Source organism: Camellia sinensis, chromosome 5 (assembly GCF_055761805.1).
Source record: "Camellia sinensis isolate YWXY chromosome 5, ASM5576180v1, whole genome shotgun sequence".
NCBI lineage: Eukaryota > Viridiplantae > Streptophyta > Magnoliopsida > Ericales > Theaceae > Camellia > Camellia sinensis.
The window spans coordinates 47064003-47208181 of record NC_138965.1 but is presented as its reverse complement, the minus strand read 5'-3'; the positions used below and the strand labels follow the sequence as shown (position 1 = coordinate 47208181).

The 144179-nt window shown below is 37.1% G+C and overlaps 2 protein-coding genes and 3 long non-coding RNA genes across 8 annotated transcripts in view; all 5 read right to left on the bottom strand.

The window, feature by feature from the left end:
- Positions 1-3903, bottom strand: part of LOC114280971 (uncharacterized) — a 5027-nt gene extending 1124 nt beyond the window's left edge. The window contains exons 1-2 of the mRNA XM_028223388.2: positions 3193-3903; positions 2400-3101 (exon numbers count right to left, since the gene is read on the bottom strand). Of these exons, the coding sequence (XP_028079189.2) occupies positions 2400-3101; positions 3193-3795 (1305 nt within the window). The 5' untranslated portion in view covers positions 3796-3903. The remainder of the gene's footprint in view (positions 1-2399; positions 3102-3192) is intronic.
- A 20915-nt stretch (positions 3904-24818) lies between these two features.
- LOC114280984 (uncharacterized) lies at positions 24819-29441 on the bottom strand. Its single transcript, XR_014329466.1, has 4 exons — positions 29199-29441; positions 28820-28998; positions 25923-26017; positions 24819-24999 (listed from the first exon to the last, which is right to left on the bottom strand). It is a non-coding gene; the product is annotated as an uncharacterized LOC114280984 (long non-coding RNA).
- A 12003-nt stretch (positions 29442-41444) lies between these two features.
- On the bottom strand, positions 41445-42892 carry LOC145790102 (uncharacterized). Its single transcript, XR_014328743.1, has 3 exons — positions 42725-42892; positions 42493-42620; positions 41445-42407 (listed from the first exon to the last, which is right to left on the bottom strand). It is a non-coding gene; the product is annotated as an uncharacterized LOC145790102 (long non-coding RNA).
- Positions 42893-43603: 711 nt separating this feature from the next.
- Positions 43604-44427, bottom strand: LOC145790101 (uncharacterized). The gene is made up of 3 exons (XR_014328742.1): positions 44175-44427; positions 43953-44043; positions 43604-43855 (listed from the first exon to the last, which is right to left on the bottom strand). It is a non-coding gene; the product is annotated as an uncharacterized LOC145790101 (long non-coding RNA).
- A 9225-nt stretch (positions 44428-53652) lies between these two features.
- On the bottom strand, positions 53653-122480 carry LOC114296810 (uncharacterized). 4 transcript variants are annotated; one of them, XM_082868786.1, is made up of 6 exons: positions 122226-122480; positions 121871-122027; positions 120425-120487; positions 56744-57438; positions 55952-56656; positions 53653-53889 (listed from the first exon to the last, which is right to left on the bottom strand). In XM_082868786.1, exons 4-6 carry the CDS (start codon positions 57353-57355, stop codon positions 53794-53796), a joined length of 1413 nt encoding a protein of 470 aa, XP_082724912.1. In that variant the 5' UTR covers positions 57356-57438; positions 120425-120487; positions 121871-122027; positions 122226-122480; the 3' UTR covers positions 53653-53793. The 4 variants fall into 4 exon arrangements, 2 of the variants coding, with proteins under 2 accessions (XP_082724912.1, XP_082724913.1); XR_014329470.1 differs by lacking the exons at positions 55952-56656; positions 56744-57438; XM_082868787.1 differs by lacking the exons at positions 120425-120487; positions 121871-122027; positions 122226-122480 and adding an exon at positions 62078-62342.
- Between the last annotated feature and the right edge of the window lie 21699 nt (positions 122481-144179).

The following is a 144179-nucleotide window of genomic DNA, read 5'->3' as shown; positions in this document are numbered from 1 at the left end:
AATGAGCAAATTTGACTTTACCTTCCCATGGTTTGTCCCATGTGTGGATCACTTCTGTCATTTTGGAAATAAGCAAATAGCTCCCTATAGTTTGTGCACCAAAGTACATTGCATTGCTTTTCTATCCATGTTAACAAGTTGTGAGAAAGCCATGTGCCTACGTGGATATTTTTTCAGACACTATCTTTAAATGTACAAAAAAAAAAATGTTGCACATCTCTCTCACCCATTGCCCTTTCGCCACTCATGTATGGCAACACAAAACGAACCTCTCAATCACAAACCCTGATGCTGACACCTATGCTACACACCCAACTCTCTCACCTAATCTCATAGCCCCAATTTTCAAAAGACCCAAAGCAAAAAACTCACTCACTTTCAAGAGTTGAATCTTGGAACATAAATAAGTTAAGAGATCTTGAAATTAGGGATGGGTTGGGCATACATAATCATACCCCTACCTTTTATCATTGTCGATATATTCCATATTTTGCTAATTGTTGTGGTGATCATCATTCAATTCTACAACTTGGAGAATATAGAGAGCACCCCAATTTTTCAAAGGGAACAAAGCACCCTTAGCATTTGTTCTCCATTGTTAATTGATGGGGAAATTTAGCCAAAACCCCTCTATTGGACCCTTATTTGGTGAAATGACAATCCAATTTATTTTTCTTCCTAAACCCCTGAGGAAGTGCATAATTGAGTAAGGACAGAGTAATATTTTTTTTCTTTCTTGGATAATATTGCCCATGCGTATATATATCTCACAGAAATCTTTTGAAGAGAAACACTTTTATTTATTTTATCCAAGTTTAAAAATGTTGTGTATGTATATTTTTGGTTGGTTCATCTACTATGTAATCTGTTTTCTGTAATAGTAAATTGTTACTGTGAACCAGAGTAACATGTTACTGTTTACGTCAATTTCGACAGTATTTTTTTATTTATTTATAAGAATTTTATAGTCAACATAGATCTTGTTTGATAGATTTTGATAAAAGAATTCTAAAAATACTAATTTTATTAAAAACAGACATCTAAATTAGAAGTTATATTATTTTAAAGTTTAAAATATAAAATTACTCAACTAAGTATATTTTGGTAATAGTGGAATGTTTTGGACTTTTCAAGGAAAACTTTTTGTGCTTGTCCTTAATACATTAAAGTTTTACTATGAGCGGGTTTTGACCAAATCCCCCTAATTCGGGGGATATGAGGCTACAACTTACGCAGAATAAGAGCTACACCATGATCTGCCCACCACCGACAGCAGCCCTCCATCAATATCGTTGACCATCACCCTATCTCTCGCACCTCCTCCTCTATATGTGATTGATAGCAATAGTACTAGCTGGTGTGCTTTGTTTAGTATTTATTATTTTCTTTAGGATTGCAAAACATTGGTTGGTGTGCTTAATTTATTGTTTAGTATTTTTTTGTATTGCAAAGTATTGGCAGGTGTGTTTTGTCTGTTTTTTATATGTTTTCGTGTTGATATAGGACTTAGACTTTGTTGTTTGCTTAAAATCTTAGACTTTTCTGTAGCACTTGCATGCGTTTAGTCTTCACTAAATTACTTACGAATGGTTTTGAAAATGCATTTTTAAAGTTTTTACTTGGTCTAATTTGAAAAGTCGTATGCTCGAATAGCATACAATTTTTTTTCCTCAATTATTTTCTACTCACTGGTTATCCATAGTGTGTGTATATATATAGGTTCAAAGGAAGACGATGAGAGTATTTGGATAATTTACATCTGTCATTGAAGGAAGTAATGATACACTTTAGTCTACAAACCATAGCAGCCTAGGTGCTCATTTCCAAATGACAAGGGGTCATTTGTGTTAAGTCACCAATTTTACATGTGTCATTGACAAAAGTAATGATACACTTTGGTCCATACACCATAGCAGCCTAGTTACTTATTTCCAAATGACAAGGGATCATTTGTGTTTAAGTCACCCGCTTTCCCAAAAGTTCAAGTTGTTAGGAAATGGTCCTACAATGTATATTAAGTTATTCAACACCCTCCTTCACGTGCGACCCCATCTTGCACATGGAGATACAAACATCCATTCATTAAGAGAAAAGAGAATGCAAAAGGGAACCAAATGCAAATGGAGAGACTTGAACCCAAGGACCTACCAACTTGAGCTATGATACTACTCTAAGTCACCAATTGCCCCAACAATGTATATCAAGCTATTCAACAATACGCACATGGATCAAGCCACATGGTGTAAAGTGAATTTAGTCCTAGAATTTGACAGTTGAAGGACCCATGGTGAACTTGTGGTGCAACTGTGCAAGCCAATGGATTCTAGACGTAGCAAGTAAGGCTTGTGCTAATTCCTTAAAATGCTTCAATAGAAATAACTTGACAGTAGTTAAATTACCTCATCCTTGCCCATGGTCACCTCCAATTCGCCGACATCACTAAGGGGAACCTTTAACCTGTTCATAAGAGATATGCCTGAGATTGGAGATATAGGTTTTATGAGCAAATTGTCTGTCACCATGAACATGGACGGTCCTTTCATAAATCCACTGCTCATCTTAGCTTCCCCAGGAGGGGGCTTTGAACTCAACTCAGAGCATCTTGTTGTAAAAAAGGAACGAAAGGTTGAGAATGATGGGTTTATAGCTTCCTCAATGCCAATTAGTTTGTTACAACAAGCAAGACCTGGGGCTAGTTTTGGATCGACTAGAATTGCCTTCATCTCTTCTGATTGGAAGAACTTGTCATCGCCAAAATCTTGGATACTCTTGTATATGTTATCCATGCATCCCTTGAAGGGCAAACTTGGAAATTCTTTGAAGACATAACCAATTGGAAGTACAAGTAAACTGCATAGAAGCTCAATGAAATTTTCTTCAACTTCAGCATACAATGCCCTTTTGTTAGATTTGTGGATGATAAGCTTCAAGTTTATCTTTGAATGTTTAGTTGTTGTGTTCATATCGCTTTGAGGTTTATCTGTTCTTGGTCCATATTCTCCACGATGAATCACAACATTAGTCTTATCGATAGGCGGTTGCATAAAAGTGTTAGAGAAGGGAGTCCTTGATGCTAATGAACAGTTTAGCAATTTCAGAACCTAAGAGAAAGAGATGTACTGTAAAATGGTACGAAAAAACATTGAATTTGTTTGTGTAATATGAGAAACAACTAATCAATTTATTAATTACCTCATCCTTTCCGATGTTCACAGTTCTCTCTTCTATTTTGCTCCCATCCATCACTCCAAGTTTGCTAAGCAGAGATAAGCCAGTCATAGTGGACATTGGCAATACTTGAAAATCATCCGTTATCATAAAGTGTGCAGTTGGTTTTACAAACCCTGTGTCATCTTCAGGAGCTAGACTTAAAATTACCTCAAGTTCCAAGGGGTTTCCACAGCGGCAACAAGCAGATTCAGTACAGCTCACAAAACTGCAATTACCACTGCGACACACATAATATTTGCCGTTGTTACTTCCATTCAAATTTAGTTTTAGATTCCTACAGTAGATTTCAGCTGCACTTCGAGGATTAAGTATTATCTCCTTGAACCCACTTTTGAAATGTTCCTCATCAAGATTCTCTACACTTCCATATAAGTTTTTCAAGCAGCCAATCTCACCCTTCAATGAGTGCTCACGAGCGAGTCTAATGATTGTTCCAATAGGCATTGTCATGAAGCTGAATATAATGTCAACAAAATCCTTATTTGACTCCACAAAAACAACTCGGTTTTTTTCCTTCTCCACAAGGATATTAAAACTTATGCTTTGAGAAGCTTTGCTCTCCATGATCTTGAATGAAAATGACTGACTAACTTGAAGAAACAAGCATTTGCTAAACAACTTTTGGCTTTTCTTGGATCTATCCTGTGTATCAATCACTACAAAAAGTAAGTAATTGAAGAACTTGTCAAAAGCTATTCATCACACCAATAGTAAATAAAATGTACGTGCTTATGCAATGACTGAACTCTGTGTTAGAAAACTAATAATTGACTACCAAATATATCAATCATCACGATCCAAAATGCAAGTGCATATCTTTAATTATATCAACAATTCCATAATCCTAATTAACCAGTGCATAATTTAAGGGGAGGGGGAATTAAACGACATATAATGGCTACTTTTCAAAAAAAAATGATATCTATTTTTACTTTTACACCATTTCTGGGCACAAAAGGTAGTAAGGTACACTCGAAGGCATATCTATCCTCCTCTTCCCAAGGATGACGATGATATAATAAAAGGTGGCAAAAGTTATATCAACATTAAAATATATATCAATTAAAACGAGTTTTAGATAATCATCATAAGTTCAAATCAATTTCTTATATGTTAAATTTTTTTTATATTTTATGCCAAATAATGCCATCACCACAAGATATTTTTTAAGGTCTACACCCTATGACAACATAACAAATAGTGCTAATCTGAAATAGCATATATTGAAACCTTTAGCAACATACCTTGCTGTGCCCTTGTGCCGCCACAAGTGGCGTTTTTATTGGATGAATACAATGGTAGACTAGTAGACTTCTCCATTGCAGAAAAGCCTTTGGACACTGACACGGTCACACAAGGCAAAAAACACCAATGGCCCACAACAAAATTATCATGCACTAAAGGTTTACTCGTTGTTGAACAGATTCGGAAAGATTGAAGTGCAGAAGGGTTTATGGTATGTGTAAACCAACATATTAGTGGAAGAAAAACATAGTCGGACTTACCTCAATTCACTGTAAATTGAATCCAACCAATAATTTTCTAAACAAAAGCAAATAGCATGCTCCAAAATACTCGAACAATCGCAAACAAATCTCTCAAGCAATGGAGTAATACCACAAGTATGAGTGCAACCCATTATTCTATAATACAAAGGCCCTATATTGTCCAATATTGGCAGAGAGGAAGAATATTGGAAGATGCCATAAATAGACTATAGGACAATTATGGAGGTCTAGAGAGAAAAGATGTATAGGATTTTATGCATACAGTCTCTCACTTCCCAAATAGTGTGATTGGGATAACCACCCTAATCTCGAAGGTAGCAAGGATTTGAGTAATCAAATTTGTATCTCTCTACTGCCAAAAGGTAATCGGGCCATGCCACCATGTGCGCCCAAATTTGGGTCGAGCCCGACCAAATATCCAATAGTATGACCCAGGTTTATAAGGCTTATTATAATTATTTAAAGCATCGAACAACCCAAAATAGTATTAGAGAAAGTAAGAAGAAACAATTGAAGGAAAAACAGGAGAACTAGCAAAAAGATAGGAAGACGAATGAAACAAGGGGGAAAAAAATTAGCAAGCATGCTGTTTTGATGAATAAATTGACCTTAGAAGTTGAAACCAGACTATCCAAACCACTCCAGAAGGCGAGTCTGGCACAAGTATGAGCCAGTGGACACCAAATGGAAGTGACTCAAGAAAAAAAAATCCATTATTGCAGGTAACTTGTAGACCCAACAACTTTGTTGTACATTTCTTTCCACATTTCCAAGGTAGACAAATTGGTAAAACCTTCCACAACTTTTGCAATCTCCATTCCTAATCTTAAACCACCAAGCATTGAATGATTCAAGCAAATCCAGTCAAGGAAAACAAGACCACTACTTAATCATGGAAACACTTCACTTGGAACATACAATTTACTCTCTGCAGGCCCCTATGCACAGGTAAATCCTTCTCCATTGAATGTTAATGCCAAATTTTTCAAAGAAGAACAAACTTCTTCAAGCTCCCAATGTTGAAGGTTTTTCATGAAACCAGGATTCCATTGCATCCTTCTCTTCCCTCGACCATAAAATTCACATCTAGAACATCTTTATTCATCACCAAGTAGCACAAAGACCCATTTTTCCACTAAACCGCTTCCTAAACTTTATTTCCATGCCATTCTCCATTTAGAACATGCTACCCTGGGGAAATATCCCTAACAATATTTGTTAATAGAATTTCATAATCCCAACCTACAACCAGATCCCACTTTTTCCACTACCATCTTCATTTCCCACACTTCGTTCGCACATTTTATTTTTTCAAGAAAATCCCCTAAGCCATTTACATTACACATTAGGCATTGGCACTTGAATTATATACACCAATGTCCTTGTTTAAAGCCTGCAACCTCTCTAGCAAAACAATGGGTTTTTTTTTTCTTCTTTTATTTTTTCATTATTTATTTTTTATTATGAACCCCTCCAAGGTAGGGCCCATTGGACCCACCCCAACAGGTAAACCCCATGTGACATAAGGGAGCCCCCATCCTCAGACCAGGTTAGTTAGGAGATTCAAACTCTTCTTAGTTGTGTGGGAAGCATACCAATCAACCAATTCAGATGACCCCCCGGGCAAATTGCATTCTAATTCGTTGGATAGAATTCAAACTAACTCCCAATTCCCACGCAAAGTAGAAATAGCAACTTCTCCAACTATCTAGCAAACACACCAAGTGATAACATCTTAATCAACTGTTCACTCCATTTAGAAAGGGATACTTGTGGCCTTTCTATGAACCAAAAACCCATTCAGATTGAGGGGTTTAGTGAAAAAAAGAAAAGAAATTATGAGAAAGAGAACTTTCATCACCTTTTGGATGATTGAGGAGGTGAAAATTTATGAGAATTGTGAAAGAAAGAACTCTCTTGCAACCCATGTTTTGTTTCTCTCTCACCAAATTTAGTGATATTTGGCTAGAAAAAAAATGTTACTTTATAAATAAAAGACGACGTGTGTCATTTTATTTTTAATGTTTTGTGTATAGATGGCCAGTTTAGGTATTTTGCAAAAAAATAAATAATTATAAAGTAACTTTTGTTTCTCGCTAAATATCACCTATACACACAAAATATTAAAAATAAAATGGCAAACATGTCCTATTTTATTTATTGTTCATCCAAACACAAGGGTAAAAAATCAATATCTTTCTTTTCTTTTCTTTTCTCATCTAGTTAAGAAACTACATCCCTACCATTTCTTTTCTCACCTTGTTGCAAAGACATTGATACCAATTAACCTAAGCCTTTTTCTTACCAGGCAAGTCAAAGCCTTCTAGTTATGGAAAATGTGTAGTTTAAGTGGGAAAAAAAAAAAACAAAACAAAACAAAAACAAAACAAAGAATGAACAAAGAAATTAAAGATTAGATTTTCCCAAGAACCTTTGTTACCTGTTTGTATGTCATACACATACACTTTTGGACATATATGGTGTACAAATATATATTTCTCTACCCTCCACACCATGACATGATCAGCACCAGTGGTGGAGCCACCATAGGTACAAGAGGGGCACATGCCGCTCCTCAACTTTTTAATAATTACATTTTGGCCTAAGATTTTGAGAATATTATTCATATATGTTCCCTAAATCTTTCCCATTCTTACTCCAATAAACACAACACACCATTGACTAGAATATGGACATAGATTGACTCCCCTTATTTACTTCACAAATAAATCTAAGAAATCATTTTATTTTATTATGTGTATTTTGTTGGCATTTTTAATTTTTATTTTCATTTCTTATTGCTTGAGAGTTCTATAAAGTTAAATGGTGCGATAGTTTTATTGTAGTTGCATGTATGATATGTAATAATTTTGAATTGTTAATAATTAATTTTTTACCAAATCAAAAACCAAACTAAACTATGTTCAAATTCGATCCTACTCAATAATTTGTCATAATCTTGCCTCCCCTCAAACAATTCCTAACTTCGCCACTGATTGACACGATGAAACATGGTGGAAATTTCCTCAAAAAATGAAACAACTAGAAAAAAACCAACACCAACTTTAACACCCCATTTAGATGGAGTGATTTGGTGTTTATAAATTAGGTGAGACCAAGGTTCTGAAAAGCGGTTGCTGTCACCGTAACGGTGGCGGTAACGCGGTTGCGGGGTGTAAAGGCCATAGTATAACGGTTGCGGTAACCGGAACCGTGAATATTTTTATTTTTCGCACAATTTGAAAAAAACTTACCGATACACATATTTTTTTGCCATGGTCATATTTATTGGGTTAAAAATAAATATTGATCAATTTTTGTAAATTTTTAAGTATGATCCAATATATTTCATATTTTTAAATCACTATAAACTGAGTTCTTTACATTTTATTTTAATAATTAATGACTTTATATTATACAAAAAATCAATCACTAACTATTATATATAAGATAAACGATGACAAAAGTAAGAGAATAAATAAGAGCCTAAATATATATATATATATATACATATTTTAACCAAGCCAAATAGATAATGACCACACTTATTATTATTATTATTTTCAAACAATATATAGATAGACACACAAACAAAATGGTTTAGTGATAGCAGCTGAATAAAATAGCATGGGTCTTACAGTTTCAACAAATCAATAACATGTTCTTCATCTTCTCTCTTCTCTCTCTATCTCTTGCTCCTCCATTTTCTCTGTTTATCTTTCCTCTTCTCTCTATCCCTCTTCCCCCATTTTCAACTTTTTTTTGTGTGTTTTTTCAAAAGAAACAGTTTGGAACCGTTACGTAATGGTGCGTAACAGGCCGTTACAGCTGTTACGGCACCGTTACGACCGCTACAGCAGCCGCTACGGCCGACACACCCGTGAATCTCAATAACACTGCAAAAGCGGCCGTAACGGGTGGCGGTAACTGCCAAAACCGTTACGTAACGGCGTTACGTAACGGTTGCGGCCTCTTTTTAAAACCTTGGGTGAGACATAGCGAGAAAGATAATTCTCTTATTTTATAGATTTTATTTTCATAAAAACTAGTGCGATTTATTGAGAAACGTATTGGTCATAATACCAAGATGGGAAATGCTATTGTAAAAGAATTACAATTTTGTGATAAAAAAACTAACAATTTTTTTGTGATGAAAGTTATGAATGCTGAATTTATGATGTACACCTAAAAGTTATGTGCATATGGTATGCACTTTATGCAAAAAGCGTAGTTTTATCACAAAATGTATAACTTTTGTCACAAAAAGTACAAAGTTTTTTCTTAACAAAAAATAAATTTTTGCTTCTCACAAAATGCATATCTTTTATAACAAAAATATAACTTTAGCTATACATAACTTTTAGGTGCACATCATATCGAGGATATTTTATTTTGCCCCCCAAACTATCACTTGAAAGTCAATTCAACCCCTATACTTTCAATTATATTGATTTTACACCTAAACTATTCAAATTTGGGTTAATTTCACACCTGCCATCTATAATTAGACGGCACTTGCTGTCATCTTCATTTGAAATTTCATTTTACCCCCAAAATATCAATTAGACCTCTAAACAATATGAAGTTTGGGGGTCTAATTGATATTTTGGAGATAGTTTGGGGGGCAAAATAAATTTTTAAATGAAATTTCGGTGTCATGTCAACAACTTTCGTTTGATTATAAACAGCAGCTAATGGCAAGAGTAAAATTTATCTAAAATCAAATAGTTTACGTGTAATATTGAAATTATAAGAAGTATAAAGGTTAAATTGATCATCGAGGCATAGTTTAGGAGGTAAAATGAAATTTCATCCATCATAACTTCACCATCACAAAAAAAATGGCAACTTTTATAACAAAAATTATAACTTTTTTTTACAATGAGTAAGTGCACATTGTTGCATTTTCCTATTAAGATTAGGGAATGGCTTCCCTCCAGTCCGATCACGGACTAGAGGGTACTATTGGGCCTGTGGGGGCCTATCAAAGGTCCCGTTTCGATAATCCGAATCGTTCAATATGTAGAACTCGTCGAGAACTGTATGCCTATAAAAAATCATGTTGATCGGATATCGATAGCTATGTGATCAAATCAAATTTTTGTAAGCCATTTATTTTTTACCTTCTATTTTTTTCATACAAAACTGATTTGATCACATAGTTATGGATATTCGATCAACGTGATTTTTTTACATGTATATAGTACTCTACGAGTTCTATACATTGAACAGTTCGAATTATCAAAATGGGACCTGTAATGAGCCCTCTCAGGCCTAACAATACTGTCCAGTCCATGATTGAACTGGAGGGAAGCCACTTAAGATTACCAACTGAAATATAGCATGAGAAAAAAAAATTCACCCATATCCCTCTGCCGCATACTTTTTTTTCTTATCCATCCAAACATGATAATGGCAAAACAATTTGTGTGTTTTGGTTTCAGTTTTCTCTGAAAATTAAGTTTTTTATTTTTCTTGGATTTTTTTGTCTTTGAGTGAATATTTTTTAAATTTTAAGCATTTTTTAAACTTTTTTAGATCCATATATCTAAAAAGTAAAAGATTTGTAAAAAAATATTTTAAAAAATTAATAAATATATAAAAATATAAAAAAATATATTAAATTTTTGTATTTTTGGTATTTAGTGAATTTTTTAAAGATTTTTGCATGAAAATTATATTTTTTAAGTGTATTTAGGTTAGGTGTATCTAAAAATTTAAAAAAAAAAATTGCTTAAAATATTAAAAAAATTCAGTAAAAACAAAAAAAATAAAATTTTCTGAAAAATATTTTCAAACAACTGGAAACAAACATGGTGAATAATTTTTTTTTCCCATTTTCTGATCGAGTGATACAAACAGAGTGTAAAATACATAACCCATGAAGGCGAAGAAAGCAAAAAAGTGTAAGAGGCAAACAACTATTTGAAACCCATTAAAAAAATGATCGAGTAATGTACCTGTGAGATGCACAACAAGGCCAACACAGCCTTCAAGTTTGAGTGAAGTATTGTTGAAGTCGGATGATCAGATTAGAAAGAAAAAGGTTTTGAGAATTGGGAACCACAATGGTAAGCACGGAATTAGGGTGGCTACTGTTGTATTCTCATTTCGGAAATAATCAACTCTTTTTATTTAGGGTATATTAAATAAAATATATTTATAAAAAGTTAAATTAATTTGATATTGATAATTTTATTAAATTACATTTGTATAAAATTTTATATTTTAAATTTCATTTATTATTTAGTTTTTAGATATAAATATAATTAAATAAAAATATTATTAATATCTAATTAATTTAATTTTTTATAAATATATTTTATACAATATATTTTAAAAAATAAATAATTTAAATTACCAAAATAAGTTTTAAAATGACTTTCATGAACCACACTCCACAATTCCAATAACCACATAGGCACAAAAAAGTATCAAAGGTGAGGGCCGACTCTCCTTTCATTTTCTTCTTCTTTATCTGCCTTTTGATACACACTTATTTTTTAAGATAAAATATAAATACATCAGATTTGTTTAAAATGTAATTATTCTTTGTGTATTTTTAAAATTATAAATATTTTTTTATTAAAATTTTTTATTTAATAAAATTAATTAAAAAATAAGATTTCTAACCACTCTCTTATATAATAATAAAATTATCTAGATTATTAATTAAAATATATTTGTGACATCATTAAAACTATTAATTAATTTAATAATTTATTAGTAAAATAGGTTATTTGTTATGTGATTATAAATTGAAGTGACGAGATGTAATTTCTAAAATTACAGAAGACAATCTATATTTTAATTAAACGTTTGGCTTCTCTCAATATATCATTCCAACTTGAGAGATCGTTTAGGCTTGGTAGGCTCATTTTGAAACCGATTTTGGTAATCCAAAACGTTTATTTTTTTGAATTTGTTTAGTAGAATATTCATGTAAAAAATAAAATAATTAGACATCAATAGCTATATGTTTGAATCATATTTGTTTTAAAAATAGGACAGCAAATACAATTTTAAGAATAACGATCTATTTTTTGTAATGTAAATTTGATTCAAACATATAACTACCAATGTCCAATCATCTTTTTTTTGCATGAATATTCTACTCGACAAATCACAAAATATGAACGGTTTAAATTATCGAAACAAAATATGTGGTGGGTTCCACAGACCCTTCAAGTTCTCTCATATTGAAATGTGAATATGAGAGAAAGCTAACCCTTTGAATAAACCTCAAAAGATGTACTTGTAATTTATCCTATTTTTTATAAACCACATGTAAATTATGATAACTTGTTTTACAATTGTTATAATTAAATAATTTTTAGTCATAACTAAAAGAAATACAATAAGTCATAACCAAATATTGTTCGAGGCATAACTAATGACTGTCATAATTAAAATAAAATAATAACCATGATAAGAGCACGACAATGGCCTTGTTTGGCAGAGTTGTAGAAAGTGATTATAGATTATAACTTACAGCTGTGAATATAAGCTAGTAACATGTTTGGAGCAGATGTGAGATTATAGATTTAAGTAGCAGAGTAGTGTTTGGTAAATAAGTTGTAAAATAGCTTTTGCTGTGTAATTGTCATTTTTGCTCTTATGAACAAAAAAAAATTGTAATTTTGTCATTTTCTTCGCTTTAAATTTTGAAAATTTTATTTCATTAATGGAAGTAGATATAATTAGTACCTAATTTGATACAATTAAAGTCTAACTCCTAATTTGGTACAATTTTGAAAAAATTGTGATTCTATTTTTATTAAAATTTTTTTCATTACAATTAATAATATAACAATTATTATTCTTTTAATAGAAGTTATTTAATTGAAATAAACTTATATCAATATTCATTGGAATAAATTGTGCAATTTATTTCTTTATTTAAATTGTGTAATTGTGAAATAAATTGTGCAATTTATATCAATATTAATTGTGAAATAAATTGTGCAAGTTATTTCTTTAGTTTTCTTTTATTCTCTTAATTTTTTTTTTCTTTTTCTTCATTTTATTTTTTTTTCTTTTTTGTTCTTCTCTTCTTACATATTAATTATATTCATGTATTTATATTAATGTTGTGATTTCATAACATATTATTTTTTTATATTCATTTTAATTTATTATCAATTAATGGCTTAATTAGTATCAATTAATATACAATTTATTTCATTAATGGCTGAAAATGATATTATTATTATTATTATTATTATTATTATTATTAAAGAAACACTAATCCAAGCATTTCCCCATGAATATTGACAGTAGAAACATTGATCGATTGCGATGGGGAATTGAGATCGCGACGGCGGAAGGTCTCTAAGAATTTCCCCATGAATCCCCACCTCTGATCCAAGCACTTGTTCAAGCCCACCCTTTTCCATTTCTGATACAACCTTCCCAACAATGATTACAAGCATTGGGCAATGGTAGAGGCCACAATTTTTGTGGCTCAAATGGCTCAAAACTGTCAAAACGACGTCGTTTTGAGCACAAAACATGTCAAAACGACGTCGTTTTGGCAGTTTTGAGCCATTTGAGCCACACAAATTGTGGCTCGCAAACATTATTCTACAAGCATTCCATCAATTGTCTTCTTGTCACAGTTAGTGTGCCTATTTGGTAGAGCTTTTTCCAGCATATTTCAGCTTTTAGTTTAATTTAAGCTATTTCATTGTGTTTGGTATAGCTTAATAATACAAATCATAGCTTTTTATAAGTCAAAAATCAACTTTTTCTTGAAATGGCTATGGGGGTGCTTAAGAGATTCAGCTTAAACGGCAAGCTGGGAAGGAAGGGACAAAATTACTTAAATGCCCCTCATCAACTTCAACTATTATCAAAAGCCCAATATATAAAAAAGCTCTATCAAACACTGTTCACTTCTTCAGAGAGACAAGACTTGAGAGGTGATTTCTGGCGCGATTTCCAACGGCGATTTCCGGTGGCGTGAACCAGAACTAGCTCTCTCTCTCTCTCTCTCTCTCTTTCTCTCTTTCTCTCTTACAATCTCTTCTTTCACTCATTCACATACCAATCATGACTCTACTCTCATCAAAAACCCTAATTTCCCAAACCCAATTCAATTATCCTTTAACAGATACACCCATTCTAATCACCCAATCAGTGACCAAGAAGAAGAATCAAAGGATGATGGAACCATGAATGAGTTCTTGTCCCGATTCGTCTGGCTAATGCGTGGTAAACTCTCTGAAGTCTACACAAACTGTGACAAGAAGACAATTGATGGAATGCTTTTAATCATTGTTGGGAAGGTTGTAACAGAAATGGAAAAGGGTGGGCTTGAACAAATGCTTGGATCAGAGGTGGGTATTCATGGGGAAATGCTTAGAGACCTTCCGCCGTCGCGATCTCAATCCCCCATCGTGATCGATCAGTGTTTCCACTGTTGGTATTCACGAGGAAATGCTTGGATCAGTGTTTCTTTAATAATAATAATAATAATAATAATAATAATAATAATAATAAAGCATTTTAAGCCATTAATGAAATAAATTTTATATTAATTGATACTAATTAATAATTTTAGTATTAATTGATACTGAATAAGCCATTAATTGATAATAAATTAAAATGAATACAAAAAATAACACGCTATGAAATCACAACATTAATATAAATACATGAAATATAATTAATATGTAAGAAGAGAAGGAAAAAAAAAAAAGAAAAATAAATAAAATGAAGAAAAAAAATTAAGAGAATAAAAGAAAAATAAAGAAATAACTTGCACAATTTATTTCACAATTAATATTGATATAAATTGCACAATTACACAATTTAAATAAAGAAATAAATTGCACAATTATTTCAATTAATATTGATATAAATTTATTTCAATTAAATAACTTCTATTAAAAGAATAACAATTGTTATATTATTAATTGTAATGAAAAAAAATTAATAAAAATAGAATCACAATTTTTTCAAAATTGTACAAAATTAGGAGTTAGACTTTAATTGTACCAAATTGGGTACTAATTATATCAACTTCCATTAATGAAATAAATTTTTCAAAATTTAAAGTGAAGAAAATGACAAAATTACAATTTTTTTGTTCATAAGAGCAAAAATGACAATTACACAGCAAAAAACTATTTTACAGCTTATTTACCAAACACTACTCTATTACTTAAATTCATAATCTCATAGCTGTACCAAACAAGTTACCAGCTTATGTTGAAAGAGTTTATTCATGTGTTAATAGGACTTAATGAAAATTTCATTAGAAAAGTAGGAAGGACTTATTTGATATTTTCTTGTTAAGTTACCCAGACCAGACCTCCTTAAGGTTTGGAGAAAATACAATAAGTTTTACAGTTTTCATATAATTACACAAACTTTTCTTTTAGTAAGATTAAATAAATAAAAATTAATATAGATAACATGAAGATACAAAGATATACAAGGTGAAATATACATTTCAATGTAAAATATATAATAATATTTTTTTTTATTTATACAATTAATGAATTTATGATAAAAGGAGATCAAGTGTTATGCGAATTAAAAATTTAGAGGAATCCCATGTAATTATATCAAACTTATGAGACTTATTTTATATATATATATATATATATATTTTAAAAGCTCAGGAAAGATTAGTGTAATTTACCTTAAATAAAAACTACATAGAATTCCCCTTATATTAATCAACCATTCTTTAAATGAAATTTGTCAACAGTTGTAACAAATCTCATTTTATTTTACTCCATTCAATAAGCTAGTTATGATAATAGTTATTTTAATAAAATTATTCTAAACTAACTACATTTTGGATACTTTTAAACATTTTGTATATATAGGTAAAATAAACGGTAGTACCGAAACACTTGAATTAAAATATTATTACATAATACAAAGAGTTCTTTCTTTTTCTCTTTCTTTTCTTTTTTTGTTTTTGTTTTTGTTTTTGTTTTTGTTTGTGCTTTAGCTAATAAAAAATAAAGAGTCGTGCTAGAGTTGCTCTATTTTGCCAAATTAGAAGAGATTAATAAAAATAAAAATTTGAAAAAATTATAAGAAAAACCCAAAATTCTTGTAACAAATTAAATCCAAAAAATTTAATTGTATCAATTTAAATCTCAATCATTTAAATTGATATCAACCCTCATCTGCAGTTTATTTCCATTTAGTGAAACAAATGGAGAGGGATAAATTTAGAAATTTATTCACTATAGTTATACATATAGGAAAATTCTATAAAACACAATTAAGAAAAAAAAGAACAAGAAAACTCGTACTATATATATGGTCAGTTAAGACTTTTGTGGCCCGTGATTATGTGCAATTTGCTATTTGTTATAACTTATTATAGTGTGGGTTATGATTTAATAACATGATATATTGTTATTATTATTTTGCTTATGATGGAAGAGATATTTAGTTATTGCTTAAACGGTATAAGTTATGAGGCATGGTGCCTGTTTGGTAGAGCTTTTTTTCCAACTTATTTCAGCTTTTAGCTTTATTTAAACTATTTCATTGTTTTGGGTATATCTTAATAATATAGATTATAGCTTTTTATAAGTAAAAAATCAACTTTTTAGTGTTGTTAGTAGGGTGTTCATGGTACTAAATTTGGAACCAACTCAGTCATGATTAGTTTCAAGATATTAGATCTAGAACCAAACCAGTTATACACTAGAATCAACCCAACCGAGCCCAACCCAATTGGGTTGGAACCACCGTTTTACTATATTAAAAATAAGCAAATCAATCAATAATAAATAATTAAAATAAACAAGTCTTTAACATTTAAACATAACATAAACAAAGAGCAAAATATTGTTTAATGCAAACCAATATAAATTAAATCCAATTCAAGCTTAAATATAATCAATACAAATTAAATCAACTGTAAAATTTGACTCAAATTTCCAGTACTTTCTTCGTTTACCTAATAATTCTCATATATGAAAAATTATTAAGTATAATCAAATTCAATGTAATAAAGTAATAAGATGAAGACGTGTTAATATAAATAAAACTGTAAAATATATATCTATCTATATAAGAGTTGTTGTAACGCCCCAAATTTTTGGAACATCATAAAATTTAAATAACAAAATAACTTGCTAAATAAAAAAATTTAACACCTAATTAGGGGAATTTAAACTCTCACATAGTCAAAAATTTAACAACACAAAAAAAATAAAAAAATAAAAAAATTTACAAGTCCAAGTGCAACATTAAACAACATTATAACATTCTTAATTACTAATAGATAAGATAATAAAATTTTATTTTGTTAAATTCTTGATTTCAAGTTAGCCACAGTTCTACATTAGCGGCGGCCCCAATTTCAGCTTCAGTCCCTTCCCCATCATAATCTGGCGTAAAAAACCAGGGCAACAAAATATATGCCATGAATTTTGTAACACATTAAGAAAACATCACCAACCTACCATTCTTTTTAAGAGAAAATAATCAGACTATGATAATTAAAATAATAATAAAAATTAATGGCATGATAAATGTAACAACCATTATAACAATTTCGACAATTTTAACAGTTTAGGTGACACTCAAAATCTCACTGAAGAGATTTTCTTACCAACCACTAAGTTATGGCCACAGTTAATTTGAAACCCTCCCTTGGTCAAATATTCAAGAACTACCAAGGATGCCCACACCCAGAGTTATATACCCAAGCCGTGGTATCCATAGTCTGCCCCAAGGAAACGGTATGCCAGGGATACATAACCTCCCTGTGTGCCACCCACACATCCACCCTTATACCAAAACCGAATACCGAAAGAGATTCAAACAAGTCCCATGCCATCTTAGGGTTTCGCGACACAATTATATAAAAATTATTAAAATCCAGGGCTCACCCTGAACTACAAGTATTAACCTTGAATCATTAACTTTGTATATATCGTTAACCATTTTAATTAGGTTTTGTATTAATCACAAATAATTCAAATTTCAATCACCAATAATATTATACCAACTCATTAAATTTCTCAACAAAAAATATTACACATGTCACACAATAATAAATTAATGTACAAAATTTAAATAAACAATTAATTTAAACCATGGGATGAAATGATAATGTAGATACAAAAATAAACCATAATCACACAAATGCATGAATTTTTAATTTACAATATTAGACTAGTACAATATTAAATAAACCACAATACACCCATACATGAATTACTAATTTATAATATTTAATGAATTAGACCAACACAATAATTAATTTTTATCCAAATAAATAATTGAAGTAATGATCTTAAATCTGCCCAGAAATTTTCAGGATATACCTTTAGTAATAACAATTATAAATAAATTATTTATACAATTCTAAAATTCGTGAAAATCTATTGAATATACAATAAACATGTTAAGGTCATTTTTCAGAAAGAATTTCCCAAAAATAAGTTATAACTAATTCTGTAAAATTCCAAGAAGTTTCATGACATAGATTTATCATATTTTCTTAAATTAATTCCATACTTAAATTTATAAATCAATTTCATAATCTAAAAATTTATTATGAAACTAGACTTCTCAAATTTCATTTTATATTTAGAAATTACCAGATTTGGTTTAATATAAAATTTTTAATGATTTTTCAAACACATAGTAAAATCTTCCTATAGCTCTAGATTTGGTTAAAAATCTGTATAAATTCGTACAAAACTCAATAATTGTTGAAAAAATTCCTGGATGAAGTAGACATCATTCTCAACAACTTTGTAGAAGAAATTATCTCAAATTTTTAACTATAAAATTGTCTAAAAATTTGTTCAACTTTCTGGCAGATTTAAGGGTCAAACAAAACCTTCAATCATCTTTCTAATGACATAAACTACACATGCAAGTCTAAATTCCACAATAACACCATGATTTCAAGACTACCAATATCTTCAAATATTTGACATACAAATTACAAACTATAAATAAAATTTTGTCTACAAATTTAGTCATTTTATCATATGAATACAATATGAAAATTTCAACAATTAGAAAAAATGAAAGGGTTGAGAGGATTTTACTTAGTAGTAGGGTTAAAATGAAATGATGAAATGATAAGAAAATATGTAACTTTCTTGATCCTCTACTCTTCTTCTTTTAACCTTGCTCACAAAATTTCCCGCCGCTTAGTTGAATAAGGAATGTGTACTGTAAGTAAACGTATAAATAGACTCCTGAGACTCTCTCTCTCTCTCTCTCTCTCAATCATTCTCTTAGGTCTATTCGTGTTTTCCAAATCCAAGAAGCATAAGGGAGCCTTATTCCCTATATTGACATGCAAATAAACAAGTGGCATTCTTTGTCACAGAAAATCTGAAATTCTGGATTTTTTTTTTTGGTTTATTAAAATTAACGCACTAATGTTTTTAACTAAGTTATTTAGCAAAGATAATTATCATGTTGAATCCTTAAAATAATTTATAAACAATAAATATTGAATACTCATAAAATTATTATTCTTAATAATGTCTTTGTTAATGATTTAATTGGATTAATTTAACTTATACACTAATATATATATATATATATATTAGATAGACTCTGTGTAAAATTAATTAATTAATTTATTTATTTAGCTTTCATAGAGGTATCATTTTTGGATAATTGTATTTGCACACAGTGCAAACTCTTAGTACACACCACAAATAGTATTCAGATATAATATCCGAACAAAAGTCAAATGTTCGGATATAAATTTATGAATATAAAATAGTTGTTTGGATATAAATAATTGAATGTAATGTATATTTAAATAATTTATTTTTATTCATAACTTTAAATCCGAATGGTTGACTTTTGTTCGAAAATTTATATCATAACACCATTTTGTAGTATGTACTGAGAGTTTGTATGGTGTGCAAATGGAATTTTTTATAATTTTTTCTTATTTTATAAAAAGGATAATTTTTTCTTGTTTTCTCCAATTGTTAGATATAAATGTTTCTTATTTTTGAAAAATAGCATGTAGTTCAATTTTGAAATTTAAAACATATCCGATTAATTTAATTTTTTTTTTATAGATGATGTGCTAGACGAATCTTATAATATGAATAATTCAATTTGTTTAATCTTCTACTATATTCAATTATGAGAAGAAAAATCTTATTTTGGAATAATAATCTCAAATAATATTTAATTAATTGAAATAAAGGCTGAATGCCATTAAATTTTGTGAAATACAATGAAATTATTATTTTTTAATATTTACAAGAAAAGCATTCCATTATATTTTTTTCCCATTAAAACAAACTCTACATTAAAGTCAAAAAGTAAAATTTAAAAAAAAATAAATTGTGTAAGTAAACCACAGGCCTTGTTTCACGAGTGCATCTATACAATATTAAAAATAAACACTTACTTTGGACACTTGAAACTTTTGCCCTGTGAAATTTAGATAATAATTATATAAAAAAAAATCATCTACATTATTCCCATTCAACCAACTCCTTCTCCAATTAACTATTCTACACTTCTTCTCTTCTATAATCAGTTACTTTTATCATTTTTCTTATGTAATTTTTGGTTTCTTCCTCTCTTTCTACGATGGTTTTCTCTATCAGAAAAAGTACAAAAGTATTGGATTCAATTATGACATATTCTATCTCTTCTCTTTCCTCCACGGTTTCATTTTTTTTTTCTTTTCTGTTTAACAAATTTTTTTTTTTCTTCCCTTTTCCAACCATTGTTAAAATTAAAGTAAAAGTAAAAGTAAAAGATAAGCATTGTCAATGTTTTCTTTATACAACTGGTTTTTATGTTATTGTTATGTAAAACATGGATTGAGTATTTAAATTTTTTTTTTCTTTACTGCAAGAAAATACACTTTTAGTGACCACTTTTGTAGACTAAAAATATTTTGGTCGCCAAAAGTTGTGGAATTGGCGACCAAAAATTATGTTAGTTGGCAAAAGTACAATATTTAGTTCCTAATTTTTTTTGGTCGGGGTGTATTGATTAGTGGGGACGAAAAAAAATTTAGTTGCTAAATTTGCCACAATTGGTGACTACAAAAAAAATTGTAGTCGTTGTATAATTAGTTTTGGCTACTAAAATTATTTAGTCGCCGAATGAAAAACAAAAATTAACTTTTTATTTTTGGCGACCAAATATTCATTTTTAGCGACTAAAATAGTCACTGTATAGTTAGTTTTGGCTACTAATATTATTTAGTCGCCAAATGAAAAACAACAATTTACTTTTTATCTTTAGTAACCAAAAGTTTGGTCGCCAAATATTTATTTTCAGCGACAAAAAAATATTTTAATCGCTGTATAGATAGTTTTGGCTACTAAAATTGTTTAGTCGCTGAATAAAAAACAAAAATTTACTTTGGTTTTTTTGCGACCAAAAGTTTGGTCGCCAAATATTTATTTTCAGCGACTAAAAAATATTTTAGTCGCTATATAGATGGTTTTGGCTACTAAAATTATTTAGTCACCGAATGAAAAATAAAAAATAAAAAATTTCTTTTTAGCTTTGGCAACCAAAAGTTTGGTTGCCAAACTTTATTTTCAGCGACAAAAAAATATCGTAGTCGCTGTATAGTTAGTTTTGGCTACTAAAATTATTTAATCGCCGAATGACAACCAAAAATTTATTTTTTTGTTTTGGTGACCAAAAGTTTGGTCACCAAAAATTTTATTTTCAATGACTAAAAAATATTGTAGTCGTTGTATAATTAGTTTTAGCTACTAAAATTATTTAGTCGCCTAATGAAAAATAATAATTTACTTTTTTTCTTTGGCGACCAAAAGTTAGGTCATCAAAAATTTATTTTTAGCGACCAAAAAAAATTTTAGTTGCCAAAGAAATAAAATATTTGAAGGGAGACATTTCAAATTTTGGAGGGATTTATAAAATTAATTGGCGACCAATAATGTTTAGTCGCAAATTGGAGGGATTTATATATTTTGTTTCCAAACCAAACCCTAAACAAACCAGCGCCTCTCTCTCTTCAGCGTCTCTCTCCCTCTCCCGCTCCTTCTCTGCTGCTCTCCACTTCCTCTCTCACCGTCGCTCCACCAGCCACGAAATAGCTCTCCTCACTGCTTCTCATCGTGTTCGTCGGCAATCAGAGCACCGATTTATCTCATTGTTGGTCACCGTTGCCTGAGATCCTAAATATGGGTTTGATCTTAGTCGTTTGATATATTTCCCCTTCTTTTTCCTTTCTCTTCCATTAGTTTCAAAGCCTTAATCCATTGATTGCGTATGTATGGGTGCTATGGCCTCCATCTGCTCTCATTCCTCTCTCTCGTTCGTTCATATTCCAATTTCACATTTCTTTTTCTTCTTCTTCTTCACCTTCTTCTCTTTCTCTCTCTCACATTTTCTTTGTAATCTCTCTCATAAATTTGCTTTCAACCACTGAGAGCTTCACCTAAACTTTTAATGATCTACCAATTCGTCAAAATTTCAATTCCTTTAAAACTTTCTAAAGGAGTTTGGATTCTGTCAAATTATTCATCTAAATGTGTTTTGAACATATAGTTACTGATATCGTATTTTCTTGATTTTTTTTATGAATATTCTAGTCAATAAATTGTAAAAAGTGAATGGTTCCAATCACCAAAATTGGTCTCAAAATGAGCCCACAAAACCCAAAGTTGACATAACTGAATTAACAAAATCAAAACTCTTTCCGAAGTTGAGGGGGTGGCCATGTGTTGGTTTGATTTTCTGAAACTTGATTCAAATTTAATTTTTTAAGACTAAAAATTAGTTTCATTAAAAAATTAAAAAAAGCAAAACTACCTTACTTGTCAATTTTATATAATTTTACGAAGGATATGATCTGCTTGCTTGGTTTGGATTTTCAGTATTCACCTTTCAGAAAATTGAAATTTTTTATTTTCTGTATTTTTTTTTTATTTTCGCTAAATGTTATATTCTAATTTTTAAAAAATTTTTTAGATATACCAAATATAAATACACTTTAAAAGTATAATATTTGTGAAAAAATATTTAAAAAATTCACTAAATACTAAAAATAAAAATAAAAATAAATGAGAAATCAATACATTTTTCGTATTCTTATGTATTTATTAATTTTTTAAAATATTTTTTGACAAATATTTTACTTTTTTGACAAATGTAATAGTTGAGCAGAAACATCAAAATTCAAATGAAGAATTTTGAATTTATTACACTTCTCAGTACTTGGATTGGGATTTTTGAAGTTTCTGCTCAACTTAGCAGCCACCTAGAAAGTAAACAAGATTTTTTAATTGGATTCTTAACTCTATATGTTTTTTGGGTTTTTGATTACACTCCATTTGGTTTCCTAGAAAATCTAGTAAAGAGAAGGAAATTTTGAATTTATTAGGTTTCTCATTACTTGAATTGGGAATGTAAAAAGTTTTACCCAACTTAGCGTAGTAGAAGTAGATAGCATTAGTTAATTGAATTCTTAATTTTGTTGTCTAATTGGATTATGGGAAAATCGAGGCATTAGTTACTATCCTCTCTTTATGTACTTCTGGGGTTTTTTATTATACTCTGTTCGGTTGTTGAGTAAATGTAGTAAAGAGAAATGAAGGGAAGAATTTGAACTTTTTAAGTTTCTCAGTACTTGGATTGGGAATTTAAAATATTCTAGCTCAACTTAGCCTTCTAGAAGTAAATAGCATTAGTTAGCTGAATTCTTAATTTTGTTGTCTACTTGGATGATGAGAAAATGGAAGAAGGAATTGCAATTTTAAGATATATTTTGATTTTGAAAACTGAACTTAAGCTTTAAAAAAAAAGTAGTACCTATGCTCATTTGAGCAGGGGTAATACTTTTTTTAGGTTTTTAGGTAATGACCACTACAACAAAATTGAATTTTTACAGCTTGTAATGCATGCCGTAAAAACTCTTTCACGACATGCACACATATGTCGTTATATGACATGTCGTGAAAAGTTGAGCATCATTTACGACATGCAGGTAAAGTTGTAAAAAATAATAAATTAAACATTAATGACATACTTTGTATGTCATATAATTTTTTACGACATTTTTTGTCATGCCATAAATCATCATACTTTCCACGGTAAAATTTTGCATGCCATAAAAGGTTATTTTGAATATATTTATGGTGTACTTTGTATGCCGTATATAATATTTTACGGCATTTTTTTACATGTCATAAATCATCACACTTTTCATGACATAATTTTGTATGTTGTAGAAGGCCATTTTTAATATATACATGACATACTTTGTATGCCGTATATAATCTTAGATGGCATTTTTTTGCATGTCATAAATCATTACACTTTTTATGACATAATTTTGTATGCCGTAGAAACAATAATCACAATGACTTTTAACACTAAACACAATAATCACAATGTAAGTACCAACATAAATAAATAAATAAATAAATAAATAAATAAATAAAATAAAAAAAGGTAGGCAAGCTCAATTGTCCTAATGCACCAGCTAGAAAACATAAAACTTGAATGAGAATTTTCTTGAACAAATCAGTGAAGCCTTGCAGAGCATCTGGTATATAACAAGCATAAAATTATCACCACATATACCAGATATATTTCAAAAACATGAAATGTCACGGCTTAATCACTAACAAGACATAAGCAACAAACGTTGTAACTAGCTAAGTGTAGCAATAGATTTAGCAACAAAACCGTAAAACTTAAAACAAAAATTCCCACAAAAGCTGAATGATCCAAAGTTGTGATAAACCTAATGCAAAGTGAGTAATTCAAGGCAAATACATATCTAATATCCCGTACCAATGACCATTCATCTTCATGGCTGCGCAACCTGGCCAATTTGTTGGTAACAACAATATCTAGCTGTGCTGCACGCTCAACAATCTCCTTCCTTTTCTGAGTCGACACATTGTGTGCTATTTCAGCATAGTAAGTCCTGAAATTACAACAATCCATAAGGTGTGATGATGAGTGACAAATTCAGGTCATTATTATCTTGAAATAAAATATATTTTAGGAGTCAGGGCTCTACAGGAGTGGGGGGGGGGGGGGGGGGGGGCATGTTAGAAAGACAGATTATTTATTATGAAGCAATTAATTCAAGAAAAAACACGTCACCTATTGTGCATCATCAAAATTTCTAGCTCCTTGACATTGTGAACAAGCAATTTCTTAAACCCATTAGGAAGATAATGGCGAGTCTTCTTGTCTGAACTATAACCGATGTTAGGCATGAGAACGCATACTTTGAACTTCCTCCTCCTCACACAGGGAATCAATACCCTTGGGCTTGCACTCGCTTGGTTGTCATACACAATTACATGCATCAAACAAAACAAAAAAATCATATGTTAGCGAATAAAACATTAACCATTAAAAAAGACAAGCCAAAGAAACGCAAGCATTTTCTTTAACCAGTTAACAGAACTTGAACAGCAGAGCCAACAAAACGGTCCAAGGTTCAAATGCACATAAGCATATGCAAACATCCATGAAACCAAATAAAATATTGGCATAAATAAAAATATATATGCAACATCCTTAACCAAGAAACCCCGAGTAAATTGAAACTCGCCACATTCTTAATTACAAATGTCTTTCTAGGAAGGAAATAAAGTATGCTTTCAAATTCCAATTTGTGTGAAGACGAAATTTATTTTGCACCAAAATTTAAAACATACTTCATCCACTTGACCCCAAATGCTCCAACACTCAAACAATAATCACCAATCACAATGATTCTCCCCTCACTCAAAAATAAAATCAATTCTACCTTTTCTCATGCATTCAGATAGACACTGTAAATGTATATGTATAGTATACTCTTGGTTGATCAGGCACTGAACAAGGAATGAACAATATTCTGAAAACTTAAACCAATAAACATCAATAATAATTATAGCAGAAATAGTTCAACCCTTGAACTTGCCAAATTATCTTTGAAAGGACTACATTTGGGACAATCAATACAACACGAAACACATAGTCCTACACAAAAATAAGCATGCTATAAACAATTCTCATGCTCAAGACATCCAACAAAACTTCAGGATATAATATTAGCTTTACAATAGATCTGAAAAATGAAGCAATCAAATGTGTGCACGCATATACAGGAATATTCTGCATTCTAATGAAACTCAACTGGCAGTTACATTCAATGCAAATAAAGTAGCAGTTCTTTATCTGCAAATAATAAAACAGTGCAGACAAAACGTATACCTTCACAGAGATCTTCCAATCACTTTGGGTCCTCTTGAACTGCTTTACATGCTTCTTCACAATCTTCTTGGTAATCAAAGGAACTGCCATTGTTTCTACACCATATATAGCAAAAACAAACATTATATGCCGAATGCGAAATAATTGACACAATAATAAGAATGTAAAAGCAACAACAAAACAAAAAACAAAGAAAGAAATGTAGAATATCACAGGAAAGCTAACTTCAAAAGAAATAATTGAAGAAATAAGAATGTTTATCTCAATGAAAACTAACTTCAAAATCAGTTAAATCCATCACATATGGAACAGAGTTCCATAGCAGCATACAAAATATAACCCTAGAAGATAATGAACATGTTTTCTAAATCTAAGCTATTTCATGGTTAGGAATTACAAAGCATATATATTCTATGAGAAACAGATTGAATAATTCCAAAAAAAAAAAAAAAACCTAACCAGCATTTCCAGAGAATCCACATACAAATGAGAACCAAAATCCACATACAAAAAGTCTAATTGAGAACCAAAATCCCAGCTTCTCTTATATCCAGATATTGTTTTATCCCCTGTAGACTATCCATATCACGAAACAAAAGACAATGTTTTCAAGCTGACTCAATGATATGTACCAACATTTTGTGCTCCAACCTTGGATGAACCTAGACTGAACTAGTTATGCGATGCAGAAAACGGTAAGCCACAATCTGCTTAGTCTTTTTTAAGTAATATGCTTGCCATTTGAAGCAGAAATAGAGCAACATTTACTTTCAAAATGAATGGAACTCAATAAGCCACAATTCATACTCTAAATTTCTCCGGAGAACCAAAATGAAGACAAAACTTAGGCCCTGTTTGATTAGGGATATGAAGATTGGGATTGGATATTATATCCGATGGGGTCCATATATCCCATGTTTGCAATTTTTTTTTGAAGGGGATATAATATCCGGTGGGATTGTATATCCCTCAAAAGTGGAGGATATACAATACCACCACCCATTATATCTAGGGATGGCAATTTGAAACCGGCCCAACGGGGACCCGACCCCCCGACCCCGATTGGAACGATTTTTCCCCGAAAAATACCCCCGACGGGTAGGGGATGGTATTTAAAAATGAATCCCCGATCATTTTCGGGCCGGGGACGGTGATACCTTCCCCAGCCCCGAACCCGGCCCGGCCCCGACCCCGACCCCGACCCCATCCCCGTATCTGTTCACCCCGATCTGAAATTACCGTGGTACCCCTCCCTAAATATATATATATATATATATGCTTTCTCTGTTCTTGGACTCATTCTAGGGTTTCACATACACACATCATATAGACTACAGCGCTCTCTCTCTTCTCTCTCTGGTCACACGGCTACCAACGTCGATCCTCCGTCTCTCTGGTTGTTCCTCCGTCACTGCGGACGTCGATCGATCGTTCCTCCGTCACCCCCTCACCGGCTCTCTCTCTCTTTCTAAAACACTCCCCTCACGCCGATCTCCCTCCCTCCGTCGTCGTCGCAATCGTCCATGCCTCCGTCGTCCTCCATCGCCTCCAGTTTATCCCTCCGCCAGATCTGTCTCTACCATCGCCTCCGGTTTATCCCTCCGCCAGATCTGTCTTTACTTTTTTTATTTATTTTTTGATGATGTTGCTGCCTTGATGATGTGTTGATTAAATTTTTTTTTTTATGATGTTGCTTACTGCCGTTGATGATGTTTATGTTGATGATTTTTGAACTTTTTTTTTTTTTGATGATGTTGCTGATTGTGAATGATGTTGTTGATGATGAGTACGGGGATAAACCGGGGTCGGGGAAACCCGAGCCCCGTAGGGGGCGGGGCTGGGGGGGTTGATGGATTCCCCGCCAGGGATCGGGGCCGGGGATGGAGAACATGGTAGTTTCGGGGATCGGGGACGGGGAGGGTGATCCCCGGCCCGCCCCGGCCCGTTGCCATTCCTAATTATATCATATCCCCTTGGTTGGGATATGATGTAAAAAGTTCAATTTACCCTTTTGTCTATCTAACATAATATAATTTAATATATTTTTTTGAATTTAATATAATATAATTATTGAATTTAATTTAATATTATTGAATTTAATATAATATAAATATTATTTAATTTAATATAATATAGTATTATTTAATTTAATTTAATACAAATTTTGAATTTAATATAATATAATATTATTGAATTTAATTTAATTTAATATAATATTATTGAATTGAATTTAATATAATATAATATTACTTAATTTAATTTAATTTAATTTAATATAATTATTGAATTGAATTTAATATAAATATTATTGAATTGAATTGAATTTAATATAATATTATTTAATTTAATACAATTTTGAATTTAATATAATTTAATATTATTTAATTTAATTTAATATTATTGAATTTAATTTAATATAATATAAATTTTGAATTTAATATAATATAATATTATTTAATTTAATTTAATATAATATAATATTATGAGGGCAATTTTGGAAATTACTTGTTATATCCCACAATATATTTTGTAAAACAAACATGCATAACATATATCCAATCTTATATATCAAGTCAACAAACATGGATATGCTATCCAATACATATATCCTATTCATTATATATCCTAACTAAATCCCACATCATATTATATCCTCCATTTTATATCCAGCGAAACAAATAGGGCCTTAGATCAGAAATGGTTAACAAACATTGAATGAAGACACTTGCTTTCAAAATTAATCCAATCAAATCACAGAGAAACATCACAAAAAAATCACATAATTAATTCCAATCCATCATTGACAATCATTTCACCGTCATTTAACCTAACACACCAATTGCATCAAATACGAACGCTTCTAGAATGAGAGGAAATTGAATAAGTTAGAAACTCACAAAGAAATCAAATCTGTGGAAGGGGCTCAGAATCAGAATCGAACTCCAAGCTTGGAATTAGAATCAAACGGCCAAGCTCGGAATCAATCGATTGGTGCTCGTGTAACTAACATCACTGTGGCTCGGAATCAATTCTTGATTAAGAGAGAGCAAGAGAGAGTGCGTGTTTCTGCGTGCCTCTAGAGAGAGAGAGAGAGAGAGAGAGAGAGAGAGTGAATTAAGAACATTGAAATAAAAATTGGAGACGGAATTAAAGGAATCAAGAATTGAAAACAATGCTGATATTGAAAAATACGACCTAATCAATCTATACTTGTGAAAATAAGTAGAGATTGAGATCAAAACAACGAAAAAAACACAGAATCAAGAGTGAAATTACCGAATAGAGAACTGAAATAGCAGTGACAGAGAGAGTCTGAGATGAAAAGATGATCGTCAATGAGCTTTGTCCCTCTGAAAATGTATGCGAATTTGGTTGTGAAAGTAAGAGTCTGGTTTTAGTAAGCAGAAGCTTTGGAGCTTCCGCTGAATTTTGGAGAATTTAGGAGAAAGATAGAGATGACCATGAGGATAATAATAAATAATTAATATGTGTTTTTGGGAATAATTGAAATTAAATCAGAAAACAATAGGTAAAAACATGGAAGGATATATCAAATTTTGGGTCGGTTTGGTAACGGTAATGTTTACGTTTTCAGTTTATATTTACAAAAATTTTATAAACTGATTTTTGTTTATTTTTAGAAAAACATAAACTACAAACGCGCTTGATAATTGACAAAATGTTTAAAAAAATTTAAAAATATAAAAAAGAGTGAGAAATGGCAAGTGACGGCAAGTGGCGGCGGAAGACAGTGGTGGAAAGTGGTGACGGTGGGTGGTGGGTAGCGGGTGGTGGTGGGTGGTGGCGGGTGGTGGCGGCGGGTAGTGGGTGGTAGCAAGTGGGTGGTGGTGTTGGTGGCGGGTGGTGGTGGTAGTGGCGGGTGGTGGATGACGGGTGGTGGCGGGTAGTGGCGGTGGTGATGGTGGTGGCGGGTGGTGGCGGGTGGTAACGAGTAGGTGGCGGGTGGTGATGGTGGGTGACGGGTGGTGGGTGGTAGCGAGTGGGTGATGGTTGTGGTGGTGGCGGGTGGTAGGTCGTGGTGGCAGGTAGATGGCGGATGGCGGGTGGTGGTGGGTGGGTGGGTGGGTGAGTGGGTGACAGTGGCGGGTGGTGGGTGGTAGCGAGTGGGTGGTGGTGGTGACGGTGGTGGGTGGTGATGGCAGGTGGGTGGCGGGTGGCTGGTGGTGGTGGGCAGCTGGTGGCGGCGGCTGGTGGATGGTGGCAGCAGGTGGGTGGTGCGTGGTAGTGGTGGGTAGTGGGTGGTGGTGGGTGATGGCAGGTGGATGGCAGGTGGATGGCAGGTGGGTAGTGGGTGGTGGTGGTGGCAGCGAGAGATGGATGGTGGTGGCAAGTGGGTAGTAGGTGGCGGGTGGTGGTGGTGGTAGTGGGGGTGGGTGGTGGGTGATGGTAGCGGAAGACGGTGGTGAAAAATGGTGGCGGATGGTGGCTAGTGTTGGGTGGTAAAAAAAAAAAAAAACTCAAAACGGAAATACATTTTTTGAGTTTACATTTTTTGGCCAAATTTATAAACTGAGATCACTGATTTATAAATCAAAAATTTACCAAACAAGTTTTTATTTGAGTTTTTAAAATTTTTGTAAATATATACAGAAAATTGAAAACGTTTTCAGTTTATATTTACAAAAATTTTATAAACTGGTTTTTGTTTATTTTTAGAAAAAAACATAAACTACAAACCTGTTTGATAATTGACAAAATGTTTACAAAAATTTAAAAATATAAAAAAGAGTGAGAAATAACAAGTGGTGATAAGTGGCGGCAGAAGATGGTGGTGAAAAGTGATGACGGTGGGTGGTGGGTAGCTGGTGGTGGTGGGTGGTGGCGGGTGGGTGGTGGTAGTGGTGGTGGTGGTGGTGGGTAGGTGACGGTGGCGGGTAGTGGGTGGTAGTGAGTGGGTGGTGGTGGTGGTGGTGGCGGGTAGTGGGTGGTGGCGGGTGACGGGTGGTGGTGGCGGGTAGGTAGCGGATGGTGGTGGTGGGTGGGTGGGTGACGGTGGTGGGTGGTAGCGAGTGGGTGGTGGTGGCCGATAGTGGTGGGTGGTGGCGGATGGGTGGTGGGTGGTGAAGGTGGGTGGGTAGGTGACGGTGGCGAGTGATGGGTGGTAGCAAGTAGGTGGTGGTGGTGGTGGTAGCGGCGGGTAGTGGGTGGTGGTAGTAGGTGGAGGGTGGTGGCGAGTGGTGGTGGTGGTGGTGGGTGGTGGCGGGTGGTGGTGGTGGGTACGGTGACGGTGACGGGTGGTAGGTGGTAGCTGGTAGCGAGTGGGTGGTGGCAGGTGGGTGGCAGGTGGATAGCAGGTGGCTAGTGGTGGCAGGTGGCTGGTGAGTGGTGGTGGCAAGTAGGTGGCGGGTGGTGGTGGTGGCGGTGGATGGTAGTGGCGGGTAGTGGGTGGTGGCGGGGGGATGGCAGGTGGATGGTGGCGGTAGCGAGGGGTGGATGGTGGTGGCGAGTGGGTAGCAGGTGGCTGATGGTGGCGAGTGGTGGGTGGTGAGTGGTGGTGGCAGGTGGTGGTGGGGGGTGGCTGGTGGATGGTGGTGGCGGAAGACGATGGTGGAAAATTATGGCGGGTGGTGGCTAGTATTGGGTGGTAAAAAAAAAAAAACTTAAAACTCAAAATGGAAACACATTTTTTGTGTTTTTATTTTTTGGCCAAATTTATAAATTGAGATCACTGATTTATAAATCAAAAATTTTACCAAACAAGTTTTTATTTGAGTTTTTTAAATTTTTATAAATATAAACAGAAAATAGAAAACGTAAGTGTTACCAAACGGCACCTAAGTGTTACCAAACGACAAAGTTTTTCATAATTTATTTTTAAAATTAATTTATATTTAAAATTAGACAAAAATGATACATTAATCACATAACATAAAAATATTTTATTATATATAACTTATATAAAAAATGTCATAAACTCTAAATAAATTATTAAATATTATACCAAATAGTCATATAGGAGTGAAACTCATAATGTAGATCTTATATTATGTAGAATATTTAATAATTAAAATTCTTAATATTGTTTAACTAACCTCTCTAATATGAACATAAATCTTAATATAATAATATATTTTTATCACATAAGAAGTATTTTTTATTTTTTTTATTTAATATTAAACAGAGATTAACTTTATTTCGTATACCTCAAATGAGAATTAGCATATGTTCTGTGGGATGCAAACAAATGACAATATTAATAAATAAAAAAATTGATATGCAAAGAATGTGTAATTTTAATAATATTAATAATAAAAAAAATGAGAGTAGAAAATTTTAGACAAAAAGATTTAAGTATAAGTTTATAAATTATTTTTGTATTAAAAAAATCTAGATTATAAATAGAATATCTAGTTTATTGGGAAAAAAAAACTAAAAATTTCTCATATCTACTAGAAATTTATAAATATTTAAGAACATCTAGAATTTTTTATTATTATTATTTATAATTAAAATATAATTTCTCTAGAGAATGAGAGGGTTTGGGACCAAAACATGTATGGATCTAGAATGAGAGGGAGTGTGACATAAATTTTTAAATAATTTTTTTTTAACTTTTTAAATTCAAATAATTTACATATATTTAGAAGGAAAATATTTTTTAATTTTCTAAAAAAATCACTAAATTCAAAAAAATATAAAATTTAATATTTTATGACATGAATTGTATATTGTCTTAAGTGCAAATATTTTATAACATATTTTTGTATGCCGTGAAAATACACAATTTTTTGCAACATACTTTTGCATGTCATAAAAAAATTGGATCGAATTTTTTTTTTTTTTTTTTGTAGAAGTTTTCACGACATTCATTAGCATGTCGTGTAAAGTTATAATATTTTACAACATGAAATGTATGTCGTCTTAAGTGTAAATATTTTATGACATATTTTTGTAAGTCGTAAAAACATACATTTTTTACGGCATACTTTTGCATGTTATAAATATATGAATTAACGACTTACATGGTATATATGCTGTTATTGACAAAACATTAACGACTTGCAAAAAAAAAAAATGTCGTAGCATGTACTAACTACGACATACATTTAACACATGCTATAAACATAATGCCGTAAATAGTTAGTTTTGTTGTAGTGGGCAAAGATAATGTATTGTAGTGCATTTGTTTGTGCTTGGATTTGAAGTTTGTTAATTTCTTCAATTTTAGTTTTAGTTTTTGTTAGTTTCACATCTATCTCAATTCACTGACAATATCAGTACATTAGATTGATTTCTAAGTTTTCTTTTAGTTCTAGGGTTTTTTTTGGTTTCATTCACAATAGGACCTTGCTATCTGAGGATAAGTAAGAGTGAGTGTTTGAGAAGTGGATTTTTTTGTAAGTTTTTTTAGTTGTAGGATATTACTGGAGAAATTTTTTTTTGTGCTTGGGAAGATAGTTGGATTTTTTTGTGGTTGGATGTGATATTTGTGAGAGAAAAAATAAAATGATTATGGGGTTTGATGTGATATTTTGTTTGAACTTTTTTTTTTTTGATTTTGTAACAAATTTGTCTTTTAGTAAAAAAAAACAAAAAAAAAAATCAAAAAACCAAGTTCCCAAGCACCGCCAGAAAATCAGACATAAGAAAACTAAAAATAAAAAGAAGCGAGAAAGAACAGAAAGAAAGAATTTTGTATCTTTGTATCTTCTTTACGTTTTGAATTATGTAGTACAAGTACTTGAGTTACAAGTATTCCTGCAACTGTGCTTACTACAGCTTTGTGCAATAGAATTTTAGTTTTCTAAAAACCAATTACAAGATAAAACTCAAGATTTTCCTTTTTACCCTTTTCTTTTTTCTTTATTTTCTTAGGAAGTTGTTGAGCAGATGGTGTATAGTTGTTCAAGTAGTTTTTAATTCCCTATCTAAATCTGAGAAATGAAGAACTCTATTGGCTATTTAGTTGATGATTGGTGGTTATTGTGGCTGAATAGGCCACTTTGCAGTCTTCACGAAGGGTGCTAGCCATGGTTTTGAACATTGGCCATTTCATCGCGAACTGGCTAATGTATATCTAGTTTTTAACTTGTGACTCATGTCTAGATTATTCAGAGTGACGTGTAACAAGGCATTATGGTTTCACTAATAGATAGCTTTTGCTGAAAAATTGAGTATCTTATCTTATCTGTTTCACTAATTAATTTGTGTGTGTTTCTCTTTTCAGCTAGTAGAAGCAGCAAAAGCACAATTTTCACGTGATTACAGTGATCACCTTGCTCTTTTCTGGGCTTATAAGGGCTGGAAAGAAGCTGAAAGAGACGTAGTTGGATATGAATACTGCTGGAAGAATTTTCTTTTTGCTCAATCAATGAAAGCTATTGATGCTCTGCGAAGGGAGTTCTACTCTTCACTTAAGGAATATGTTTTAAATTTTAATGCTAGATGGATGTGAATTGGATGATTATATAGATTACAAACGGATTTTTAATTGAAGGAATATGTAGTTTGGAATTACTTGTGGAAGAAAACTTATAATAGTTGCTTACTTTAATTAAACAGGTTCAGAATTTGATGATTTATATAATTTGTTGAATGTTCATGATTCAGGTGAATTGTTGGTTTGATTGATTATTGTAAATTACAGATTGTATTGAATGGATTGGATAGATTATTATGAATGACAGGTTTATTTTGTTGTATGTTGGTGCAAACATTCCTTTTGGTGGCCAAACTTTTTGGTTATGGAATGTGACAATTGGCGACCAAATTAAGAGGTCGTAGAATGTCACAATTGGCGACCAAAATTTTTGGTCGTGGAATGTCACAATTGGTGGCCAAACTTTTTAGTTGTGGAATGTGACAATTGGCAATTAAACCTTTTGGTCGTGAAATGTGACAATTGGCGACTGACATGTTTGGTCGGGAATATGTCACTTTTTGCGACTAAAGTGTTTTAGAGACTAAATGGATTAGTTGCAGTAATAATATATTTAGCGACCAAAAATTTAGTCGGCAAATTCAACTTTTTCCCGACTAACAAAAGTTTTGGTCACTAATCACTTTTGCCGACCCTCAATTGGCGACCAAAAAAATTGGTCGCGAATAGCTTTTGCCGACTAAAAATGGACTTTTGCTAACCAAATTTTTAGTCGGCAAAAATGCGATTTCCTGTAGTGCTTCTAGTTCTTTATCAAATTCTTTTTAATTGAAATTCTTTTCTTATTTTTTTTTCTTAGGAATGAACCAATTCTTTCTCTTACAGTTTTTATTTTGTTATTTGGCTTCTAGAGTTGGTTTTTTTTTTTCCTTAAAAAACTGAAACAAGTTTTTCCAGTTTTCTCTCTCAATTTTTTTCAACTGTTTCTCTTAATTTCTTTTTATTTTATTTCTTTATTATGATATAAATTGGCCCGACCGCCATCATACTATGATCATAGTATGAACAGTTTTTTGAAATTGTTAATATAATGAAATGGTATGATTAGACCCAAGGTTCGCATGAGCCATCTCCATCACCGGGTGCACATAAGTAATGCCTTGTTCATGTCATCCAACGAACAAGTGAAAACTAGCCTACTTGTTTCTGTAGCTAAGGGTACATAGGATAGCAAGTTTCTCTCTTAGGTTTAGTCTGTAGCCTCACTTCCTGGATTCCCTCTTAGAATCCTGATTTTGAAGACAAAGATTGAGTTGTTTGGGAGCTGACTGGTCTCGCGAATGGAGCTTTGATCGCCTAGCACTGGGCAAGGAGCCCAAACTATGTAATTGAATAAATCCTCCTCTATCTGTTGTGGGTCAAGGGCTCCTTCCGCTTCTACAAACTCCGATTTGTATTTTTCATAGAGAAATCTCTGATCAAGATGAATTAATTCTCCACGATTTTTCCTAGTTCTTTCTCTCAAATTTTTTCTTTCAATTGAAACTTTTTTCTCTTTCTCATTTTTTTGGGGATAAATTACAAATACACCTCCTGAGGTTTGTTTAAAATACGAATTGCCTCCCTGTGGTTTGGAAAATTACAAATACCTCTCTGTTAGAATTTTTTATTTAACAAAATTAATTGGAAAAGTAAAATTTCTAACTGTTCACCTATACAATAATAAAATTATCTGAATTATTAATTAAAATAAAATTTTAACCTTTTTAAAAAATGTTACAGAACTAGATAATTTATTAATAAAAGGACCTATTTGTTATGAAATTAGAAACCTTAGGGGACATAATGTAATTTCTAGAACCACATAGGATAATTTGTAATTTAAGTGAATCTCAAGGGGTGTGTTTGTAATTTACCCTTTTTTATTTTATTTTATTGATTATTATTTGGGTTCTAGAGTTGGTTTTTTATTTATTTTTTAGAATTGAAACCGTTTTCTCATTTTTCTTTCTTGATTTTTTTAACAGAAACTTTTTTTTTTCTCTCAATTTCTTTGTATTTTATTTTATCTCTTTATTATGATATATCAATGGCGATGAATCAGTTTTTCACGATTTTCCTCAGTTCTTTATCTCAAATTTGATTTTCCTCTGTTCTTTATCTCAAATTTGTTTTTGACTGAAACTTTTTTCTCTTTCTCAATTTCTTTTTATTTTATTGATGGATTACTGTATAATTTTTTGTTTTCAATATAGGGTTGAGTACGATTTATTTTCACCCAACTTTCTCTCTCAATTTCTCTTTTTATTTTTTTTTCTTATGGATGGACCAATTCTCTCTCTTAAAGTCTTTCTTGGTTTTTTTTTTTTTTTTAATTTAAAAAAACTGAAATAGTTTTTTTCTAGTTTTCTCTCTCAATTTCTTTTTGTTTTATTTATTTATTATATATTATTATTATATATTAATTGTGATAAATCAATTCTCCATTGTTTTTTTTTTTTTTTTTCTAGTTCTTTCTCTTAAGTTTTTTTTTTTTTTTTTTTTTTTTTTTTTTTCACTGAAATTCTCCCTCTCTCAAACTCTTTATTTATTTGTGTTTGGCATGTATGACTAACTAAAACTTTTTTCCCAGTTCCTCTCAATTTCTCTTTTTTTTTTTCTAATTTTATTTATTTATTATGATATATAATAAGAAGTTATATTATACAATAATGAGATTTTAAAAGTTTTTAATTTAACAAGAAAAGATATAGGATAGCTATAAGATTATAAATGAGTAACAAATAATTTTTAATTTGTTTGTTATATTAGATAAGGTTCAATTTATTTGTTTATTTTTTTTATATTTATTGATTAATAGTTTATTTGTAGATAATAAGAAGATTCCAAAAAATATTAAAATTGAAAAAAGAAAAAGAAAAAAAGAAAGAGATAGGATACCATGACAAATTATGTATGAACATAGTTTTAAATTGAGATTTTTATTGATAAATCCATTATAGAGTTGTTATAACCCATTAGGTCCACTAAAGAATATTATAACCTAATTAGTCCCATAAACTTTTCTGAATATTCCATAAGGTCCATTTTTCTAATTTAATATAATTTCTTGGACTATTTTGCCCCTGTATATATATATGTACAGTGTTAATACGTAAAAGGTGCCTGTTTCTTCGTTCATGCAGTTTGGCAGTTTCTATTTTACGCTTTTCATCATCAATCCAATTCCGAGAGATACGTTTATGTTTTGCATGCTCGTTGCAAGGATTGGTTGTGCAAGGGTTTCGTCCTTGCTGTTGGAGTCTGGTTCTGTGGTTTGCGTGTGAAGACGACGAAGAGGAGTGTGTTCGGTTGTTACATTTGCCGGATTATAACTAGTTCAAATCAGTTTTTTTCAACTTTCTGTACGATTGTAGGATTGCATGATCAAGGTTAGTATCAATTTGGTTATGAATACATGTTCAGTTTATGGTTTCATTCGTATAATTGATCAGATGCTCTGTTTTTTGATTTATATGGATTGAATGCTCTGTTTTTTTAATTATATGCATTTTACGTGGTTATGTGGAGGGGAGTTCATTCGTATTATGTGAAGATTGTGTAGTTCTCATTTGACTTCGATGCATGCGTAATGAGGCTCTGTGTGGATGATTTGATTATCAGTATATATATCAATGTCAATCTGGACATTTTGTGAATGTGGAATATGTGAACAATGTGGATGTTCTCATTTTAAATTGATGTTTGCTTAATGAGGCTCTGTGAAGATTGTTAATAATTATGTGAAGATTGTTAATGTTCTCATTTTGCTTTGATGCTTGCTTAATGTTAACATCTTGTTAATATCAATGTGAATGTTTACAGCATCATAAACTGATGTGAATGTTCACATCATCATAAACTGATGTGAATGTTCACATCATCATATTATGTGAAGATTGTTGTTGTTGTCATTGGACTTTGATGTTTGCTTAATGTTGACATCTTGTTAATAGTAATGTGAATGTTCAGATCTTCATATTGTGAATTATGGATTTAGCAGTTGAAATGTACACGTAGTCATGTATTTTTTGCACAATGTGAATTTTCATATCGATTTTCATTACTGTTCATTGTTGTGTTTTTGTGTTTTTACAGGAGATGGATACCTTTATGCTATTGGTGTGTACATATGGTTGTAGTACAACTGTAATAAATGTTGCCCGCGCAATGTGTTATTCTCGTTTGGTGGAGTGTTTGTGTGAAAAATGGAATGAGTTGTCTGCTGGTTCTATTTCATTGTTCTGTAAACTACCTGGGATTAATAAGTGTCATTTGGACAATGAGGAAGAATTTCAGAACATGGTACTGCTTGCTAAATCAATGGGGGTACAACATGTAGAAGTTGTGGTTGAGTTGAAGGGTGATATTGGTCAGTCAAGTAGTTTGGGATTGCTGCGTGTGGGGGTTGAGGATGAAATTGATGCACTACGGAGCTTTTGCCACCACAAGGAGAAGGTGTTGTTGTCAGCCCCTTGGGCAAATGGTATTACGCATGTAGGACAACGGTTTGTCGGAGGTGCACAAGAATTTCGTGACGTTTTATGTAAGTATGCCATCCAATGTGGGTTTAAGTTCACATACGTGAAGAACGAGACAACAAGAGTTACGGCTGTGTGTGCGATGCGGGAGGAGAGGGGGTGCTTGTGGGCTATACATTGTAGAGCACAACGAGCAAATGATTTTTTCTACATCAAGAGGTTTAGTGATGTGCATACTTGTGGTACGGATGTTCGAACATCGAAGAATCCGCGAGTTAGTTCGGATTTGGTGTCGAGTACCATATCTGAAATTGTGAGGGACAAGCCGTTGACTCGGCCGTGTGAAGTGGTGACTATTTTGAAGAGGGATTATGGTCTAGATGTGAGTTACCATGTCGTATGGTTGGGTGTGGAGAAAGCAAAGGCTGGTATCCATGGAGATCACTCGTTATCGTTTGACCAGTTGCGGTGGTATTCGGATGCCGTGATGCGGTACAATCCGGGGAGTTATGTCAATATTGACTATGATGCGAGTAGTCATCAGTTTTGTCGCTTCTTTGTGTCATTCGCTGCGTGTATTTCTGGGTTCAATGCTTGTCGGCCTTTATTATTCCTGGATGGAACATTCCTCAAAGGAAAGTACAAAGGTCAGCTACTTGCGGCAACGGCGAAAGACGGGAACAATGGTTAGAAGTTTTTTTTAGCTGTCTATTCATGTCAATATTCACTCTGAGCAGCGTAGTCTGGACGAAAGAGTGATTGCTAAATTATAAGTAATGTGAACATTCACATCAGTGACATTAGTATGCACTGATGTGAATGTTCACATCTTTGTATGCTAATGACAGAAATGTTAACATCAGACTGATGTGAATGTTCACATCAGAGTTATTACAGACTTATGTGAATGTTGACATCAGTGTATACTAATGTTAGTTGATCTATTAATGAACAGTACTGTGAATGTTAACATTTTCAGTGACTCAACAAGCAACAATGAATTATTAATGGTCGTTAATGTGAATGTTCATACGAACCTGAATCCTAAAACAGAAATAGTAAAGAGGGCAATATACATATGAACATTTACATGACCTGTTTCGTTTATACTATTTTTCTATTCACTTTGGAATATTGTGAACAGTTGTGTATTGGTGTTGTGTTGTAGGTCTGTTTCCTGTTGCATTTGCAATTGTTGATTCGGAGACCACGGCTAATTGGTCGTGGTTCTTGCATGAACTTGGGAAGGTTGTTGATGGGAAGCGCCATATTACTTTTATTTCGGATCGTAATATTGGTCTGCTAGAAGCTATGCCAAAGGTGTTCCCATCGGCTCATCACGGTTATTGCTTACAACACTTGAAGAGCAATTTAAGAGACCGGATGAAAGGAATTGATAATGGATTCAGGGATCACCTAGTAAGGAGTTTGGGTGACTGTGCCTACGAGCCAACTGTGGTAGGCTTCCATGAAAAGCTTGCAAAATTAAAAGAGGAGGGTAAACAACGAGCTCATAATTTTTTCAAGGAATTAGCACCTGAGCACTGGGCAAATTCATACTTCAGGTAATAATAGTTTCCTAAGGTGTTCCATTTTTGAAGTTTAGAATGGTAGTGATGTGAATTTTCAGTTTATAATGGTGACAATCTTCGAATTGTGTTTCATCTTCAATGTAAATGATGTGAATGTGCACATCTGCTAATGATGACTGATGTCATGTTCACATCTGTTAATTTGTCAAATAGTCATGCAATGTATTACAGATTTGAATGTTGACACGTGTCATATTTTGTTGTTGTTGTTAACATTCACATCTGTCTATCATTTAAGTTGACAACGTAATAACCATGTGATGTGAACATTCACATTATTAAAACCTGGTAGCAGATGTGAACATTCACATTATTATACCCTGATGTGAATGTTCACATCAGTGTATACTTTGAACGTTCACATCTGTCAACATTAATGGTCAGGCCTGTTAAATTACGTATTGTACAATGTTTGTGATATACTGTGCAGGGGCATGCGTTATGGAGAGATGACATCCAATGCGGCGGAGTCATTTAATAACTGGATTAAAGAAGCACGTAATCTTCCTATCACTCAAATGGTGGACAAAATTCGTACTCAGTTGATGCGGCAAATGTCTGCACGGCGTGACCAAGCAAACAAATGGAATGAGATTATTTGTCCGACATTCGAAACAAGGCTTATGGATTCGTTCAATGACAGCAAGTCTTGGCAAGTTAGCAAAGCCAACGAGGATGTGTTTGAAGTTCATTCGATACCATCGGTTACAGTTGATGTTGCGAGGCGTACATGTTCATGCTTCAAATGGCAAATCAACGGATTCCCGTGTGACCATGCTGTTATTGCCATTCAGAAGAGCCGCTACAATCTCAATGATTGTGTAGAACATTACTTTCATGTAGAGACATATCGTGCAGCCTATTCGGGAGCCATATTCCCTATACCATCGGTGGAGAAGCCGCCTTTTGATCCCACGGACTTTACTATATACCCGCCTACCGTGAAAAGACCACCCGGAAGGCCGAAGAAGAATAGGATCCCATCAAGGGGTGAGAAACTGAAGCAAATACGGTGCGGGAGATGTGATAAGTTGGGGAGCCATAATCGAAAATCATGCACGGAGCCGATATAAGATGTACCTTTTTTCATTTCAACATTGTATTTTACATTGGATTCTTATATTCATTTTTGAAATAAGATTGTGTTGTGTTCACAAACAACTTGGGTTGCAATAAGATTACGTTGCGTTGGCAAACATAATAATGCATTAGTGTTTGATTTGTGTTTTATTTTTACTTTTTTAAGGTACCAATCTGACATTTATGTTGGTTGTGTTTTGGATGAATGCATGCTGTTAACATTCACATTATGTGAATGTTCACATTGTTCAACTTTCAAACATTTCTGTGGTGGGAATGTTCACATTGTTGTTACTGTTAACAGCAATGTTTACATCAATGTAACCATTCGCATCACCAACTCATAAGATGTGAATATTCATGACATCATTGTTGCCATTCGCATAATCAGAAGTTATCATGTGAATATTCACATCATCAAATTGTTAGATGTGAATATTGACTTGTGTTAAGAAATATCATAATCACACCTGTCATATTGTGTTACATGAACACTTTAAGCAATATTCACATCCATGTAGTATGGTTTAAAATAGAAGAAAGTGTATGATCATTCTGTGATGTGAACATTGACATCATGTCATGTGTACCGAAACAAAAAAAAAAAGAAAATACAATCTCAATGTACACGATCAACGCAAAATAGGCCTGTAAATGCATATACATATATTGATTGAAAAGTATCTGTACAAGCAGTGATATAGACTTCATTTACAATTAAGCTAGTGAAACTAAATTGTCTTAAATGTGGATAACAGATTTGGGTAACAGTGATAGGTGGACACCCCCCACCTATAGGTTTTCACATTGCACTGTCTTTCTGTGGTTCAGAAAAAGGTGTACTAATGAGTCTCTTATTTGACACCATTCAAAGCGATCTAGGCTGGCAACAATGTCTTCACGATATACATGTGCCCTCATGATGTAACAAACTGCAGGCCCACAATCCACCCTGAAAATGCAAACTTCTTGTTAGATTTTGAAATTTAGGTGGGTAAAGGTTGTGGAACATGTGTAGAAATCGATTTTAGGCTTACGAATTTGATGCTTGCTGGGGACAGATGTCCACTGATATGATTGTTTTCGAAGTATTTTGGCTTGATAAATTGGTCCATAATGGTGATGACGGTCCAATGTTGTGCACCAAAGTTATGATGTAGTCCCTCTGCCAACAATGAAATTTCATATTAGGCACCAACCAACATAGGGCATACGTCCAAGTTCAAATATTACACATCATGACAAGTATTATTTTTGTCAGCCACTTACCAGTATTTGTGCTTTGTCAATATGTGGGTCATGTATGCCTTCTCTTGGGCGCAGTGAGTTATAATGCCTCCATACATTCTCTTTCACGTCGTACACAACAATTGTCCAGTGAAAGTTGTCATGTATTGGGAAGATTAAGAATCTTTGGCCTTGATACTCCTTGATGTGTACATCAATTAGTTTGTTCCTCTTGTGGGGGGGATACTGTTCAATGATTTTCTGCACACAAAGGGCATACAATGATGTACTAAGTATTTATATCGATGTTTGGTGTTAATGATTTGAATGTTCATCTGCTAATGGTGGGTGATGTTACTGATGTGAATGTTCACATCAGTTAGTGTGAGTAATGCTACTGATGTGAATGTTCACATCTGTTAATGTCAGTGATATTACTGGTGTGAATGTTCACATTTGCTAATGGTGGGTGATGTTACTGATGTGAATGTTCACATCAGTTAGTGTGAGTAATGCTACTGATGTGAATGTTTACATCTGCTAGTGTGAGTAATGCTACTGATGTGAATGTTTACATCTGTTAGTGTGAGTAATGCTACTGATGTGAATGTTCACATCAGTTAGTGTGAGTAATGCTACTGATGTGAATGTTTACATCTGTTAGTGTGAGTAATGCTACTGATGTGAATGTTCACATCTGTTAATGTCAGTGCTAGTACTGATGTGAATGTTCACATCAGTTAGTGTGAGTAATGCTACTGATGTGAATGTTCACATCTGTTAATGTGAGTAATACTGATGATGTAAATGTTCACATCTGTTACTATGAGTTATATTACTGATGTGAATGTTCACATGTGTGTATCATTTAAGATTATCAACATAATAAGCATATAATATTCAATGCGAATGATGTGAATGTTCACATCTGTCAATGTGAATCTTCTCAAAGGTCATTTTATGTTTTTGTTAACATTCACATCTGCCTATTACTTAAATTAACAATGTAAGCATGTAATGCTGAGAATAACATCCACATGTATTGAAACATAATCAAAATTAAAGTTTAGTGGTTACCAAACATGTGCTTGTAAAGATGAATGATGAATCTTCCAAACTTGGGTTGACTAGCCCTTGTAGTTCAAGTAGAATTTCACCATAAGCATCTATCACCTGCAGAACCGGAGGGGTGGCAGTACATTATTTACAGTGTCTTTACTCTATGTGTATGTGTGTGTGTGTGTTTTGTACACATTTACAGTTGCCATACGTTGTTGGTTATTGATTCTTCCTTGATGAGGTGTATGATGTCATCAAAAAACACATGTTTAGTCTTTGAGTCCCCTCGCCACACTAGCAACCTGTGCATTGTGATTATAGAAAATGTTAATGTCAACATTGCACATTTATGAAATGGTCTAATTTATTAAGTATGTATGTGAACTGAACATGATGGAAAAAAAAACAGTTGGGGATATGTAAGATCACTTACTCATCACCGCCGTTCTTGTGCAAATTTTGGACTTTTTGCTTGTTGAGTTTGTTCATGTTAGCCCAGACCTTGAGTTTGTTGTTCAAGGATAACTTCTTGGACTTTGTTGGCTGCTTTTTTGGTGGTTGGTTGTCTAAATCTTGTGCAATTTGGACTGCATGTGATTTCTGTTGGGCTCCCTCTTTCCCTTTCTTCTGACCAGGCAGGTTGGGGTATTCAAACTCGTCCAACCTGTGTTCTTTCCTTACCTTTTGCTTTATGCGCTTTACCCTTGATGGGGGGCTGATAACGTGTTCTAATGCTGCAGTGGGATTGTTGTTAAGGCTGTCATGAGCCTTTTGTGCTTCAACTTGTGTGATGATGTGTACGGACTGATCGTCGAAAATGTCTTGAAGTATTGTTTTTTCGCATTCCAAGTTGATGACCAACTTTGTCAGCCGCTGAATTTCTGAATCTTTCCACTCCATGCAAGTCTTCATGTCCATGTCCACGTTGGATGAGCCCGAGTGGTCAAATAGTTTGGCTTCAAGGGCAGCAATCACCCTTGCCCTCAACTCCCATGATTCTTCCAACTGTTTGTATTTCGCTTCCCATTGCCGTACAAGAGCCCAAGCTTTTTGGTTTTCTTTCATGAGTACTTCCACAATGTCGGGCTCAGTTGGTTGTGCTATGATGATTCCCTTCTCAGCATTGGGGGTGCTACAGCTGGGGTTGATATAATGTCCAACATCATTCAGGTCCACTGCATCGGCAGAAAATGCATCCCTGTCATCACTGCGTTGACTGTCTTTGCTTTGATCCTCAGTGCTTGCATCTTTCTTTGCTACTGCAATTGACAAAATCTCAGATTTTGGCTCCACATTCAATTTTGTATGACGATAAATCTTCGCTTCAGTTGGTGATGCCATTAGCTCGCCGCCATATACCTGCATTTCCAGACAGTATGTTAGTTAGATAGTTCCTCGTCTCACTATGTGAATAAGCACAATATATTTGGTTGTTCTTCTACCTCATTTAAACCTAGCTTAGCCAGAGTTATGGACTTCATGTTGCTATGTAAGGCTGTGAGGTCCCATTTTACGCATCGTGGAATGGCGTTGGGGTTGCGGGGTTGTAAGATTGTTGTATGCTCACACAGCCAATACTGAAACAAATAACAAATATCAGTAATTTGAATGTTCATACGAAATTAACATTGATGTGAATGTTTACACCACTTGTTCAGTAATGTGAATGTTCACAGTGCACCACTAGGCCAGTAATGTGAATGTTTACATCACTTAAAACTGATGTGAATGTTCACATCCGTTGATGTGAATGTTCACATTTGCTAATGTGGAGTAATGTTACTGATGTGAATGTTCACAACTGTTAATGTGAGTGATATTACTGACCTGAATGTTCACAACTGTCAGTGTCAGTGCTATTACTGATGTGAATGTTCACATTTGCTAATAGTGGGCGATGATACTGATGTGAATGTTCACATCTGTTCTAGTCAGTGTTATTACTATGTGAATGCTCACATTTTGCTAATGGTGAGTGATGTTACTGATGTGAATATTCACATCTGGTAATGTGAGTGGTAGAACTGGTGTGAATGTTCACATCTGTAATGTGAATGTTTACACCAGCATCTACTAATGTGTGTTTTGTACATTACTGAAACAGTAATGCGAATGTTTCATCAATGTTGTCAACTTCCACACCAAAGCTGAGAAATGTGAATATTCACATCAGAGTGTTTAGAGCCTGTATATGTTCATATTAAACATAGAATAAGTTGTATGAGATTTGATTTACCATTAACAACATCACACATCCAGTGACTCGTCCTGGTTTTCCACAGTTTTGGCCTAATGAAGCCATCAAGGTTGCCCGGATGCTCTCAGCCCAATCATACTCGATCATCTTGTGTAATGGGTCCATGTATGAGTAGAAAACCCATCCAATTGTTTCTCCGGATGTAGAAAAGAATAGCTTGACGCATGCATACATGCAAACTAATCTTGCGACCTCCTCATCGTCATGTTTTTTTGTGCCCTTCAATGCTTCCCTCAGAATTTCTCGTATTTTGGCAGCACTTAACCGGCTAACATCCTTGCACATTCGGTGTATGATGCCGGTTGTTGGTTTTGCACCATAAGAGAGGTCCATCGACTTGGTGCCGCAGTCCACTCCAAAAATCAGTGATATGTCGCTTCTAAAAATCTGGATGTTTTTATCCCCAATGTAAAACCTTCCACTTGATTGCTTGAATGTTTGTACTATACGTACAATCACATCATCATATTTCATGCAGTGGCTGAGGTCGATTTCGTTACTGATCAACCTATGAAATAATGGCCAGAACGGTGTTTTCCTAAGGCACTTAAATTGGCCTCTTGTAAATTTCGTATCCTTTAACAGTTTGACCAGTCCAGTTAGATTTGACCGGTAGTTCACTTTTTTCATGTTCACTTCTTCCGGAACAGCTGTTTGATCAAGCTTGGTTTTGAAATGGGATTCCCCTCGCTTTCGCTTGCCATCAACTTTATGAGGAAGACCTGTGTGTTTAAATGAGCACATGTAATTGGGTGAAACACAGAGGATGGAACCCGAAGCAGCAAACAACATTCAACAACCAGCATTGACAGTAATTGGAACATTGACATCATTATACAGTGATGTGAACATTCACATCAGTGTTTAGTACTGTAAGTTTACACAGTAGTCAATACTAATGTGAATGTTCACATCGTCCATGTTTGAGAAATAAATTCGGAAAACGACAACAGTTACTGGGCAATGTGAATGCTTACATGGGTGATCACATTATGTTATAATTTGCTAAAAATCAAAGGGGGGAACCAACAGCGCCAAACTACACCCAATAACACAAACAACTTGGGCATTGATGTCACAATGTGAATGTTTACAGCACAATTAGCACAGTGTTGAGTGAAGTTTGGGTGTTCTGATATTAATGTGAACATTCACATGATGTGAACATTCACATCAGTGTGTACTACTCTAAATTTACCCTGTAATCAAGAGTAATGTGAATGTTCACATCGTCCATGTTTGAGAAATAAATTTTGAACACGACAACATTTACTGACCAATGTGAATGCTTACATGGGTGTTCACATTATGTTATAATTTGCTAAAAATAAAAGGGGGGAACCAGCAGCGCCAAACTACACCCAATAACACAAACAACTTGGGCATTGATGTGACAATGTGAATGTTTACATCACAATTCAACACAGTGTTGAGTGAAGTTTGGGTTTTCTGACATTAATGTGAACATTCACATGATGTGAACATTCACATCAGTGTGTACTACTCTAAATTTACCCTGTAATCAAGAGTAATGTGAATGTTCACATCGTCCATGTTTGAGAAATAAATTTTGAACACGACAACATTTACTGACCAATGTGAATGCTTACATGGGTGTTCACATTATGTTATAATTTGCTAAAAATAAAAGGGGGGAACCAGCAGCGCCAAACTACACCCAATAACACAAACAACTTGGGCATTGATGTGACAATGTGAATGTTTACATCACAATTCAACACAGTGTTGAGTGAAGTTTGGGTTTTCTGACATTAATGTGAACATTCACATGATGTGAACATTCACATCAGTGTGTACTACTCTAAATTTACCCTGTAATCAAGAGTAATGTGAATGTTCACATCGTCCATGTTTGAGAAATAAATTTTGAACACGACAACATTTACTGACCAATGTGAATGCTTACATGGGTGTTCACATTATGTTATAATTTGCTAAAAATAAAAGGGGGGAACCAGCAGCGCCAAACTACACCCAATAACACAAACAACTTGGGCATTGATGTGACAATGTGAATGTTTACATCACAATTCAACACAGTGTTGAGTGAAGTTTGGGTTTTCTGACATTAATGTGAACATTCACATGATGTGAACATTCACATCAGTGTGTACTACTCTAAATTTACCCTGTAATCAAGAGTAATGTGAATGTTCACATCGTCCATGTTTGAGAAATAAATTTTGAACACGACAACATTTACTGACCAATGTGAATGCTTACATGGGTGTTCACATTATGTTATAATTTGCTAAAAATAAAAGGGGGGAACCAGCAGCGCCAAACTACACCCAATAACACAAACAACTTGGGCATTGATGTGACAATGTGAATGTTTACATCACAATTCAACACAGTGTTGAGTGAAGTTTGGGTTTTCTGACATTAATGTGAACATTCACATGATGTGAACATTCACATCAGTGTGTACTACTCTAAATTTACCCTGTAATCAAGAGTAATGTGAATGTTCACATCGTCCATGTTTGAGAAATAAATTTTGAACACGACAACATTTACTGACCAATGTGAATGCTTACATGGGTGTTCACATTATGTTATAATTTGCTAAAAATAAAAGGGGGGAACCAGCAGCGCCAAACTACACCCAATAACACAAACAACTTGGGCATTGATGTGACAATGTGAATGTTTACATCACAATTCAACACAGTGTTGAGTGAAGTTTGGGTTTTCTGACATTAATGTGAACATTCACATGATGTGAACATTCACATCAGTGTGTACTACTCTAAATTTACCCAGTAATCAAGAGTAATGTGAATGTTCACATCGTCCATGTTTGAGAAATAAATTTCGAACACGACAACATTTACTGGCCAATGTGAATGCTTACATGGGTGATCACATTATGTAATAATTTGCTAAAAATCAAAGGGGGGAATCAGCAGCGCCAAACTACACCCAATAACACAAACAACTTGGGCATTGATGTCACAATGTCAATGTTTAAATCACAATTCAGCACAGTGTTGAGTGAAGTTTGGGTGTTCTGACATTAATGTGAACATTCACATGATGTGAACATTCACATCAGTGTGTACTACTCTAAATTTACCCAGTAATCAAGAGTAATGTGAATGTTCACATCATTCATGTGTGCAAAAACAAATCCCGAAAACTACAACAGGTAGAGGCCAATGTGAATGTTTACATATATTTTTACAAAATTAATTCCGAAAACATCTATGTTTACAAATTCAAATCCGAAAACCAGAAGGTGTATGTATACATCAATGATGACATTATGATTGAGAAGCAGAAGGTGGAATGGTATTCCTTACTTTTGTTCGTCATGGTTGGTGGGTATGGATCACACTCAGTGGATAAAATAAACTCAATGGGGCGACAAGAATCTTCGAACGACGAAGCACCCTCCTTCCGATGTGAAGCTTCGCAGTGGTGAGACGAAGAGGAATCTAGGGTTACTGGAGGCAATATCAGTATCGTTTCGTCGATTGAGTTTTTGTTTTGGAAATTTTGTGGATGAAATATTTCGAATAGGAATGGGTTTTTGCAGAATCGGTTTCACGCGGGAGAGGCGGAGAGGGTTATTTCGTCCTTTAACAATTAATGGACCTAATGGAATATTCAGAAACAGTTTGGGTTTTATGGAACAAAACAGTTATAAATAGGACTTATCAAAAAATGACCCTTTTAAATTTGATTAAGTAAATAAAAATAAATTTATAGATAATAAGGAAGACACCAAAAGTTATTCAAATTAAAAATAGATATTTAATTTTTTTTCATGATCTTTCTCACAACATTATTTGGATAGTTCTTAAACAAAATTAAAAAAAAAAACTTAAAAATATATTTGAAGAAAAATCATTATTTAATATTATAACTTCTCATTTTTTAAGTTGTACACACATTGCGTGTGCCCCACTACTAGTGTATATATATAGGTTCGGTTCTCGAGTTGGTTCGGTTTCGACAATGTCTAAATTAATAACCAATCCAATTTTATCAGTTTGAAGATTTGAAAACTCAGAACGAAACCGTTACCGTTGCACTCAAAAACTAAACAAACCCAACCCAAGAGTGTAGTTTGGTTCTATTCTTCCGTTCACTTGATAATTTGAACACTCCTAATAAATAAGATTCAATGAAAATTTTATTTGAAAAATAAGTCTTATTTATATTTTTTATTGGGTAAATTAAAAATACACCCCGGAGGTTTTCTTAAAATACGAATTATTCATGTAGTTTAGAAAATTATAAATATTCTCTTGTCATAATTTTTTATTTAGCAAAATTAATTAAAAAATAAAATTTCTAACTGTTCTTGTATTCAATAAAAAAATTACCTAAATTATTAACTAAAATAATTTTTTGGCATTATTAAAAACTGTCAATTGATTTGATGATTTATTAATAAAAGAGATTATTTGTCATGAAATTAAAACTTCAACGGGTGAGATGTAATGTTCGAAACAATAAGGAATAATTTATATTTTAAACAAATTTTAAGAGGTGTATTTATAATTTATCTTTATTTTGTGATGGCAACCTATGCTGATATTCTTACCTCAATTTCGGTTGCCTTATATATTTGCTTATTACAAAAAGGAGAAACTTGTCCTCTGACCCATTAGACTAAGGATCTTCTAGAGTGTTTTTTTCTTAAAATTTCTTAAAGTGGTGTATTGTGTGGTGGTTGAGATTTAATGCTGAAAAATTGATATGACTTGTAATTAAATTTCAACTACACAATCCACCAAACTTTAGAAAAAAAGAAACTCTAGAGGAGCTCCTACTCCCAAATGACATGTCATCTTATGATTGGCTGCTACACAATTCAGAGTTGACTAAAATTCTGATTCAATTCTACAATAGCGTTATATGCCAATATTTGCGGTCAATGATAACTGATAGTTTATCTAGTGAACTTGGAGTTATAATTCTCAACAATGATTGAGATCCTTTTTTAGAGGCTCCACAATTTCTTTAGATCTTAATTATTGATAGTGTGAACCTCACACATATATGAATAGGTCTTACACATATATTAATAGTTGAGATCCAAGGTCTCTAAAAAAAAGAATTCTAAATATTTTTCTATAATTCGTTAGTTATGATAGGGACTCTCATAACCCCACACACATTTGTGAGAGAGGGAAGGAAGAGAGAGAGAAAAATATAAATAAATAATAAGTGATCATAAATCAATTGAGATTGTCAAGGTCACAAATTTTGAGGGACCAAGTATTATTCATAATACTTTCTGTGCCGTTATTGCATTTTGCAGGATGCTTTGTTGGGTAAGAGTTTCCCCCCTTGTCGTCTATAACTATTTTAATAACAAAATGCCTGCTTTGTGCCTCAAATGTCCAAATTTGTGTATGTAATGATTACAAGGTTCATTGCCCATTCTTGTGGCTGTTTATTTCTTGCCCTGTACTGCATTAGACTATTTTCTTTTTTCATGATAGCCATTAGAAATCTTTATATTGTTATGATTATTATTGTTATGATTATGAGTTACTTTCACTTTCATCTTCCAAACTATTGTCAACTTTTTTTTATTATTTAATCACAAAATTATAAATTTCATTTGTTTAGGTGCCGTTTGGTAACACTTATGTTTTCAGCTTTCTATTTATATTTATAAAAATTTTAAAAACTCAAATAAAAAGTTGTTTGGTAAATTTTTAATTTATAAATCAGTGATCTCAGTTTATAAATTTGGCCAAAAAATGTAAACTCAAAAAATGTGTTTCTGTTTTAAGTTTTGAGTTTTTTTTTTTTTACCACCCAACACTAGCCACCACCCGCCACCAATTTTCCACCACCGTCTTCCGCCACCACCTGCCACCCCCCACCACCACCTGCCACCACTACTCACCACCCACCTGCCACTACCACCCACCCCTCGCCGCTGCCACCACCACCACCACCACCACTCACTTGCCATCCACCCGCCACTACCATCCACCGCCCGCTGCCACCTAACCGCCACTACCACTCACCACTCATTTTCCACCACCATCCACCACCAGCCACCTGCCACCCACCCGCCACTACCACCACCCGCCACCCACCACCACCCGCCATCTGCCACCCACCACCCGCCACCACCACCACCATCACCCACTCGCTATCACCAGCCACCGTCACCCACCCACCCACCCACCTACCCACCACCGCCCGCCACCTACCTGCCACCACCACCCGCCACCGTTACCCATCCGCCACCCACCCACCACCACCACCACCCGCCACCGTCACCCACCCATCCACCACCACCCGCTACCCTCCACCCACCGTCACCACTTTCCACCACCGTCTTCCGCCGCCACTTGCCACTACTTGCCATTTCTCACTCTTTTATATATTTTTAAAATTTTTCAAACATTTTATTAATTACCAAACGCGTTTGTAGTTTATATTTTTTTAAAAATAAACAAAAATCAATTTATAAATTTTTTGTAAATATAAACTGAAAACATAAACGTTACCAAGAGGCCCTTAGTTTCTTAAGTTTCTAATTTCAGCTGATGTAGTCAAATTGGAGTATGAAATGGTGAGGACCATTTGTTTTCAATGCTGGATCATTTTTTGTCCATTTATAGTCGTTGGAGCTTCTTGGGGAGCACACAAGGCTTCGCCCGGCTACTTTTACCAATTCTTTAGCCCATATGGAACTCAAGTTGTCCGCTGTTACTCAAATTTGGCACATTGTCTCAAAGTGTAGTGTTCAAGGCCTCCTCCAACCAAGATGAATTTTGGATTTCTCGAGTCAACTTTTAAAATGCGTTTGTGAGGGACATGAATTTGGCCTCCCAAAGTACACATGTTAGAATTAAATCTTCAATTTATGAATAATGGTTAAAATCACGGTTTGGATCTTCATTTATTGTAAAATCAAAACATTTTTTTAACAAAAAAAGAAAAAAATTATTTTCTATTTTACTTAAACAAAAGACAAGAAATTGAAAGAATAACCCTGAATGCTTGCACATACTAGTCATCAAACCTAGGACATTCAGATTTATAGTTCATTACAAGGCAACTCAAAAAAGTCACTCCTAATCTGATCATCATAAACCCCGACTCTTGTTGTTTTCATTCTAAAACAAGTCGTTTTACCACTGGGATATCAGTGCGGGTTCTATATAGATGAGAACTCATGCTTTGGACTCGTACAAAAGTCACTCCTTATCTGATCATCATTTTGTGAATTGTGATGGCTTTTAGAAGGCACCTGGAAGTTACGTTATGCCAATGAAGCCTTTCTAGAGTGCACTCTCCATTGCTTAATAACACATGGGCCTCTTACTACAGCAACATATTTCCCAGCAATACTCTGACCATTACCACTGTCAAAATTGCTTCTCCAAGTAGTCGTGGCCACCACTTGGGTCTAAGACCAGTTCATGACATGAACTTAAGAGTTTGTTTGGTGCAACTTCTTGCAAGCTGAAAACCAGCAATTAGAAAACAAAAGCTAAAAGCAAACTTTCCACTGATATCAATAATCAGAATTTTTTCAGTTTATATAAGCAAGCTATTTCTGCATCACAAGCTATAAGCAGAAGCTTAATCAAATACTCTAGCATCATTTCCCAAAATAACAAAAAAAAAAAAAAAAAAAAAAACCCATAAGTTGCACCAAACAGGGCTTTTCTAATACTAGGAAAGCAGTTTGCATACTTCCAGTAGAACATAGGCTTATATATACAGACATGTTCAGCCATTCATTACATCCTGGTAGAGTTTCTGCCATTGTTCAATATATTACATTGCCTCATGGTTCTTGCTTTAGCTCCTTATGCATGAATGACTTGAAAGCATTGGTCAAAGCAGATCCTGATATCAAAGAAGCCACCAATAGACGCAAAACCTGCAATTTTGGATGTATTCGCAAGTTAGTGAAATGGGACTACTAGAGTCAAGAAATTGAAACAGTAAGTATAGCGGCACCAAAAAATCTGAGACAATGCTGTTCTTCTAGAACTTTTGTGTACGAATTTATTGTGAGTGAATTATTTTTTATAAATTGAATTTATAAACATATCTCGGGTAATATATAATAAACGGGCAAAATAGACTTTACTTTCCTATGTGTGGATGACTCCTGTCATTTGGAAATAAGCAAATTAGCTCCCTATAGTTTGTGCACTAAAGTACATTGCTTTTCTATACATGTTTATGAGTTGTGAGTACCACGTGCCTACGTGGATAATTTTTTTCTGACACTAACAAAAAAAGTTCACTTTTTAGGACAAAGATACCTCTTATACATCTTTAAATGTACAACAAAAAAAATGTCATTCTTCTTTTTCCTCTCTCTCTCTCTCTACTCCCCTGCACCCCCTCTCCTTTCCCTCCCAAACCTAAGGTCCATGCCACCCTCAACCACCAGACAACCATTGTTGCACACCCATCTCTCCCACCCATTGCCCTTTCACCTATGCTACACAAAACGAACCTCTCAGCCATAAACCCAGATGCCAACACCTATGCTACACACCCAGCTCTCTCACCTAATCTCATAGCCCCAAATTTCAAAAGTCCCATAGCATAAAACTCACTCTTTCAAAAGTTGAATCATGGAATATCAATAAGTTAAGAGATCTTGAAATTAGGGATGGGTCAGTTGGGCACACATAATCATACCCTACCTTTCATCATTGTCAATATATTCCATATTTTGTTAGTTGTTGTGGTGATCATCATTCAATTCTACAGCTTAGAGAGGATAGAGAACTCCCTCCAATTTTTCAAAGGGAACAAAGCACCCTTGACACTTGTTCTATATTGTTAATCCATGAGGCTACAACTTAGGCAGAATGAGAGCTACACCATGATCCGCCCACCACCGACGACAACCCTCCATCAATATTGTTGACCACCACTCTATCTCTCGAACCTCTACTCCTCTACATGTGATTGACAACAGTAGCATTGGCTAATGTGCTTTGTTTAGTATTTTTAATTTTCTTTAGGATTGTAAAGCATTGGTGAGTGTGTTTAATTTGTTGTTTTGCATTTTTTTGGTATTGTAGAGCATTGGTGGCTGTTCCTTGTCTGTCTTTTATATGTTCTTGTGTTGATGTAGGACTTAGACTTTGGTGTTTATTTAAAATATTAGACTTTGGTGTAGCACTTGCATGAGTTAACTCTTCACTACTCCGTTGTTTAAAATCAAAATGTTGGTACTTTCGAATATTTTATGAAACAATTACTTATGAATGGTTTTCAAAATGCATTTTAAAATTTTTTACTTGGTATAATTTGAGAAGTTGGATACACTACTGAATAGCATAATTTTTTTTTTTCCTCATTTATTTTTTACTTTGGCTTTGTTGGGAGTGCCTAACGGCACTAATTATCTCTCAGTGTATATATTTTGGTTCAAGGGAAGACGGTGAGGGTACTTGGAAAAATTTACATGTATCATTGACGAAAGTAATGGTACACTTTGGTCTACAAACCATAGCAGCCTAGGTGCTTATTTCCAACTGACAGTGGGTCATCTGTGTTTAGTCACCAATTGCCTCAAAAGTTTAGGTTGTTAAGAAATTGGCCCAACTATTTATACTAAACTATTCAACACCCTCCTTCACATGCAACCCCATCTTGCATGTGGAGATGCAAACATCCATTCATTGAGAGAAAAGAGAACCCAAATGGAGAAACTTGAACCCAAAACCTACCAACCTGAGCTTGACACCATGTTAAGTCAACAATTGCCCCAACAAAATATATCAAGCTATTCAACAATCCGCACATGGGTCAAACCACATGGGGTAAAGTGAAATTTGTCCTATTATATGACAGTTGAAGGACCTGTGGTGAACTAGTGGTGCAACCGCGCAAGCCAATGGATTCTGGTAGTAGTAAGGCTAGTGCTAATTGCTCAAAATGCTTCAATAGAAATAACTTGACAATAGTTAAATTACCTCATTCTCACCCATGGTCACCTCCAATTCACCGACATCACTAAGGGGAACCTTTAACCTGTTGATGAGAGATATGCCTGAGATTGGAGATATAGGTTTTACGAGCAAATTGTCAGTCACCATGTACATGGATGGTCCTTTCATAAATCCACCGCAAATCTTAGCTTCCCCGGGAGGGGACTTTGAACTCAACCGAGTGTATCTTGCTGTAAACAGGGAACTAAGGGTTGATAATGATGGGTTCATAGCTTCCTCAATGCCAATTAGTTTGTTACTAAAAGCAAGACCTTGGGCTAGTTTTGGATCGACTAGAATTGCCTTCATCTCTTCAGATTGGAAGAACTTGTCGTCGTCAAAATCTTGGATACTCTTGTATATGTTATCCATGCATCCCTTGAAGCGCAAGCTTGGAAATTCTTTGAAGACAAAACCAATTGGAAGTACAAGAAAACTGCATAGAAGCTCAATGAAATTTTCTTCAACTTCTGCATACAATGCCCTTTTGTTAGATTTGTGGATGATAAGCTTCAAGTTTATCTTTGAATGTTTAGCTGTTGTGTCCATGTTGCTTTGAGGTTGATCTGCACTTCTTGGTCCATATTCTCCACGATGAATCACAACATTGGTCTTATTGATAGGTGGTTCCATAAAAGTGTCAGAGAAGGGAGTCCTTGATGCAAATGAATAGTTTAGCAATTTCAGAACCTAAGAGAAAGAGATGCACTGTAAAATGATACGAAAAAACATTGAATTTGTTTATATGGGTAATAAGAGAATCAATTCATTAATTACCTCATCCTTTCCGATGTTCAAAGTTCTCTCTTCTATTTTGCTCTCATCCATCGCTCCAAGTTTGCTAAGCAGAGATAAGCCAGTCATAGTGGACATTGGCAATACTTGAAAATCATCTGTTATCATAAAGCGTGTAGTTGGTTTTACAAACACTGCGCCATCTTCATGAGCCAGACTTAGAAGTCTTGCCTCAAGTTCCAAGGGTTTTCCACAGCGGCAACAATCAGTTTTGGTATAGCTCACAAAACTGCAATTACCACTGTCACACACATAATATTTGCCACTTTTACTTTCATTCAAATTTAGTTTTAGATTCCTACAGTAGATTTCAGCTGCACTTCGAGGATCAAGTATTATCTCCTTGAACTCACTTTTGAAATGTTCCTCATCAAGATTCTCTACACTTTCATATAGGTTTTTCAAGCAGCCAATCTCACCCTTCAATGAGTGCTCACGAGTGAGTCTAATGATTGTTCCAATAGGCATTGTCATGAAGCTGAATATAATGTCAACAAAATCCTTATTTGACTCCACAAAAACAACTCGGTTTTTCTCCTTCTCCACAAGGATATTAAGACTTATACTTTGAGAAGCTTCGCTTTCCATGTTCATGAATGAAAATGACTAACTTGAAGAAACAAGCGATTCACTAAACAACTTTTGGCTTTTCTCGGATCTATCCCTTGTATCAATCACTACAAAAGTTGATAATTGAAGAACATGTCAAAAGCTATTCATCGCACCAATAGTAAATAAATGTACACAAGTTTTGGAGTATTGAGAATTTTGGTAGGGTTGATGGACTGCAATCTATGGTACAGCTTCAATCCCCAAGTTAAAAGTAAACAAATGCTTATGCAATGACTGAACTCTGTGTTCCAAAACTAATAATTGACTAACATATATAGCAATCATCGTGATGGAAAATGGAAGTGCATATCTTTAATTATTCCAATAATCCATAATCATAATTAACTAGTGCATATCTTATCTGGCAACCGGGCTTGATTCCGGTCCAGACCACCCATGAAAACCGCTTCACACAAAGAACCAGTTTATGTTCACAAAACCGTCCAAACCAGCGACCCATTCGAACCAGGCACAAGTCACAACAACTGCCCCGGTTTGAGAATTTCATAGCTGGATGCATAAAAATGTTGGCAAGGGGACTTGAACATGGAACCAATTGAATAGCAAGCTACTATTGTGACCACCAAGCCAACATTCTAGTTGTTGACATTCAATACAATAAGTATTATTTATTCAACATACATAAAAAGTTTGTTTTCGCAAAAAACCAAAATATAAAAAATGTAAAATAAATTCATACCAAATTTAATTGAGAATGTTTAAAAAACTATTAAAGAAAATTTAGGTTTTTATATGTATATTTGGAATAATTTTAAAATTATATTTTTTATATTAATATATAAATTTAAATATATTTATGACGTCGCGGTTCGATCTAGCTTGTCCTGATGGTTGAGCCAATGACCCGTCCACCTAACTCCTTCTCCAGTTTGCTCACCAGTCCGGTTTTCAAATCTAGAAGGCATACCTATCCTCCTCTTCCCAAAGATGACGATCATATAATAAAAGGTGGAAAAAACTATATCAATGTTAAAATATTATACATACATACATATATATATATATATAAATTAAAACAAGTTTTAGATAATCATCAGAAGTTCAAATCAAATTTTTATGTGTTAAAAATTATATATTATATGCCAAATAATGGCTTCATCACAAGGTAATATATAAGGTCTACACCCTACAACAACATAATTTTTTATATCAACCTTTAGCAACATACCTTGCCCTGCCCTTGGGTCGCCACAAGTGGATTGGTTGAATACAATGGTAGTAGACTTCTCCATTGCAGAAAAGCATTTGGACAACATGACACGGTGACACAAGGCAAAAAGCGCCAACGACCCACAACAAAATTATCATGCACTAAAGGTTCAAACTCTACACCATCACAATTGGCACTTTTAACTTGTTAGGATTGGTTTTGTTGTTGAACAGATTAGGAAAGATTGAAGTTATGTGTAAACGAACATATTAGTGGAAGCAAAACATATTCGAACTTACCTAAATTCACTGTAAATTGAATCCAACCAATAATTTTCTAAACAAGAGCAAATAACATGCTCCAACATACTTGAGCAATCACAAACAACCACAAACAAATTTCTCAAGCTATGGAGTGATACCACAAGTATGAGTGCAACCAATTATTCTACAATACAAAGGCTCTATATTCTTCAATATTTATAAATATATAATAGAACAATTATGGATGTGTAGAGAGAAAAGATGCATAGGAAGTCTCCTACTTCCCAAATAGTGTGATTGGGATAACCACCCTAATCTCCAAGATAGCAAGGATTTAAGTAATCAAATTTGTATCTCTCTACTACCAAAAGGTAATTGGGCCATGCCACCATGGGCACCCGAATTTGGGTCCAGCCTGACCGAATTTGGGTCCCCCTATGCACATGTAAATCCTTTTCATTGAATGTTAATGTAAAATTTTTCAAAGAAGAACAAAACTTCTTCAAGTCCCAAAGTTGAAGGCTTTTCATGAAACCAGGATTATGTTGCATCCTTCTCTTCCCTCGACCATAAAATTCCCATCTACAACCTCTTTATTCATCACCAAGTAATACTTTCACTAATTGAGGAGGTGAAAATTTATGAGAATTGTGAGAAAAAGAACTCTCTTGAAACTAGGGGTGAGCAGCGGATATACCGATCCGCCAAAACCGACCGAACCGAACCGATCCGCCGCATTTTGGACGGATGCGTGATGACGAGCGGACGGTTGCGGATTGATTTTCTTCAATCCGCCAATTTGGCGGACGGATGGCGGATTTAAGGTTCCTTTGGCCGCAACCGAACCGCCAAACCGCGAGCACCCTTAGTAATTTTTAAAACTTTGTGTTTTCAATTTGTTTAAATATTTTGTTTGTGTTTTCAATTGAAAAAGAGTTCAAATATTCTGTTGAAATTTTTTTTTTAACTTGAATATATTTTTTGAATTGAAAAAAATAAACGTATTATTTATCTATATTTTTTTATTTTTAAATCTAACTCTAAAAGTAATAAATAGAAAATATGATATATGTTGGTTGGTTTTTATTTTCAAAAACATATATAAATGTAACAATACAGAGACATATAATCTCTACTATTGCTCTATTCATGGTTTTGGTAGTTTGAATTGTTTTTATATTTTAAGAACTACAGATTGTAATATTTTATATGGATGAGGCATGCTGTGATTGTAATATGTGAATGAGACATGCAGTGATTGTGATATTCTAAAGTTTCAAACTTTTTTTCGTTAGATGAGGCATGCAGTAATTGTAATTCTTTTTTAAGTCATTGACTGTAATATTCTCATTTTTTTTTTGAAGAAGTGCACAAGTTGAACTATGTTAAAAATTTATAAAATTCCAAACCGCCAAACCAATTCGCATCCATCCGCCAAACCGCCAATCCGCTCAATCCACATCCGCCGGATTGGTGGATGGATGCGGATTGATTTTTTCCAATCCGCCAATCTGACGGACGGATGGCGGATTGAAGGTTTTGTGGCCGCAACCGACCCGCGCCCACCCCTACTTGAAACTCATGTTCTGTTTCTCTCACCAAATTTGGTGGTATTTGGCGAGAAACAAAAGTTACTGTATAAATTTATTTTCAAAATACCTAAATTGGCCATCTATATACAAAAGATTAAAAATAAAATGACAAACATGTCCTCTTTTATTTATAGTTCATCCAAACACAATGGTAAAAAAACCACAATCTTTTCTTTTCTTTTCTCATCTAGTTAAGAAACTACATCCTTACCATTTCTTTTCCCACCTTGTTTACCAAAGACATTAAGACCAATTAACCTAAGCCCTTTTCTTACCGGGCAAGTCAAAGCCTTCTAGTTATGGAAAATGTGTAGTTTAAGTGAGAAGAAGAACAAAGAATGAACAAAGAAATTAAAGACTAAAGATTTTCCCAAGAACCTTTGTCACATGTTCGTATGTCATGCACATACACTTTTGAGAATATATTGGTGTACAAATATATATTTCACTACCCTCCACCGCATTACATGACCAGCACTAGTGGCGGAGCCACCATAGGTCCAAAAGGGGCACGCGCCACTCCTCAACTTTTCAATAATTACATTTTAGCCTAAGATTTTGAAACTATTTTGCAGATATGTCCCCTAAATATTTCCTATTCTTATTCCAATAAACAAGACACACCATTGACTAGAATATGGAAATAGATTGACTCCTTATTTACTGCAGAAATAAATCTAAGAAAGCATTTTATTTTATTATGTGTATTTTGTTGGCATTTTTTACTTTTTTTATTTCTTATTGCTTGAGAGTCTATAAATTTGAATGGTACGATGGCTTTATTGTAGTGACATGTATGTATGATATATAATAATTTTGAAATGTCAATAAGTAATTTTTTACCAAATCAAAAACCAAACTAAACTTTGTGTTCAAAATAAATCCAACTCAATAATTTGTCATATTCTTGCCTTCCCTCAACCAAACTCCTGACCCTGCCACTGATTGACACAATAAATCATGGTAAAAATTTCCTCAAAAAATGAAACAACTAGAATGAAACTAACACCAACTTTAACGCCCCGTTTAGATAGAGTGATCTCGTGTTTATAAATTACGTAGAAATAGTGAGAAAGACAACTCTCTTATTTTATAGATTTTATTTTTCATAAAAAATGGTGAGATTTATTGAGAAACGTATATTTCATAATACTAAGATCTAAATGGGAAAAGCTGCTATGTGCACCCATTTTGGGTTGCATTATGCATGAAAACATATCTTTATTAGAAAATGTATAAATTTTGTCACAAAAAATAAAACTTTTTTCTTCACAAAAAATTAAACTTTAATTATACAAATATTAAATAACTTTCATCACAAATAGTGACTTTCATCACACAAGAAAAAAATTGCAACTTTTATCACAAAAATAGTAATTTTTTTACAATGCGCACATTGTAGCATATCCCTACTAAGATTACCCACAGAAATACAACATGAGAAAAAACTTCACGCATATCCCTCTACCACACACTCTTCTTTTTTTTTTCTTTTGTTTTTCTTTTTTTTCTATTCATCCAAACACATGATAATTTTTTTTTGTTTTCTTTTTTGTTTTCTGGTCCAGTGATTCGAACAGAGTGTAAAATACAAAAACAACGAAGGCGAAGAAGAGCAAAAAAGTGTATGAGGTAAACAAACTATTAGAAACCCATTAAAAATGATCGAGTAATGTACCTGTGAGATGCACAACACCACCAACACAGCCTACAAGTTTGAGTGAAGTATTGTTGATGTCTGATGATCAGATTAAAAAGAAAAGGGATTTGAGAATTGGGAAAGACAATCACTATGGTAAAGCACAGAGGCACAAAAAGTATCAAAGGGTGATTGGTTTTCGAAGAGTGACGGTAGTAGAAAGCTCACCCTTTTTAAGTCAGTCAGCCCACTAATGGTAAAGCACAGAGGCACAAAAAGTATCAAAGGTGATTGGTTTTGGAGGCCTATCAATAGTAGAAAGTTCCCTCTTCTTAATCAGCCCCCCTACAAGAAAAGGGTCGCTCGTTAGGTCCCACACTCCCACAAAATGTTTGCGGAGTAATATGGCAGACTCAAAATTTAAAATTTATTTGTTAAAAAAAAAAAATTCAATTAAGAATATAATAATCAAAAATTAACATATATTATATCACATTATTAATTAGATTGTAAAAGATTTTTTTGTAAGTGTTAAACATTTTTCATGTTTGAGTCTCTTAATAAAACTCTCTTAATTTGATCTATAATAATATAATATGTTAGGTGTCCACTTTTAATTTATTATATACTCAATTATATAGGGTCTAATAGCTTCGTCACATCATTAGGGGTGAATTTAGAGATTTTAATTATGGGTCTCTAACATTTCTCATTCTTTTAATACAAACTTCTTTTTGGAGAAATAACTACACAGCGATGGCAATAAAAAAAAAAATACAAAATCATGAAAAAGTATAGTATTATTTTAATTATTAAAATATATCAACTTTTCCACTGATTTATAATTTTCGTTTGACTGTCCAATTATGCTGTCATTTCCCCTTCTTCTTTTTTGTGTGTGAATCATATACAAATTATGAAAAAAAATATTTGGGCAAATTACTCATAAGTCCTTTTTGAAAAGTGTGTATTCTATTTAATTCCAAAACCTTTTAGATAAATCCAAAAGTCATATACCCATTTATCTTCTCATCTTTTCCTACACCTTGCTTCTTCTCTTTATCTCTTTTTCTCTGATATCGGCGACGATTACGACCACGTCTTTCTTCTTTTCTTTCTCTTTCTAATCTACAGTCACCAGCGACCGATGACCACCATTGATTGGTGTTCACTGGTAACTACCGAGCACTAACTCTTTACTTCGCGCTCATTGACGGCGAAAGAGATGAGTTTTCGATGAAGAAAATGTGAGTAAATCTACTAAAATCTAATGTAGATCTATTTAGATCTACATTAGATTCGGCTAAATCTAAACAAAAAAATAGTTGTCGGAGTACAAGAATCTCTCTATATCTGTCTATTTCCTTCGATCTCTCAATTTTTTTTTTTTAATTATTATTACTTTTTTTATACTATACACTTCTATTTTCTTATTATAATAGAAAAAAAATTCAAGCTCTGAACAAGTTGTTTTTGAGTTTTAGTTACAAGAAGTAAAAACTGTAAAATTTTAAAGTTTTATTTATTTATTTATTTATTTTTTTTGGTGTTGAAATGAACCATTCTTTAGAACGGTAAAATTTTATAATTTCATAACTTTCTTTAGAACTGTAAAATTTTACAGTTTCATAACATATTTTTCAGTTTGATTAATTAAGATAAACTTAATAGAATCATACTTTAAAACTGTAACATTTTATAGTTTCAAAGTTTGCTTTTCAGTTGATCAATATTAGAGATTATTTGTTTAAACCCTACAAAAATTGAAAATAATCTATATATATTTCCATTATTATTGTTTATTGTTCTTAGTTTTTTTTTTCTTTCTTTCTTCTTTTAGCTTATTAATATTTAGCACGTTTTGTTATGTTCTTTTGCTTTAATTTCTCAATTTATTATTTTTTTGGCAATATTTTAAACATTTCAGTGAGTATCTGACGATATTTTTGACATCCAGAGAACATTTTAGACATTCCGGCGACTTCCGGCAACGATGCAATATTCTGGCAAATTTCCGGTGATATTTTGGTGAATTTTCGGTGATATCCCAACGACTTCCCAATGATGTCGAACATTCCAGCGAATCTCTGATAACCGTCTGACAGAAGTCCGGCAATGATAGGATGTAACACCATCTTAAAAAAAAATTTAAGAAAAATAAATTTTTTTTAGTAACAATTGAAAATATACATGACTAATTAGTACAAATATATTATTTTAAATTTTGTATACAAGACTCATTAGTAAATTCCACAAAATATTTCATGCCCCATGTGACATTGGCCCAAAACAATTCCAGCCATTCATTTGTGTGTCCTATCGTAAATGAATGATTTGGATTAGTTTTTTTTGGGTATGGCCACGTCAATGCCCATGGGCAATGAACAATTGCTCCAAATTATGATAATTTGTGATGTTAAATTGTTGGTTTAAACTGGGATAATTATGATAATTTATGATGGTCCCGTTTGATAGATTTGTGGAAAAGTGATTATAACTTATAGCCTAACAGCTTATAGTTTATAACTGTGAATATAATATGATTTTTTACTTATAAATTAAGCTTCTTCTCATCTACTCAAAAAATAAGTTAATTTTTGACTTACAAAAAACTATAAATTGTGTTATTAAACTGAACCAAACACATCAAAATAACTTAAATTAAACTAAAAAGTAAAATAAGCTGAAAATAAATATTACCAAACATGGCCGATGTTAAGTTGGTGGTATTGGTTTTCGTTGCCTTCAAGCTTTTAATGATGCAACGCTGGCGCAAAATCCCGATTCTTCGATTGGGCGAATTTTCAAAGCCAAGTATTTTTTCACACACTAACGTCTCGTTTGGTATCAAATCATTTTAGTAATTTTTTATGAAAAGATATATAAAAATATTAAAGAGAGCGATATGATCATTTATAGTGATTTTTTGACTTTTTTGCTAAAATATGTAATTGTCACACGAGACCTAAGACTCCGTTATTTAATTTTTTAAATGAGTTTTAAGTTTTGAATTTTGTTTTAAAAAATAAATTTTTGAAATGAATTTTGAAGAGATAAAACTTGTTTAGTTATGAGTTTTAGGGATGGTTTGGCATCCCCTAAATAATCCATATTTTTATCTTTTTTTTATCACATCACCTCTCTACTTTTCTACACATCTTTTCGTAAAAAGACAAAAAGTACACTTATTTAGATCATCCCAAACATTGTTTTAAAAAGAGTTCTAAAAAGAATTTTGAGTGTTAAGTTATGTTTTAAAATTATTTTGGATTTGTTTCTTAAAAATATTTAAAAAATTTCTTTATTTTATTTTGGAATTTTTATTGATAAATTCTATTTAGAAGTATTCTAACCTAAAAAGTCCATGAAGAAATTTTTTAACTCACTTAGTCCCATGTATTTATACTTTTATTCTATAAAATTATTTTTCTTAGTTTACATTATTTTCTTAGACTCTTATGCGTTATATTTAATATTAACATTTAATGTTAGGGAGAGGAGAGAGAAGGAAAAGGACAAAGGTATAGGAAATTTCTTACATAAATTAAATAACATTGATGTTATTATTTTATATTATTATATAATGTGAGTATATTTTTAATTGACAACAAATTAAAAATAATATGAACATTCTCTCTCATCTGATGTAAATATATTTTTAATTGACAACATATTAAAAATAATGTGAACATTCTCTTTCATCTGATGTGAACATTCACAACACCTTTCCAAAAAATTCTCTTTCATCTAATGTAGTGATGTGAACGTTCATAACATGTAAATTTTCTTATTTTTAATTGACAACATATTAAAAATAACGTTCATTATATTTTTAATTGACAACACATTCTTATTCACAACATGTAATGATGTGAACGTTCACATTCGTATATTCTAGTATGAATATTCACATCATATAATTGACAACGCAATGACAAAAATTTATTTCAAATTAATGTGAATATAATGATGTGAATATTTATTTCGATTATATTATGTGAATATTCACATAATGTAATCAACAACACAATGACAAAAATTCATTTCAAATTAATATGAATATAATGACAGTCAACATTTTGATGCATGAAAATTACCAAAACATAATGACAATCAATATTAAATATCAATATTAATAGGGGTAGGAGAGATTGAGTGTGTTTTGGTTTTCTTAGTTCAAATAGGATCTAATGGAATAGTAAAAAAGAATATGGGTTGGATGGAATAAAACTCTTAAAAAAAGGATTTATCAAAAAAGTTTCCTTTTATTTTTTTAGGATAAATATTTTTTTTAATGTATACTGTAAACATTTAAAATTTTTATTTATTTATTTTAAATATATAATTTTTATTTCAAATATTTTATTTTATTTTTTAAATATTAAAAAATTTTGGATTGTCCATATATATCTAAATCATAATAAATTATTTGGCCAATACTTACAAAAAATAAAAAAATAATTTTTCAAAAAAAATAATAAAGAACAAAATAATTTTAAAGAACAAAATAAAAAATATATATATTTTTTGATTTTTTTTTTAAATAGTGTTTTGAAAAGAGTTTGGTTATGAGTTTTGAAAATAATTTTTTAATTTTTTTTTTAAAAAACTTTGTTTGATTATAAATTTTGAAATATTTTAATTCAAATTATGATTTAAAAATCAAACCAAAGGCTACCTAATTTTCTTAAGGCGTCTCTAGGCTATAACCCATCGTTTACTTGGCGTAGCATCATGAAGCTAAAACTTTATTAGACTGCAGAATTCGTTGGAGGGTTAGTAATAGTTTTTAAGTTTTTATTCTTGGCAATCTCATTTTACAAAACTCTTTTCAATTATAATTGTATTCGATCTTTTTATTTCAGTGAGACTTTGAGTTTTAGATGCAAATTCAACCCGAATTGTGCCGTGTAGAAATGTTTTAGAAGTTAATTCTTTTATGTTTGTCACTTTGTTGACAATATCGAAGTTGTTTTTCCGCTTGAGTGGTTATTCTTGCGCTCGAGCGGAGATCGCGATCTTTCAGAAGTTTCACTCGCCTGCAAAAGTACTGAGAGTTTTTTTTGTTTGCTTGAGCGGCCATTCTTGCGCTCGAGCTGAGATCGCAGATCTATTTTCTATAAATATGTGTTTCAGTCCGATTTTAGGGTATGACTTCTATATCTTCTTCTTGGGTATTAGGGTTTTTATCTGGAGCTTCTTTGCTTGTTTCCTTTGATATGTGTGAGAGATTAATCATGAATTGAGTGGATTATATCAAAGGGTTTGTTTAGTTTGTTTTATTCAATATAAAAGAGAGAGTTGTTCTTCAGTGGATTCCGTGGAATTTGGGCCTGAAGCTTTGGTGGATTCCAGAGTGGCTCATCGTCGTGATTCGATGTCGGCGTTGTGGATTCAATGTTGGGCAAGAAAATTCCAAGGTTAAGACGGGGTTAGAAGAGGCACATAGGGGTCGGTTCGATTCGGGCATAGATTTGCTAGGTAATTGAGAGTACACTTGTGTAATTCTTTTATATCTTCTTAGTGGATTGTTTTGTGGCTTTGGTCCGTAGTTTTTTTTTTTTTTTATCACAATTGAAGATGCTCCAATTGTGGTTTTTCCACATAAAATCGTTGTGTCAATTTATCTTGATGTTTGATTGTGATTGTTATTTATTACTTAAAATTGATACATAATCACAAATCATTACCTAGGGGATTTTTAGATTTTTCAATGGTCAACATATCAGAGTTACGATTGATAAATGGATACCTCGTCCAATTTCTTTTAAAGTTATTGTTCCACCTATTGTTCTTCTTGACGCTACAACGGTGAGTTCTCTTATTGATAATACCTATAGCTCTTGGAATGTCGAGCTGCTTCACTATTTGTTTTTAGACATTGACGTTGAAGCTATTCGACGCATTCCTTTATGTCCCACTTTGCTGTTTGATTGTGTAATGTGGCACTACACCAAGTATGATGGATTTACTGTGTGCTCAACCTATCATTTAGCCATGTCTTCTAGGTGGTTTTGGAACAAGTTATTATGGAAGTTGCAGATTCCCAATAAAATCAAGATTTTTATGTGGAAGTTGTGTTTGGGTATTTTGCTTGTGCGGGCTAATGCTTGTTATCTTCAACTAAGCATGTCAGTTTTATCCCTGATGCTTTCCTATGGGTTTATTTGCTGATGGATCATTTTGCTGTTAAGGAAATGGGATTATTCTACATTATTTCTTGGTACATATGGTATAGTTGCAATTCTCTTATTTTCTCCCAACAGCAAATTTTACCGAAGGTGGGTGTGTTGGCTTGTGCTTATCTTCATGATTCCGTTGAGGCCCAACACCACATTCAGGTACCTGTCCCAACACAAGAACAATGCATATGGATCTTTTCATGTGGTGGGACTTTCATGGTAATTTTTGATGGCTCTGCCGGGAAGGAGCAATCGATGGATTCAATTAGGGTTATAGTGCATGATTTTAAGGGTGATGTTATTGCTTCGATGGCAGAAAAGATTTGTTCTTTGATAGATGTGGACTGTGTTGAGTCTTTGGCAGCTCTCAAAGCAATCTAATTTGCATGGGATTTGGGTTTGCTCGACATTCAACTTGAAGGTGACTCTTTTACTGTTGTACAAGCTCTTCGTAGGATACCACAGACAGATCGGTTTTCGGTCATTTTGTGCAGCCTATACTTGATGCTCTTCATGGCTTTCAATCCTATTCTGTATCTCATGTTGTAACATCCCAAAATATTTAATTTTATAATTGTGTGTAATAAAATGTAATTTAATTTAAATGAAGAGTTATTGTGTTTTACCTTAAAAAAAAAATGTAACGTTGTTTCGACTAAGCCTCCCCTCAATCAAACAATATGTATATATATTATTGGATTATATTATTATACTAATGTAATTTGTTTGTATTATATTATATTATGATAATAATAATAATAATAATTAAATATAGAAAGAAGAGAGAGAAAGGTAAAGAGACAAGAAAAGAAAGAAAAGGGAAAAGAAAGGAAGGAAAGAGAAGAAAAGAAAAAAGAGGAAATTGTGTGTGAAGTAAGGGTGTAAATCTGGCCCGACTCGACCCATAGTGAGCCTCACGGGCTCCCGCTAAAATTTGGGTCTGGTCGGGCCGGCCCACGGGTCAAAAAATTAGGCCCAAGGGTATTCGGACTAGTGGATCGAAACTCGGGCTTGGGTTGGCCTGACCATTTTTTTTTTGTTTTTAAAATTTTTTCTATCAAAATATTATTATTTTCCACTAAAAAAGACAATGGGCCTCGGGCGGCCCAGGCCTTGAGTGGGCCTTAAGCTAGCTAATAGGCCGGGCCAAGCGCGCCGGGGTCGGGCTTCAAAATGATGGCCCAGGCCCACCCCGAGCTGCGAGCGGGCTTCAGATCGCCCACGGGCCGCAGACCATTTTTACACTCTTAATATCTTGTGGTGTGCACCCTCGTGGTAAGTCATGAGGTGTGGAAAACTTACCTATAAATAGGTGAGTTCGAACTTAATGAAAAACACAGAGAGAAAGGAGAAATGGTGTAGCATAAAAGAAATAATATTAAGGTGAGTCGTATTATATTTTGAGCTACCATAAATTGTTTTTAGTAAATTATGTTTTGCAAACTTGTATTAGTTTAAGGTGAATTGTATTATATTTTGAGCTGCCATAAGTTGTTTTTGGTAAATTATGTTTGTAACTTATATTAGTTTAAAGTGAGTTTTATTATATTTTGAGCTACCATATACTATTTTATATAAATTATGTTTTGCAAATTATATTAGTTAGTAAGTATGTAATTTGTTAAATGAACCTTATTTGCTTACAAAGGGAACTCATGGATAAAACTATTTATTAAATGTATTTTGCACAATTATTTTGTAAGTACTACCACGGAGGTCTCACCCCCTGGGGGACTTAAATAACCGTTGACATTCTGTATTGTTACTTTAAGTGACCCTTTGTTGTCATAGATCCACTGACCTTCTGATTTCTGGTGCAAAGCTAAGTGTTACACTATTGTGGGAGCTACCTTTAGAATTCGTACGAGCCATTACTTAAGTCCATACTGATAATAGAGAAGAGAAATTTTGTATATTGAAATATTAAATCATCAATGCAAAGTTAAGTACAAATATATAAACTAAATAGAATAAAACCCTAATAACCTGAAAAACTAAACTACACTTAATGAATAATATAAAATACAATGATTCACACACCCCCTCAAATTAAGGATGCAAGCGTAGAAAGTATCAAAAGTTTGCTAAGAAGAAAATGAAAATGAGCAACAATGTGAGTTTTCGTAAAAAAATCGACCTACTGAAGAGTGAAGGGAACAAAAGAGAGAGTAATAGCGCCAACCTGAAGATGTTGTCCGATAAAGTGACAATCTATTTCAATATGCTTTGTCCACTCATGGAAAACTAAATTATGGGCAATCTGAACAGCACTCTGATTATCATAATATAACGAAATCGGATTAGAAAGAGAGACACCCATATCAGAAAGAAGCCATCGAAGGCAAATGATCTCGGAAGTAGCATGAGCTATGGCACGATACTCAATCTCAGCGGTAGAACGAGCAATAATAGACTGTTTCTTACTCTTCCAAGATATGAGAGAATCGCCGAGGAAAACACAAAGACCAAAAGTGGATTTGCGATCAGAGATGTTACCTGCCTAATCAACATTAACATAGGCACGAAGAGTCAAGTCCGAAGAGGCAGAGAACAACAAACACTACAACAGAGGGCCACAAAGGTAGCGCAGAGTACGGAGTAAGATACCCCAGTGTGTCGAATGAGGAGCAGAAACAAACTTACTGAGAATGTGCACAACATAGGAGATGTCTGGACGAGTAACAATGAGATAAATAAGGCACCCAACCAACTTGCGATACAAAGTGGGATCTTTAAGAGAAACGCCATCAGAAGCAGAAAACTTAGCATACAACTCAATAGGGGTGTCGACAATTTTGTCATCAGTGAGATTGGCACGAGAAAGTATATCACAGGCACATTTAGTCTGAGAGAGAAGATACCCAATAGGAGAAGTAGCAACCTCAATACCAAGAAAATACCGAAGAGACCCCAAATCCTTCATCTTGAATTCCTGAAACACCTGATGCTTAACCTCCTCAATAGTACTAGAATCAGAGCTAGCGATGATCGTATTATCTACATATAAGAGAAGGAAAACAAGGCCAATAGAAATGCGCAAAACAAAGATAGCACAATCATGATGACTAGGGCAAAAACCAAGTTGAAGTGTAACAGAATGAAATCTATCATACCAAGCATGGAGAGATTGCTTGAGACCATATAGAGCATGACGAAGATGACATACAACACCAGGAGGATACAAGAGACCCAGTAGAGGGTGCATATACACTTCTTCAGCAAGATGCCCATTCAGAAAAACATTTTTGACATCTAGTTGAAAAAATGGCCAATAATGGGCAACAACAACAGAGATAAGAGTGCGAACAGTAGTCATCTTGGCAATGGGGGCAAAAGTCTTATCGTAATCAATCTCATATTCCTGAGAAAAGCCCTGGGCAACCAAACGAGCTTTGTACCATTCCAAAGAACCATCAGAAAGGGTTTTGACCTTATAGACCCATTTATATGCTACAACATTGTTGCCAGCAGGTAATGGAATCAAATCCCAAGTCTGAGTGTTAGCTAAAGCAGTTAACTCGTCATTCATGGCAACAATCCAATTGGGATCATGACAAGCTTCCTTGTGAGAGCTAGGCTCAAAATAAGTATGAAGACAAGAAAGAAAAGACTAATAGAAAAAGGAAAAACATGTATTACCAAAACAAAGCCGGTTCGGAGGATGACGATCTCGCTTTGGAAAGCGCTGTGCAGGAGGGACAGGATCCAAAGAAACTGCTGGGAGGATAGTAAAGCTAGAGACAGGCAAGCTTGAAAGTGCTTTGTGGTGTTGATAAACAAGAAGAAGAGTAGGGGAAGTAGGAGAAGCAGGGGAGAGAGTAGCTGGTGAGATATCCGAAGTGCCAGTAAAAGGCAAGGTAGAGACCTCAAGATCAGAAACAAACTCGAGAGAAACATCAGAAGGAAATGGGTCAATATGAAGGCGACATGCCTAGTCACGTATAGCTTTTTGGTAGCAGGATCATAGCACCGATAACCTCTCTGATTAATGTCATACCCTAAAAAGACACATAGAACACAATGAGAACTAATCTTAGAGCTCTTACGTTTAGAAAGGAGCACAAAACATGCAGAACCGAAAAAATAAAAAAGAGAATAATTAGGAGTAACACCAAAAATACGCTTGTACGAAGATGAGCTTAAGAGAAGAGGAGTAGACATCCGATTGAGAAGATATGCTGCAGTGAGCACAACAAAGAGTGAGCTATATCACGGAGATGGCGATGTTTGCGCTCAGCTTAACCATTTTAGACAAGAATGTCAAAACACGAAGACTAATGAATAGTGCCATGAGTAGCTAAAAACTCCTCAAATTCAGACAAGTAATACTCACCCCCCAAATCAAAACGGAGAACTTTAATGGTGGTGGAAAACTGAGTGCGAATCATAGAGTGAAAATTAGAATATATTTTTTAAAAATTAGATTTTCAGGTCATGGCCTCTGTTTGGCAAGATGGTTTTCAGGCTTTTTTGGCTATTTTAGCCACAAAAAACAAAATAGGCTATTTTAGCCATAACAAACAAAACATCACATCCAACCCATAATCATTACATTCTTCTCTCACAAAAAAAGCTAAAAAAGCCAAAAAGCCAAAAAGCCCTTCCCAAACCAAGCTTTTTAGCCCAGGCTAAAATAGCCAAAAAAGCCAAAAAGCCAAAAAACCAACCCACTTCCCAAACGGAGGCCAAATAAACACAGGTAAACCGACTGTAATCATCCACAAAAGATACATAATATTGCGAACCACCCTTGGTAAAACATCAATATTAACCAATTGAAAAGGAGAAGATGAAATAAAACTACTTTTATTAAAAGAAAGAGAAGACACTTTAGCCAATTTACAACCACGACACTCAGAAATATTATCAATGGTAAAGTGCCTAAATGTCTAGACTGAACTAACATCCTCAAATGGTCACTCGACAAATGACCTAACCTAGAATGCTAAATATAAAATAAAGAAGACGTAATGTTTAAACAAAAAGAAGACAATACAGTAGAAGACACTTCTGGAGGAACATGCAAGCTATCCAAGATACATAGTTCTCCAACTTTATGCCCCAAGTTGCCTCTGGGATACCCGATCCTGCACAACACAATGAGAAGAAGAGAAAACAACATCAAACCCGGAATCAGATAATGGACTAATAGAAATAAAACTGAGTAAGAGGTAAGGCACATAAAATACAGGAGAAAGAGACAAATGGGAAGGGGAAATAGAACCGATAGAGTGTACAGGCATAGAAGAACAATTAGCGGTAGTAATAGTGATAGGAGAAGAAGAGGAGACACAATTACTAAGGAGAGATGCAACAGGGGTCATACGATGTGAACAACTAGAATAAAAAATCCACGAAGCGTGGATATTTCCTGAAGAGGGTGAACCAGACAAACCTAACTGAGTGGAAGTCATAGCGGAGGCTTGGAATGAAAGATTAAGATTGGCCACCATGAAATACTTGAACTGCTTAAACATAGACTGCATATTGGAAGACGGACCATTCTCAAAGACTGGTGTAGAAAAGGCGGCAGATGAGCGAAATCCCGAAGATGTCGGCTTAGAGAACGATGGACCAGACGAATAACCCCTGAGCTGTAAAAGTTTAGGACAAGTATATTTCGAATGGCCTTTCTGATGACAAAAGCTGCACTCATCCTTGGAAACTCGAGGCTTGGGCTTACCAGTAACCTGAAATAAATGAGATGGTGGGGTAGGCAAGAGTAGAGGAGTGGCAAAAACTGACTAGGAGGCATGAGCACCATGAGCCACCTTGAAATGAGTTTCTTCCGCAACAAGCTCGCAGATAGCACCATCAACAAAAGGCAAGGGGGATTAGATGAAGAATAGCTCCCCGAAGTGGTTCAAATTGATCACGAAGGGCCATAAGAAACTAAACAAGACATTGTTTCGCCCAATACTTGGTATAATTGTCAAGTAATTGCAAATCTGATGGTTCTATTAAAGCAAGCTAATCCCAATAAGTAGTCATCTCATTGTAGAACTCCTGAATGGACTTATTTTTCTAACTAGCACTGCAAATAAACATCTCAAGTTCATACTGTTTTGTAAAGTTAGATTCAAGGTACATAGTTTTCCAATAGTCCTAAACTTGCACATTCTGACCTCGGCTTCTTCGACCGTGTAGTGTTGAAAGGCTTGGCCTCGGCGGGTCTTTTCTCGGGGATAGGCAACCTTTTCTCAACCTCAGCTAATTTTGAAATCGGCACTGCGTCCTCTGAGTCTGTTGGGATTTGGGTTACTGTGGCCTTTGCCTTGGCTCTCTTAACTCTTTTGGGTTTTGGATTGGGTTGGGACTAGGATGGAGAGGAAGATTGAACTGTGACGACTCCTGGCAAGTCGGCCAGGAGGTCTTCAACGATGGCTTTACTGCAATCCATGTCATCGGCAGTTGCAGTGACGGTAACTTTAGTGCCAAAGTGGATCGCAGAAAGGGCAATTGGGGGATTGGCAGGATTGTAAGCCGACACCTCAGATTCTTGGTGTTTGCGGCTCCGAGTTCTACAAGTTGGAGTGTTTGGTGGTGCACGATGTTGGCATCAGCGTCTGCGTTGAGATATCAGGATAAGTTGGAGGGTAGAGGTGAATGGCTGCTCTACTGGATCTGAGGAAGAGGCCTGGTCTGGCCTCGGAGATGAGGCAACTAGTGGAGTTGTTGCAGATGGAAGAGTCCTGCTTCGCTTGGGAACGTTGGGCAAAGTAGATTGTAGGTCGATACGTAGTTAAGCAGCAAAAGGGCTTTGTGCTTAACAATGTCCAAACCTAGAAGCCTTTTCAGATCGGAGTTGGGGAAGAAAGTTCGGCGGAAATATTTTGATGGCTGGGGAAGAGCTGCAAAAAAAAAAAAAAAAAAAAAAAAAAAAAAAGAAACAAAAAAAAAAAGCATTAGTATAGATAGATGAATTGACAAGTCTTAACAGACATAAGGTTATGAGATGACTTTGTTCTTACCATCACCCTCTTTGAACAATTGTAGACACCCCATTTTTGACCGACCTTAAGACTCAAATGTCATCGATTGAGCGCTCGGTGATTGCGCATGTTGTGCTTGTTTCGAGGTTTCGGAGTTTTTGGCTGAGTGCCTTACCTCTGAGCCTCTGAACTCTTTGTGTTCTGGCTCGATTTGCAGACCAAGCCTTGTTTCCCTTCCCTCGAGGGAGGGATAGACCACCTTTTTGTGGTCGTAGACCACTTTTCCTACTTGGAGACTAGTTTTCGATTTTCGGAGTCTCCGACTGTACGCCTTGTCTTGGAACCGCATAACGTTCTCCGTTTGGCTTGGTTTTCAGACCACGCCTTTTTGCCTTGGCCTAGAGGACCACTGTGGTCTGGGAGACCACTTTTGTGGTCATAGACCACTTTTGGTGCCCGTAGACTAGTTTTCAGGACTTCCGGCTGCGCGCCTTGCCTCCCGGACTCTTGTCTTGCATCCCTTTTGGTTTGTTTTTGGTGCAAACCTTGTTTTCCTTGTTTGAAAGGTGGTACAAGGGTGGGAGACCAGTTCTTCCCCTTGGAGACCACTTTCCTTCCTGCCAGCCAGTTTTCTGGTCGACTAACTAGTTTTCTTAGTCTTTGGACCATCCTTTCTGGTTCGCCACCTCACTACCACCTTGCTTTCATGTTGCAGACCATCTCCCCCCCATGGCCGACCACTTTTTTCCCTGGCCGACCACTTCCACTGGTCGATCGACCAGTAGAAGTAGCTGGCCGACCACTTGAAGTGGTCGGCAGCTTTCCATCACCTTTTTGGAGATATTTTTAGTCCAACTGTTACAGCTGAAGGGCATAGAAGCCATCCTCCATACACGTGTATGGAGGGATGGATTTAGGCCTAAAGCTTGTCCAACAAGCTTGTTGCATATTTTTCTATATAAGGGAGCCCCCTCCCTCATGCCTTAGGTTCAGATTTCGGTGCTCAAGAGTTATACATACATCTTTGTATCTATCTTGCATCTTCTCTTCATTTTTGTGTTCAAAAGTGCATTTTCATCATACTATTACACACAAACACACACTCAAACACCATACTCTTGTGGCTGAGGCTCTTTGAGGTTGGTTTTGGGGTCTTTGGACTGGTTTTGATCAAGGAAAGTTGCTGGAGTTGCAGCTTTAAAGGGGTTCTACAAGGGTGAGTTTCTACCCTCTTGAACCTTGCTTTTTGCTTAAGCTTTTAGCCCTATTTGCATGGTGTTTTAGGCTTAACTTCCTACTGCAAAGAGTTTTGATTTTTAGTCCTTAGGATGTTTGTTTAAGGTCTCTTTTGTGTTGGGGGTAGCCCACCCCCTCTTAGGCCTTGTTTGGCCTTATTTTGTGCTTTCCTTTTTAGCTATTGGGACCACCTTGTTTTGGCCTTCTCACCACAAAAACTCGGAGGAATTTCAGTGGTGGAAATGGTGTTTTAAGGTCCCAAATAGGAGAGGGTCATCTCCTCTCCTTGTGTCTTGTATGCTTGCTTCACTTGCCTCATGTTTGAGCATGTTTGTTAAACTTGTGTTGGCCATATCTTAGGCCATTTTTGGCCTTATTTCAGTATGGCATACCTCTGTTTTGACTTGGTTTTGTCACCTCATGCATGCTCTATACACTTGTAGTGTAAATTTTACAAACTAGTTTTTTATGCTTCATGTAGTAGCATGTCTTTCTAGCTTGTTTTGAGTCCATCTCAGCATGTTCTTGGTGTTGTTTTGCCATGATATACCTCTGTTAAGGTTTGGTTTGATAGCTCCATGCATGCTTCATGCACTTGTAGTGCAATTCCATGAACTAGCCTAATGTGTATCATGCTTTAGACTGTCATTCTAGCATGACTTTAGCTTAGCTTTAAGAAGCTTTTGTCCATGTTTTACCATGCTCTAGCTCCGATTCATGTTCTTTTTGATCATGCATGCATTGCTTTGTATAGCTATGGTTCAATCTTGCTCACTAGCCTTGTGTATTGAGTCCACTAGCGTGCATTACTCGGACTATTTTCATGATTTGGCATCATTTGAAATGTGATTTCAGTACATGTAGTGTGATCATACACTTGCATTGGTCACTCTTTCCATGCTTTGGAGAGTTTGTGTTTTATGCCTTAACATGAGTCATTGCGTATGCCTTCATGCCTAAGCTTGCGAGCTATCATTTCAGTGTGTTTTTGGAGTTATTTTGCCATGATATAACTTTGATTTTTGTTGGCGAAGTCATCTCATGATTGGTCTTGGTAGGTGTGGTGTAATCCTCCTTTTTGGCCTTGTATGTATCATGCCTTATGCCCTCTATGCTAGCTTATTTTGGCTTCCTTCCATACATGTTTTAGACTCATTTTGACATGTTCTAGGACTGTTTTGGGTTGCCTTGACCATATGCTTCATGTTTTGTATAGCTATAGTGCAAGTGCCTATGCTAGCTTTGAGCTTTGAGAACCATAGCATGCTTCATTTGCATTGTGTGTATGATTTGGCATCATTTATCGTGATATTTCAGAGCATGTAGTATCACCATGTTCCCACTTCATTCACTCTTTAAGTCCCTTTGAGTGTTATACATTGTTGCCTTGTTTGTGGCCTAGCATGTATGCCATCTTGCCTAGGTCCTTGAGCCATCATCTTAGCATGTTTTAGTCTTTGTTTAGACCTAATTAAGCTCTGTCCATGGTTAATTCATGCATTTGTGCCATGTGTTGCATGTCCCTTTGTGTAGTCCTCTTTGCTAGCCTTATGCCTTAAGGACCCTAGCATGCCATGCTTATGCTGTTTGAATGATTTGGCATCATTTCTTGCTTAATTTCAGAGCTTATAGTGTTGTTACACTTCCACATTTGTCACTCTTTGAGCACTCTTGAGGGTTGTGCTCTTATGCCTAGTTGATAGGCCAATGCATGTGCATGCTTGTATATGCTTTTGTGCCTTCATTTCTTGGCATTATGGCCACTGTTTTGGGCATGGCTGAGGTCTGTCCACATTCGGTGTAAGTCCATTTAGCATGTTTATTTGTATGTTGCTTGCATGCTTATGTCACATTGCATTGAGTATGCCATGTTGTTCTTAGCACTTCGCATTATGTATGCTATGTTGCTTGCATGCTTATGTCACATTGCATTGAGTATGCCATGTTGTTCTTAGCACTTAGCATTGTGTATGCCATGTTGTTTGCGTGCTTATGTTACATTGCATTGTGTATGCTATGTTACGTCGCATTGTGTATGCCATGTTCTTTGCATTGTGTATGCTCATGTTACATTGCATTGTGTATGCCATGTTACATTGCATTGTGTTATGCATGTTGTTGCTTGCATTGTGTTTGGATAGGGTATTAGTCCAAACACGAGAAACGAGGGACGTTTCATACTTGAAGTGATGAAGCGTGCCTCAATTCTCGATCGCCAACCCTCTTGATCATACATGATAAAGGTCAAGGCTTTATGTGTTTATGTGTGCATTCATTTCATATTGAATTGTGCAATTTGGCTTCTCAGCCATCATGCATCGAGATGCGTGATTGGTGGCCCGAGGGTCGATAACTACACTCCCTTGACATCATGACATGATACGGAGGGTGGTTGTGCACACATACCTTGCAAATACATTGCCATGCCCTTTCTTGCTCTCTGTTGCAGCAAACTGGGGAAGTGCAGCAAAAACTGGTCGGCCGACCACTTTTTCTAGCCTGCAGCAATGGAAAGTGGTCGGCCAGTGGCTAGCAACATCCCTAGGTGGTCGGCAGCCCTCCCGAGGGTCCCTAAGGTGAGTTAGAAGCTTTCTGGAGCTTGGTGTAAGGTTCTGAGAACAGTTGCAAACATAGGCAAATTGGGGCATCGCGTTAGATTTCCGAACGAGGCGACCAAGCATGCATGCACTCCTCATCTTGAGGACCTCTCTTTACTGCTTTCCTTAGCTAGTTTGTGCTTTGGTTCTGTATTTAAGTAGTTAATGTGTTCAGCTGCTTATTTGTATTGTAATAACTAGTTAGTTAACTTGTTAGTTAATTAGCTTCGTTTTGTACTTAATTAATTAGCTTGTTAGTTAATTAGTTTTGTGATGTAATAATTAGTTTAATTAGCTTAGATTAGCTAGTTAGCTTATTATTCGGATTCTCCGTCGAGAGAGCCAACTGTTGTAATTAGCGTGCGTGTGTGTGATGCATGTCTTCCAACCCCCATTTCTTTCTCCTTTTTACTTAACCGCTTACGATGGTTAGTTTTAGGGCATATTTCGAATAGCATACCTTATGCTTGCATGCGTGCATCCATTCATCTGTTTTGCATGCACCGGGCTCGGCGCATCATACAAATTGCATTGTATTTCAACACATTTACTTGAATACGTGTTCAACAGCATGTTATCAAGTTCCATTTCATATGCCATCTTAGAATAACCGAGCCTATTTTAGCTACATTTTTGCATATGTTGCATTAGCTATCTTAACATGAACTAGGATCATGCATGATTTCTAACTAGTTCTCTGTTTTGGCTCAGAGTACACTGTGAGTGGTTATGCTTTAGCATACTGCATGTGTGTAAGTGTTGCAATGCTTAGCGTGCTTGCCATAAGGCTAACTGCTAAAGTGTTTAACTACCTGAATGCCTGTGGGTGAAGGTTGGATTACTTGAATTGGAACAATTTATCGAAATCTACGACTTAGCCTACTTGCGATGTCACGACCCGAACTCGCCCCTATGGGTTAAGGCCATAACCAGCCAGTAATCACAAGATTACCGATGGCCTCAAACCAAATCAGACATAACTCATCAGAGTAAAAGGGCCAAACGGAAGCAATTTCAAAAAAATTTGTCCATAGAGCTGTGCTTACATGGCACGTCATAACAAACCATACCTATGTACATTAATAACTCAGAATAGAAACACAGTAGCATAAAGTTCTGTACAGACAGGATCATCCAAATCTAAGTCAACCCATGAAAACTATACAAAGACATATTCAAAGACTTCACCAACATGACAACATAAAACAAAATGACAAAAAGGCGAAGGCAAGTCTCGTGCGTGAGACGCAAGAACTGACTCTTCGAAACCTTTGTTGTTCCACACAGACATCACTAGGGCTGGGTCTGGACTTCTTTTGGCTCACCTACAAACACATGAATGAGCGTGAGTGATAGCCCAGTGAATAATATCAAATAAAGAAGTTATACAAACGATATGTAGAACAACATACTTCAAACGACCTTGGGCCCGATTCATATTTCTATTTAACATATATATACACAATTTAAGTCAAGTGACTGTGGTTTCAAACATACTGGCCTTTGGCCCATTCATCTTTCATTTGTCAAGCCGGCCTTTGGCCCATTCAGACTTTCATGTCAAACTGGCCTTTGGCCCATTCAGACTTTCAAGTCAAACTGGCCTCTGACCCATTCATTCATGTCAGACTGGCCTCTGGCCCATTCATTCGTGTCAAACTAGCCTCTGGCCCATTCATCATGTCAGACTGGCCTCTGGCCCATTCATTTATTCATATCAAACATTTGTCCATAATTCAAACTAGCAAACTTATAAGGCTTATAAGGAAATAAGCAATTGGACAAATGACAAGTTTCAAATATCGATATTACTCACAGTGATCGGTTAGTTGGTTTACCCTGGAGCTTGACCCTACACATCACATAGCACATATGGGTCACAAACGATTCAATCTATTTCTTAATTCACATATTCCTCTTTAGGCTTCTTTCTTATCTCTTTAACTAATTTACAATGCTCAATGCATGCCTAAGAGTGCTTACAAGTGAAAGAGGACGAAAAACGAAACACAGAACACATAAACAAAATTTTAAAAAACAGGGTCCCCGCTCGAGCGTGGATTTCTCCACTCGAGCGGACCCAAGAGGCCTGCAAAAGTACTGGCTATGTCAAATTTACGCTCCAGCGTGCATTCTGGCGCTCGAGCGGAAGGCCTCTCTACATGGCTCCCCGCTCGAGCGTGAACTTCCCCGCTCGAGTGGGAGTCATGTCTGCAAAAAAATGCTGGGAGCCCGTATTTCACGCTCGAGCGGCGGTTTCCCCGCTCGAGCGGACACAAAAAATTTTGGGTTTCCAGCTATGTTCTTGAGCTTCAACTTGACATTCCATCCAACATTTCTTGCATGCAATAGCTCAAACTTCAAATACACTTGTACTAACATGGTATAAACCCCAAATTACAACCCAACGAAGCTTAATTTCATGAATCAAACACATGCATGTCCCAAATTGACTCAAACTCATCACCAACACACTAAATTCAAACATTCAAGGTTCATACTTCCATGATTTGCACTTGCATGTGGAATATACATAATATCCTCAACTTAATTGGTGAAGAGGTGATCAAATATATGGACTTAAACCAAAAATTCAACATGGATCATACACATTGTGCTCAAATATGGAAATTCATAGTAATTTCCTACATGCATGCATCTATTGACTTAAAATTCAACAAATACAACTCAATTTCCTTATAATCAAACTAATTCATGTTCTTGACCATTAATCAAACTTGAATTCACAATTTACAACATTAAACTCATGAATTCACTTACCTAGAGGCTCAATTCTTTGAATCTATGGTCAAATCTAGAGTTGGCCTTCAAATATTCAAGCTTCAATGATCAACTTCAACCCTCCCCCTCTCTAGCCGACCCTTTCTTCTCTCTTAAGGTTAGAATCAGCCAAAATAAAGCTAAAGAGGGAATTTGAGGGTGTAATGCCTTATTACAACAAATCCCACTAATTCTAATTTAATAATAATAAATAATTGGGCACCAATTCATCAATTAAATCAATTAATTCTGATCTGAATCAATTTCCAATTAAATTTCACCGTAGGCTCTAAAAATTATGCCAATCGCAATAGCGTAGTCAATTTTGGTTTCTGTGGCCGATAAGGCCTTTAATTTAATTTCCAAAGCAGACAATTAAACAGATATTCCTACGGTGAACAAATAGAAATTCAAAACCACATATTTTCGCATAATGGCACACAAAATCATATTAAACACATAATCACATTCATGTTAAGGACCAATTAACATATTACGGAACATGGATATCACATGCGAGTAGAAAACTTCAAGCCATTTTCAAACAAACAAACATGAAATGTTTTGTTCCAACTTAGGCGATCTAGTCTATACTTGTATGCTGTGTGCATCACATAGTAATTCTAGGTTAATAACCGGAGTAAGAACACATGTGTTTTCAAAAAAAAAATATCATGTTAGTAAAGGCCGATCTTCGATCAGGCAAACGGGGGTGCTCATTGCATGACCTTCCCCTCTCGTACCCAAGTTCCCGAGCCGAGGCAACTTTGATGATGACGGATATGTGGCCTTAGGCACGAGTCAAGGTTTCCAAAATTTTTTCCAAAAATAAAACATTTAGGTGGCGACTCTGTATTTGGCAAAGCAATCCATGTTTGGCACTTCTTTATAAAAATCAGTTTTCCAAAACGATTTGTCAGATTTGGATTCTTTGGTGATTTATCGGTCTCGCATTGCACTTTGTGAGATTAGATTCAGAACAGTGACACGAGTCCGAACTGTAGTAGCCTAAGAAAAAAAGGATTCGCGCCCTCGTCCACGCAGAGAGCGGAGTTCTCGGGGCGGTCTACAATTTCTGGCGACTCTGCTGGGGATTTAGAGAACTTGACTCGAACTCATGATATCTTGTTTTGTTTACACTTATGTGTCTCTTTGCATTGCATTTGTATTGGTGCGCCTAAGACACCATGTTCGCCATCTGCTATTCCTGAACGGTTTGCCGAAGGCTGCATGCCATAAAGCAGACCTGTTACGGGCTCTACCACGATGGGAACACAAACCCCGATTTTTACTGGGGCACCCTTTTTGACCATTCGACCTAGTGCATATCAGAATCCATAGTGACCACTCCAAACTAGGACAGGTTGCTTACCCGGTTGTAGGTTGTTTGAAACCGCTGTGTGCGTAGTGAAACCCTATCTTCTGACAAAATAGGACAGGGAAACCCTACCCCTCCATAAGGGTGTTTTGGCTCTCATTTGCTTACTATGTGCTTTTAGAGTGTGCCTCTACAGGAATGCATGTATCTGTTTGCAAGTCTGGGTATCAGGCCTGAGGGCATCAGTATTCGGGAATTAGTTTTACCTGAGGATATCAGATCTGGGGCAGCGATTTGGGCATAGTAAACAGTGTTTGAGAACAGTGTATTCAGCTTACAAATGCCAACTATGTGCTGTCATGTCAACTGTGTGTTGTCTTTATTTAAGCCGTTATGCTGTCTGTTTTTCTGCTTATTGTTTCCTTATTATGCTTTATTTATCTTTTTGTAAGGTAGTTTAGCACAATTGCATCTGACCAGGCAGATATTCCCCGAGCACTCTGGGTTAGAGGTCGAAGACTTAATCGATCCAAGGATCTGATAGATGGACAAGTAGTGTTCCTTTCTTTACCCCCGGTTACTAGACGGAGGTCAGTAAGGCGCAGTGTATCAGTACAACGATTGCCAGATCAGTGGTCCTTAAGTAGTCAGGATAAGATTTTCGAGTCTACTACAGAGACAGATATACCGGTTGTTCAGTTAGACCGGCACAATATGGCAGGTATGGAAGAGATGATGCGTTAGCTCCAAGAAAGTATGCAAGCCATGCAGCAGGATACTGCTCGCCAGGCAGAAGTGGCTGCACGTCAAGCAGAAGTAGTGGCCCAACAGGTAGAGTTAATCGCTAGACTACAGCAGCAAACCGGAGCATCTGCTTCGCACCCACCTCCTCCCCTACCAAGAGTTCCAATACTCGAGGAGACCGCAAACATCTAGGAAAATACGGACGTGCCAATAGGGCCAGCTCCGCCCCCAATCCTACCCCAGCTGTCCAAAGCGCCCACCAATCTAGTGGATTCACCGTTTGAATTTGAGGTGGATCAAACAACGTTGAAAGTGAGCAAGCTAGAAAAGTTGTTCAAGAAGACTCAAGGTGTGAAATCCATTCCGGACATAGAGGATGGATATACCGATTTGGCCGTGACCCTGCCGGACCGGTTTAAGATGCCACACATAGACCGGTTTGACGGTTCTGGAGATCCTATGATGCACCTACGACTGTTTTCAGATATCTTACGGCCAATGGGCCTCTCCAGATTGCAGAAGCTTTCCCTGTTTGGCCAGACCCTGTCAGGCATAGCGGCTATTTGGTACGCGAAGCTAGAGGACTCCGCTAAGAGAAGCTGGGAGGAGATGGCTAAGGCCTTTATAGCTCAATACTCCTACAACACTCAGATCAAGGTTACAACTCGTGATCTCGAGACAACTAGGCAAGAGCCAAAAGAGAGCTTCTCCGATTTTGTGACTCGCTGGAGGGCTAAAGCCTCTATGATGACCATCAGGCCCATTGACAAAGATCAGATTCGGATGGTTAAGCGCAACCTCCAGCCCAAGCTCATGCAAAAGATGATCATCCTCCCCCTACCCACCTTTGCAGATTTACATGAGATCGGGGTGCAGATCGAGGACACCATGAAACAAGGTCTGATTGACCATGAGAGAGAGCAGCCTAAGAGGGCATTCAACCGTAGTACGAATGCAGGCACAAGCAGTGTTGCAACTGCCAGAGCTTCAGATGTGGGCATGGTCACCACCACCACCCCAAAAACCCTTGCAGCTACACCCTTTATCGGTGCGTCCGGAAGTAGCTCGCAAACAACCAGATATGCACCCTGAGGTCAAAGAACATTCACCCCACTATACATGTCTTTGTCCAAGGCTTTGGGGGTTTTGATCAAGAAAGGGCACCTGAAGCCCCTAGAGCCGCGGCCCCTACCCGAAAAGCTTCCTCCCTCCCATAACCCGGTGAAGTACTGTGCCTATCACTAACAACATGGTCACGAAACCGACTAGTGCTTTTGATTGCATCTTGAGATTCAAGATCTCATCAACAATAGGGTGATCGTGCCTCCGGAGAAGCCGAATGTCACAACTAACCCACTCCCACCACATGACCAAACTCCACCTTCCAAACGCATCAATCTAATCCAAACCTCGGTCATTCCTTATGATCTGAGCATATATATCACACCTTCCCACCTACCCAAGCCGGAGATGTTCATTCCTGACAGCACTGACTTGTGCATGTTGAACATCTCCTAAACCCAACCTAAACCGGTGGTGGTGACTATCAAAGATAGAATTGGGTCGACTGTAGGGGCAGATGAGAATCATGATTTAGAGCCTAAGGGGTCTGTAAAATTTGAGTACAACCCGAGTGGTTATATCACAGCAACGGATCAGTTTAAGCCGAGAGTAGAGCTACCGATTGGGATAGAGATCTGTGTAGTTCGAGAGGATGGACCTAATCAGGGGCTAGATGACCTAGCGGAGCTGGAAGAAGACATTGCCAACCTTTAGTTCTTCAATGAACAGGATTCGAGGGACGTGACTGTCAACTGGTTCAACTTAGAAGGGTCAGCAGAAGCTACTGGGTGGCTTAGCGACGAGCCAGATGTTGTCGAGCAACCTCAGCCAGAACAGAGTCCGTCAGAGACGGGGATATCAGCAGTAGCCAAATTGGTCGGGAATCAGAATGGATCGCCGAAGAGCACCGGTGTTAAGAATTTTGCTTAGGATCTGAGCATTTTGAGTACAGAAGATACTGAGCAGCAGGCTGCACTGAAGCAGTTCAAGTAGGAAAAGATCGAAGATCTGGAGAAAGCTAGAAAGGCCAAAGCCCCTGTAGGGATGGAATGTGCTGTGAGCATGAGAATGGAATGTGTTGTGCGTACAAGAATATATGCAACGAAACCAGATAGCTGCTTGTCGATGGCCGACGGAATGTGGTGGGAAGACGATGACTTGTGTCTTGCCCACACCGATGAAGATTGGGGACAAAACCAACCGAATGATACCTGGTATGTGGGAGAGGTGGACCACATGACCAGGAGTGGATGGTATTTCAAGCCCCCACACCTAGATCAACCAGAGGCGTCCAGGAAGGACAAGGAGCCGGAGAGGCAGAAAGAAAAATTACTCGAGGAGGAGGCTGTGTTGAAACAGCTTAAGAAGATACAAGTAGACATCTCCATCTGGGGACTGCTCATGGCCTCAAGAGTTCATAGATAGGTTGTCCTTTCTGCAATGGACAAGGCCAAGCTATCAATCGACACCACGCCTGAACAGTTGGTAGGGCTAGTTTTTCCCGAAGGAGCTTCCCCGACGTTGACCTTCACTGATAAGGAACTGCCGCCTGACGGCGCAAATCATAACAAACCACTCTACATTTCTGTGGAATGTAGAGATAAATGGATACCAGTGGTCCTTGTCGACATAGGATCTTCTATCAACGTGTGTCCGTCGAGGACGGCATATACAATCGGGTTAAAGCCCGTGGATTTTGTGCCTACTGCCCAGGTGATTCATGCATATGGCAATACTAGCAGAGAAGTGATGGGGAGGACAACACGATATTGACTTTCATGTCTTGGACGTTCTCGCGACCTTCAATCTACTCCTAGGGCGGCCGTGGCTGCACCAGGTGAAGACAGTCTCTTCCACCCTGCACCAGATGCTTAAATACCCCCACGGGAAGGGGGTGGCTATAGTTTTTGGGAATTCTTTAGTCCATCCCCCGCCAGAGGTTTTTACGCCAGGTCTAGAGATCGAACATGGCACGGGGGATGTATTTTTGTCAGGGTTCACCCTAGCCGAGGCCCAGGTTATACAGAACATCTTAGCTGTTGATGAGGGGTTGTATGTCAGCGCACAGTCAGTCTACCTTATGAACAAGCTCCAGCACATCCCCGGGATGGGATTAGGGAGAAGTGGCTGGAAAGGCATTGCAGCGTCGGCCGAAATGCCGCACAACCCACATACCTTTGGCTTAGGTTATCTGCCTACCAAAGAGGATTGGGTGAGGAAAGGAAAAGAGATGGTCGGAAGAGCCAGAGCAAAGCAGGCCGGGAAGCATTATGAGTGGATGCATCGGCCTATCCAGGGTACCCTGAACGGACGCTTTGTCTGGGAGGAAGAAGACTTCCCATTCTGCGGCTTCCTAAAGCCATGGCTAAATAGAGAGAGGCGGCAGTTGCCGGGATTCGAGATATTCTTTGACTTGCAATTGTCTGGGGATGATGTTGCTAAGGAGCAAACAGGCTCACCAGTTGAGGTTGAACAGTGCAAGGAGGAGGATTCCGAGAGTGCAGAGTTTGAAATGGGGGTAACACTGGCTTGTCTACTTTCAGATCCTCTGATCGTACATGAGTGCTTGGGGGATAACTTCTCAGTTTCTATGATTGGGAATGAAGTGGCTATGAGCCCATCTTCAAACATTCTGGATGCATTCATTGCACCCTCCCCCGTCTGGCAATACGAGGAGAGATTCTTATCGAGCAACACCGGGTCAGGTAGTGAGCCGGAATCTGATTCCACCGAGTCTGTGGAGTCGGAATCAAGTTCCAGCTCGTTTGAGTCTGAGTCCGGTATTCTTGGGGGTGACAACCTAGATGCCACAATCCTATCTAGGTTTTCTTTTTCTTTTTCCTTTGAGTCTGTTGTAACAGAGGAATCGGGCGATTTGGAAGTGATTAATGAGAATGGAATGGCTGTGGCTTCCAAGTACTTTTCTGTACCCTTAATTTATTGCATTAATCAAGACTTTCAAAATTTAAAACGACGACGAAGAAATTCCTCCGGTTTTGAAATATTTGCTTGATCAAGAGCAGGAGAGGTTTGTAAGACCCTTGGTTAATGAAATCACCACAATTAATGTGGGTATTGAGAAGGACCCATGGCTGGTCCAGATTGGGTCCACGTTGTCTTCGGAGGAGCACGAGCGCTTAGTCGCTTTGTTAAAAGATTTCAAAGATGTTTTCGCGTGGTCCTATGAAGACATGCCTAGAATTGATCCTGAGATTGTACAGCACCGGATCCCTCTTGACCCAGAGGCCCGACCTGTTAAGTAGAAGCTCAGAAGGATCCGCCCGGACTGGGCTCTCAAGATCAAGGAAGAGGTCACCAAGCAAATTGACGCATGGTTCCTGCTGGTATCAGAATACCCAACTTGGTTAGCCAATATAGTTCCAGTACCGAAGAAGGATGGTAGAATTTAGGTATGTGTGGACTTCAGGGATTTGAACAAAGCTAGTCCGAAGGACGACTTTCCTTTGCCGCATATCGACGAATTAGTGGACTTTACTGCTAGGCATGCGCTGCTCTCATTCATGGATGGTTTTTCAGGCTACAATCAGATTTTGATGGCACCCGAAGACCAGGAGAAGATTGCTTTCACCACCCCGTGGGGGACCTATTGTTATAGGGTGATGCCGTTTGGGCTGAAAAATGCTGGGGCTACGTATCAATAGGCTGCGACTACAATTTTGCACGACATGATCCATAAAGAGGTTGAGGTGTACGTGGACGACATGATTATCAAGTCCAAGGAAAGAGAGGGCCACTACACCGCCTTGCAGAAATTCTTTCAACGGATCAGAGAGTATCGGTTGCGACTGAATCCTCAGAAATGTACATTTGGTGTTACAGTAGGAAAAATGCTGGGGTTCTTGATCACCCAGAGAGGTATTGAGGTCGATCCATCCAAAATCAAGGCCATCTTAGAAATGCCACCACCAAGGACTGAAAAGGAGGTGCGAGGCTTTCTGGGTAAAGTGCAATTCATAAGACGGTTTATTGTAAAATTAACATTGACTTGTGAACCACTCTTTGGTCTCCTAAAGAAAGGAAAAAAGTTCCAATGGGACGGCCGATGCCAAGCTGCTTTCGAACAGATCAAATAATATCTACAAAACCCACCTGTGTTGTCACCGCCAGAGCCGGGAAAATCGTTGATTCTGTACCTGTGGAGAAGTGGTTTGGAAATACCCTTCTGATCCTGGGAGACGCTCGTGATCCGCTGATAGTCACCTGAAAATGAATAAACACTCCGGTCGGGGGTGCCGGAATTAGCACTCTGACGGACAAGTCAGTCTCAACACTTAAGATTACTTATATTCTACAACAATTCTCACATGCCTCTCTCTGATGGATGATCCCATATTTATAGTATTTTCTTTGGGCCTTTGGGCTGGGCCCATCCTTGTTCCGTCACATGTACCTCTACTCGGCGTCAGTTCTATTGGCTGAGATTAAATCCTATCAAATATCTCTTCGAGAAACCAGCACTTACGGGTAAGCTAGCTCGTTGGTCGCTTCTGCTTTCCAAATTTGATCTGAAGTACATGACGCGTAAGTCAGTGAAAAGGAGAGCGGTAGCGGAGTTCCTCGCCAATCACCCAGTTGAAGGGGAAGAAGCAATTGAGTACCTGTTCCCAGACGAGGCCATTCTGCATGTCGAAGAAAAGACTTGAACGATGTACTTTGACGGAGCGTCAAACCAACACGGGTATGAGATAGGGGTGTTGCTAATAGCGCCCGACAATTCCCGCATACCATTAACATTCAAGCTCCGGTTTAGAGTGTCGAACAATGCGGCAGAATATGAGGCATGTATTGCTGGTTTAGAAGCCGCCCTCGAACTAGGGGCAAAATGGTTGGATGTCATCGGGGACTCGAACCTTGTTATATCTCAAGCTAAAGGAGATTGGAAAGTTAAAGAAGAAAAGATGAGAATCTACCACCAGAGCTTGGACGTGCTGATTCCTCGGTTTGAGAAACTGAATTTCGCTTATCTGTTAAGAGAGAACAACAGGTTCACAGATTCATTAGCAACTCTATCTTCTATGATAGATATCCCTTTCGGAGTTCGGATGCGTCCGATCATCATTGAACAGAAATTTATGCCGGCCTACGAGCTGATTGCTGCCATAGATGAGGTACAAGATGAGAATCCCTGGTATTACAATGTCTGGAACTTCTTGGAAAAAGAGGTGTATCCACCAGGGGCAAATGCCAAAGACAAGAGGGCAATTCGAAGAATGGCTACTCAGTTCATCGTCTGCGGGCGTAAACTGTACAAGAGAGGTCATCTTGAGATGCATAAACTGTGTGTTGATGCTGAAGAATCCAAGCACCTGATGGAGGCCATCCATGGAGGAAAGTGCGGATCGCACATGAACGGGGTGATGCTAGCCCGGAAGATCCTTAGACAGGGTTATTACTGGTCCACCATGGAGGAGGATTGTATTGGCTTTGTTCGGCGATGCCACAAATGTCAGGTCCATGCGAACCGCATGAACATTCCGCCGTCAAAGCTGTACAACATGACTTCGCCATGGTCGTTTTCAGTCTGAGGGATTGATGTAATTGGGGCTATCACTCCAAAGAGGTCCAATGGGCATGAGTACATTCTGGTAGCGACAGACTACTTTACGAAGTGGGTTGAGGCCCAATCTTACGCGGTGTTGAAGGCATCGCATGTTGTTAAGTTCATCAGAAACAACATTATCTGTCGCTACGGGGTCCCGAATGAGATCATTTCAGATAATGGCTCTCCCTTCAAGAAGGAGGTGATCGACTTGTTAGAGAAGTACAACGTGGCTTTTCATAAGTCATCTACATATCGGCCGCAAACCAATGGAGCTGTTGAGGCCGCCAACAAGAACATCAAGCATATTTTGCAAAAGATGGTGGAAACCTACAAGGACTGGCCAGATAAGCTGCCATTTGCTCTTTGGGGCTACCGGACTTCAATTCAAACTTCTACTGGGCAACTCCGTATTCTTTAGTTTATGGGATGGAGGCTGTTCTGCCTATCAAAGTTGAGGTTCTGTCATTACGGGTATTGGCTGAGTGCCAGATAGCTGAGGCAGATTGGCAGCAAAACAGGTTCGAAGAACTCATGCTCTTTGATTAAAGAAGGCTGAAAGCGCTGTATCACGCTCAGGGTTATCAACGGAGAATTGCCAGGGTTTTCAACAAGAAGGTTAAGTCCAGGAATTTGAAGGAAGGGGATCTAGTGCTCAAAGACAACCGAGCTCCCATCCACGACCCTAGGGGCAAGTTCAGACCCAATTGGACTAGCCCTTACATCATCAAGTCTATCTGGTCAGGCGGAGCTGTAGTTCTGATGGACCTAGATGGCCTAGAGTTCTCCCAACTGATCAACATGGACAATTTGAAGAAATATTATCCCTGAGTGGCTCACTAGGTCGAAAACCCGAAAAGGTGACCTAGGCAAAAGTTAGAGCATGAAAATTTTGAAATAATAAAAACTGAGCTCGCAAGGTTGCAAAATCCAAAAAGGGCGGCCTTGGCAAAAGTTAGAGCGCAAAAGAAGAGTGTTAATACACGAGTGAACCTGAGCCGAACTACGTAAGGCTTGATTCCAATCTTTGGGATACGTAGGCAACTTCATTCTGAAGTCCAGCCATAAGCACTTCCCCGATCAACTTTGTCCATGTGATCATGTTAGTCATCTTTGTCTATTCTGCATTCAAGAGCTCGGTTGTGATCTCCAGTGCAGTGTTATTCAGACTATGGACAACTTTCCAGTTGCTAAGGATCCGGGGTTGTACATCTCAGTGATAGATCTCGGGCGTGTCCAGTTGTGATCCATATCGAAAATGGTTTTGAAAAGTTTTAATAAAAGTTGATTTTGCTCAAATTAATCTTTTTACGACTTAGACCATTTTTGGACCAAATGGAAAATTTTCATTATCCACAACCTTCAATTACATTGATTTCAGTACAGAGTTCTCCTACTCTTGAATACAAATTGAAGTTGCTTTTTATTATATTCATAAAGAAAGCTTGAAAGTACTGATTAAAGCAAATAAATTCGGGACATAGTCAGGTGTTCCTGCATCCCTTCCCAGAGCTTGTGGAAGCCTCTAATGCTAAAGTAGGCCCAACCTGTGCCACTTCATCAATCCAAGCTATGCATTCATCAGATAGGGTGTAACTAAAAGTGGGAGCGGGCCAGAAGCTCTCTCGTCCTCCATGCTGTGGCATACTGAGCTAGCTGTGTGCCTCGAACTGGAAATGCAGCAAGGTACTCTATCCCCTTTGCTAGGCAAGTCTGATCATGTCCAAACTGACGTCGGAATCAGAATGGGAAGTAAAAGACACAATGTGTCTGGCCGATCAACTGAATCCCGGGTTGGCGAGACATGCTGTAACTCATCGCCGGCAGATTGAGCCAAGGGCAGCGCCAAGCAATACTAGTAACAGATAGACTGTACATCCATTCGCACCACCATCCCTCATCAGGGGCATCGACTAGACGTCGCCGGAAGAAATAGCCACGAGCTGAATATGCTGGGCATGAGTCCACAACCTTCAACTTATCCATCAACCATATTTGGGGAGGGCTAAAAAAATGAGATTTTAAAGAATAGAGAGGTGTACGTTGAGAGAAAAGTGAGAAAAGGGTTTTGAGAGTAAAATCGGGCCTGAGGGCCGACTGATGTAAGAAATATATGTGAGATGGGGTGAGAAACATTATCTGCAGCAGTAGTGGACTCCCCGCGAATCTAGTCGTCTCTCAGCGATGAAAAGCATCCAAACCCATCAATGTCTCAGCTAGTGTCATGGCGATGCAGCTCTTGCCATCTCTTCAGCCTTGGGCAACTTCGATCAAACGGACGCTAGACCCTCTGTAGCCTGAGGCAAGAAATGGGACAGCATGCACATGTAAAGCGCATGTCGCCGAAAACTCTGCCAGTGATGGTCGCCGCGGTCACCGGCATCAGAAAACCGATAAACCAAGCTCGGGATATCCAATTCCCCATCACGGATCAAAGACCGAGTGTCATGCATAGTAAGCCCACACATCCGTCCTAAGGCTTGGATGTGGCCAAAGCGGAATTGCGGCAAAATCTCTTCCTCGCGTTCGGACTCCATCAAAGCTTGGAAGTCTTCAAAAGTGGGACATATCTCTTGTCCGCCAAAGCTAAAAACATGGGTGATCGGATACCAAAAACTTGTCATGGTATGAAGGAACGGAAAATGAAACAGGGTACGGCCCAGCGTGAATAGTGCATTTATGCCAAAGCCCCGGAAGTTCAACTTTTCTGAGCCATCCAAGTTAGCAATCCAATTTGTGAGATTTTCAACAAGAAACGCCTCCATTTTGATGCAAAACTGAGATAGAATGAGGAAACCCCGAAGCTGGAACCTTTATGAAGGATAAGGCACTGTTTGGAGGACAAGTGTCAGAAAACTAGAGGTCCCAAGGCCAAGTGGTCGGCCGACCACTTTTTCTGGTCGGCCAGCTACTTTTCTGGTCTGCAGACCAAAAAACTGGTCGGCAGCCCTCTTTACTGGTCGGCCATGTGTAAAAATGTGGTCTCCATTTCTTTCTTGTCTCCAGAAGGGAGTCTCTACTTTTCCTGTGAGCTGAGAGTGCTAAAGGTCTGAGTTTACCTCTGTTTCGGATGCGTTCCGTTGCTTTGTTTCTCCAAAATGCATTTGCTTATCGAGTTGTTAAGTTTTGCTTATCGATTTCTTGCTTTTTGATTATCGAGTTGTTGTGATTTGTTTATCGAGCTGTTGCTCTTTGCTTATCGAGTTTTAAACTCGCTAAGGTTTTGTTGTTTCTTAGTGAGTTGAGTTGTTTAGTTTGTTTTGTTGGTTCACTACCTGACTTGGCAATACATGAATGTTCAATTCCATTCAATTTCATTTTTGTGCAAAATGGTGCGGTGCGATGCGATGCATAGAATACAAATACAACACTTTTTGAACAAAAAACTGATTTCATTCCATCATAGCTTCTTTTTACAGCATTTTACAAAAGGGTACAAGTTTTGAAGAAAATTAAAAAAACTGCCTAATGCTGTACAATGTGCTACAACTACATGTAAAAAGCAAAATAAAGCAGGAACATCTGCATCAGTACTATAAAGCTCAAGACCGAGAGGCCCTCTTCACCCTCTTCGGCTGAGCAGCCTCCGCACCACCGCCGCCGGTACCACCATCTGAATCGGAGTCAACGTCCTCGGAATCCTCCTCGGCGTCACCTCCGCCTTCAGAACCGGAACCGGAGTCGTCATCTCTACTTGCAGATGTCTCTGACTGAGGATGCCTAGACTCTTCCTCCTCGCTGGACTCGTCATCCTGTCTGGTAGGTACTCTACGTCCCTCTCAGCCGCGAGTCAAGAGCCCTCTGTTAGTTGCTCAAGAAGGCCTGGATGGCCCGGGCCCTGGCAGTGGAACCTGAAAAGGCAGTTTGAATACATCAGCCAGAGTATGTATATCAGATATCAGATACAAGAATGGTACATAGTGTGTGCGCATGCAGATATAGTATGTGAATGTGATGTGTCAGATGTGCTCTACACATGCAGTGAATCAATATAGTGAAATATTTAGTTTTAGTTTGTCATCAGAAGTATGATAAATACAAGAAAATTGAAAAAATAATGGAATGCCGGAGGCATACAGTAGCGTCTCCCTTCTCAAGACCATACTCTTGAGAGAGGCCACCACCCCGAGTAACCCCTCAGTATACTCTCTGGAAGGTTGCAGATACAAGTTTAAGTCATCAGTGAATGAATGAATGTCTAAATATCTGAGTGATAAATGAAAACTGTAGAGCATACTGGTGGTGAGTCAGGGTCGCTAACATATCGATGATCGGGCAATAGAGGCTCCAGTGGAATTGGGTAAGATGTCCCATACTGCCAACCCGTCAGCTCGGTCGAAAGATCTGGCCACCCAGTATATTGGCAAGTCGGGGGGATCCCTCTAGCCCTACCATTCGATGTGCCGGCCCTGCTAGTCGAAGGGATGTCTGCAACTCGGGCTCTACTCAATGACGGCATATCAACAGCCCTTCTCATAAGAGTATGTACACCTGTCAGTGGAGGCATCAAGTATGTATGGCGGTATGTCGCGTACTCCCCCTCCTCCAGGAAAAGAATTGCGTCGACACCCAGCATAAGGTCGTCAACCTCCCGGGGAGTGAGACTCTCGGTGGACCGCATGTCCAGTGAAGGTGCTGAGGGGATCTCCTGAGCGGGATTGCCTATTGTCTAGCGCATGAAGCGATCCCTGAAAAACCAGGCTCTGCCGACTGGTCCCTCAAACAAAACCCTGTATCGGGAGGCGCCCCATACCCCGGCGAACTAGAACCGAGAATACCCCAGCATCGCCAGCCAAGGCTGTAGTAATCTACGGATATCAAATGCATGAATTGATCAGTTGTCATAAATATGCAAGATAAATTAAAGCTGAAAGCATGAAGAACTGAGAGTTCTGGTTTACCTCGGTCGCCCGCACAGTGTCAAAATACTGCCGGAGATATGGCAGAGTCTCCCAGGGCCTAGGCTAGCACCGACCCTCGAATCTGCGTGAGTACGGTATCTCAAGCGGTGCCTTGACCTCTAACTTGGGGGCAAGTGTCGGGAAGTAGGCGTAAACCCACAGCTGTGAAAGGCAAGATAGTGGCTGTCAGAATACAGAATGTATAGAAAATGTAGAATGTTGAGTGCAGAATGCGAATATAGAATGTATAGAGAATACAGAATGCTGAGTGCAGAATGCGGAGAATAGAATGTGATGTGTGCAATGTGTGCAGTGTGCTGCGTATAGATAATGAAAGGCAGAAATGTAAATCAAAAGGGCAGAATGTACCTCCCAAGCTCTCCAGTAGCCACCTACTATGGTCCCGTGCCCGCAGGAGGTCGCGCTCATGTAGCAGTAAAGGGTAGCGAGGCTAGCACCGTCTCAATCATACTGACTGACCTGTGATAGGTCTACCAGAGCGCTCAACAGATATAGTCCGACTGTGTTCCCCCTGTCGGAGAACAGTGTCGTCCCGAGTAGGAACATCAGAAACCGCTGAGCATACTGCTCTATCTCCTCAACAGTCTCGGGCATAGTCCTCCTGTACTGCTCGGTGAACCAGGTGTACCAAACATTGCCTGATGATCTGTCGATCGGCGGATGGGCTCCGAGCAGATAAGTCCAAGCCGCCTCCCACCCACCCATATCCGCATTGTATGGGATCGGCCGACCTGCCACGTCGAGGCCTGTCAACATGGAGAAGTCATACGGGGTCATCGTCATGTCCCCGGCAGCAGAAAATGAAAGGAGTTGGTGGTGTCCCACCATCTCTCTACTAATGCGCCCAAAAGGGTCCAGCTCGCCGGATGACGTGACAACCCCACACAAAATGGGCCAAACCTGCCTTATCCACAATATGTCGAACGGCATCTGGGAGCTCCATGTACCACTCCCTCGCAATGATCGACCTGTAACCCCGTGTGAAACGGGAAGATACCTGCGGGTAGAAAGAACAGATGTATTCAGTTCAAAATAAATAGAATACTGTGTTATGAGCTGTGTGTTCAGATTGAACAGTGTGCTATGTTATGAGCTGCGTGCAAAATAAACCGAATACTGTGTTATGAACTGTGTGTTCAGATTGAACAATGTGCTATGTTATGAGCTGCGTACAAAATAAACCGAATACTGTGTTATGAACTGTGTGTTCAGATTGAACAGTGTGCTATGTTATAAGCTGCGTGCAAAATAAATCGAATACTGTGTTATAAACTGTGTGTTCAGATTGAACAGTGTGCTATGTTATGAGCTACGTGCAAAATAAACCGAATACTGTGTTATGAACTGTGTGTTTAGATTGAACAGTGTGCTATGTTATGAGCTGCGTGCAAAATAAACCGAATGCTGTGTTATGAACTATGTGTTCAGATTGAGCAGTGTTATGAGCCGTGTGCCAAATAAATAGAATACTACGTTATGAACTACGTGTTCAGATTGAGAAAATACTGTGTTATAAACTGTGTGTTCAGATTAAGCAAATACTGCATTATGAACTGTGTGTTCAGATTGAGCAAAATACTGCGTTATGGATTGTGTATTCAGATTAAGCAAAATACTGCGTTATGAACTGCGTGTTTAGATTAAGCAAAATACTGCGTTATGGATTGTGTGTTCAGATTGAGCAAAATACTACGTTATGAACTGTGTGTTTAGATTGAGCAAAATACTGCGTTATGAACTGTGTGTTTAGATTGAGCAAAATACTACGTTATGCACTGCGTGTTCAGATTGAGCAAAATACTGCATTATGGACTGTGTGTTCAGATTGAGCAAAATACTGCATTATGAACTGCGTGTTCAGATTGAGCAAAATACTGCATTATGGACTGCGTGTTCAGATTGAGCAAAATACTGCGTTATGAACTGTGTGTTCAAATTGAGCAAAATGTTGTGTTATGGACTGTGTGTTCAGATTGAGCAATGTAATGTGCTGTGTGCCCAAAATGAGCTGTGTGCCCAAAGGAGTTGTGTGCCAAGTCAATATTGTTCTATGTGTGAGCTATATGACAGAATAAGTAGAAATATTGTGTATGTGAATGTGCTCAGAACGAGCAGATAAAATACATAGCGAAAGCATGAAATGTGCAAAGAATGCAAAATACATTGCAGAGAATGTAAAAAGTGAAGTACGCACCTCATGCGCATGATGAGATAGATGAGACTCCGGCTCCCGTAGCAGCAAGTCTGCGGGCGCCCGTCACGCGGAGTCTGTAAAATGGTGGAAGGTGCTAGGAGGAAGAATGTTCTCCTACGGGTGGTACCCTTCCGGGTTGAACGGCCACATCCTTGGCGGCAACGGCATAATGTCTGGCTCGTCCTCTACCCGTGGAGAGCCCCTGTCATGCGAAATATGGTCGGCCATCTGAAGAAATCTGCAAAAATGAGCAGAATGAGCCAAAATTGCGAAAAGTCAACAAAAATCAACTCTTAGGAAGAGAAAAAGTCAACAAAAGTCAACGCCTGAGAAAAGGTGCTAAACTTCGAGACAAACGTACCTCAAGTGGTGAAAATGGAGAAAGAAGCTCCGAAAACAAATTCTAATTGGTTCAAAACGAAGAGAATCGAAAGTTTTCGAGAAACAACGTCGCATGGGGCGTTGGAAAACACATTTAAAGTGCAGATCTGAGAGATAAAAGGGTCTAGGTGCAAAGGAGAATGTGTTTCGGCCTTGTGTGTTGTGAGCAAAAGTGATTTGGATGTGTATACTTGAAGATCCGGCCTTGAAAAGACCAATCTGTCCCTGTTTTGCTAAACTGGTCGGCCAGCCAGTTTTTCTGGTCGGCCGACCACTTAAGTGGTCAACAACTGGTCGGCCATTGATGTAGGTGGTTAGCAGGCCTCCTGGATGGTCTCCAAGGTCCCATTGTTCTCCCTGTGTATTTTGGTGATGATTGGAGTCCTCGGCTCTCGAGAAAGTACAAGAAAAGTACACGTTTAGGCTCAAAATGTCCCCGCGGAAATTTAATTCAAGTCTTCAATGCTCACATCATTGTCATTCGTCAAGAGCAAGGTGTATCCTTTTTGAATACGTTGTGACCCCTCCGAAAGGTAAATCGGAGGTTCCGGTTAAATTAGTCTCATTAAGGCTTGTATTTCCTTATTCGGCATTTTGTTTCAAATGTACTATTGAAGTTACACTTCTCTCACACTGTTATGCACACTTTTCTCGCATTGTTATGCATGTCTCGTTGCATTGTTATGCACACCACTTGCTCGCATTGTCATGCACTCTCCACCTATGTTGTCGCGCACACTTTTCTCGCATTGTTATGCACGTCTCGTTGCATTGTTATGCACACCACTTGCTTGCATTGTCATGCACTCCTCCATCTGCATTGTTATGCACACTATTCGTCGCATTGTTATGCACACTACTCGTCGCATTGTTATGCGCACTTCGGTTGCATTGTTATGCACCCACACTTTGCTTGCGTTGTCACGCACTTTTCACTTGCATTGTTATCCTCGTTCCGGTTGCATTGTTATGCAATTTTCACTTGCATTGCTATGCATGTTTCCATCGGCATTGTATATGCACGCGTTTATCTTGTATTGAAATTATACCATGATGTAACGTGGAACATGTGTTACTAACTGTATTGTACCTGTTGAGTTTCTTTCTTATACAGACACGATATTGTATGTACGGTTTATTTGAAGCTGGCGCGACCAGGCAATATCATATGTACAGTTCATTCAAAAGAAATTCCAACGCAGTGAGAATTGCATATTTTCTTATATCCTTTCTGAATGAGTTGTAGTTTGGTTTGAATTCGTTCGCTTAAACTGTTGCATTTATTTTGCATATTTGCTTCATTACAGCTTTTTTTGCATGATCATAAGTTATGTTCGGCATTGTGCATGTCATGTGCATCTTGCCCCTGCTTGCGGGCGCATCTCTTTGTTATCTTGCCTGTTTGTCTAAGTCTTCGGCCTTGTCAAAAATGGGTCGTCTCTGGGCTTTAACATTCACTCCCGTCACTTATTGACTTCCGAGTTCTGTCAAAGAGGGGCAACTATAAACACCCCATTTTTGACCGACCTTAAGACTCAGATGTCATCGATTGAGTGCTCGGTGATTGCGCATGTTGTGCTCGTTTCGAGGTTTCACAGTTTTCGGCTGAGTGCCTTACCTCCGAGCCTCCGAACTCTTTGTGTTCCGGCTCGGTTTGTGGACCAAGCCTTGTTTTCCATCCCTAGAGGGAGGGAGAGGTCTTGTAGACCACCTTTTTGTGGTCGTAGACCACTTTGCCTGCTTAGAGACTAGTTTTCAGTTTCCGAAGTCTTCGGCCGCACGCCTTGTTTTGGGACCGCTTAACGTTCTCCGTTTGGCTTGGTTTTCGGACCACGCCTTGTTGCCTTGGCCTAGAGGACCACTGTGGTTTGGGAGACCACTTTTGTGGTCGTAGACCATTTTTGGTGCCCGTAGACTAGTTTTCGGGACTTCCGGCTGCACACCTTGCTTCCCAGACTCTTGTCTTGCATCCCTTTTGGTTTGTTTTTGGTACAAACCTTGTTTTGCTTGTTTGGAAGGTGGTACAAGGGTGGGAGACCAGTTCTTCCCCTTGGAGACCACTTTCCTTCCTACCAGCCAGTTTTCTGGTCAGCCAACTGGTTTTCTTGGTCTTTGGACCACCATTTCTGGTCGGCCACCACACTACCACCTTGCTTTCATGTTACAGACCATCTCCCCCCATGGCCGACCACTTTTTGCCCTGGCCGACGACTTCCGCTGGTCGGCCGACCAATAGAAGTAGCTGGCCAGCTGTTACAACTGGAGATATTTCCATCACCTTTTTGGAGATATTTTTAGGCCAGCTGTTACAACTGGAGGGCACAGAAGCCATCCTCTATACACGTGTATGGAGGGATAGCTTTAGGCCTAAAGCTTGTCCAACAAGCTTGTTGCATATTTTTCTATATAAGGGAGCCTCCCCCCTCATGCCTTAGGTTCAGATTTTGGTGCTCAAGAGTTATACATATATCTTTGTATCTATCTTGCATCTTCTCTTCATTTTTGTGTTCAAAAGTGCATTTTCATCATACTATTGCACACAAACACACACTCAAACACCATACTCTTGTTGTTGAGGCTCTTTGAGGTTGGTTTTGGGGTCTTTGGACTGGTTTTGATCAAGGAAAGTTGCTGGAGTTACAGCTTTAAAGGGGCTCTACAAGGGTGAGTTTCTACCCTCTTGAACCTTGCTTTTGCCTTAAGCTTTTAGCCCTATTTTCATGGTGTTTTAGGCTTAACTTCCTACTGCAAAAAGTTCTGATTTTTAGTCCTTAGGATGTTTGCTTAAGGTCTCTTTTGTGTTGGGGGTAGCCTACCCCCTCTTAGGCCTTGTTTGGCCTTATTTTGTGCTTTCCTTTTTAGCTATTGGGATCACCTTGTTTTGGCCTTCTCACCACTGAAAATCAGAGGAATTTCAGTGGTGGAAATGGTGTTTTAAGGTCCCAAATAGGAGAGGGCCATCCCCTCTCCTTGTGTCTTGTATGCATGCTTCACTTGCCTCATGTTTGAGCATGTTTGTTAAGCTTGTGTTGGCCACATCTCAGGCCATTTTTGGCCTTATTTCAGTATGGCATACCTCTGTTTTGACTTGGTTTTGTCACCTCATGCATGCTCTATACAGTTGTAGTGTAAATTTTGCAAACTAGCTTTGTATGCTCCATGAAATAGCATGTCTTTCTAGCTTGTTTTGAGTCCAGCTCAGCATGTTCTTGGTGTTGTTTTTCCATGATATACCTCTGTTAAGGTTTGGTTTGATAGCTCCATGTATGCTCCATGCACTTGTAGTGCAATTCCATGAACTAGCCTAATGTGTATCATGCTTTAGACTGTCATTCTAGCATGATTTTGGCTTAACTTTAAGAAACTTTTGTCCATGTTTTACCATGCTCTAGCTCTAATTCATGTTGTTTTGGTCATGCATGCATTGCTTTGTATAGCCATGGTTCAATCTTGCTCACCAGCCTTGTGTATTGAGTCCACTGGCATGCATTACTCGGATTATTTTCATGATTTGGCATCACTTGAAATGTGATTTCAGTACATGTAGTGTGATCGTACACTTGCATTGGTCACTCTTTCCATGCTTTGGAGAGTTTGTGTTTTATGCCTTAACATGAGTCATTGCATATGCCTTCATGCCTAAGCTTGCGAGCTATCATTTCAGTGTGTTTTTGGAGTTATTTTGCCATGATATAACTCTGATTTTTGTTGGCGAAGTCATCTCATGCTTAGTCTTGGTAGGTGTGGTGTAATCCTCTCTTTTGGCCTTGCATGCATCATGCCTTATGCCCTCCATGCTAGCTTATTTTGGCTTCCTTCCATACATGTTTTAGACTCATTTTGACATGTTCTAGGACTGTTTTGGGTTGCCTTGACCATATGCTTCATGTTTTGTATAGCTATAGTGCAAGTGCCTATGCTAGCTTTGAGCTTTGAGAACCATAGCATGCTTCATTTGCATTGTGTGTATGATTTGGTGTCATTTATCATGATATTTCAGAGCATGTAGCATCGCCATGTTCCCACTTCATTCACTCTTTAAGTCCCTTTGAGTGTTATGCATTGTTGCCTTGTTTGTGGCCTAGCATGTATGCCATCTTGCCTAGGTCCTTAAGCCCTCATCTTAGCATGTTTTGGTCTTTGTTTAGACCTAATTAAGCTTTGTCCATGGTTAATTCATGCATTTGTGCCATGTGTTGCATGTCCCTTTGTGTAGTCTTCTTTGCTAGCCTTATGCCTTAAGGACCTTAGCATGCCATGCTTATGCTGTTTGAATGATTTGGCATCATTTCTTGCTTAATTTCAGAGCTTATAGTGTTGTTACACTTCCACATTTGTCACTCTTTGAGCACTCTTGAGAGTTGTACTTTTGTGCCTTCATTTCTTGGCATTATGGCCACTGTTTTGGGCATGGCTGAGGTCTGTCCACATTCGGTATAAGTCCATTTAGCATGTTTATTTGTATGTTGCTTGCATGCTTATGTTACATTGTATTGAGTATGCCATGTTGTTCTTAGCACTTAGCATTGTGTATGCTATGTTGCTTGCATGCTTATGTCACATTGCACTGAGTATGTCATGTTGTTCTTAGCACTTAGCATGCCATGTTGTTTGCATGCTTATGCTACATTGCATTGTGTATGCTATGTTACATCGCATTATGTATGCCATGTTCTTTGCATTGTGTATGCTCATGTTACATTGCATTGTGTATGCCATGTTACATTGCATTGTGTTATGCATGTTATTGCTTGCATTGTGTTTGGATAGGGTATTAGTCCAAACACGAGAAACGAGGGACGTTTCATACTTGAAGTGATGAAACGTGCCTCAATTCTCGGTCACCGACCCTCTTGATCATACATGATAGAGGTCAAGGCTTTATGTGTTTATGTGCGCATTCATTTCATATTAAATTGTGCAATTTGGTTTCTCGGCCATCATGCATCAAGATGCGTGATTGGTGGCTCGAGGGTTGAGAACTACACTCCCTTGAGATCATGAAATGATAGAGAGGGTGGTTGTGCACACATACCTTGCAAATACATTGCCATGCCCTTTCTTGCTCTCTGTTGCAGCAAACTGGGGAAGTGCAGCAAAAACTGGTCGGCCTACCAGAATAACTAGCTGGCCGACCACTTTTTTCTGGTCTGCAGCAATGGAAAGTGGTCGGCCAATGGCTGGCAACATCCCTAGGTGGTCGGCAGCCCTCCTGAGGGTCCCCAAGGTGAGTTAGAAGCTTTCTGGAGCTTGGTGCAAGGTTTTGAGAACAGTTGCAAACAGAGGCAAATTGGGGCATCACGTTGGATTTCCAAACGAGGTGACCGAGCATGCATGCACTCCTCATCCCGAGGAGCTCTCTTTACTGCTTTTCTTAGCTAGTTTGTGCTTTGGTTCTGTATTTACGTAGTTAATGCGTTCAGCTGCTTATTTGTATTGTAATAACTAGTTAATTAACTTGTTAGTTAATTAGCTTCGTTTTGTACTTAATTAATTAGCTTGTTAGTTATTTAGTTTTGTGATGTAATAATTAGTTTAATTATCTTAGATTAGCTAGTTAGCTTATTGTTTGGACCCTCCGTCGAGAGGGCCAACTGTTGTAATAAGCGTGCGTGTGTGTGATGCATGTCTTCCAACCCTCATTTCTTTCTCCCTTTTACTTAACCGCTTACAATGGTTAGTTTTAGAGCATATTTCGATTAGCATACCTTATGCTTGCATGCGTGCATCCATTCATCTGTTTTGCATGCACCGGGCTTGACGTATCATACAAATTGCATTGTATTTCAACACATTTACTTGAATACGTGTCCAACAGCATGTTATCAAGTTGCATTTCATATGCCATCTTAGAATAGTCGAGCCTATTTTAGCTGTATTTTTGCATGTGTTGCATTAGCCATCTTAACATGAACTAGGATCATGCATGATTTCTAACTAGTTCTTTGTTTTGGCTCGGAGTACACTGTGAGTGTTTACGCTTTAGCATACTGCACGTGTGTAAGTGTTGTCATGTTTAGCATGCTTGCCATGAGGCTAACTGCTTAAGTGTTTAACTGCCTGAATGCCTGTGGGTGAAGGTTGGATTACTTGAATTGGAACAATTCATCGAAATCTACGACTTAGCCTACTTGCGAGTAGCAAACTTCAAGACATTTTCAAACAAACAAACATGAAATGTTTTGTTCCAACTTAGGCAATCTAGTCTATACTTGTATGCTGTGCGCATCACATAGTAATTCTAGGTTAATAATCGGAGTAAGAACACATGTGTTTTCAAAAATAAAATATCATGTTAGTAAAGGTCGATCTTCGATCGGGCGAGCAGGGATGCTCATTGCATGAACTTCCCCTCTCACACCCAAGTTCCCAAGCCGAGGCAACTTTGGTGATGACGGACACATGGCCTTAGGCACGAGTCAGGGTTTCCTAAATTTCCCCCCAAAATAAAACATTTAGGTGGCGACTCTGTATCTAGCAAAACAGTCCATGTTTGGCACTTCTTTATAAAAATCAGTTTTCCAAAACAATTTGTTGGATTTGGACTCTTTGGTGATTTATCGATCTCGCATTGCACTTTGTGAGATTAGATTCAGAACCGTGACACAAGTCTGAACTGTAGTAGCCTAAGAACAAAACGATTCGTGCCCTCGTGCGCGCAGAGAGCGGAGTTCTCGGGGCGGTCTACAACACTGCTTAGCATAGAGGAAAGAGATGAAGATTGTCCTCAGGCGCAAACTCCCAGTTGCTCGAGACGATCAAGTAATCATCTCAAGCACCCTTGTTGGAGTCTGGGAGGTCAGCTATGAGTTTGTAAGCGGTGGATCTGGGCTTGAGGTAATATATGTAGCCTTTTTTAGACTTAAGGCCACACATGGTATAACAGAATCGGATGTCGGCTAGGGTTATCTTGGCATTTTCTCGACATGCCAGTTCGATTATGCCATTTATAACCCTAAATGAGTTAATGGCTAACTGTATGGGATTAAGTTTGTAGTAGTGGAGGACTTCCCTAAACAGGGTGTCTACAGGGAATCGGAGTCCACACTCTATGAATGCAACTACGAGAAAGGACATGGAGTCTCCATCAGGCATGATAGAATCCTCTTCTCCAGCCAACCTGATTTGAACGTCGGCTGGGATGGAGAACTCTTGTTGGAAATACTCCAGTTTGGCCGGGGTGTCTACCCTCCACCTAAACATACCCATGATCTCAGCCTGAAGTGTTTTGTGAGGAATTTCAGAGAGAAGACATTGGTGAATGTTCAAGAACCTCGGCTAGACCCTAAACAAGCACTGGGGCAAGGATTTTTGAGGATCTAAAGGGAAATTTGTTTTAGTTTTTCCGAAGTATATGGGTTCTAAAGAAAATCCCAAACCTAGAACTACATAAACAAGAATCAAAGGCCAAAGATCTGGAAACAAGTAAGAAAAACAAAAAAGGAACATGATTCAGAATAAAAAAGAATCAAAGGCAAACAAAGTTCAAGAATCAGACGAAACAGAAATATAGAGAGAAACACAAATATGGCAAGAACAGTGCCAGACAATCAAGAACATAAATATGATCAGTGCAAAGGTGAGTACTCATGGAAGGGGGAACAAGAAATCAAATTTTTCCTCACAGAATAGTTAAGATCGTGAACATGGTGTGCAAATGTGCAATAACAATACTATTGAATACTCTAGAAAGCATAGAGACAATCAAAAATACATTAGTAAAACATCGAGGTGACGGTGTGTCAAACAGTGGTGTGCAATCAAGAGCACAATCGAAGCAAAAGTGATTCAAGATTCAGACACACATACCGATTCAATAACAGCACATAGATAAATACAGCATGGGCTTGTGGTAAACATGAAGAAAGAAACACATTGAAGATTGGAATCAAAAAGAACTTAAAGACTTACCGACAGGGGCCGATGAAATAAACGCCGGAGTAGGTGTCATCAGAATCTGACGACCACGATGAACGGAGCAAAGCAGTGACTGCTTTGCTGGAGGTAATGAATGGAGCATGGTTGCAGAGCTTCGAAAGATTGACAATGGCGAAATGTTAGAGAGAGAAAAGCTTTAGCGAAGGGAAATCAAATTTACAAAGTAAGAAGATGTAGGAAAAGAGAGAGAGTTTTGTTAAAAACTAAAAGGGCGGCAAAATGAAATGAATACGCCTTGGGCGATGTGCTTGTCAGGCGATGTGAGCAGAAACGGCGCAACCTGATAGCGCGTGTCAGGTACGAGCTAATAAGGAAGGGATGCGTAGAGGAAACGGTTGAAAAGACCGTGCGTGACAGCTCATGTGCAGTTTGCACTCTTGAATTTCTTGATTAATAAAGCAATAACCTCGGCTATATGAGCGATCTCAGTTGAGACTTGAAGAACTTGATTCTTGGTTCTTGGTCCTTGATAGGGTGGGCAGCTGAATCTAAGTTATGTAAAGCCGACGAGTCGTGGTCTTGGCCAAAGAACAAAGCAAATTTTAGCATATAAACAGTGTAGATTCCATCACCTCAGGTTGCCGAGGTAAGAGAACCTAGGGGCAGTTGTGGGGACGTATTTTGTGGAAGGCAGCATGTGGCTAAGGTGACACCGAAGTGTCAGCCGGGGTGTCGTGTGGCTTGACCATGTTGCCATGATGATCTCGGCTAGGCCAAGGTTATCTATGGAGATATCGGAATCCAAGATAAGCAGATAAGGAACAAGAGTCCTAGAATAGAGGAGGATCTCAGCCTAGATAAAGATAAGGCTGAATAAAAGTTTATCTCTATCTAGATGAGGGTCCAGGATGAGCATTGAGTCTGAGTCCATTGAAGTGGGGCTTCTAAAGGAATCAGGTCACTACCGGTTATAAAAGTAGGGCACCTCCATGGGTCTCAGGGATGTGTGGTTTATACTGTGAGTAGTGAATTGTGAGTTGTATACTTGAATTGATATGTTTAAGAGATTACTGACTTGATCGTCGGAGTGCCCCCGGGTGAATGAACCACCACCGGATTCTCATCTTTTTGTGCAGATTGTTGGGCTCAATCTATTCTGTCGGTACTCTCCAGTTGAGTTCCCTATTTGGTTGTGCGGTAAAAAATCAACACCCACAAAAAGGAAGGAAAGAGATGAAAAGAAAAGAGAGGAAAACGTATGTGGTGTGGTGTGGTGTGGTGTGCACCCTCGTGGTAAGCCACAAGATGTGGAGAACTCACCAATAAATAGGTGGGTTCAAACTGAATGAAAGAAAATAAGGGCAGAAAAGAAAAGAAAAAAGAGGAAAACGTGTGTGGTGCGGTGTGCACCCTCGAAGTAAGCCACAAGATGTGGAGAACTCACCTATAATAGGTGAGTTCGAATTGAATGAAAAACATGGAGAGAAAAGAGAAATGGTGTAGCATAGAAAAAATAATATTAAGGTGAGTTGTATTATATTTTGAGTTACCATAAATTATTTTTGGTAAATTATGTTTTGTAAACTTATATTAGTTTAAGGTGAGTTGTATTATATTTTGAGCTACCATATATTGTTTTTGGTAAATTATGTTTTGTAACTTATATTAGTTTAAGGTGAGTTTTATTATATTTTGAGCTACCATAAATTGTTTTATGTAAATTATGTTTTGTAAATTATATTAGTTTTTAAGTATGTAATTTGTTAAATGAACCCTGTTTGCTAACGAAGGGAAACCCATGGATAAAACTATTTATTAAATATGTTTTGCATAATTATTTAAGTACTACCACAGAGGTCTCACGCCTTGGGGGACTTAAATAACCAATGGCCCTTTGTATTGTCACTTTATGTGACCTTTTGTTCTGTTCTGTTGCCACTTTAAGTGACCCTTTGTTATCATGGATCTACCGACCCTCTAATTTCTGGTATGGAGCAAAGTGTTATGTGGAGCTAAGTGTTACACTATTGTGAGAGCCACCTCTTGAGTGCATATATATATTTTGCTTTATTATGTACTATGGTTATAATTATTTGCTTATATGATTTTCGCGTTATGTTTTCGTTATTTAAAACGATTTATGTATTTCTGTTATCAAACAAATCTCTGTTTAGCCCAAATAACTATCCATGGTGATTTTTATACGCTTATGCTCTCAGTATAATATTTCTAACTCTGCCATGTGTTTATAGTTGTTAACCACTTTCAGGTGACGAGCCAGAACCAGTGTGTGGGGTAGGCATGAGGCACTTGCCGTCATAGCTCTGGCAACATAATTAAATTGAAGCTCCAATGTATATGTTTATATATAAATACATTTTTGGATACCTTTTTTTTTTACTCCCTTCCACTATTAATTTGATATGACTTCAGTTTTTGTCTTGTCGCGACGCCAAATTTCTAGGGTACCACAATACAACTCACCTTAAATTAATATAAGTTACAAAACATAATTTATCAAAAACAATTTATGGTAGCTCAAAATGTAATACAACTCAGCTTAAACTAATATAAGTTGCAAAACATAATTTATCAAAAATAATTTATGGTAGCTCAAAATATGATAAAATTCACCTTAAACTTGATCCTTGACTTCAGTACACTTTCTCATATATCCCTTGTTTATTATTCTTGTGATTTAATTATCATGTAACTCACATATTTATAACTGAGAAGACCTTTACTATGCAACACTATGCGTACTTTGTAGTACACCATGTGATGAAACCACATGGCTTACTGTGCCAACCATGAGGTTTCTTGAATAACTATGCACAAGTTCCCTATATTCTACTATGGCCTAAAAAAATGTTATAATTACATTTTTTCAAAAATTAGGTAAATATATTTTGGGTGTCACATTTTTCCCTCTTTTTAAAATTTTGTCCTCAAAATTGATTTAGAAAATTATCTTTTCATTTCCGCTGTGCTCTCTGATACAATTATTCTGGTGGATCGGTTTCAATGGTTCCGTTATCATTCTTTTCATTAGCCATAGCCACAAAATAAAAAATTTAATGAACCCAATCCACAATTCCTATTCGTTCATATGAATTCTAATCACTACACAAAGCATGAATGTACATATAATTTACAGAAATGTCTCATTAGCTTCTTTTTTTTTTTTTTTTTGGCAAAGTAGTGATTGAAAGAGGACGAAAAAACTTATCCCCTCAACTTTTCTTTATTTTTGGCAGAGTAGTGATTGAAGAGGGACATAATTTTTTTAAAAAAAAAAAATTACAAAAAGAAAACATATATATAATATGTTCAAACACACAAAATTTTAACAATAAATAGATAAATATAATAATAAAATAATAAATAAAAGTAGTGCACTACACTTTTTTCTAAACAACTATTATCAATTTATTATCAAAACGTTGCATGGATGTTTGAGACCGACACTCTTCTTTTACTTTCTTGTTAATAAAACATTTATAAGATGTAACATATTTAATATAATACATTACTTTATGTGTCAAAATTTCAGATTATATATAAACACATAAAATAACACAAAACTATATTACAAATAAATAGACTAATAAAATGTAATTAATTAGGTACTAAATCATCCATATCCTACTCTTAATTGTGCATGTATCCAATACTCCTTTGTGTTTTTGTTTTTTTGTTTTGTTTTATTTTATTTTTTTTTTATAGAAAAATTATCACTCTAATACCACTTTGTCACGACCCAAACCTAGTACCTAGAGGTTCGGCGTCGCAACAAGACAATAACAGAAGTCATAACAAATTAATAGTGTAGCGGAGTTAAATAAAAGGGTATCCAAATCTTAATTTAATTATAATAAAAACATATATATTGGAGCTTCTATTCATTTACATTGCTAGAGCTGAACTATGACTATAAAGTGTCTTGTGTCTACCACATACAATGGTTTTGACACGTCACCTGAAAATGGTTAACAACTATAAGCACATGGCAAAGTGAGAAATGTTATACTGAGAGCATAAGGTGTAAAAATCACTATAAATAATTATTCGGGCTAAATAGAGATTTGTTCGATAACAGAAATACATAAATCATTTTAAATAACAGAAGCATAACGTAGAAATCATATAAGTAAATAATCATAACCATGGTACAGAACAAAACAGAACAGATGTATGGACTCAAGAAGTGGCTCGTACGAATTCTAGAGGTGGCTCTCATAATAGTGCAGTACTTAGCTCCGCATAATACTTTGCTCCACCAGAAATCAGAGAGTCAGTGGATCTATGACAATAGAGGATTACACAAAGTGACAACATATTAGAACAGAGAGTCACAAAAGTGACAATTCAAAGAGTTAATGGATATTTAAGTTCCCCAAGACATGAGACCTCTGTGGTGGTACTTATAAAATAATTGTTCAAAAACACATTTAATAAACAGTTATATTGTAACGCCCAGACAATGAACCTCTCGGATTCCGTTCATCCGGGCATTCCCAACATACAACAAACAAGAAGAGTACAAACAATAATAATGAAGTAACATTAACACATTTCTTCCCTTTTGAACTATTTCCAAAACTACAATATCATTTTTTTACATCCATGAACAAAACAAAATAGTTCAAAAAGTAAGAAATATACAACAAGACAAGTCGCAAGTCGACTTCCTTCAGAACAGTGTTATTTATTACACTAACAGAAAACCATCATACAATTACAAAATAGCCTTAGGCTTGAACACCACATGATTCCAAAAGAAAGGTATCTATGCTCCCAAAAAGTTTTCTTCTTTTCCAAAAAAAAACATCACTTGGTAGGCAAATCATCTTCATTTCCTAAAAATGGTTAGCTTTGGGGTGAGTAAAAGCTCAGTAAGTAATGCACTTAACAGGTTATAACATTAATTGAAAATACACATGATCACGCAATACAAACATTTGGTAAATTTTATTATGCATGAGTATGAAATGAGAAATGTTAATGTTAAATTAGCATTTCTTGATTTTAGACAGGGCAGTAAATATACTATGACATTCCAAGTAAGAGCCGAAATTCAAAATACATACATAGATATAGATTTTGTATACTGAAAATAGTCCCACATTTTCCTACTCTAGAAACGGCAGGATGATGGGCACCCAAAAATCTTTTTCCTTTCCACATTTGCCGGCTCCAAAAACGGCGAGCTCGTGGACACCAAAAAATATTTTCTCACATTCGTCCGGCGAGATGTGCAGACAGGGCAATTGGACACCTTGACTCCCCGCGCAAGTACCAAATACAATACACAACTCAAATCAACCCGACTCCCTACCAGGACTCATAGATTATTTACCCCCTTTCATCTTTCCACTGTTCGCACCATTATTGTATCATAAAAGAAATTTAATAATGCATATGATGCATATGATGCATGAATTTGTAAATTCTCATTTTCCCCTAAAATGATTCTAATGCACAACAATTCACTATTTCACTCTTCAATAATAACGATTACTTATTTAACAATCATCACCAACACAAGGTGTATGTAGAAAAACATTTCAACCTCAAAATTAAGAAAATACCTTCAATTTCATTTTTTTTTTTTTTTGAAGTCAATTAAGCAAAACCGCTTTTTATTGAACAATTTCCAAAAACTAGGGTTTTATATAAAATTTAGGGATTTCCTCCCTTTCATGAAATTGAAGCTAATGCTCATCACAAAGCACATTAGCCAATGCTACCGTTGTCAATCACATATAGAGGAGAAAAGGTTCGAGAGATAGAGTGGTGGTCAACGATATTGATGGAGGGTTGTCGTTGGTGGTGGGTGGATCATGGTGTAGCTCTCATTCTGCATAAGTTGTAGCCTCATGGATTAACAATGTAGAACAAGTGTCAAGGGTTCTTTGTTCCCTTTGAAAATTGAAGGTGTTCTCTATCCTCTCTGTTCATTGTTTTGGATCTTAGATTTCTTGTCTTAATGGTTGTTCATGTCTTCTTCCATCTTATTCATTGCCAAGATTAGTTATTGGAGTGTCTTGGTTGTGTTTGAAATAGGTTGGGAGTTAGTTTTTCAAAACTGTTGTTGCCCAGATTTTGGCTTGTTCGCTCGAGCACACTTTCTTGAGCTCGAGAGAACTTTGAGAACTTCCAACACTTTTGCAGGTCTGCAAAACTACTGGGGGTATGGCATTCTTAGCACAAGCGGTGTTTCTTGTGCTCGAGTGGTCATTCTTGCGCTCAAGCGGTCTTTTAGAACTCTCAATACTTTTGCAGGCCTGCAAAAGTACTAGGAGGGTGGAGTTCTTCGCTCAAGCGGTACCTTGTTTGCTTGAGCGGTCTATTTTTTTTGTGTCTGGTCACTCGAGCGGTGTTTTGGTCGCTCAAGTAGTCTGCATGTATATCAGTCCATAAAAGTTACTTTTTTAGTCACTTTTTCATATCTCTCTCTCTCTCTCTAAACATTTCAAAACCCTAAATCAAGACCTTCTCTATCTAAAACTCATCTTCAACCTCCAAATACTCTCAATCTATTGATCTCTACACCCTAATCTATTTGTTAAAAAGGTAGAGCTCACCTAGAGCTTCATTCTAATTGGAGCAAAGTTGGTTTCAGCTTTGTCAAGGTTTCCCCACTCTCTCTCTCATCTTCTAGCTTCAAGGTAGAGATTTATCTGCACTTTAGTATGGCTTTAACTTGGTTATTTGTCCTTTTAAAGAAATCTTGATATTGGGAATTTTTGGAACAAAGCTAGGGTTTTGGTTTGAAATCAAAAGAGGGATTTCAAAATAGATTTTTAAATATGAATGTGGGTTTGTGAATGTGGTCGAGTTGTGATAAAATGATGGATTTTATCCTTGGAGTTGATTTATAAAGAAAAAGAGATTTTGCTCTAAATTGTGAATATTTGATTTTGTAAAGAGAAAATGGAATTGATGTTAGTTTTATGAAATTGGGACAATAAGGATGATGGTGGTGGAGTTAGATATGAATTATCACTCCTATCTTAAAATTTTGGAAAGTATACCTTTATTGGAAATTATCTATTTATTTAGAGATATCTGTTTTCGGCTATCAATGAAAGATAGCTATAATTGTCGTAAAAATTACATGAGAATTAAGTGAATTGAAACTAATTTCTCATCCATTTGCATTGAGCATTGTTACATATTTAACACATTGAAAATGTATACTGTTTTGAGAAAATGGGGTGAATAATCTGGGTATGAAGTGTTGTTATGGTATTAAGCTGGTCTGTGTGTCCATGGTGAAAGCCTAGAAACCCACACGGATAGGTGCCAAGCCTTCCGGTTAATACCGGTAAAAATGGCAATTGGTAGTGCTTGTAGCCTACTTGCAGACACGTCATAGAGATTCCCAGTGTTGTATCCACGACCTTGCTTTCTGTTGTAAAGGAAATGTTTTTATGGACTGTGATATAAATTTGGCATTGCATGGTTTTGGAAAGAGATATGAAATGTTTTGGCATGAGCATTGCATATCCATTCACCTTATAACTTTGTTAAGATTCATACACTGTGTTAGAGTATCTTTACTGGGTTTTAGCTCACTCTATGTGAAAAACCATTTTCAGGTACTGATGATATGCCTCTGCCAAAGCCGTAACTTGGAAGGACTTGGAGCCGAGAGCTTCTTGTCTTGTTTTTGTTGTATTTATTTTGTATAAGCCTAGGGCTTTATTTGTATTGAGTTTCAAACCCTTTTTTGTTGTAACCACGCATTGACTTGGAAAGTTGTAGCCATTAAGACATTCATTTATCTGTTTAACTCTTATTTCATATCTTTTGCTTATGACACATGCCGTAGATTCAGGGTTAGGACTTATGAATATATAGTTGCGTATGCCATCTTTTGTACAACTGGATCATATGAATGTAAAGATATCATATTCTGAAATGTATTATTAATTGGTAAATATTGTGAGTTGGTTTTATTGTTATATTTTCGAGGCGTTACAACTTGGTATCAGAGCTATCTGGTTTGAATACTTTGGGATCGTAGAAAGTGATTATTACCACACTGGGTTCTCTTACTAGATGAAATTAGGAATAACCTGGTATGCTATGTGACTAAGTAGGTATGGAATTTAATTTCAAAGATATTGATTGAGTTTATGAGTTTCTAGAAGTCCTGTTAAAAGAGCACTTGATCACTATTATTTCTTATTAGAACTCTAGCAACGTCGCGGGACGATCATTATCCAGAAAGGAAGTTCGTATGTGTTTATGTGACTACGTGCTTATGTGGAATGAATTAATTGTTGTTCACCGCATTAGGACGCGAGTGAGTTAGCTTCAGCACATTTGTAAATGTGCTAATCTCTTGTGTTACCTTCATTAGGATGTTAGGACGTGGACGTAGTGATAGTAGGCGTGGCAGGCCTAGACGGCAGAAGGTGCCATTACCGGATGATATTCCGATATAGGAGGAAGGGATTGGTCAAGCTAAAGTAGTCAAACCAGTTGGTCAGTAGGCCATGGGTGTTTTAGCCCGTGAGATGGTCAGAGCTTTGTGGGAATCAATACATTCTCAGAATTGAGAATCAAGTTCAAGCCCACATTACGAAAATAAGGCCATTGTTTTTGAAGCGGGAGTTTTTCCGATCGAATTCAAATGAGTTTTTAGGAGATCTGAAGGAGCCATTGAAGGCGGATGACTGGCTAAAACAGATGGTGAAGACATTCAAGATGCCTGGCTTCGAGGACGATGGGCTGAGAGTGACCCTGATTAGCAACCATTTGCAATTTTTTTGATGGACCCTGATTAGCAACCATGGGAGTTTGATGGACCCTGATTGGCATTGATGGCTTTGATGGGAGTTTGATGGACCCTGATTAGCAACCATTTGCAATTTATTATTGAAAAGAATGATTGATGTGAGATGATATGCTTGATGCCTTGTGTGACTTCATAATAATGAGATGGTTGATTGTTGGCCACTGGCCGAGTTTATGCCATGTTCTTGTGTTGGTATACTTTAGGTAAAAAAATCTTTCCTCCATGTTTCAAGCCCTTTGAGTGGTATGGTAATTTTAAGGCAATAGAAATGTGTATCTAGCATATAAGGCCTATGCTAAAGTATATATTTAGTTGCTTAAGTTGCTGTGTTCTTAAAGATTAAGAAGATGGCGCCTAAGAGGGATAAATTTAAGATGTAAAAACTGTGATCATTGTGCATTTGCTTTGCCAAATTGAGAACTGTTAATGCATCAGTTATCATTGACCAAATGGGTTTTGTTTATTGGTTTTGGAGGGTCTGGTTTGATTGAACTTTAAATGAGCTTAAACAACAGATCAGGCAGTGTGCCACTACAGATTAGGTGGTGTGCTTTTCACCCAAGATTGTTCCTCAAGTCGTGAGATATTAAGAGGTGTAAATTGTTCAATTTCTTTGCTGCAAATTACTCTCAAGTTTATCAAAGAAATTGTTCAATTTCTTATAACGAATGTTCATTTGAGTGTTGTTTCTTCCTTTATTCTACAGTTTGCATTTGGGCTGAACTCTGTATGCTTTTTTCTTTCACAAACCAGCTGCAAATCCAATAATCTGGTATGTAATTTTTTGGTGTGCTGTTTCTTTGTCTTCTATGGAGATGTCAATACCTGATTTCTATACTTCTGTATTAGATTGATGCTTGTTATTACCCCAATTCTATTTTATATTTGGCTCAGCCTACGTATTGTCTTTGTTTTGTTTTGCTAGAATTTTATCTTCTTCTCACCGTGTGTGTGTTTGATAATATGCCCAAACCAATAATAACATACTTTCATTGATTGTTTACTGTTATTGATTAGGAAAAACAACTTATTTTTTATTAGTTTGTTTTCCTTGCCTGCAATATTTATTGATGATCCGTTGTGTGAAATTTATGGAGTTTCAATAGGTCCAAATATTGCAAAGTCTTTGTCTTAAAAGCGAAAAAGCCAAACGCTCTTTTGGAAACAACATCCCGAGGTCTAAGAACAACTGGAGAACTTGCTGGAAGATATATTGTATGACGCTTATTTGTAGAAATAAATATCAAATGTTTTATATTTTCTGTAAACTTAGAATTAATTATATTGTAAATTTTTATTTTTAATTTTTTTTGGTTTCTTTTTTGCAGATGCAACCCTTTTGACTACGTGATAATATCTTCGCATATTAATATTGGAGTTTACAATCTTTTTTATTTTTTTATTTTTTTAAATAAATATCAAATGTTTTACATTTTCTGTAAGCTTGAAATTAATTATGCTGTAAATGATGATTTTTATTTTGTTTCTTTTTGAAGATGCAACCCTTTTGAGTACGTGATAATATCTTCGCATATCAATATTGGAGCTCACTATTGATATAAAACAAGCTACAATATATATGTTTTTTTATTTGTATTGTCGATACAAAAAATTTGAGTTCTTGAATATCAAAAATTATTAGTATTGTTGGAGGTTGTTTTATATATTTTTGTAAAGAATATTTGGTTAACAATTGTTACAAGGTACATATATATTATTCTTGGTATATGATTTTGTGAATTTGGATGTGGATGTGGATGTATTATATTTTAGAAAATATTAATAATTTGTACAAGGAATATTTAATAAAATATGATTTTATAAAAATAATTTTATTGCGACAATGATAAACTGTCACTAATGTAATCATCATTTCCTTACATTTTATTAGTGATTGGTTAACCTGTCGCATATACATATTAGGTCCAATCTTTTGCGACAATTTAAACTGTCGCAAATAAATCTTTTGCGACGGTTTAAACTGTCGCAAATACGGTATTAATTTAATTCTACTTTTTTTTTTGACGTTTTAAACGGTCACTAATAATACTTTTCGCAACATCAAATACCGTCGCTAAAAAGGTTTTTGGCAACAGCAACCATCATCGTCACAAAAAATGAAGTTTTTTTCCAATTTTTTGTGTCAAGTTAAACCGTTGCAAAAACTATTGATTAGCCATCGTTACAGGAAAACAACGGTTTGTAACTATCGCAAATACTTTTTGTCACGCCCCCTTCCGCCACCCCCCATTCCCGTTGCTACTCCGTCGCAAAAAGTATTTTGCGACGATATGCAAACCTTTTGCAACGTTTACGACCATCGCAAAAGCTCCGGCTTTTAGTAGTGTCATCTAGTTAAGAAACTACATCCTTACCATTTCTTTTCTCACCTTGTTTCCCAAAGACATTAAGACCAATTAACCAAAGCCCTTTTCTTACCAGGCAAGTCAAAGCCTTCTAGTTGTGGAAAATGTGTAGTTTAAGTGAGAAGAAAAACAAAGAATGAACAAAGAAATTAAAGACTAGGATTTTACCAAGAACCTTCACATGTTCGTATGTCATACACATACACTTTTGAGAAATATTGGTGTACAAATATATATTTCACTCCCCTCCACAGCATTACATGATCAGCACCAGTGGCAGAGCCACCACAGGTCCAAAAGGGGCACGTGCCACTCCTCAACTTTTCAATAATTACATTTCAGCCTAAGATTTTGAAACAATCATTCATGTCTCCTAAATCCTTCCCATTCTTATTCCAATAAACACGGCACACTATTGACTAGAATATTGGACATAGTTAACTACTAAAAACAGAAGCTTTTGTGACGGTCTCAAACGTCGCAAAATGTTCACATGCCGTCACAAAATACTTTTTGCGACGGAGTAGCAATAGGAAATGGGGGGTGGCGGAAGGGACATGACAAAAGGTATTTGTGACGGTTACAAACCGTTGCTTTCTTGTACCGACGGCAAATCAATGATTTTTTCGACAGTTTAACCCGACACAAAAAAAGGAAAAAATATCACTTTTAGCGACAGTTTAGTATGCTGTCACCAAAAAAAAATTTTAGACAGTAGTTGACGTCACAAAAAGTATTAATAGCAATGGTCTAAAACATCGCAAAAAAAAAGAGAATTAAATCAATGATGTATTAGCAACGGTATATTACTGTGGCAAAAAAATTATTTTCATAAAATAAATATATATTTTATTAATTCATTATAATTTTGCGACAATTTCTAGACATTGCAAAAAATAAAAGCATATATAATATATTACAATTATTTCCCTGTACAAATTATTAATATTTTCTAAAATAAAATACATCCACATTCGCATTCACAAAATCATATATATATACGAATAATAATATATATGTATGTCTTGTAACAATACAGTATCAACCAAACATTCATTACTAAAATATATAAAATATCCTTCAACAATACTAATAATTTTTGATAATTCAAGAACTCGAATTTGTACTAAAACAAAATGAAAGTATCGATAGTATAAATCAAAAAAACATATATATATCATAGCTTGTTTTAGCATCAACAATAAATCCAATATCGACATGCGAAAATATCATCACGTACCAAAAGGGTAGCATCTGCAAAAAGAAACAAAAAAATAATAATTACTTACAATATTGTTAATTTCAAGCTTACAAAAATTGCAAAACATTTGATACTTAATTCAAAAAAAAAATAAATAAATAAATAAATAAGATTGTAACATATACATGAATCGCGCCACACAATGTATCTTCCAACAGCTTCTCCAACTGTTCTTAGACCTCGAGATGGTGTTTCCAAATAAGCATTCGGCTTTTAAGCTTTTAAGACAAAGACTTTGCAATATTCGGGCCCGATTGAAAATCTATCAATTCACACAACAAACTGTCACTAATAAGAAGTCTCTCTGCCAATTGGACTATTGGCATACGTGAACTATCCAAAGAAACATTAATTACATCCTACAATGATGATAATACTATTAAAGTCAGGTATTGATTGAACACATTTCCCTATAATCTAACAATAATTGAATAAACACAAAACAAGAAATCTAACCAAATAATTGTGCTTAAACAGACACAAAAGCCCCTAGTAATTCATGCTAGTAGACATCAAACAGATGTGAGATTAACAACAAAAAGGCAATATAGGTGACATAAAACATAGAACAAATAATCAATGTGAAGAGGCTGAGTCTCGTCTTTTCCTACAAGTCATTTGTGCCTAATTAGTCGTGTATGTCAAGTTTCGTTCACATCTAACGCCGCTTGACCATTTCAGTGCATCAACCAGCTCAAAAAAGAATTTCTAAGAGACAAGTTTTCACAAACGGGAATTAGGCTTTAGATTCAAAATAGAGAACCGATTTCGAATCCCGTCTTTTCTTACAAAGCCATTTGTGCCTAGTTAGCTATGTGCATCAAGTTTCGATCACATCTTACACCGTTTGACTATTTTAGTGGTCAACCGGCTTGAAAAAGAATTTCTAAAGGACAAGTTTTCACAAATGGAAATTAGGCTCTAGATTCAAACTCAGGAACCAATTTCGAGTCCCGTCTTTTTCTACAAGTTATTTGTGCCTAGTTAGTCGTGTATGTCAAGTTTCGTTCACATTTGACGTCGTTTGATCATTTTAATGCATCAACCTGCTCGAAAAAGAATTTCTAAAGGACAAGTCATTTGTGCCTAGTTAGTCATTTGTCACCCATTTCGGAACCATCCTCTCTCCTTCCTTCAATTAATGATAATTTCCAATTCATTAACGCAATACCAACAAGAAGAAAATGGATGCTTATTTGGTTGTCCTCTGACAATGGAAAGTCTTTGTTAAAAGCAAAGGATAAACCCCTTGAAAGTCTTTTGGTATTTAAGGTTTTCCTTGGTCCTTATAAATGCAAAACTCCATTGATTTATTGTTTCCATATCTGTAACATTTTTCATGTTGGTTTTCTCTCTGTTTGTATCAGCTTCATCCTTATAATTGACTCATGGGTATATTTACATCATCCTTACAATATTTTTACAGATATGTAAGACTAATAAAATAGAATCACCATTGAGAAATGTACATATTTAATTGATGAATTATAAAAGAGCACCGTAACATTCATCAATTCGATGGTTTTTATTTTTAAAATTTTTCCTTAAATACTAGGAGACCTACTTGGTGGATTCAGCCCTTTATTTTCATAGTTCTTGGAGGCAATTACCCTATTTGATGAGCTCATTCCAAACCCTCCCCCCCCCCCCCCCCCCCCCCCCCCCCCCCAAAAAAAAAAAAAAAAAAACCCCAACTACCAGATAATTTGAACAAACAATGAATACTTATATAAGAAAAGACGAAACAAACAACACACACCTACACATTGTTCTTACTTCAAATAGTAAGGGAGTTCCAAAAGTGTGCTTCTGAATTGATTCCTAAAAGATCAGTATACCCAAAAATTAACATTCAATTGCCATGGCAATCAGACCTTTGTCGAGAAAATTATCACATTCAATTGCTACTATACAAAGGTGAGTTAATGAATATAAACCCTGCCACAATGCAAAGCTAATCCAATCGCCACACCAAGTCAATCACAGGACGTCATAGATGAATTCTCTAAGATCTCTTCTTCCAAATAAGATATGAGTATACATCTAAGAGTTCAATACCAAAGCAAGATTATCAACAATATATATATATATATATATGTATATTTTAACTATGATATTAAATTTTAATATGATAAATGCTTGGAGCACTAGAAGATCACTTACCCATTCCTATCAGCAGCGTTTCCTCCTCCATGACAGAACTGTTCTGCCACTCCCATCTTCAAACTATGATAAGTACAACAAAGCATGTCAAGAGATTACTTGATATGAACACAAAAAGAGTCACTTCAACGACCAAAGGGGAGAATTTTGCAATTAACAGATAAACTATACTTCCCAAACAATGGTGGATGCAGCCGCAACAGTAAACTAAGTACTAACTACCAAGAATAATGGGTGCCTTTATGAGTGGAAGTGTTTGTCATTAATTAATAAAAAAACATTTGTCAAGTAGCATAAAGTAACTCCTTTGTCTATAAGAAAAATTTCTATGCTTTCACACAAACATTTGATTAATAAAAATTCTTACCAAATTTCATCCAGTCAATATACATTTTCATTTAATGCCTGTAGCCAACTTTCTTTGGAATAAAGAGAAATTATAATTTACATTTACCCCATTACACTACCAAAGAAACCTATTCAATGTACAATTTCTCAACAATCAACAATATCAACACCTCCAAATTTTTTAACAAATACCCCAAGTTAATTCCATTTTCAGATTTTTGAAACCAAAGAGAAACCTAATCCGTGCATACACTACTTGCATATATCCAATTATTAGTCATAAAAAATAATTAAATAGAATCTCACACACACTTACCTCCCCACCCTTAATTCTTCTAACGTTTTTGGCTATTTATCATTTATTGAAGTTGCTTGTGACAGATAAAATTGCTTCTTTTTAAAAAAAAAAAAAAAAAAGAGGCAGACAATAAGAGGAATGATAGTTCAATTGTTCTTGAATGCATAACAAGCATTGGGTGCCGATGATGTTGACATGGAGACCACAGACAACAGAGCTAAATTAATGTTTAATGATTTGTGTACAGTGTCTATGCATCTTTTTAAATTATTACTGGGCAATGGCAATTGGCAGGTGCAATTCGCATTCCAATTCAAAAAAATAACAAAAAGCCAATTAAAACATGAATCAAATATTTTTCCCCAGAAGAAGAAAAAAAAAAAGTCCGGCGATGAATTTAAATATAAAAATCCAAAAACCCAGAAAAATATAAATGTTTTTGTATCACCAAAAAGCCAATTGAACATGAATCATATATTTTTCCTTAGAAAAAAAATAAAAAAATAAAAAAATCTAGCCATGAATTTAAATATAAAAACCCAGAAAAATATTAATATTTTTGTATCACCAAAAAGCCAATTGAACATGAATCAAATATTTTTCCTTAGGGAAAAAAAAAAAGAAGTCCAGCCATCTTAAAGTGGAATAAGTTGAAGAAAAATTGAGCCTTTAGGAGTAAAAATGTTCTTCTCTAGAAACAATCTTCCATCAAACAAAACACAACCCAGAGAAAATTAAGAAAAAAAATTCCACAGTAAAAGACTGAGGCACATATGATTGAAACAGTAATGGTGTCATACCGAGAAAAGGGAAGGAGAGGCGTGGCTATCAACACAAAGATGCTGAAGAGAGCTCCTCCGTGATTTGCAGCGAATGGAAGTAGGGGACCTTTTTTGGGACTCAATCAGTTGGATTTAACAAGATAAAAGTAGAGCTGCCATCTCACACTTCTATACACTGCATACATATATATATATATATATATTGCCGAAAAAATAAAATCAAAATCTTTATATTTTTCAAATAAGAAAATCAAATAGATAACTATAATAAAACAATAAAAGGGCTTCGATTGAACATGGAAGACGGGACAAACAGATCAGATATACATGTATGGACATATGTAGACAGATATAGAGAAAGAGAGGGGAAAACCTGGTTATCAAAAGGAGGGCAGCGGTGGATTATCTCAAGGTTCGAATATACAGAGGAAAAGGAGGGTTTGTAGAGAGAGAGAGAGAAGAAGAAGAAGAAGAAGAAGAAGCAATCCTAGTGGTCTGGTCTGGATTAGAAGCAAACCCTTTTGTGCTTTCTGATTGGAAAGCCAACTAAAGAGTCAGGGTTTTTTTTGTTTTTTTTTTTAAATATATTTTTTTTAGTGTTGGGCGTTAGAGATTTTTATTTTGGTGCTAATTAGGTGATTGTTTACAATTTGAAAAATCAGCGTAAATTAATAAAGAAAAAATCGGTCTAGGTTCTTCTCTTACTTTTCATAACGAAAGTGATTCATAAAATCATTTTTTGATGGCTAAGGTCCTTAAACATTTCTCTACCCGAAACAACCTATCGACCTCGATCTCAAGCAGCTTCTGGACACCTCTCTTCACCATCTCCTTCAAAATCGTTCCCATCACCAAATGCCTCTCTCTCGGCATCTTCTCCATCATCTCTCTGTCCAATCTCATCTCAGGCGTTCGATCTTCTGGCAGATCGTACTCAGCTCCTCCGCCAGGGACACATCGATCGACTCGATCTTCGCCGGAGCAGCGTTGACCAGATGAAGATTCTCCTTGTTCGAATCGTTTATCGGTGAGATCGGGATCCAATTTTGGCTCACCAGAGAAATCTCTGAGCTAGTCTCAACTCTGGCTCAAGAACAAGGAAGCTCTCAACCATGTAGCTTCTCCTCCGAATCCTCTCTAAACTCCCACAATCTCAAAGAAATACTGTGTACATTGATTATGAGTATGAAAAACGAGCTGGATTGACTGGCTACCTCAATTCATCATCTTCTTCCTCCTCGTCCCCAGAACGGTACTTCGACATGCCATATCCGAAATGCCAAAATTGGTCGACGAGTACATTGATCAGATCGGATCAGAGTTGAGAGAAGGCGGGTGGGACGAATCGGACGTCTTCGAAATCGTACACGTGTCGGCCTTTGGGTTGCTGGGCATTTTCGTCTTCAAGCACATGACATTCTGTCAGCATGTAAAGCTTATATGAATGGTGCTGAAGTTGGGTCTATGGTCAAAGGAGTCGTCGAAGATACTAATAATAAGGTAGAAAGAAACCAACCTGGTGAATTCAAGGAAGCAATAGCTAGAATGATGAATAGTCTAGTTACAAACTTTAACAAAAATGGGTCAAAGGACTGTGAGCAGTTCCGTTGTCTCCCTCAGTAAGTTAGAGAAATTCTTTGTAATAGAAAAATTTGTGAAGTCAGAGAAATTTCCTAGATCAATATACAATCACCAAGTTCTGTTCATAAAAATACAACTTTACTGTAAATAGAGAGAATTTCTCTAGTTTCAATCTAGAGAATTTCTTTGGTTTGTCTGGTTTTGGAGAGAATTGCTCTGGTTTTGGACCGGAGAAATTTTTGAGTTGTGAATTTCTCTGGGTTGAGTGATTTGGAGATGGGAAATTTCTCTGATTTGAGTAAATTTCTCTGAGCTGGTGAGGAAAATTTCTCTGGCTTTCAAAAAAAATTTCTGAGTTAAAGTGAGTCTAGAGAAATTCTTCCTTGGTCCAGAGAAATTCTCAACTCAGAGAAATTTCAAAAGAGCTGAATTTTGTTTCTTGATTTTACTCAATGCAATAATTTTGTGTATGCTGAGTTTTCAAATACCCTTACATTGGATGTGAGTTTACTGTTATGATCGTTTATTTTCCCTTCCTTCCTCAAATCAAAGAAATTCTGAGAATAATTGGACCAGAGAAGTTCTGAGAAATTTAGAATTTCTCTAGACTTTCTAGAGAAATTTGGCCTAAAATTTCTCTAGGCCAAATTTCTCTGGGCCAAAATTTTTCTAGACCAATTTTCTCTGGACTGAAATTTCTCTAGATCAAAGTTGAGGGATCTTAAACATTATGAAAATATTGTTGAAGGACCTTAGACATTATGAGAATATTTGATATCCTTTATACTGTAAAATCTTAATATCAGGGACCTGAAAAAAAATACCCCATTAATAAAATACAAAAAATAAAATATCATTTTGAATTATCCATCTCTAATTTGCTTGGTTGTGTTTTTTCAAAAACACTTTTCAGAAAATTTTACTTTTTTATTTTTCGTATTTTTTTTATTTTTATTGAATTTTTTTAATAGTTTAAGTAATTTTTTTTACTTTTTAAACATACCTAACATAAATATACCTAAAAAGTAAAAAAATTGTGAAAAAATCTTTTAAAAATTTACTAAATATCAAAAATACAAAAAAAAAAAAAAACCGAAAATTCAGTACATTTTTTGTATTTTTCTATATTTATTAAATTTTTAAAATATTTTTTCACAAATTTTTTACTTTTTAGATACATCTAAGTAAGGTGCATATAAAAAAATATTTTTTTTTTAAATTTTAAAAATATTCACTAAAAACATGAAAACTAAAAACCTAAGTTTTCAAAAAACTTAATTTAAAAAACTCAAATCAAACATACTGAATACTTATTCCTTGCCTTTTTTGGCGACAATCATTTACCGTCGTAAAAAAATGATTTTGTGATGAGTTTTTTTTATCATCGCAAAATGTTTATTTTTACGACGGTTTTTAAACCGTTACAAAAAAAATTCGTGTTTAAAACCCCTGTAGTGTAGATTGACTCCTTATTTACTGCACAAATAAATCTAACAAAGCATTTTATTTTATTAGGTGTGTTTTGTTGGCATTTTTTTATTTTTATTTCTCATTGCTTGAGAGTCTATAAATTTAAATGGTACGATGGCTTTGTTGTAATGACATGTACTACCCTACCATTCATATTATGTACGTGATAATTATAAATATTTATATTTATTTTAGATTTTTTTTAGTATATAAATTATATTTTTTAAGATTTTTTTATAAAAATAATTTAACAATCTTAGTGTATGGGAGAAGTTGAAAATAGTACTGCAGTAACTATATACGGGTTGTATCTATAATTATTTGTATGAGGAAATTTTAAATACTGATTAAATAATTTTGACCAAATCAATAAATGCAAGCATGTGAAAAGACACGTGGATTGAAAAAATGTAATAAATGTTGATCAGGGGATATATATGTGAATTGTGATTTTTAAATGTTTTTTTTTTAAAATGTCTTCTTTTTTTTTCTTTTTTATATTATATTAAAGTTTAATATTTTGATAATAATCATATGTGTTGGACTTTTCAATGAATTAAATGTCTTGTTTTTTATATTATATTAAAGTTTAATATTTTGATAATAATCATATGTGTTGTACTTTTCAAGAATTTTTTTTTATACTTGTTCTTAATGCATTAAAGTGTTATTATGAAAGATAATAATCATGTGTTTGGACTTTTCAAAGATTTTTTTTTTTATGCTTATTCTTAATGCATTAAAGTGTTATTATAAGGGTAAGACTTTGGGGTTGTGTGAAATTAATAAATGCTAATATATATATATATTTTTAAATCAAGAAATTTAGATTAGGATATTGGAACTCCCAAAAAGTTTGTGGGTTAGAGATAGATATAAATAAATAGATAGATATAGATATAGATATAGATATTTATATTTGTTTTAAATTTTTTTTAGTATACAAATTATTTGTTTTGAAAAAGATACTACAGTAATTATGAGAGAAGTCAAAAAGTCATGTGGGTTGAGAGAAGTTAATAAATGCTGAGGTTAATTTTTTTTTTAAAAAACAAAAAATTAGAAAATTAGAATTGACATATTGGAGCTCCCACAGACTTTGAGAGTTAGAAATTCATTTTTGCTTAATATATAGTATAGATGTATGATATATAATAATTTTGAAATGTCAATAAGTAAATTTTTACCAAATCAAAAACCAAACTAAACTTTGTGTTCAAAATTTATCTAACTCAATAATTTGTCATAATCTTGCCTTCCTTTAGCCAAATTCCTGACCTTGCCACTGATTGACACAATAAATCATGGCAAAAATTTCGTCAAAAAATGGAACAACTAGAATGAAACTAACACCAACTTTAAATCTCATGTTTATAAATTAGATGAGAAATAGGGAGAAAGATAGCTCTCTTATTTTATGGATTTTATTTTTCATAAAAAATAGTGCGATTTATTGAGAAACAGATTGTTCATAATACTACTAAATAGAAAAAGCTACTATGTGCACCTTTTTTGGGTTGCATTATGCATAAAAGCATATTTTTATTACAAAATGTACAACTTTTGAAATAAAACTTTTTTCTTCACAAAAAATAAAACTTTTTTATTTTTCACATACAAAAAGTACAACTTTTATCATAAAAAATGTAGTTTTAATTGTACAAAACTTTTAGGTGTATATCATAACTTTGCCGTTCATAACTTTCATCACAAAAATAATTACTTTCATCACACACAAAAAGATAAAAATTGCAACTTTTATCACAAAAATAGTAATTTTTTGGGTAAATTATAAATACACCCCCTGAGATTTGTTTAAAATAGGAATTGTTCCTATAGTTTGGAAAATTACAAATGTCTTCCTGCTAGATTTTTTATTTAACAGAATTAATTGAAAAAGTGATATTTTTAACTGTTCACCTATACAATAATAAAATTATTTAAATTATTAATTGAAATAAAATTTTAACATTGTTAAAAAATTGTTAATTAACTTGATGATTTATTAATAAAAGAACTTATTTGTTATAAAATTAAAAACCTCAAGGGGCAAAATGTAACTTCTAGAATCACATGGGGTAATTTTTAATTTAAGTAAATCTTAGGGATTGTGTTTGTAATTTACCCTATTTTTTTACAATGCACACATCGTGGTGTTTAGAAAAATTGGTAAAAAACTGTTTTTTTTACTTTTTCGTGTAAAAAAATTGATTTTTTTTTTTATAAAAAAAATTTAAAAACCAAAAAACTCTTTTTAAGCAAGTTCTCAAATTGCCCCATTGTAGCATATCCCTACTAAGATTACCCACAGAAATATAGCATGAGAAAAAAAGTCACCCATATCCCTGTACCACGTACTTTTTTTTTTTTTCTCTATTCATCTAAACATGATAATGACAAGACATGATATTTTTTTCTCCTATTTTCTGGCGACCCAAACAGAGTATAAAATACATAAACAACGAAGGCGAAAAAGAGCAAAAAAGTGTATAAGGTTAACAAACAATTAGAAACCCATTAAAAAATGATTGAGTAATGTAGCTGTGAGATGCACAACCAGACCAACACAGCCTTTAAGTATGAGTGAAGTATTGTTGAAGTCTGATGATCAGATTAAAAAGCAAAAGGATTTGAGAATTGGGAACCCCAATGGTAGAGCACATATGCACAAAAAGTATCAAAGGGTCATTGGTTTTCGAGGAGTGTCAATAGCAGAAAGTGTTGGATAATTTTCATTGTATTTAAATAGATTAAATTTTGTTATGTACTAAATAACAACAAGAATATAAAGAAATAAAAGAAATAAGAGAATTTGTTTGATTACAAAAATCAAACTAGAAATAAATAAAAAAAAAATAGATTTTATTTTGTTACAAAAATAAAATTAAAATTTGATTTAAAACAAATAAAACAGAATAATAAATTAAACAACTTACTTGATTAATTTCTTGTAATAAATATCTGATCAAGTCCAGTGTTTAACACTGTGTCCTTAAGACAGATTCGTCCTCTCCACGGTACTTTCAGAATGTGGACGTCTATCTTCCAGAATGACATGATCAACTACAAACAATAGCAGCACTACAAATTGTTTGCCTAACGAACATACTAAGTGTTTATACTCTTTCTCACAAAAATTATATGCAGCAAATTGAAGAATAAATTTGCAAATGTGAAGTACGAATTTTCTGAATGTGTAAACATCAAATGAGGGCTGTCCTATTTATAGATGTAGTGGTGGCTACAGGTTTTGAATTAAGCAGGTGCAAACCTGTTTGAACAGGTATGAAACCTGTTTCGTTTTGAATTTAAACAGATTTGAATCTGTTGGGTTCAAAAATTTAAACAGATAAAAAACGGGAAGGGCCCTGTTTGGGTGTACAGTAAAACCGGATCAGTTTATTTTCGGAATTAATTTGAATTCTGGATTTTATTTTTTAAAAAATAAAATTCAATTTAAATGTTTTTGACCCAAAAAGAAAGGTATTGGGCCGAACAAGCCCAACCCAACCTCACACCACGCACCCGGGCCCAAGCCCAGCCCGCCCGACCGGACGGCGGCGCGCGCGCATGTGGTGATTTTTGGGTCCAATGGGTCTAGGCCATTTTGCCCATAACCTCCCTCTCTAAAACACTTGGGTACCCCTTAGGGCACACCCCAAGTTTCAATCTCATGCTTTATAAACTCATTCAAAACTTCCTACCAAAACAATGTAGGACAAGCCTTATTCAAACTTTTAAGGATTTTCCACAAAAACTCCATTTCCATGGAGTATACTTTGGCTTCAATTTCCCATTCACTCGGTAATGATTTTGAGCAACCAAATATACCACGTGAATCACAACGCGGCATAGAACGCGTTACCACTTTGACCCGCGAAAATCGACGCACGGGGCCCACCTAAAAAATAGACCAAACTTTAGAAAAAATTATGTTATTAACCCAAAATTTCTAAACCATTTCCAACAGAAAGTTCACCCTTTTTAAGTCAGTCAATCCACTAATGATAAAGCACATAGGCACAGAAAGTATTGAAGGATGATTGACTTTCAAGGAGTGTCAATAGTAGAAAGTTTGCCATTTTTAAGTCAGTCAGCCCACTAATTGTAAAGCACAGAGACACAAAAAGTATTGAAGGATGATTGGCTTTCAAGGAGTGTCAATAGTAGAAAATTCACTCTTTTTAAGTCAAGTTAGCCCACTACCAAGAAAAGAGTCGCTCGTGAGATACCACACTCCCACAATTTTCCCCCCATTTTCTCCATCTTTGTTTGCCTTCTTTAGAAAATGTTTGCGGAGTAATATGAGCGACTCACAATTTGTATTTGTAAATTTATTTGTAAGATGGATAGATTTTACATAATTGATGATATAATAAATTAAAAATTAATATATATCATCTCATGTTATTATAGATTAAATTGTGAAAGATTTTTTTTTGTAGGTGTTAAACATTTTCCATGTTTGAGTCCCTAATAAAGCTCTCTCAATTTGATCCAACAATGATGTGATATGTTAAGTATCTGTAGACACCCCATTTTTGAACGTCCTCAAGACTTGGACGTCACCGTTTGAACACCCGGTGATCATCCATGTTTGTGTTCGTTTGGAGTTCCCGGAGGTCTCGACTACGCGCCTTGCCTCAGGATCTCCGAACTCGACTGTTTAGTGTCTGGTTTTGCACCAAACACTTGTGTTTTGCCTTGAAGGGGCAGAGAATGCCTTGTGAGGCATCCCCACACATCACCAGCCATGGCTTGAGGCCACCGGCTAGTGATTTTGTTCCATCGGCAATATATATTGTCGGTCGGTACTCTTTGTTGCCGGTCGGCCATTCATTTCTCCAAAATGGCAATTTTGAATGGCCGATCACTGTTCATCTACTTTTAGTAGATATTTTGTGCCAGTTGTGATAGCTGGCACCCACTCTGTTCCCCTCCATACACGTGTATGGAGGGATTTCCCTCTAAGCAAGCTTGTTTGGTAAGCTTTGCAAGGGGGACTTCTATAAGAGGAGAGCTCTCCTCCTTCTTCTAGGTTGACAATTTTGAAAGAAAAACCAGAGCTTATACATATACATACACACTCTCTCTCTATATCTCTCTCTCTCTCATCCTTAGGGTGTGTTTGGAAGCCTAAAAGTGCATTTTGACCTTACTTTTGCACTAACACACACACCATAACACCTTGCTCCGAGATTGAGAGGCATTGAGGGTTGTTTGTTGAGGTTTTGGACTGATTTTGATCAGTAGAGAGTGGTTGGATCATCTGTTCTTCAAGGCTTCTTCAAGGGTGAGACACTTGCTTTAGTTTCCCCAATCTTGTACTAGTTTTCTACCTGTCTTGCATGCTGATTTAGGCTTTGTGTTTAACATGAAAAAGTCTTGTATTTTTGTGCTTAACATCTTTCATTAAGGATGTTTTGACATTAGGGGTCGAACTCCTCCCCTTAGGCCTCTTTTGGTCTATTTTGATGCTCTTTTCTTTAAGCTTTGTTTACTTTGTTGTGTTGGTCTTCTCACCACTGAAATCTAGTGGATTTTCAGTGGTGATGGAGTGATTTTAAAGTCTTGTGTAGGGGAGGGACACCCCTCTCCCCTTTGTCCTTATTTTACCCTTGTTTTGGCTTAAAAAGGGAATATGCATGCTTGATCATATTTGGTCCCATTTTAGAAGCTTTTTGGGTGTTTCGGGTCATATTATATCTCTGTCCAATGGTGGTTTGTTGGCCCTTAGCATGCATTTTATACTTGCTTTGTAATTCTCCATCTTGCCTAGAAGTGTGCTATATGTTTAGCCTAGCATATCCTCTTGTTTTGACTTAACTTTGTGAAGTATTTGGCCATGTTTTGTCATGCTTAAAGTCTGTTGGCCACTGATTTTGTCATGTTTGGCATGCTTGATATAGTTGCTTTGCATTTTGGCTTGTAAGCCTTGGTTGTATGGGTCACCAACATGCTTAGCATAAGCTTGTTATCATCATTCGGCATCACTTAATATCATGTTTCAGTCCATATAATGTGATCTTACATTATCATTTGCGTCTCATTCATTGCCTTGAAGTGTTGTAGTTTTGCGCCTTAAAGGTTGGTCATTGTGTATGCTACCATGCTTAAGCATTTAGGCTGCCATATCAGTGGGTTTGAGGGCCCTTTTTGCATGCTAGAACTCTGTTTTGCATTGAAAATTCGTGCCATGATTGCTTGGGATGGGTATTGAGTGATGCTCTCTTTCGGTGGCCTTGAATGCCCTTGTTTTGGACTCATTCCTTGGCATGTTTGTCCATGTTTGCATTATATTTGCATCTCATATGATTAGTACTTTGCAGGTTGCATCACGTTTGGCATGTTTTGCATCTTAGCCTTATGTAGCATAACTTGAATCACAAGTGCATACATGCATTACATTGTTTGGTTTAGGGTGTCAAACCAAACTTGAAGGATGAGGGGTGTTTGTACTCCGAGTGACAAAACACACCTCAACCCTCGGTCACCGAGGCCCTTGACTTTGGCATGATAGGATCTTGGTCCTCATTTGTGTGTTGCATGCATTTCTACATCGAATCGCAACCTTGGCTCCTTAGGCTATCATGCATCAAATGCACGATTGATAGCCCGAGGGTTAAGGGCCATACTCCCTTGAGTCCGTTACATGATTGGGAGAGTAGCCATGCATACACTTGCTTGAAATTCCATTTCATACACTGTCTGTCCTTATTGCTGTCAAAAACCAGATTCTGCAGGAACTTTCTGCCGACCGGCAGTTTTCAGTGCCGACCGGCAATCTTTCTTGGGCCGATAGCTTCATCATAAGCCGATGGATATTTTCAATGGCCGGTAGACATTTCCTTCAGCTGATGGTGTTCTACAGTGTTCAGGGGACCTGTCCCAGAATTTTGGCAATTTTCAGAGAAGCAGGGCAGTGTAAACCGAGGCGGCAGTGGTATGGTACGGACTTTCCGGGCGAGACGGGTTCGAGCATGCATCATTCGTGCATCCTGAAGCGGGGGCTGTGGCCACCTTTCTTTTGCATTCATTCTGTTAATTAATTAGAAATTCTGTAATAATTTATGTGTTTATTATTCGGACTGTAATATTTATTTGGACCCTCCGAGTGAGGGCAATTGTGTAATAAGTGTGCGTGAGTGTGTGTATGTCTTCCAACTCCACGTCTTTCTTCCCTTTTATTTACCCGCTTATGATGGTAGACTAGGGCATATTTAAATTAGCATACCTTATGCTATGCATGCGTGCATCCATACATTTGTCTTGCATGCACCGGGCTCGGCGCATCATTCTAACTGCATTTGTATTTCAATTCCAAATTGAATACGTGTTAGTTGCAGCATTTCACATGCCATGTTTAGGATAGTCGAGCCTGTTTGGATTGCATCTTTGCATGTGTTGCATTAGCCATTTCAAATATGAACTAGGATCATGTATATGATTACTAACTAGTTCCTGTCTTGGCTTGGAGTACTCTGTAAGTTCTTTTGCTTTAGCATCCTTGCATGCGTGTGAGTGTTGCCATAACAGCATGATTACCATGAGGCTAGATGCTTATGTGATATAACTGCTTGAATGCCTGTGGATGGAGGTTGAGTTACCTAAATTGGAAAAAAATGCATTAAAGCTGTGAATTTTAAGCCCACTAGATAGTGGCAAAATCACATTTTCTAAAAGCCCACTTGAGGGTGGCAAAACCTGCATTTTAGCCTGCTTGCGAGTAGCAAACCTTTTTAAAACAAACATGAAATGTTTTGTTCCAATTTAGGCGATTTGGTCTATACTTGTTTGCTGTGCGCACAATATAGTAATTCTAGGCTAATAACTGGAATAAGAACACATAACGTTTTCAAAAGCGGATATCACGGTTAGTAGAGGCCGATCTTTGGATCGGGCGAGAGGGGGTGCTCATAGCTGACCTTCCCCAATCGTACCCAAGTTCCTGAGCCGAGGCAACTTTGGTGATGACGGACACGTGGCCTTTGGCACCGAGTCAGGGTTTTCTAAATTCCCCCATTTTAAAATATTTAGGTGGCGACTCTGTATCTGGCAAAGCAGTCCATGTTTGGCACTTCTTTTCAAAAATCTGTTTCTCAAAACGATTTGCCGGATTTGGACTCTTTGGTTCAGATTAAGAACCGCGACACAAATTGAGTCCGAACTGTAGTGAGGGCCCCCCACGCGGGCGCGTCTACAGTTTCTGGGGACTTAGAGAGCTTGACTCGAACTCGTGATATGCTGTTTTGATTTCATTTATGTGTCTCTTTGCATTGCATGTGCATTGGTGCGCCTAGGACACCGTGTTTGCCATCTGCCATTTCTGAACGGTTTGCCGGAGGCTTATCTTGTCAAGGCATGACCATAAGGTTGACCGGTTATGGGCTCTGACAGTATGGGAACACAAACCCCGGTTTTACCGGGGCACCCTTTTCGACCATTCGACCTAGTGCATATTCGGATCCATAGTGACCATTCCAAGTTAGGACAGGCTGCTTACCCGATTATAGGTTGTTTGAAACTGCTGCGTGCATAGTGGAACCCTAGCTCCTGACAAAATAGGACAGGGAAACCCTACCCCAACATAGGGGTGTTTTGGCTCTCTTTACTTGCTATGTGCTTTTAGAGTGTATCTCTACAGGAACGTACATGACAGTTTGCAAGATTGAGTATTAGACCTGAGGGCATCAGTATCAGTTTATGAAAATCAGTTATCTGCGGGTATCAGGTTCAGTTTTGGGAACAGTGATTCTGGGGAACAGTGATTAGTATCGAGGAACAGTGTGTTCGGCTTACCAACTGTGTATTATGAATACCCAACTGCGCGTTGTATGTGTTTATTTTGCGCCGTTGTGCTGTCCGATTGTTTGTTTATTTACTGCTTTATTTATCTTTTTGCTAGGTAGTTTAGCACCATTGCTTCCAACCCAGTAGATATTCCCCAAGCACTCTGGATTAGAGGTCGTCGGCTCCATCGATCTGAGGATCTAGTAGACGGACAACCAGTGTACCACTCTCTACCCCCGGTTACTAGACGGAGGACAGCTAGGCAGAGGGCATCAGTTCAACAGTCAGTACAGAGGGCTTTATCTACCCCACCTGTGTACAATAGGGATCAAGGTTCTGTTTCACCCACAGAGAGGGAACATATACCGATAATTCAGTCAGAACAAAACAGTATGTCTAGTTTAGAGGAGATGGTGCGCCAACTCCAAGAGAGCATAAAAATGATGCAACAGGAAGCTGTCCGGCAGGCAGAGTTCGCCAAGCAGCAGGCCACGGTTATGAATGAACAAGCAGAGTTAATCGTAAGGTTATAACAACAAAACGGAGCATCTGCTTCGCAACAAGTTCCTCCCCCGCCAGGAATTCCTACCCTCGGGGAGACAGCTAATGTTCAGAATGACACGAACATTCCGATCGGACCACCTCCACCCCCGATCCTACCCCAAATCCAACCCCAATTATCCAAAACACCCACCAACCCACCGGACTCTCCTTTCGAGTTTGAGACAGATCCCACAGCATTAAAGCTGAGCAAGCTCGAAAAGCTGTTCAAAAGATCCCAGGGAGTCAAGACTATCCCTGATATCGAAGATAGGTATACCTACGCAGCCGTGACGTTGCCTGACAGATTCAAGATGCCGCACATTGATCGATTTGATGGGTCTGGAGACCCCAGGGTGCACCTAATATTGTTTTCAGACATCCTAAGGCCAATGGGCCTCACTAGACTGCAGAAGCTGTCTCTATTTGGCCGGACCCTGTCGGGTGTAGCGGCCATATGGTATGCCAAATTGGAGGATGACGTCAAGAGAAGTTGGGATGAGATGGCTGAGGCCTTCATCTTGCAGTACTCATACAATACACAAATCGAGATTACGACCCGGGATCTCGAGACAACGAGGCAAGAACCCAAAGAGAGCTTCTCAGAATTCGTAACCAGATGGCGGGCTAAGGCTTCGATGATGACCTTAAGGCCCACAGACAAAGACCAGATTCGGATGATTGTGCGCAATCTTCAGCCGAAGTTGATGCAAAAGATGATTGTACTCCCCTTCCCTACCTTTTCTGATCTACATGAAATGGGGGTGCAGATTGAGGATGCCTTAAAGCAAGGATTGATTGATAATGACCGGGAGCAACCCCGCAGAACTTTCAATCGTAACACTAATGCAGGCCCGAGTGGCACTACAACTACTAGGACCTCCGAAGTGAGTATGGTCACCACCAACCCTCCCTCAAGAACTATGGCAGCCGCACCATTCTCCGGTGCGTCCGGAAGCAACCCACAAACAATCAAATACCCACCCAAAAACACCAGAACCTTCGCTCCACTTTATATGCCCCTGTCCAAAGCTTTGGGGGTCTTAATCAGAAAGGGGCATCTGAAGCCCCTAGAGCTGCGGCCCTTACCAGAAAGACTCCCCGCTGCCTACAACCCAGCCAAATATTATGCATTTCACCAATAGCACGGTCATGACACCGATCTGTGTTTCCGATTGCGTCATGAGATTCAAGATCTCATCGATAACGGGGTGATTTTGCCTCCCGAGAAACCCAACGTTACTACAAACCCTCTCCCCACACATAACCAAACTCCACCACCCAAAAGAGTCAACTTCATCCAAGCTGGGGTCGTGCCTCACGATTCTAGCATCTATATCACTCCTTCCCACCTGCCTAAGCCGGAAGTGTTCCTTCCCGATTGCACCGATTTGTGCATGATGGACATCTCCATAACCCAACCTAAGCCAACGGTGGTGACTATCGAGAATAGGAGAGAGAAGACTCCAAAGGAGAAGGGGGTTGTTGAGCCAGAGTCAGCAGAATCTGGGAGTGGTGTTGGGAATGCTTATAGTCCGAGTGACTACATTTTGTCAATAGGCCAGGACAGGTCAGATATGGAACTACCAACAGAGGGGGAGCTGTGTGTGATCCAAGGGGACAGTCTGGGACAGGGAACGGATGATGTAACGGCTGTGGAAGAGGACCTTGATAAGCTCCAGTTTTACAGTAACCAAGATCCAGGGGACTTAGCCGTCAACTGGTTCGATTATGAGGAATCAACAGAGGCTACGGGATGGTTGGACGATCAACCAGATGTGGTGGAAGAGTTTCAGCCACAACAAGGCCCGGCAGGGGCAAGAATGTCAGTGACAGCCGGAAGGGTTGGAGAACAGAGTGCATCGCCGGAGAGCGCCGGTGTCAAGAATTTCGCTCAGGATTGGAGCATTTCGAGTACGGGGATTATTGAACAGTCGGCTGCATTGACACAGTCGGGACAGGAAAGATTCGAAGATTCCGAGAGAATCAGGAAGGCAAAAGCCCATGTGGGGACTGAGACTACTATAAACATAGAAATGGAAAATGCCGCAAGCATAAGGATAGAAGGTACTGCGAGTATGAGAACAATCATGCCAGAACCGGACAGGTGCCTGTCAGCAGCAGATGGAATGTGGTGGGAGGATGATGATCTATGTCTTGCCCACACAGACGAAGATTGGGGGAGTAACCAGCCAGATGATACCTGGTATATCGGCGAAGTCGATCACATGACTAGGAGTGGACGGTATTTCAAGCCTCCACACCTAGATCAACCAGAGGCGTCCGGAAAAGATAGGGAGACAGAGAAGCAAAAAGAAAAGCAACTCGAGGATGAAGCCGTATTGAGACAATTGAAAAAGATACAAGCAGACATCTCCATCTGGGGGCTGCTTATGGCTTCTCGAGTACATAGACAGGCTGTCCTTTCAGCCATGGACAAAGCCAAGCTTTCTATAGACACCACGCCCGAACAGCTGGTGGGCCTAGTCTTTTCGGGAGAAGCTACCCCGATGTTGACCTTTTCTGACAAAGAACTACCACCTGAGGGTGCGAACCATAACAAGCCACTCTACATCTCCGTGGAGTGCAGAGATAAATGGATACCCGTGGTGCTTGTCGACACAGGGTCCGCCATCAACGTCTGTCCGGCAAGGACAGCCTACGCGATCGATTTGAAAATCGCGGACTTTGTACCAACGGCCCAGGTGATTCGGGCGTATGATAACACGAGCCGGGAAGTAATGGGAACAGTTAAGATTCAAACAAAGGTTGGGCCGGGACAATATGAGATAGATTTCCATGTCTTGGAGGTTCCTGCAACTTTCAACCTGCTTTTGGGGCGGCCGTGGCTGCATCAGGTAAAGGCGGTCTCCTCCACCCTGTAGACACCCCATTTTTGACTGACCTTAAGACTCAGACGTCACCAATTGAGCGCTTGGTGATGTTGCATATCGCGCTCGTTCAGAAGTCTCAGAGTCGCGGCCATGAGCCCTGCCTCTAGACTTCCGAACCCTCTTCTGTGCCTTGCTTCGGTTTGCGAACCAGACTCGGTTTTCTCTGTTTCTTTTCCTGAGGGGAGGGAGAGGTCCCGTGGACCATTTCTCAATGGCCGTGGGCTACGTTTTATGGTCGTAGGCCATTTGCCCATTTCGGAGCCCGGTTTTCGATTTTTCGGGACTGTTGGCCGTGTGCCTCGGTTCGGGACAGCTTAACCGTCTCCATTTGCTCAGATTTTTGGCGTACATCTTATTTACTCCCTTTCAAGGGACACTGGGGTCTGAGAAACCCACTTCGTGGCCGAATGCCACTTTCGGTGCTTAACAGCCCGTTTTCGGGACCCCGAACTGCGTGTTTTGGCCCCCGAGCATTCGTTTCGCATCGGTTTTCGTTCATTTTTGGCAGGTGCCTCTGTTTCATCACCAGGAAGGTCACTGGAGGGTGGGAGGCCAGCAATTATCTCGGAAACCAGTTATATTCCATTTTCGCCCTCTGACACCCGTTTTTCGCGCTTCCGAGCCAATGTTGAACACCTTGGGGCCACTTTCTTCAACCCCAAACCACATATTTGTGTTGTACACACATGGGAGGACCCTAAAAGTTTATGGCCGGCCAGAAATTCCTTTTGACCCTTTTGAACCCCTCTTAAAAATGGCTTGTTCTCTCTCCTGTTTTAGAGTTTCCAAATTCGAACCACAGGGTTGTGAAGAGGAGACTTGGGAGGCCACCAATATGTGGTGGCCGGCCACTAAAGCAACTTGGCCTTTTTGACCCTTGGCCGGCCGGCTAGGGGAGGTGGCCGGCCGGCCACATGCAAGCCCAAAAACCAGCCGGCCATTTTCCTTGTGCTAGGGACTTTACAGCTGTATAGCTGTTTCCCCCAGAAAATATCTCAATCCGGGGGATATTTTGTGGGGGAAAGCCTTGGTCCTTTTTCCCCCACCCTTTCCTTCCATACTCCCTCTCCTTTTGTCCATATAACCAGCTGCAAGCATTGGTTAAGGGGGTTAGAAAATTTGCTCCTCAAGCTTGGATACAAAACTCCCTCTCCATCTCCCTCATTTCCTTGAAAACCTTCAAGTTCTACACTACCATTTCTTCTACACCACCAAGCTCTACTACCACCACTCCAATCCAGAAGCAAGGGGAGGAATTCCAGCAGCTAAGAGGCAACAAATTTCGTCCAAGAAGCAACAAAAGAATTGGTCTTCAAGGGTGAGTAGCATTTCCCATTTTTTTGGTCCATTTCTTGCACCTTTTGTAAGCCATACATGCTTATTTATTTGAGCTCCGACCAAAACTGAAAAGGTCATTTTTTTGAGCTCATTTTCTTGTTTCATTAAGGGCTCAACCCTGTTTGAGCCCTCCATATTGCACTTGCTTCAATATCCTCCTTGAATGCCGTTTTCTTGCATGCTTTGGCAGCCTATCATGCTTCGGTTTTTGGCCTTTTTACAGGCCTATAAATAGTCTTATTTTGGTCCATTCTACATGTTTTATTAAGGATCCTTGCTTGTTTGATGAATATTTTGCATACTTTGTGTTATAGCCACTTTTGAGCCTCATTTTTGCATTGCATTTCTAGCATGTTTGTATATTGTTTTGAGGTTTTTACAGTTCTGAAAATATGCTTATTTTTGGTTCCTATTCAATGTTGTAGAAGGGAATTTTTCAGTTTGGGCTATGCATATACCACTTGCCTCTTTGGCCACCTTTTGGCCCTTTTTCTTGCATAAAAGCTTAGCCATATCTATGTTTGTTTTTGGGGTTTTTACAGTTCTGGAAAAGTGCTTATTTTTGTCCCCTCTTCAATGTTGTTGAAGGGCCCTAACCCATTTGGAGTTAGCAGCTGTGAGTTGCTTCATAATCTCATGTTTAGGGCCATTTTTGCATGCCATTGTTGCCCTATCTTTTCTTGCTGTTTGGCCATGATTTGAACTGGAAAAATGCGTATTTTGGGGCTTCCTTGCTACTGTCTATTCATTGCATGTCCATATTGTGCATGTTTGGTATAGCTATAGGCCATTTCGGGTGCCAAAATTCGTGTTTCGGGACTATTCCATGCATCGGGTGTGTTTTCGCCTCATTTCGGGGCTGTTTTCCCCCACATTTCAGTGCTTAAACCCCATTAGCATGCTTGCATATCATTTCCATGTCATATTGCATTGCGTATGCCATTGCCTCGGTTTGCGTGCCCGTGTGCACGCATTTCGAGGCACTTCATTCTCATCCATCGGCCTCTTATGTGAGTGTGGCTGAGGCTCTCTCATGTTAGTATAAGTCCATGTTGCATTCTATATATGTCATTGCCTCGGTCTGCGTGCCCGTGTGCACGCATTTCGAGGCACTTCATTCTCATCCATCGGCCTCTTATGTGAGTGTGGCTGAGGCTCTCTCATGTTAGTATAAGTCCATGTTGCATTCTATATGCCATTTCCATGCCATTGCATTGCGTATGCCATTGCCTCGGTTTGCGTACCCATGTGCACGCATTTCGAGGCACTTCATTTTCATCCATCGGCCTCTTATGTGAGTGTGGCTGAGGCTCTCTCATGTTAGTATAAGTCCATGTTGCATTCTATATGCCATTTCCATGCCATTGCATTGCGTATGCCATTGCCTCGGTTTGCGTGCCCGTGTGCACGCATTTCGAGGCACTTCATTTTCATCCATCGGCCTCTTATGTGAGTGTGGCTGAGGCTCTCTCATGTTAGTGTAAGTCCATATCATATTTTCATGTCATTTGCATTGCGTATGTCATTTTCTCGGTTTGCATGCCCGTGTGCACGCATTTCGAGGCATCTCATTTTTACAGCATAGTGCATACTAGGTTGTATCTTAGATCGCATTCTGTCATTTTCTCGATTTGCGTGCCCGTGTGCACGCATTTCGAGGCATCTCATTTTCATAGCATTGTGTATGTTAGGACTGTATCTTAGTTGCATTCATGCATATCATGCATATTGCATCATGTTCGGGATAGGAGTTAGCCCGGGAACGGGAAACGAGGTGCGTTTCGTACTCCGAGTGACGGAATGTGTCTCAATTCCCCAGTCACCGACACTCCGGATTATCCATGATGGAGTTAGGTTTTAGCTGTGTCTTCATGTGCATTCATTCTATATTGAGTTGTGCAATTCAACTCCTCGGCCATCATGCCTCGGTATGCGTGATTGGTGGCACGAGGATCGAGGCATGCATATATTTGTGAAAATACATTGTTATGCCCCTTTCCTGCTCTCTGTTGCAGCAAAATGAAGAATCAGCAACTTTTCGGGACTTGGCACGCGTTTCAAGAATAACTGCTAAACAGAGGCTAATTGGGGCATCCCGGTGGATTTCCGCACAAGACAACCCGAACATTCATCATCCATCAGAAGCAAGGCAGTCCCTGGCTTGCATGCCAGTTTTATTTATTTTCTTAGTTGATTTGTTAATTAATTAGGAATTTGTATATTATTTGGACTGTAATATTTGGACTGTAATATTCTTTTATTCGGAACTGTATTATTTATTCGGACCCTCTGCGCGAGGGCACAACTGTAATAAGTGTGCGTGAGTGTGATGTATGTCTTCCAACCCCACGTCTTTCTTCCATTTTATTTATCTGCTTATGATGGTTAGATTAGGGCATATTTCAATTAGCATACAGTATGACAGCATGTTTGCACCATTCATCTGTATTGCATGCACCGGGCTCGGCGCATCATACTAACTGCATTGTACTTTCAATTCCAAATTGAATACATGATAGTTGTAGCATTTCATATGCCATCTTAGAATAGCCGAGCCTGCTATAGTTGCATTTTGCATGTGTTGCATTAGGCATTTCTATATACTTAGGATCGTGCATGATTTCTAATATAGTTTCTGTTTTGGCTTGGAGTACTCGGTAAGTTTTATGCTTTAGAATCCTTGCATACGTGTGAGTGACTGCCATGAATAGCATGCTTACCATGAGGCTAATTGCTTATGTGATATAACTGCCTAAATGCCTGTGGGTGAAGGTTGGGTTAGTTGGATTGGAATAAATCATCAACTGTTTGTTTTAAGCCCACCAGATAGTGGCAAAACCATCTTTTCTAAGCCCACCTGAGGGTGGCAAAATCTGTATTTTAAGCCTACTTGCGAGTAGCAAACCATCTTTCAAAAACAAACACGAAATGTTTTGCTCCAATTCAATCGACTCAGTCTATACTTGTATGTCGTGCGCATCACATAGTAACCTAGGCTAATAACCGGAATAAGAACACACAATGTTTTCAAAAATAAATATCATGGTTAGTAGAGGCCGATCTTTGATCGGGCGAGCGGGGGTGCTCACGAAGTGACCTTCCCCAATCGTACCCAAGTTCCCGAGCCGAGGCAACTTTGGTGATGACGGACACGTGGCCTTAGGCAACGAGTCAGGGTTTCCTAAATTTCCCAAAATAAAATATTTAGGTGGCGACTCTGTATCTGGCAAAGCAGTCCATGTTTGGCACTTCTTTCAAAATCTGTTTTCTCAAAATGATTTGCCGGATTTGGACTCTTTGATTCAGATTTAGAACCGTGACAATTTGAGAGTCCTGAGCTGTAGTGACCCCAAAATGAACAGAACGGGAGCTCGTTCCTCCCGGGGAGTTCCGGGGACGTCTACAGTTTCTGGCGACTCTGCTGGGGATTTAGAGAACTTGACTCGAACTCATGATATCTGTTTTTGACTACACTTGTGTGTTTCTTTGCATTGCATTTGCATTGGTGCGCCTAGGACACCGTGTTTGCCATCTGCTATTCCTGAACGGTTTGCCGGAGGCTTGTCTTGTCAAGGCATGACCATAAGGCTGACCGGTTGTGGGCTCTGCCAGCATGGGAACACAAACCCCGGTTTTACCGGGGCACCCTCTTTGACCATTCGACCTAGTGCATATTCGGATCCATAGTGACCATTCCAAACTAGGACAGGTTGCTTACCCGTTTATAGGTTGTTTGAAACCGCTGCGTGCGTAATGAAACCCTAGCTCCTGACAAAATAGGACAGGGAAACCCTACCCCAACATAGGGGTGTTTTGGCTCTCACTTATCTGTTATGTGCTTTAGAGTGCGTCTCTACAGGAATGCATGTATCAGTTTACAAGTTTGGGCATCAGGCCTGCAGGCATTACTATCAGTATTTGGGAGTCAGCTTTACCTGTGGGTATCAGACTCAGATTTTGGGGCAGAATTCAGTAGAGAGCACACTCATTCAACTATGCTCGTATCTGTTCAGGTGAAATCAGGCTGAGATGCTGTCTGTTCTCTCTTTTGCTTGGGTAGTCTTGGAACCATAGCTTCAGAAGGCTCTGATATCCCCCGAGGTTCATCGGACTTGTGCTGATAGACTTTGTCAGGTCAGAGATTCAGTTCAAAGGCAATCAGTGTTCCTTCGCCAGAGGCAAGGTAAAGAGGGCTAGTCGGGCACAGATCACCGGTTCAGCAGTTACCAGATCAGTGGCCCTTATCCACCCCACCAATGAACAGTCAGGCTGAGGTCTCAGTTCCTACTGCAGGGATAGATACCAATCAATCAGATGGAACAGCAGAATACATCAGGGATGGAGGCCCTAATGCGCTAGATCCAGGAGAGCATGAGACAGATGCATGATGATGCCGCCCGTCAAGCGGAGTTCTCCAAACAGCAGGCTGCGATCATGGCTTAGCAGGCCGAGCTCATCACCAAGCTGCAACAGCAAAGCGGCGCGTCCGCTTCAGAACAAGTTCCTCCCCCAGCAGGAGCTCCAGCACCTGGGGAGACGCCAAACGTCCAGGAAGGCACGGACATTCCGGTAGGGCCGGCTCCGCCCCCAATTCTACCCCAACTATCCAAAACACCTACCAATCTACCGAGCTCTCCCTTCGAGTTCGAGGTCGACCCCACAGCGTTAAAGTTGAGCAAGCTTGAAAAGTTGTTCAAGAAATCCCAGGGGGTAAAGTCCATCCCGGGCATTGAGGACGGGTACACCGACGCAGCTATAACTCTGCCGGATAGGTTCAAGATGCCTCACATCGACCGTTTTGATGGGTCAGGAGATCCCATGGTCCATCTGAGCTTGTTTTCAGATGTTTTGCGCCCGATGGGCTTGACAAGATTACAGAAGCTCTCCCTTTTTGGTAGGACCCTGTCGGGTATTACGGTCATCTGGTACGCCAAATTGGAGGATTCAGTGAAACAAAGCTGGGAGGAGATGGCCGAGGCCTTCGTCGCACAATATTCATACAATACCCAAATCGAGATTACTACCCGTGATCTTGAGACGACGAGACAGGAGCCTAAGGAGAGCTTCTCAGAATTCGTGGCCCGCTGGAGAGCCAAAGCCTCAATGATGACCATTAGGCCAACGGATAAGGATCAAATACGGATGGTTGTGCGCAACCTCCAGCCCAAACTAATGCAGAAAATGATCGTGATCCCCTTCCCTACCTTTTCCGATCTGCATGAGATGGGGGTACAGATTGAGGATGCTATGAAGCAGGGCCTTTTTGACCAGGAGAAGGAGCAGCCCAGGAGGGCGTTTTCCCGCAGTTCGAATGCGACCACCAGTGGTGATGCAGCTGCAAGATCTTCTGATGTGGGCATGGTGGCTACCACCGTATCAAAAATAGCTACCCCATTCACCGGTACGTCCGGAAGTAGCTCACAAGGAACCAAATATCCACCCCGAGTCAAGAGGGTTTTCACCCCGCTTTATATGCCTTTGTCAAAAGCTCTAGAGGCCTTAATCCGAAAAGGACATCTGAAGCCATTGGAACAACGGCCTTTACCTGATCCTATCCCTGCAAAGCATGATCAGACTAAATACTGCGCCTACCATCAATAAACCGGTCATGACACCGACAGTTGCTTTCGTCTGCGCCATGATGTACAAGATCTGTTTGACAACGGGGTCATCCCCGCACCAGGCCCTGCAAAGTCTATCGGCACTTGAAAAAA

Bases quoted from the DNA above. Each gene is read 5' to 3' on its own strand.
- LOC114296810 (XM_082868786.1), bottom strand. From the start codon at position 57,355: ATGAACATGGAAAGCGAAGCTTCTCAAAGTATAAGTCTTAATATCCTT. The intron at 56,657-56,743 runs GTAATTAATGAA...TCTTTCTCTTAG, and splicing joins TGAACATCGGAAAGGATGAG to GTTCTGAAATTGCTAAACTA. The intron at 53,890-55,951 runs GTAATTTAACTA...CCAAAATTGCAG, and splicing joins TGACCATGGGTGAGAATGAG to GTTTTGCGTCTATTGGTGGC.